General features: G+C 45.2%; 4 protein-coding genes across 4 annotated transcripts; 2 read left to right on the top strand and 2 right to left on the bottom strand.

The window, feature by feature from the left end:
- Nucleotides 1-13,974: 13,974 nt before the first annotated feature.
- Nucleotides 13,975-45,295, bottom strand: brd1a (bromodomain containing 1a; the record flags this gene model as incomplete). Its single annotated transcript, XM_083651365.1, has 13 exons — nucleotides 45,045-45,295; nucleotides 42,741-44,157; nucleotides 38,106-38,262; nucleotides 37,453-37,593; nucleotides 35,672-35,800; nucleotides 30,706-31,018; nucleotides 29,673-29,993; nucleotides 25,132-25,671; nucleotides 18,987-19,134; nucleotides 18,395-18,528; nucleotides 17,550-17,659; nucleotides 16,202-16,356; nucleotides 13,975-14,158 (listed from the first exon to the last, which is right to left on the bottom strand). Exons 2-13 carry the CDS (start codon nucleotides 44,138-44,140, stop codon nucleotides 13,975-13,977), a joined length of 3,732 nt encoding a protein of 1,243 aa, XP_083507491.1. The 5' UTR covers nucleotides 44,141-44,157; nucleotides 45,045-45,295.
- Nucleotides 45,296-46,380: 1,085 nt separating this feature from the next.
- Nucleotides 46,381-55,457, top strand: zbed4 (zinc finger, BED-type containing 4). The gene is made up of 2 exons (XM_083657792.1): nucleotides 46,381-46,493; nucleotides 50,707-55,457. The coding sequence occupies exon 2, from the start codon at nucleotides 50,902-50,904 to the stop codon at nucleotides 54,679-54,681; it is 3,780 nt and encodes a 1,259-aa protein (XP_083513918.1). The 5' UTR covers nucleotides 46,381-46,493; nucleotides 50,707-50,901; the 3' UTR covers nucleotides 54,682-55,457.
- Nucleotides 55,458-55,548: 91 nt separating this feature from the next.
- On the bottom strand, nucleotides 55,549-62,600 carry alg12 (ALG12 alpha-1,6-mannosyltransferase; the record flags this gene model as incomplete). Its single annotated transcript, XM_083632112.1, has 9 exons — nucleotides 55,549-56,586; nucleotides 56,763-56,838; nucleotides 57,765-57,934; nucleotides 58,899-59,120; nucleotides 59,270-59,375; nucleotides 60,348-60,542; nucleotides 61,283-61,456; nucleotides 62,190-62,322; nucleotides 62,442-62,600. 9 exons carry the CDS (start codon nucleotides 62,598-62,600, stop codon nucleotides 56,343-56,345), a joined length of 1,479 nt encoding a protein of 492 aa, XP_083488238.1. The 3' UTR covers nucleotides 55,549-56,342.
- A 362-nt stretch (nucleotides 62,601-62,962) lies between these two features.
- Nucleotides 62,963-74,614, top strand: creld2 (cysteine-rich with EGF-like domains 2). The gene is made up of 10 exons (XM_083656015.1): nucleotides 62,963-63,286; nucleotides 65,018-65,100; nucleotides 66,039-66,149; nucleotides 66,461-66,552; nucleotides 67,366-67,542; nucleotides 67,713-67,811; nucleotides 70,582-70,665; nucleotides 71,120-71,215; nucleotides 73,731-73,871; nucleotides 74,260-74,614. The coding sequence occupies exons 1-10, from the start codon at nucleotides 63,149-63,151 to the stop codon at nucleotides 74,316-74,318; spliced, it is 1,080 nt and encodes a 359-aa protein (XP_083512141.1). The 5' UTR covers nucleotides 62,963-63,148; the 3' UTR covers nucleotides 74,319-74,614.
- Nucleotides 74,615-102,500: the final 27,886 nt, after the last annotated feature.

The raw sequence follows: 102,500 nt of genomic DNA on the forward strand, positions 1-102,500 counted from the left end.
AGGAGTGTAAATGTAACACAGGGCCCTGTGGCAGAGGAGAGGGAGGGATAGATAGGAGTGTAAATGTAACACAGGGCCCTGTGGCAGAGGAGAAGGAGGGATAGATAGGAGTGTAAATGTAACACAGGGCCCTGTGGCAGAGGAGAAGGAGGGATAGATAGGAGTGTAAATGTAACACAGGGCCCTGTGGCAGAGGAGAGGGAGGGATAGATAGGAGTGTAAATGTAACACAGGGCCCTGTGGCAGAGGAGAGGGAGGGATAGATAGGAGTGTAAATGTAACACAGGGTCCTGTGGCAGAGGAGAGGGAGGGATAGATAGGAGTGTAAATGTAACACAGGGCCCTGTGGCAGAGGAGAGGGAGGGATATATAGGAGTGTAAATGTAACACAGGGCCCTGTGGCAGAGGAGAGGGAGGGATAGATAGGAGTGTAAATGTAACACAGGGTCCTGTGGCAGAGGAGAGGGAGGGATATATAGGAGTGTAAATGTAACACAGGGTCCTGTGGCAGAGGAGAGGGAGGGATAGATAGGAGTGTAAATGTAACACAGGGTCCTGTGGCAGAGGAGAGGGAGGGATATATAGGAGTGTAAATGTAACACAGGGCCCTGTGGCAGAGGAGAGGGAGGGATAGATAGGAGTGTAAATGTAACACAGGGCCCTGTGGCAGAGGAGAGGGAGGGATATATAGGAGTGTAAATGTAACACAGGGTCCTGTGGCAGAGGAGAGGGAGGGATAGATAGGAGTGTAAATGTAACACAGGGCCCTGTGGCAGAGGAGAGGGAGGGATAGATAGGAGTGTAAATGTAACACAGGGCCCTGTGGCAGAGGAGAGGGAGGGATAGATAGGAGTGTAAATGTAACACAGGGTCCTGTGGCAGAGGAGAGGGAGGGATAGATAGGACTGTAAATGTAACACAGGGCCCTGTGGCAGAGGAGAGGGAGGGATAGATAGGAGTGTAAATGTAACACAGTGCCCTGTGGCAGAGGAGAGGGAGGGATAGATAGGAGTGTAAATGTAACACAGGGCCCTGTGGCAGAGGAGAGGGAGGGATAGATACGAGTGTAAATGTAACACAGGGCCCTGTGGCAGAGGAGAGGGAGGGATATATAGGAGTGTAAATGTAACACAGGGCCCTGTGGCAGAGGAGAGGGAGGGATAGATAGGAGTGTAAATGTAACACAGGGCCCTGTGGCAGAGGAGAGGGAGGGATAGATAGGAGTGTAAATGTAACACAGGGCCCTGTGGCAGAGGAGAGGGAGGGATAGATAGGAGTGTAAATGTAACACAGGGCCCTGTGGCAGAGGAGAGGGAGGGATATATAGGAGTGTAAATGTAACACAGGGTCCTGTGGCAGAGGAGAGGGAGGGATAGATAGGAGTGTAAATGTAACACAGGGCCCTGTGGCAGAGGAGAGGGAGGGATAGATAGGAGTGTAAATGTAACACAGGGCCCTGTGGCAGAGGAGAGGGAGGGATAGATAGGAGTGTAAATGTAACACAGGGCCCTGTGGCAGAGGAGAGGGAGGGATAGATAGGAGTGTAAATGTAACACAGGGCCCTGTGGCAGAGGAGAGGGAGGGATAGATACGAGTGTAAATGTAACACAGGGCCCTGTGGCAGAGAGGGAGGGATAGATAGGAGTGTAAATGTAACACAGGGCCCTGTGGCAGAGGAGAGGGAGGGATAGATACGAGTGTAAATGTAACACAGGGCCCTGTGGCAGAGGAGACGGAGGGATAGATAGGAGTGTAAATGTAACACAGGGTCCTGTGGCAGAGGAGAGGGAGGGATAGATAGGAGGGTAAATGTAACACAGAGCCCTGTGGCAGAGGAGACGGAGGGATAGATAGGAGTGTAAATGTAACACAGGGTCCTGTGGCAGAGGAGAGGGAGGGATAGATAGGAGGGTAAATGTAACACAGGGCCCTGTGGCAGAGGAGAGGGAGGGATAGATAGGAGTGTAAATGTAACACAGGGCCCTGTGGCAGAGGAGAGGGAGGGATAGATAGGAGTGTAAATGTAACACAGGGCCCTGTGGCAGAGGAGAGGGAGGGATAGATAGGAGTGTAAATGTAACACAGAGCCCTGTGGCAGAGGAGAGGGAGGGATAGATAGGAGTGTAAATGTAACACAGGGCCCTGTGGCAGAGGAGAGGGAGGGATAGATAGGAGTGTTAATGTAACACAGGGCCCTGTGGCAGAGGAGAGGGAGGGATAGATAGGAGTGTAAATGTAACACAGGGCCCTGTGGCAGAGGAGAGGGAGGGATAGATAGGAGTGTAAATGAAACACAGGGCCCTGTGGCAGAGGAGAGGGAGGGATATATAGGAGTGTAAATGTAACACAGGGCCCTGTGGCAGAGGAGAGGGAGGGATATATAGGAGTGTAAATGTAACACAGGGTCCTGTGGCAGAGGAGAGGGAGGGATAGATAGGAGTGTAAATGTAACACAGGGCCCTGTGGCAGAGGAGAGGGAGGGATAGATAGGAGTGTAAATGTAACACAGGGCCCTGTGGCAGAGGAGAGGGAGGGATAGATAGGAGTGTAAATGTAACACAGGGTCCTGTGGCAGAGGAGAGGGAGGGATAGATAGGAGTGTAAATGTAACACAGGGCCCTGTGGCAGAGGAGAGGGAGGGATAGATAGGAGTGTAAATGTAACACAGTGCCCTGTGGCAGAGGAGAGGGAGGGATAGATAGGAGTGTAAATGTAACACAGGGCCCTGTGGCAGAGGAGAGGGAGGGATAGATAGGAGTGTAAATGTAACACAGGGCCCTGTGGCAGAGGAGAGGGAGGGATAGATACGAGTGTAAATGTAACACAGGGCCCTGTGGCAGAGAGGGAGGGATAGATAGGAGTGTAAATGTAACACAGGGCCCTGTGGCAGAGGAGAGGGAGGGATAGATACGAGTGTAAATGTAACACAGGGCCCTGTGGCAGAGGAGACGGAGGGATAGATAGGAGTGTAAATGTAACACAGGGTCCTGTGGCAGAGGAGAGGGAGGGATAGATAGGAGGGTAAATGTAACACAGAGCCCTGTGGCAGAGGAGACGGAGGGATAGATAGGAGTGTAAATGTAACACAGGGTCCTGTGGCAGAGGAGAGGGAGGGATAGATAGGAGGGTAAATGTAACACAGGGCCCTGTGGCAGAGGAGAGGGAGGGATAGATAGGAGTGTAAATGTAACACAGGGCCCTGTGGCAGAGGAGAGGGAGGGATAGATAGGAGTGTAAATGTAACACAGGGCCCTGTGGCAGAGGAGAGGGAGGGATAGATAGGAGTGTAAATGTAACACAGAGCCCTGTGGCAGAGGAGAGGGAGGGATAGATAGGAGTGTAAATGTAACACAGGGCCCTGTGGCAGAGGAGAGGGAGGGATAGATAGGAGTGTTAATGTATCACAGGGCCCTGTGGCAGAGGAGAGGGAGGGATAGATAGGAGTGTAAATGTAACACAGGGCCCTGTGGCAGAGGAGAGGGAGGGATAGATAGGAGTGTAAATGAAACACAGGGCCCTGTGGCAGAGGAGAGGGAGGGATATATAGGAGTGTAAATGTAACACAGGGCCCTGTGGCAGAGGAGAGGGAGGGATAGATAGGAGTGTAAATGTAACACAGGGTCCTGTGGCAGAGGAGAGGGAGGGATAGATAGGAGTGTAAATGTAACACAGGGCCCTGTGGCAGAGGAGAGGGAGGGATAGATAGGAGTGTAAATGTAACACAGTGCCCTGTGGCAGAGGAGAGGGAGGGATAGATAGGAGTGTAAATGTAACACAGGGCCCTGTGGCAGAGGAGAGGGAGGGATAGATACGAGTGTAAATGTAACACAGGGCCCTGTGGCAGAGAGGGAGGGAGGGATAGATATGAGTGTAAATGTAACACAGGGCCCTGTGGCAGAGGAGAGGGAGGGATAGATAGGAGTGTAAATGTAACACAGGGCCCTGTGGCAGAGGAGACGGAGGGATAGATAGGAAGGCAAATGTAACACAGGGTCCTGTGGCAGAGGAGACGGAGGGATAGATAGGAGTGTAAATGTAACACAGGGCCCTGTGGCAGAGGAGAGAGAGGGATAGATAGGAGTGTAAATGTAACACAGGGCCCTGTGGCAGAGGAGAGGGAGGGATAGATAGGAGTGTAAATGTAACACAGGGCCCTGTGGCAGAGGAGAGGGAGGGATAGATAGGAGTGTAAATGTAACACAGGGCCCTGTGGCAGAGGAGAGGGAGGGATAGATAGGAGTGTTAATGTAACACAGGGCCCTGTGGCAGAGCCCCCAGGATCAAATCCCATTCTGCCAAGATACACATTAAGCCCCGTCAATCACAACAGTGTCCTTGGAACACGGCAGAATGGTGATGAGAATCGCGGGGGAGCGGGATGAAGCCACTTACACTTACACACACATCTATGTGTATGTGTACACATCTGTATGTGTATGAGCACAAGTGTGCACACGTACGTACGTACGTATGTACACACACATACACACACATGCATGCGCACGCGCACACACACAGGAAATCCTTAGCACCCCCAAATCTACACTGAATCCACGCTACCACACACACACACACACACTCTCATTCATATACACTACCAGTCAAACATTTGGACACCTAATTGAATGCACCATCTTTTTCATTATGTTAAAGCCAAATTATTATTATTTTTTTATCCGCTAATTTGTGTTATTTAAGGTGTAAAACAGCAAAGAAAATAAAGAAAGAAAAATGTTGCGTGCAAACTTTTGACTGGTAGTACGTGAACCACATAGTAAAATGCATGTACCAAATCTATTTGAACAGCACAACTCGTAGAAAAAATAGAAATGGCTTGCAGTTTGGCAGTTTGGCATTGCAGCTCGCACACTGGACAACAGTGCAGTCAGGCTGCAGTGGAAGCGACAGTTAGCCTATTTACTTTTATGCTGGACTTTTGCTAATTATCTTAACTACACAAGTAATTATCCTTCACATCAAAGGGCCTCCGCTCTGAGGCCTCTCATCCACCCACCCTCCCAACCCTCCTTCCCTCCCTCCCTCCCTCCTTCCCTCCCTGCCTCCCTCCCTCCCGCCAAGTGTTTTTCCGGCGCCAGCTGAATCGTGACATTCACAGACAATTAGCCGATGGCCTCGCTGCATCTGATGGGGCGTCATGTGATGAGCAGCCGTATACAGGTCAACATTACTGTGAGACTAAGCCAGAGAGAGAGACTATCTAACGCTGCTCTACCTATTAGGATTCAGCTGAGAACTGCAGTGTTAAGCTGTGGGCTGTGTGAAAGCCTACGGCAGTGTGTGGCGGACTAGCAGAGTAACTAAATGATGTCCCAATGGAACATTGATTCATTGTATTCATGGAATTATGGCTGCATGTGTGCTGAGCAGTTTATTTCATCTCGTCCATTAGCGGCTCATCACAGCCGCCTCTGATCCATCAATAATGCAGCTAGCTAGCGCTTTGATTGGAAGCAATGAGTTAACGCAGGTAGTGTTGCCAGATACAGCTAATGGTTTCCAGCACTGTTCAAAACCCACCAAAACGCACACAGAACCGGACAAACAAATGCATGTCTGTCGAAACTCTGTAATCCCGCCCAAGCCCATACACACCCCCCCCCACACACACACACACCCAAAACAGACCAATAGACCCTTTTCACGGGGGCCATTTCGTGTCGAAAAGGCAGGGTAAACACAGGTGCAAGCAAAACACTAATGAGGGTTTCCAACCTCTCTTCTATGATTGGAAGTTGGAAACCCTCATTAGTGTTTTGCTTGCACCTGTGTTTACCCTGCCTTCTCGACACAAAATGGCCTCCGCAAAAAGGGTCTATTGGTGGAAAACGGCACAATCTGGCTTCACTGATGGCAGGACTTCATGACTTGTGTGTGTGTGTGTGTGTGTCTGTGTGCGTGTGCATATGTTGTCATATGTATTTGATTCACCCACTTGCCAAAGCCTGTGGGCTCCAGTTCTGCAAACAGACAATAATCAGGTCATCTGGCATCAGCTGTGAATCCTTAATTAATCAGGTCATCTGGCATCAGCCATGAATCCTTAATTAACAATCTAAGCAATGATCCCCTCTCCACAGAAACATATGATTGTAGGGAAATTTACATGAACTGCATTTAAATACCTTTGAAGTTGTTTGTTTTGCTCACCTTGGAAACAGACTATTCCTACTTCTCCTCTGTGGTGGAAGTAAACGCACCCCATAAATATGGATCTACCTAGGGCCCATGCTATTCTGGCCCAGCGTTTTGAACTTGGCCACTGGAGATTGAGCCTATCAGGGACCCGGGGAGAGAGGAAAGGAGTTGGGAGGGAGCGGCGGGGGATAAGACAGTAGTTGTAATTATATAATAATGATAATATATGTGTTCCAAAATGGAAAGTGGGCGGTTTCTGTCATGTTTAATGCAGGAGATAGGGGCAGGGTTCAGAGTTCGTTTTTCTTTTACAACTTCTACTCACAGTCACAAATACTGTAGGATGGACTTCTCACAGCGAGGTTTACGTGCTTCTTCAGAACAAGGACATGTTTTTATCCATCACAGAGCACAACACACACACAGGCACGCACGCACGCACGCACACACACACACAGGCATGCACACACACACACACACACACACACACACACGCACGCACGCACGCACACACACGCACACGCACACGCACACACACACACACACACACACACGCACGCACGCACACGTGCGAAGAAGACGCCAGGCTCATGAGTTGTCATTCCGCCCTGATTTCATCTGGTGAATAAAGTTCAAGAAATGCCAAGAAAATGTAAGAAGAGGGCCAAAGTTTGCTCTCTCATCACCAAAATCCTGGAGACGGAGGAAAAGTTATCATGACTCGGTTGCCAAGTCTGACACCAAATGTGCAAAACAGGCAATTCTGGCTGTCACTTTTTTTGACATGAAGCCAAAGAACTGCTGGTGGCACGAGTTCATAATAATCAGATTCAGGAATATGAAATGTGTGTGTGCACGTACAGATGTGTGTGCGTGTGTGTGTGAAACTCATCATGCAACGTGCCTACCTACGTGTGGATTACGTGCGTGCGTGTGTGTGTGTGTGTGTGTGTGGGTGTGTGTGTGTGTGTGTGTGTGTGTGTGTGTGTGTGTGTGTGTGTGTGTGTGAAAACGTTGGCAATGTTCCTCCATGAACCCAGGTGACACTGTGTGGGGGGTAACATTATGCATCCAGCCTTCTCTCTCTCTATGTCTCTCTCTCTCTTTCTCTCTCTCACACACACACCCTCACATGTTAACTGGCTGAGCTCTGGAGGCTTCCATAGCTTCAGAAGTCCTCCGCCCGGGTGTTATTGGCGCCCGCCGCGCGGCGCCCGGCTTCGCCACTCTCTCTAATGAGCGCCCCTCAACTCAGTCAAAGTCATCTGATGACACTGATGTGGGGAGATTGATATTCACGCTTGACTCGCCGTCCTCTCCACCTGACTGCTGTGTTTACCTCCCCGCACAATTAGTATCTGGTGAAGAGACAGACAGACAGATACACACACACGCACGCACGCACGCACGCACGCACACACACACACACACACACACACACACACACACACACACACACACACACACAGAAAGAGAGAGAGGGAGGGATTGAGTGAGGTAGTCTCCGCTGTGTTTGTGTGACTACATTAGCGCCAATTGTTTATAAAGATGGGAGATGTCTTTGAAGACTTGAAGGTGGCTTTCGGTACGGCAGAGCCATTACCAGCTCATTTAATCCCCATCAAGCTAGTTTACCTCTCGCTAGCTTCAAGTAACAAAGGCTGGATTGCCTTAAGTAAAATGCATATTTCAACAGTTTGCATCCAAATTTGCATGGAAGATGTGGAACGCCTTGGCCTTTTAAGATTCACTGGTGAATGAACTGCTGGGCAAGTAAGTGTGACAGTGCAGGTTCAACTGCTGCCTAGGCAATGCTGTTTACGTTTCCCCCCTGCATCTCTCTTTAAGAACTTTCATCTGAATATTAACATAACAAACAATACAGGAGATTGTCTACTTGACATTGAAGAAGGGGGGGGGGGGGGGGGCAGCGACCAGTGACTGGCAACAGCAGACTTGAGTTTAGCCCCGACACGCCCTATGGTTCACAGCTAACTTGAGCTGAACCAGGGGAGAAGCTATAAACTGCAGCCATGTCTTCAAACTGGTTCAGCATTGACATTCTCTCTAATCGGCGCATTCACCATTTGAACACAGTGATGAAACTGGCTGATATGATAGGTTGAATAATGCTGCCTACCTGAGGCTGAGCACCTTGCCGTGGCAGGTGGACTGCATGCCTGGCTCAGGTACGGTTTCCCCGTGAAGGACCATGCTGCTCACTGCTCACAGTCGGCAGGAGAGAGGGGTCTTTCTGTGGAGCCACAGCGCCCCTCTGTGGACGGGGGAAGAATGTCAGCCTCTTTGTGAAGGTGCTCCAAAACCCTAAACTGTCTTAGCTTGAGGTAGGCTACTATCTGGTATGCAGTCTTTATTTTCCAAGCACTGCATGAAAACAGAAAGCCGGGATCTAAAACTTAAATTGGTGAGGTAGCCTAAGTGTTTCCACCAGGACTGGAAGAGGAAGAGGGGGATTTGTAAATACACTTCTCAGAGCCAGAGGCACTTCCTGCCTGCCTGCAATATTACCCCCCCCCCCCCCCCCCCCCCAGCCCCCTAATTTGTGCCCTGGGGTGTGTCTCAGGTGTGAAACTGAATTTGAATTGGGGAAACCTAATTTGAAATGATGGCTACATGTTTAATGTTTAATTCAGTAATAATCACATTCAATTTCAAATTTTGCCTTGACTTCCCCCACCCTCACCATTCTCACCAATGAAAAAGTGGCAATGACAAATGGATTGTTTCAGGGGGGACTCATTAAATGCCATTTTGACATTTATATTTTTCTGACAGGAATTGAAATGTAGTCATGTATTAGCAGTAGCCTATGTTGAGTGAGTTTTGTTCCACTTGAAACATCAGTCATCTGTCAGTGAGAAAAAATAAAATGGTTTGATATTTAACAGTCATAATATTCGAAGTAATAATACTGCATTGCATAACTTAGATCAGGGATGGCCACATACACAAAATAAGGAATCGCAGGCCAAACAATGTTAAGCATGGCAGTTGATCAACCTGTTTAGACTGGGGTGGGGGAAATTACCAGAAAACCCGTGCCATCAACAGTTCATTCTCTACCTAAATAAATATATGACCAACAGGTTAAGACAGAGATCATTTCACCAAAATTCTGTATTATTAAAAATTTTCAAAAACCAGTACAAAATAGACAGGGCCAGGGTACATTTCCTTTTTAAACAAAATGGGCCTGTTTTCTCCTTTTTGGTTTAAAAGGGGAAAACGGATTATACTTTAGTACCCCGACCCCATTTGTAAGTGACCTGCCATGATTTTAAATAAATAAGTATATATATATATATATATATATATATATATATATATATATATATATATATATATATATATATATATATATATACAGTATATATTGGGAGCCTTGATAATTATAGGCCCACTGCACTAGCCAGTGTGCTTTCCAGAGTACTGGAAATAATTTTACTTGATTGGTTGAGCCTTTTTATTTCTACTACAATCAGTTTGGCTTCAAGGCTAAGCTTAGTACTGATCTGTGTATATACGCCCTGAAAGAAACTGTTGAACTGTATAGAAGGCAGAATTCTTCTGTGTAAATTGGTTTTATTGATGCCTCCAAGGCCTTTGATCGAGTCAATCATCAGAAACTGTTCTTAAAACTGAGTGAAAGGGGTGTGCCTGGCAGTATAATACGTATATTGTCTTACTGGTATGCCAATCAGAGCATGCAGGTGAAGTGGGGGAATAGAGTCTCCACCCCCTTTAGTGTTGGTAATGGGGTCCGGCAGGGGGGGTTACTCTCCCCTGCTCTCTTTAATTTGTACATGGATGACTTATCTGTCCAGCTAAGACTGTGTAGGACTGGGTGTATGATTGGTGACACCCTGGTAAACCATCTTATGTATGCAGACAATCTGGCAATCTTTTTCCCCAGCAGTGCTGGGTTCCAACAGTTATTAAATATATGTTCTGCTTATGGTGTCAAATTTGATGTTAAATGCAATGCTAAAAAGAGTGTTGTCATGATCTGTAGAACAAAGGGAGACAGGGATCTCACTTTTCCTGCCTTTTATTTGTCAGATAATGTTCTGTCGGTTTGTGATAAAACAAAATATCTGGGTCACTTCATCACTGACCAAATGTCTGATGATGAGGACATGTATAGACAGCGGCGTGTGCTATATGGGCAGGCTAACATGCTGGTCAGGAAATTTCATTCATGTTCTGATGATGTAAAGATGAACTTTTTCAGAGCCTACTGTACCCCCATTTATACTGCCCCCCTGTGGGTGAACTTCAAAAAAGCGAGCCAACATAAGCTTCAGGTTGCATATAACGATTGTATGCAGATTTTGATGAAAAAACCTAGGTGGAGTATTGCAAGTGACCTGTTTTGTAAGGCAGGAGTCTACACTTTTTAGGCCCTCCTTAGAAACGTAATATACAAATTTATCGGCAGACTAAATGTCCCAGAATGCCATCATAGTACTGCTAACCAACCCTGTTTTTAGTGCTGTGAGATACAACTCACGAATTTGGTCCTATTGGTATAGGTGCATTCTATAGATCTTAATTCTTTCTTGTGTGTTTTATTTTTCTTAACACATTGAATGCCAGCCATGTTTTCATTCCTGTAGGTAAGTTGTGCCAGGGGTGTTTTTGACGATTCTGGCTCATTTTAGAAGAGCCGAGGATTCTTTTCTGTTAAGAATTCATGAACACCAATCATCTAAAAATAACTAATAGAATGTGTGCTTTCTCTGTCTAAAAGAGTTAGTTTGCAGAGTTAGTAGTTATGTAGATATTAGCCGTTGAGTACAGCATGGTTTCAGCGTCTGGAAATTTATTCAGAGATAAATGGCTTTTTGTGAAACAGTCACTTTAACCATTCATTTTTGGCATCAGTAAGACCGTCAGACATTCTAAACAATAGTTTTGAACAGTAATTTCCTCCATAACAACAGGAAACACCCCTCTCATTCAAACTCCTCCCTCCGTGTGTCTTCTCCTCCTTCCTCCTGGCTCTAACAGCGGGCGTGTCAGAAGCGCGTTGCTGCTGCCTGCCTGCCTGTCTGCCTGTCGGGCAAGACGAGTCTGAAATGGATTACTGTAAAATCGCGTCGCCATTTCCTTGAATGGCTTTCTCCCGCGGTGTGTGTGTGTGTGTGTGTTCGCGCGTTGCTGCGCGGCTCTGGGGGGAAGGGATCTCTGTCCGTTCTGTGTGTGTGTGTCCGGGCTTCTGACTGTAAAATCGCCAAGCCATTTCCGCGGGAGGCGGCTGCTTTTGTGGCTTTTGGGTCCCGTGGCTGTGACTTCTCTCGGTCTCTGTCGCCACTTAGTGGTCGGTAAAATAGATTACACACATGCTCTTGCTCCAAATAGTTATCTCGAAGATGTAAAAGGGGTTGATTGATGTCCCACCGTCAAAAAAACATGTAAGACGAGTTATTTCGGCTCTGGCACTCAAGCGCTGGATTATGTAAGACGAATTATTTCGGCTATGGCACTTAAGGTGTTTTAAGTGTTGTTCATGTATGTGTTTTTCTATGGACCTTGTGTCTGATAATAAAAGTTGATTGATTGATATATATATATATATATATACAAAATTCATGGCGGGCGCACTTAAAAACGGGCAGTGGGCTGCAGTTGGTGCGTGGGCTGTAGTTTGGCCACCCCTGACTTAGGAACTACGAATAAACCAAAATGATGTGTACATAAAAAGGAGAGGCATTGATTCCATATCGTTGTCTTTTTTTATTTTCTGTTTTGCTACAAAAAAGTCCCAGCAAGTTTGTATGACCTGATTAAAAAACAAAAACAAAACAAAAACCTACAGTTAAGTATAAAAGAAATATACCAAAACTACCCAATGCTACCCAGAAAAAAATAGGCAATAGTATAAAATGAATGTCATGAAGTATACAGCTAAAGTGTAAGAAAAAAAAGTTAGAAAATGTTACATAAAAAGAAGGCAACCTAAAGTATCCACCACAAAATGTGCCTTTTACCACAATCAATTTGCACATCTTTCCTTGAATATAAAGTAATGCAAATACTTTACAATAAGTTAACACAGGCACATTTCCCTAATACTACAGCAAAACCAAGTTAACATACATAAAAATAACTTTTGCCATTTTTTTCTGCAATCATTTCACACATCACACAGAAATGAATAGGTAAAAACAACTTCTGGGTAGCAACATTTTTGGTTTCTTGAGAACAACGCACGTTCCGTCTCCACATCAGACTTTGTGTATGAGCATCAGAGACTTACATATATATTCAATCATATAAATATGTATGAACAAAAATATACTAAACCTATTTTTTTTTATTACAAAAAGAAATAATGCCAAATGGAAGCTTATGCTTATAAACTTCAATAACTTAAAAAAAATAGCCCTAATCTTTAATGCTAAGGCTTTGACGCATTCTTTTCTTCTTCTTGATCACACAGCACTGGCAAAAGACCACACCTTAGTGCTAACCATTCATCAAAGTATAAATACTAAGAAAAGTCTTGTACAGTACCCATTTTGTCAAAACTACAAAATAAGTTAGTGTCAGGCAATTGTACAGAATATTTACAGTCTGTTAAATACAAAGGAAGGTGTTCTTAAGTGGAGATGACTTAAGTACTATGAGAGCTGAAATGAAAACAAGGCTTTGGCTATGACTGATTCAACTGACTGCACAATTGCACATCAGGACACTTAACGACTTTGTCCATCCTGCAACTGTAGCTGACTCATCACAGAATTCAGCAGTTACAGGGGATTTCAAAGTGGGAGGCGGGCCTCCAGGCAGTTTCAGGGGAGGCTCATTGAATGGAAGTGAGAGAAAAAAAAGACATTACGGTAGTTATCAAAAGGAGGTCACATAGAATAGCCTAAATCTGTGTGATTTGGTTAAAGAGATACAGTAGTTTTGTGGAATTTTACAGTTTTTTTCACCCACTTTCCCAGACTCTGAAACTAATAAATGCCTTCAGACAGACCGTTTGATGTATTTGGTGTAGTTTGAAGTGTGTCAAACAGCAATATCAGGCTAGCTTGGCTCAATTGTTCAGTGTCTATGGGATCAAATAACAATCATGATCCCATAGGCATGCAGGAATTGAGCGTGGGGGAAGGCACCTTTTTCCAAGATTACTCTGGAGGGAGGCCCACAGTCTCAGACCTTGAAAAGCCCTGCTTAACACATTTACATTTTTAAATATGACATAAGACCTTCAAATCCTGGTTAGCTGCATGCCAAAGTGGCAGCTAGTCGAGTGGAGAAATTTACCAGCATCTGCCTACTAGTGAGTGACATCACCACAAGCCTCACAGATTTAGTCATGCACAAATAACGAAACATTAAATCAACAGATAGCTTTTTGCCTGGAATTAGATGAATGGAAATGACAATCATGGTGGGGAACGGTGGAGTGGTGAGATACAGCAGGAGCTGTGGTGGGGAGCAGGAGGAGGGAGTGGTGAGATACAGCAGGAGCTGTGGTGGGGAACAGGAGGAGGGAGTGGTGAGATACAGCAGGAGCTGTGGTGGGGAGCAGTCTTTGGGCAGCACAGTTAGAAGAATGGAGATGGAGAGGAGAGATGGGCACATTCATTTAAGCAGCAGCCGTATCAGATCGGCAAATGATAGGAGTGTGTATGAGAAGGAACGGAAGAGGAGAGGCACCGCCTGTTACAGCAGGTGACCAGTAAACATTTTGAGTCTTCTGCAGAGACAGAGGGGAGAAGGTAGGTGGTACAGGAGAGTGTGTGTGTGTGTGTGTGTGTGTGTGTGTGAGAGAGTATGCAAGTGTCATCAGTCCACATCACTGAGGTCACTGACTGGCTCGTCCTGCACTATGCTCAGGTGGTTCATGGCACGGTTGAAGGCAATCTGGACAGCCTTGCGGATGCTGGATGTTCGCCCCTCCATCATCTTGATCTTGTCGATGGTCTTGTCCATCCCCAGAGGAACCATCTTGGATCTAGGAAGCCACTGCCTGGTGGTGGGGGTGGGGGGTGGGGGTGGCATTGACAATGCTGTAAGTCATAGCAACAGCAGTATGAGCAGCAGACTCAATAGCAGTAGTAGTAAGACAATTACTACCTACTGCCTAATGTGACTATTGCCTACCCCACACTACAGGATAATTTGCAAGATTATGGCCAAGATTCCCCCCTCCCGATTTTCTCGGGGGTGCTCCCGATTTGAAGCGCGTCGGGCAGATAATCTTCCCAAATGATCCTGTAGTGTGTGGGGTTCAAAGATTCACAATCGGGAAGACTGCCTCTTCCCGATTGTGAATCGGGCATATCTAACATGTTAGATATTTACAACCCGACAGGCGATTGCATCTTGAGCAGAGAGCCAGTAGTAGCTGCGTTTCCATTACAGTTTTTCGCAAAATAATCTGGTCCGCGTCCGCTCGCAGCCCCGCACAGAAACAAAGAACGAGGAAATTGTCATCGAGGTGAAATACCCGTGCGTCTTTGAATGGGACGGAAAACTAAATGCTATACTGCAAAGCATGTAGCCTACAACAAGCGCTTAGGTCTCAGCTTCCCGCATCGGCGAGTGTCCGCACGGAAAAGTGAGTCAAATCAGCAGACGCGCCCCTCCACAAGACACCTGTGCAGACGGTTTTCGCCTGGCCGTGCACAGTAGGCCTACACCCCGAATGGACGCGGCTGTCCGCGGAAATATTAGTTAAACAAATCCTTTCAGTGCAAATGCATTATAAAAACAAAAAATAAAATTTGTTTAGAACACGAAATGACACTACTACACCCGGTGCGCACACTGAATAGGCATTTTAAAAGTTAACGTCGAGCCCTACTTCCAAGGTGAATCTTCGGCATAATCTTCTAGTGTGTGGGGTTGCGTTTGAACAGACGCGATTGTGTGTGTGTCCCAAGATTGAAATGTAAAAAAATCGGCTCTCTCTGTCCTGTAGTGTGTGGGCTCTCAAGATTTTTATAATCTTCAAGGATTTGAAAATCCTGTAGTGTGGGGTAGGCATATGACATACGAGTCATCTGCAGACAGTGGGAAGCAGGTAGTAAGTAATAGTAGTAAGCAGGTAGTAAGAAGCAGGTAGTAAGTAATAGTAGTAGTAGGAGGAGAATTCTACCAATGCTAAACCTGGGAAATTCACCAATTTCAAAACAGAAAAACCTCCTGTAACAAACTAAAATAACTGCTTTGCGGTGGTTGTATGCCTCCGCCAACAAGTCAAGTTGCAGTTTACATCCATGTCTTCCCAGACTTAGAAAATATATGTAAGACTTTGAAGAATTTACTAAAAGGTTATTAACTGTATTTTGTGTGTGTCAAATAGACATTATCACTACATTGACATGTATGATACCAGTGAATAATTTCCAGTGAGAACCATGTCATGTAGTGAAATTCACTCCACGCATTCCTGAGATATCACGTTCATGAGAATGGGGTGTGCATGAGGTCACAGTGACCTTGAGCTTTGACCAGCAAAGTCTAATCACTTCATCCTTGAGTGGACGGATTAGTGACACAGTAGTAGTATTAGTGGACGGACGCTTGAGCCAAATTTGAAGAAATCCCTTCAAGGCGTTCCTCAGATATCACATTAACGGGAATTGGCCGGAGGGACGGAGGCACAACCTGAAAACACAAAGCCCCCCCCTGGCCACGGCTGGTACTACACGCAGGAATAAACCCTTTCAAGTTTCATTCGTCGAATCGGCACTGCAACATGTAGAATATTATTTTGTAATGGTACTCTCTCTGTCTGTCTCTCTCTCTCTCTGTGTAGGTAAACAGTGTGATAGATACACTACCGCTATTCACTGTTCAGTGCTGAGAAACATTTCACCGCTGATGGAGCCGGGGCAACATTTTCAAAAAGCCTACGAAGCGAACGCTATTTGTCGTCTCTCTCTCTCCAATGTACAGTATGTCATGCAGCCACAAGAGAATAATGACTGGTGAGAGGCAGGGTGACGGTTTACCCTTGTAGAAGCCTCCACCGGCTTAAATGCTTCCCACAGACTGCAGCACTCACCAGCTGCGCTTGTTGTCGAAGAAGAGGACGAGGTAGAGTTGCTCTTCGGCCTTGTACTGCATCTGCTCCCCGATGCGGAGCACGTCCATAGGCGGCATGGGGATGGACACCCCGTTGTGCTGGCAGCCCACCCGCGGCATGTGGGGGTCTATGATCTGCACCACAACAGAGGGGGAGGAGTTACACGCGTGCTTGTGAATGCAAACGCATGCCCAAAGGTGCACGTGCATATTATATGAGCAAAGCTGTGGAATTACACACAAGGTTACCGGCACACAAGCACACATGCTTGCACACACACACACACACATACACACACACAAGCACACACTCTAACATGCATCCACAGTCCACACACACACACACACACACACACACACACACACTCTGACATGCATCCACAGTCCACACACACACACACACACACACACACACACACACAAGCACACACTCTGACATGCATCCACAGTCCACCCACACACACACACACACACACAGACACAAGCACACACTCTAACATGCATCCACAGTCCACGCACACGCACGCGCACGCACACACACACACACACACACACAAGCACACACTCTGACATGCATCCACAGTCCACCCACACACACACTAACATGCATCCACAGTCCACACACACACACACACACACAAGCACACTCTAACATGCATCCACAGTCCACACAAGCACACTCTAACATGCATCCACAGTCCACACACACACACAAGCACACTCTAACATGCATCCACAGTCCACACACACACACAAGCACACTCTAACATGCATCCACAGTCCACACACACACACAAGCACACACTAACATGCATCCACAGTCCACACACACACAAGCACACTCTAACATGCATCCACAGTCCACACACACACACACAAGCACACTCTAACATGCATCCACAGTCCACACACACACACACACACACAAGCACACACTAACATGCATCCACAGTCCACACACACACACAAGCACACTCTAACATGCATCCACAGTCCACACACACACACACACACACACACACACACACACACACACACACACACGCTTGTGGTCATAAGAAATACACCCCCCCCTTTCAAGCTAAGGTCACATTAAACTGGTTTATAATGAAATGCTGCCACCTAGAGGAGCCTTTCATTATAAACAGTGGACTAACACAGTGGACTACTGCTTCAAAACCTGTGGGATAACTGTCATATCTAGGTAAATATAGTACACCCCCCCCCCCAGAGAGATTCCAAAGGAAAGGCACTTTGGAGCAAAAAAGACATTTCATTTCATGTTGACACTGATTGTCATGCATTCATTGGCACAAACGCACACTCACCAAGGCAGGGTAGGAAGGGTATCCACTACATTTGGCCCAAACTAGCTTTAGGGGTTCCAGCGCAACTGTTGCAGCACTAGCGGGCATCCAAATATTGCTGTTGCCAACCTCTATGGAAGCAGGAACAACAGCAAACAAGTTATGAGCTTTTCTAAAGCCATGCTTCAAGTGACTGCCCTAGCGGTCAGGGCACGAGCCACAGTGAACGACAACATTTGAAATTGATCAGCCACTTCTACCATTTAACTAGCCAAATATGGATTTGATATTAGGACAGAACCTCCAGATGCTGACTGGTTATGTGCCACAGTGTCTGGTGGAGAAGAAACACTTAGCAGCCACTGCCAATTCATCTGTTCATTTGGCTGGTAGCTGCTGTTTATTTCCAGCCCTGCTTCTAATGGGCATATGAATAGCAGGTGTCTGCAAACACCTTGTTAATGCTACTGTTGCCATGACATATAAGACCACATTTGCATGTCTTGAAATAAACAACCATGAAACAACACAAGCATGCTAACAGGCCACACAATATATTTCACTGCAGAATGCAGATGCTAATTTGGATTATTATCATGACATCTACTGATCAACTCTGACCAAATCAAATCGATGGATTATAGACAATACAGACTTAGTTCATGTGTGTTTGGGCTCATGTACAAAACTGACTAATATGTATAATCAATATTGTATTTTTATTTGAATTCATCAAGTGACATCAAGACAAAATCATGTGAAGTGATTCTGATATTCAGCCTGTATGCAAAATGCGGAGACTCACGCACACATACTGTACATGCAGTTTCTTCAGACAATGCGAAATGATCAGAAGCCAAACCTACCGGCGGCAATGCGAGCGGCTTTTGCAAAGTTGCCGTTTTCGATGCAGGCTATTAGCTCGCTCTTGTCGTCCACAGTGTTCCTCCGGACCAAGGCGGGTTTCCCCTTCCCACATTTTGGAAGACTGAGAGTGGTGCTAGAACCAAAAGAGCCACAACCATACGACGGAGTCATCTTGGTGGTATGCATACATTTGAGTGTTGTGCATCTGCAAGAACTGATGTAGGCAAGGTCATAATGTTTATTTATTTTATTTTTTATTTTACATTAAACAACATATTGCTAGATTTTGTGTATGGTAAAAACTGTGGTGATAAACTGTGGCCTTGTTTGCACCATCATCACTGCCATCATCACCATGTCATCACCAGTCAATGTTGATAATAAATATCAAAAAAGTTGGAAATTGCTGATGAAAAAGCATTAAAATGTCATTTGAATGTTCAGAGTCCTCTGTAATTCAGAATACTCATGATTTTGTTGATGTTTATAACCAGTACAACAGTGCAGCTGCGCTGCATACTGCACAAAGACACATTTTGTTTGTAACATGTTTACTTACTAAGGCCATTAAAACAACCCCCCCCGGATTACCTGGTGCTGCCTGGCAGGCTGCTACAGGAGGAGATGGACGACTCTGAGGCACAGCGTCTCCGTGGCTCCACGGGTCTACTGGCTTCTAGCTCCTTCTCCTCCTCCTCCTCCTCCTCCTCCTCCTCCTCCAGGAAGCCATTGGACAGGCCTGAAAGTAGGAGGCAACACATACAAAACCAATCAGCAATATACTGTACACTGTACAGTAAATGAGCAGATGTCTGGTGTATGGTGTAGTACCTACAGTGAGAGCGAGCAGACGTCTGGTGTGTGGTGTAGTACCTACAGTGAGAGAGAGCAGACGTCTAGTGTGTGGTGTAGTACCTACAGTGAGAGAGAGCAGACGTCTGGTGTGTGGTGTAGTACCTACAGTGAGAGAGAGCAGACGTCTGGTGTGTGGTGTAGTACCTACAGTGAGAGCGAGCAGACGTCTAGTGTGTGGTGTAGTACCTACAGTGAGAGAGAGCAGACGTCTAGTGTGTGGTGTAGTACCTACAGTGAGAGAGAGCAGACGTCTAGTGTGTGGTGTAGTACCTACAGTGAGAGAGAGCAGACGTCTAGTGTATGGTGTAGTACCTACAGTGAGAGAGAGCAGACGTCTAGTGTGTGGTGTAGTACCTACAGTGAGAGAGAGCAGACGTCTGGTGTGTGGTGTAGTACCTACAGTGAGAGAGAGCAGACGTCTGGTGTGTGGTGTAGTACCTACAGTGAGAGAGAGCAGACGTCTAGTGTGTGGTGTAGTACCTACAGTGAGAGAGAGCAGACGTCTGGTGTGTGGTGCAGTACCTACAGTGAGAGCGAGCAGACGTCTGGTGTGTGGTGTAGTACCTACAGTGAGAGAGAGCAGACGTCTGGTGTATGGTGTAGTACCTACAGTGAGAGAGAGCAGACGTCTAGTGTGTGGTGTAGTACCTACAGTGAGAGCGAGCAGACGTCTGGTGTGTGGTGTAGTACCTACAGTGAGAGAGAGCAGACGTCTAGTGTATGGTGTAGTACCTACAGTGAGAGAGAGCAGACATCTGGTGTGTGGTGTAGTACCTACAGTGAGAGAGAGCAGACGTCTGGTGTGTGGTGTAGTACCTACAGTGAGAGCGAGCAGACGTCTGGTGTGTGGTGTAGTACCTACAGTGAGAGCGAGCAGACGTCTGGTGTGTGGTGTAGTACCTACAGTGAGAGAGAGCAGACGTCTAGTGTGTGGTGTAGTACCTACAGTGAGAGAGAGCAGACGTCTGGTGTGTGGTGTAGTACCTACAGTGAGAGAGAGCAGACGTCTAGTGTATGGTGTAGTACCTACAGTGAGAGAGAGCAGACGTCTAGTGTGTGGTGTAGTACCTACAGTGAGAGAGAGCAGACGTCTGGTGTGTGGTGTAGTACCTACAGTGAGAGAGAGCAGACGTCTAGTGTGTGGTGCAGTACCTACAGTGAGAGAGAGCAGACGTCTGGTGTGTGGTGCAGTACCTACAGTGAGAGCGAGCAGACGTCTGGTGTGAGCAGAAAATGGAACAAACAAATTAAAAACAAAAAGTCAAAACTAATAAAAATAAAAACTAATGAAAAAATCCAAAACTATTATAACCTTGGTGCTCACCCCCTTCAGCGGGTTTTCTGCATTGAGCATTGATTAAAAGCAAGTACCGGTCAAAGCAGCAGGCAGAGGATGATCTGCATGTATTCCCCGCATCATGCGTCTATGCACATCAAATACGCAGACTCTTTGTTGCCACTAAAGTAGGGGCGAGCAAATTCAAGAGGCAAAATGTATCAGATTATTGCCGTGAACACACATGTACAGGATTTATGCACAGTGTTGAGACGTGATATGAAAATAAACGCTATGCTGTGCCATGCATTGCTGAGAGGATTGACACACAATGCTGAGACAGTGATAGGCAGCATATGAAAAGCAGTGCACTGGTGCGCAGTGATGATTTAGTTTGGTGGGACTGTTTTCAGTTGAGTTATTGGACTGCAGGGTTACATTATTTTCCCACAATCTAAACATAAATGTGGGAGGAGTTGATCTGAGTGTAATAAAGATGTGTTAAAACATGATTATGGATAAAGATGTTTAAAAGAAAATATTTGAAAAAAGAAGAATAAATATGTTTTTTTTTCTTAAAGAATATAGGTTAAATATGTTTACAGCCTTTTTGGAACTTGTTTTTATGCCTGAGTGGAACATACAACAATAATAGTAATAATAGCAATACTGAGTGGGGTATGGGGGGGGGGGGGGCGCACAGCTGTCTATATGTTCTCTGAGGGCAGGCTCACTCTCCCACACTTTGAAAACATTACATTACATTACATTACGTCATTTGGCAGACGCTTTTATCCAAAGCGACTTACAATAACACATTTTTGTCAGCAATAGAGCAATCAACTATGCAACACAGTCTATGACAATTACAACTTCTGAAGGAACAGTTCAAGTTTAGTTCAGGTTAGTTTTTTTTTTTTTTTAAGAGAGAAAGAAGTTATATGTGTATATACTGTACACTGTACAGTATATACACACTGTATAGTGTACTGTACACTACATACACACTGTACAGTGTATATACTGTACACTGTACACTAGGGCATTCACGACTAGTGAATTTTACTAGTCGACTAGTTGTCCCTAAAGGTAGTCGAGTAGTCGACTAGTCTGAGTTTTTTTCTCCCCCCAATAAAAACGCTCAACTCACGCCAAAAGGTCTCAAATACAACCAGGCAGCAGGGCTATTGAGATGCAGGTATAACTGATGTAGCTTTCTGACCAAGCTTGATTCCCAAAGCATTTGGCAATAAATTAGTATAAAACGGCATGGCTGATGGCTGTTTTCTCTAACGTTATACTTTTATAATCCAGATAGGCCGAGGCTTCACACGCTAAAGTTTCGTTGTTTTTCCACTTTTAATTTGAAGACGAAAAAGGGAAATGGTACGTGTGAAATGATAGAATTGACAGACCAGTGTCAATTCAATGTACTATCACACCATTTCCCTTTTCGGCCTTCAAATTAAAAGTGTGAAACCCAGCTAACAAAAAACGTTGCATTATTCACAAACAAATTGGTAACGTTACTTAAGTAATGACAGCTAGTCATTTAATAAAGCATGGTTAAAACGAACTCCACTTACACTTGAAGGTCTGCCATACTGCTATCCTGCTGGCTGTGTAGTCCTGCTTTGGGGCGCTAAGTAACGTTAACGTTAGTTAGCAACCTAGCCTGGGCTGCTGTCCACATTACAGTCTGGTAGGATGCTTCCTAGTATCCATCAAAAGTGACTTTCCTGACACCGTACAAACAACTGGCCGCACTAAAATGAAGTAATGGTTTATGCTATTGAGTATTCTAAAATAAAAACGAAAATAAAGTGATGTGAGGTTTGTTATTAACTCATTGAGTGCCACTGACGTCTAAAGACGTCAATTCAAATAGTAACGTAGAGTGCAATTGACGTCTAAAGACGTCAATTGCGTTTTTTGACGGTGGGGCGTGATTCATAGCCTGATGCATCTCATGTAAAAGTATGGGGGATTTTAAAGGTGTATAAGCTATTTTACGGACCCATTAGGTGGCGACAGTGCTCTCCGGATTAGAGAAAGATGAGAAAAAAAGAGTAGAAGAAGCCGTGGGGAAACGGAAACAGATGCATGCTGTAACGTTAGCTGTGAACAGCAGCCAATCTGCTCCCACAATTGAGCCTTTCTGTCTCTGTTGCGATAGTTTCTCCATATGATTAGTTGCCAGAAAAGGAGCACCCGACACCAGCGTCTTTCTGAAAAGTTAAATTATTCTCAGCTGGAAGCGCTGGGAGCCGGCGCACAAAAACGGCAGAGCGCTGTGAAAATAGAGGCTGGATGCAGCGCACTTTGAAACGTGCAGCAGAAAGTTCCGCGCAAACGTGGAGCAGAGAGCCACCAGATACACTCCCACGGAGGAGGAGTTTGCAGTTGAGGGGGGTGGGGCACGCAGGGCACCATACAACACCGACCCAGACAGCAGGCTCGATGGACAGATTGGCAAACACAAGCTGGAATACCTGATGCCCACCAGCAGTAAATCAAGACCAGCAAGAAGGTGTAGGGTCTGCGCACGCAGGGGCCAGGCCCAGCGCTGCTGGTTGCAGCTAAAAAATATTATTTTGCCATCAAAATTCCTTTGTTTTTGCTGTTTTATTGAAGGAAATTACTGTTCAGATATTTGAGGTGTCACTACATCACAAAATATTAGCTTCAGAGTCAGTGATGTGCTTGAAATGCTTCATTTCACAAAAGGCTCATTATCTCAGGTTCTAGTTTGAAACATCTGTTTTTGGTGAAACCAACCTATCTTCTACTGCTGATAACTAAAGAACGGAAAATGATATAAATAAACTTTTTTTTGCTGATGATACAAGAGAGTCTCATCGTTTTTGGGTGTGTTCGGTGTTTACATAGTAATATCACACAATATTCTGTGGGTCTTGAGAAATCACTGAAAACGCTCTGAAAGGGCTGGCACTGGGAGCGTCCGTTTTCCAGAAATGGCTGGCAGCCAATGAGTTAATGGTTGTTGCACTCCTTCTTCGTCAATTGGAAGGGTCACAAGGAACCCACAGTGCCCCCTAGTGGCATATCTGCTGTACTGCATTATTAACACTGCACTGTGGAAAGAGGGAAAACCAAGAATGACGACTAGTCGACTACTAAGCACAGTGTCGACTAGTGGTTTTACTAGTCGACTAGTCGGTGAATGCCCTACTGTACACTACATACACACTGTACAGTGCATATACTGTACACTGTACAGTATATACACAATGTACAGTGTACTGTACACTACATAGACACTGTACAGTGTGTATGTAGTGCACACTGTACAGTTTGTAGCCTATATACTGTTTTCTGCATGTTCTCATTCAAAGTTGGAAACTTTACATGGGAATTAACATGAATAAAGTAAAGCTTCCCAGCTTTGTTGCTCTCGCAGTTACGGCTCTTTAGTTTTGTCAAGTAGGATGTATGTTATGGATGCTGCGGTGTGGACATTTTCCCAACGGTTCATAAATACATGACAACACATAAATACTGGCGACACCGGGGACAGTTAACAAGAAAATATATTTGTCGGGTGGTGGAGCAGACACCGCTGCACTGATACCTGAAGATTTTATTTTTTATTTAACCAGGCAAATCAATTAAGAACAAATTCTTATTTACAATGACAGCCTGGCAAGAGTCAAGGGCCCCGTTCCAATACCCATACTATTTAGTAGGCAAAAAAAGATTTAGTATGTCCCAATACATAGTATGTCAGATGCAGTATGCCAAGAGTACCAGGATGTTGTACTACATCAGCTCCTATTTCGGAGTATGCATCGATGCATGCTGCTTCAGCCAAACTTCCCCACAATCCTTTGTGCAGCAGGAAGTTATGTCTTCTTCTTCTTCTTCTAATGTTTTATGGCGGTTGGCAAACAACTTTTTGTGCATTACCGCCACCTACTGGAGTTACGTCGCACTGACTGAGCTGCGTGTTCATGAATGAGATAATTAACTTTAAGAAAGCCTTGAAATATGTTAAAACCAAACAAGCATGGTGTGTACCAAAACATGCATATCTTGATTCCTGTTTAGATCTCTGACTTATTTTGTTTATTTGATTGTCTGTTCCAATTTTGTAAATGTTTAGTCTGAATTTTTTGTATAATGTAGGCCTACTGTTTGTTACTGCCAGACTTTGTTTATTGAAAAAAAAAAAAAAAAAAAAAAAAAAAAAACTCAAATGTGGCGCTGCGGACGTCGTCGGAAGTGAGCAAGAGGTCGGAGTTCAGGAAGCTCACGTGATGACAGATGTAGTGTGTCCCAATAGTATGCATTTTGCATGCATGCTGCACACTACAATCCATACTTTGTGAGGGCAGCGGCAGTACATACTACAAGAAAGAAGTACAAGTATGGGTATTGGAACGGGGCCCAGGCCTCTTGAAGGGAGGGGGGGGGGGGGGGGGGGGCAGTAAACCTAATCAACTAGATGGGGTTTATTTCTATTTAAGAAAAGAAAAGAAAAACAGCGGTGCTGGTGGGCAAGTAATATATTCAGTGTTTGGCCGACCACCGTGTAACACAGACTACTGCGGACGGCCTCATGTTAAGTGACTGCACGCTGCCTACCTGTGTCGAGTCGTTTGACCGGGGACTCGCCCTCTCCTACTCCGTCCTCCTCACTGTCCCTGCCCCCGCTGCGCGTCCTCTTCCTGCTGTGGAGGAGGGTCTCTAGCCTGGGTATGACCACGGAGAGGAAAGACTTGGAGCCCAGCTGTGGGCCGTCTCCATTCTCCTCCCCCTCCTCTGCCTCTTTGCCTTGGCCTCCCTCTACCGCCGCGTCCGCTCCTTCGTCTGCATCCTTGCGGTGCTTGCGGGGGCTGCCGCTCTTCGACTTGCGGAAGAGCACGGCAGTCCGTCGGCCGACCGCGCCCGAGGGCTCCGCGAGAGTCGAGGTGGGCACCCCGCTCACGTCTCCCCCTGACAAAGGCTTCTGGGAGGTGGGGTGGGTGTGGCCGTTGAGGCGCGGAGGGGAGGACAGGAACTTGTCGTTGCAGTGCGGGGCGTCGTCGATGGGTTTGAGGGTGGGAGGCTCTGCGTCTCCGTCCGAGTGGATGAGAGGAGGTATGGAGTCTGACGGTTCCAGTTTAGGAGGAAGAGACTTGTCTCCTGTAGGCGGCGATAAAACAAAGCAGAGAGAGAAAAGGTTAAAAGTTTGAATTCTGACTATACATCAACTGAAATATTTTCATTGTGATTGCCGAGTAATTACAAACAAATAACTGGTCTTTTTCTCTCTTTTTTTCTTCGTCCTGGATCAGCGATACACTAAATGTTTTATTTACAATAAAATGAAGGCGTTTGACATCTTGTTTCGATAGCATGACAATAAATATAGAAAAAAGCTTATTGAGCTGATTGAATGCTGAGGAAGCTACTGCAATGACTCGGTATGATACCACAGTACTACTGTGATGCGACTACAATGTCTATCAGATTTACCAGTGTTTTCAGGAGGAATTCTGGTTCTGAGACCCAGGTTTGCTGCAGGGGCTCATTCAGGGATCAGTTACAGAAGGACAACACTTTTGGATGCATTGCTACACTTTGCACCTCCTAATATCACCGTATTAGTATCTTTCCTGGATCAACATTTTTTCCTAGTACGGGCTGGGAAAACCCTGCCCTGAACTCATTTGATTGGTCACCGCAATTGCTTCTTCCTGAAAACGTGCGGCAAGGGAAAGAAATGGGTTAAGATGAGGGTTAGGGTGTGAAAAAAGTGCCCTAACCCTAATCTTAACCACATCTTTTTTACTTTTACGTTTTCAGCAAGAAGCAATTGCGGCGACCAATCAAATGAGTTCGGGGTGGGATTTTCCCAGCCCGTACTAGGGAAAAATGTTGGTCCAGGAACGACACCAACACGGCGATATCAGGACGTGCGCTACACTTTTTCCCTGATGATAGAGCACTAGACTTGAAATACCACCCGATACTCATCTGATGATTTTTAACGGACAATGACTAATTAGACATTGAGTTTGGAGAAGATGGATTGCATCTCGATCTCTTGTGTCAGATGACCCGTAAGTCCAGGGAGCTTTAGGGGGCGATCACACAGAGAAGCATCGAGCCGCGTCAAAAAGGCCTAGGCAGACTATGTCTGGCCAAAGAGCTTGGTGTGCTTGTGGAGCACTGAGGAGCAGGGCTGTGTGTGTGACTGAGTTAAAGACTGCTAATATCAGCTTTTCATCTGTTTTCCTCTGTCCCACCGGTCCCACCACATCCAACAGCATGAAAACAGGAAGGACAGCCGCCTTCTGCTTCATTTGATTTTTGACTGCCTGACCCAACTGACATTGACGAGCGGCGTGACTCCGCGCCTTGTACTGAAAAACATTTGATGCACGCCTAAGTGCACGTTCACACAATAGGCAGAGCATAGGCAGAACCGAAGCTTGACGCTTAACCGTTTAAGAAGCCTTCTCTTTTCCTCTCAGCGCCTCCTCGGCCCATTGAATTCATGCCATATATATATATACTGTACATACATACATACATCTACAATTTATCTAGTAGCTGTTTGTTGATTGCCTTTCCTGATATTTCACCTAGGGGTGCACCGATCGATCGGCACGCAATCTGTATCGGCCGATTTGGACCTCAAATATGTGATCTGCTGTTTCCGATATTCCTTTAATGTTGCCGATCGCATAGCCGATCATGCTGCATGTGAGAAACATGAGGCAGCCCATTTTCATGTCTTCAATGTCTATCGTTTAACTTTCATATTTGTGCTCTAATGTTTATATCATTGTGTTGCAAAGCACACGCTTTGCTTTCGTCAGTGTACTCACCTCCATGCACACACCGCACCAGACTGTCAACACACCCCTTGCGTCTTTGAATCACACAAATCAGCTGGTGATTAGAGCAGACTCAGCAGAGAGAAGTTACCTCCAGTCCTCCCGCCTACCGAGGCATTTGCATGCTGTTAAGTCCGTGTGTATTAAAGTCCCAGATTGACACGGTGGTACTGTGGTAGTCGGGGTAGTGCACGCGCACACACAGACAATTTCCACGCAAGCATTGATGTTCCCGCGGGCACTTTGAAGGAAGCGAAAGTGTGCGGCTGAGTATGTGGATGTGCGCTCCGTTCAGACGGACTTTCTTACTTTCTTTGGACAGTTGAACATGTTCTAATCCCCTTCTTCCATGTGTGCGTATATGACCAACCAGTAAGTCATTATTATGTTAATATTCCTGTATTGCATTCCCTTTTGGTTTTAGATCGATCTACCTGCAATCATTGCAATAACGTTTGTTTAGGCGTGCACTTGCGGTTTGATTGTCTGTTGCGCTAATTAATGCCACTACTCAGATGGAGTTTAGCTCGTGTGTAGCTTGTGATTCTGTTGTTTCTCCCGTCATGTAACCCTGTCACCATTATGTAGATCGCACTCATAGTGCTGCTAATTATAACACTGTAACTCGGCCTCGATGGGCGGGTCGTTTTGATGTTCGTTCGATGCGGATCCCAATGTATGACGGTTATTGTGCATAACCCCGGTTCTATGAGTGGGAGCTCTTTGGCTTTAGTCATGGTTCAAGACTGGTGTTTAAGAGTAACTGACTTACAGTTTACCTAATTATCATTTATATATTATTAGTTGTTAATTATCACTATAATTGGCCTATATAACAGCAAGCTTGGTTACTGACCTGTTTGTATATTTTATTGCCTCCTTTTTCCAGACCACACACAATCCTACTATTCCTGTCATAATGCTGTAAAGAGCCTATACTGCTGTACTGTACTGAAGAGAACTGACAACTAAACGGTTGAACTCCCATCTGTCTCCTGCCTCGTGTTTTTACGGACACCCCAGGGCGTATATATATATATATCGGTGATCGGTAATCGGTAATCGGTGATCGGTCGATGATCGGTTGGGCAGATATTTCTCATAGGTGATCGGCAATCGGTGATCGGTGGCAAAAAACGTGATCGGTGCACCCCTAATTTCACCTACCAAAATTGATGCTCCTCTTGAATAAAAACAAAACCATTCTTCTATGCGTGAAGCAAAAATTCAAATCTGCTATTTCTATGTTTGACAGTTCAAACAATATCTTGTTAACAGGAACAACTCACTCCTAAAGCTAGAAACCAGTGAAATAAGGCTTTAATCTATGATGCCCTCAGGACAAAACCTGCAGCGGTTCTACTGACAATTATAGACACATTTTAACGGCAATAAACATTATGAACCACAGTGCCTCAGGAAAATCTCCTAAATAATGAATATCACTAATAATCTAATTGACAGTCAAGGGCTTTATCTGTTGATTCACAGCAGGAAACGCCAGCACACAAAAAAGTATTTTTGAAGTTTTAATACCTGTAGTCTGGGTAGGGCAGCAGCACAGCACAAACACTTTCGGCACACAGGCCTTCCTCAGTGTTGAGGGCACTGAGGAAGGTTGAAGACACTGAGGAAGGTTGAAGGTTGAAGGCACTGAGGAAGGCCTGTGTGCCGAAACCCTACCCAGACTACAGGTATTAAAACTTCAAAAATACTTTTGTGTGCTGGCGTTTCCTGCTGTGACTTGATATTGTTTGTGCCCTGCACCGAAGTTATATGTATATATTTTTGGAGTGTGCTCACTGTTCACGTTTTCCTTTATCTGTTGATGACATTATCAAGAAAGCTCTCTTGCTTCTAGTTTTGAGAAAGAGGTGTTAATGTTCACAACTCGAGACTGAACTTTCCAAAATCCCATAAAGCAACACAATCATAAAAAAATAAATACCGGTAAATAAAACATCACAATTTCCCCTAAAGAGCAGATGGATATTCCCCTGAACAGAAAGGGGGTAGGGCTTACATTGTTTATTATAGGTTATAGTTCAAACTATACATATACCCCCAGACACACTGGGAAGGGGCATGTGACTTGCTCCCTCTGTGAGGCTAAGTTTGGGTTAGGGGCTGATCCCTGACCTCTGACCCGAGTTTCGTGATACTGAACAACATGTGATGCCTGTAAAAGTCACAGAGCCTCCCTTTGACGAGCGCAGCGTCAACAGCTTGGAAATGTTCAGTCAGAAAATTAACATTCTCTCTGGCTCCTTGTTAGTAAAGCCAAACCAGAGCCATACATACCCTCGTCATCTGGGAAGTGTCCATTGGCTTTGACACTTTCCTCTGTAGCTTTACTCGATTCTGTGTGGGAGGAGGCTGAAGGACGTGTGGAGGGTGTGGAGGAAGTCAAGGAGGAGGAACAGTGGTGGTGGGAGGGGAGGAGCCTCTTCAGGCTCATCTCACTGCGCACGTCGTTGATGGTCTTTTTGAGCAGCTTGACGCGCTTGCTGCGGGAGGGGCTGGACTTCATGGCACAGGTCAGGTCAAACTTCTCCAGTAGCTGCTGCAGCTGCTTGTCCAGAGGCATATGCTCTCGATTGGCTGGCACCAGTAAGCGGTCCACTGGGGAACAAAGTCAAAACAATCAGAAGGAGCAGAGTTGTTTTTGCTCAACATCTCTTTGCGATTATAGCATGATACTCTTATTGAGCCCCATAGGGATAGTCTCTGTTCACATGACCACACACTCTGTTCACATGACCACACACTCTAAGCAGGTCAGAGTGCAGGGTCAGCGACGGGACAGCAGCCCTGGAGCGTCTGGCTCAAAAACACTTCAGCAGGACTGGTGCTTGCAGAGATAGGGAGGAACATGGTCTCTAGCATTGCCACTGATGCGATTCTTTGAAATTGGCCACCCGATTACCAATTGAGCTGAACAATTAATTAATGCAATTTTCAAATTGCAGAAGTTGCAATTAATTGTTGAGGAGAGAGGTCTGGTATTGTAGAACTCCAGGCAATATTTCATCCAAGAATCAAGTACAATATTGGTGAAAACTTTTCACCATACTCAAACTCAGTAAATTCTGCACATGGGATAGTAACATCTGAATGCACATGGACATCTAATTATTTTAACTAAATCTCTCCTTTTGACAATTTTAAGGTTCTAAAAATGTATGACAAAAAATAACATCATCATATGAGTCCCAGTTTAAGTTTGCAATATTATGTCAAATAATCGTAATTAGATTTTTGGTCAATATCTTTCAGCCCTATTTACAACCGTCTCCATTTCAACACTGGCATTTGTCTTTGCTTCTGCCCTTACCGTCCTCCCAAGTAAAAGGCGTCTGCGTTTTGATTTCAGGCGCGTCGGCCAGGTGCATGCCGCTGTTCACGTCAAAACCCATTCTCTCCGCGTCACGCCGGGCTTTCCTGAGCAAAGCCCCGCCCTGGTCACGTAGGCGCACAGCCGCCCGGTGGAAATAGGTGTCCTTGGAGTTGTACTTCATGCAGTTGGCGACGATGAGGTTGAAGTCGTCTTCGAACTGCTCAAAGTTGCTGTAGCCCTGGGTGTCGAGGTGCTGCCGCATGGTGGAGAAGTCCATGGGGTGCTTGATGTGGTCAAGGTAGTCGGGCACCTAGAGGAGAGATGACAGAGGGCTAGTTATGAATGCTCATGCACATGAATATTATGTCCTCTTTGGTGCTGGCGAAAGCATATGAAGCATTTTCCACAGTGCCAGTGTCGGCAATGTCAGGTGAGTCAGGTGGAACGGCAACGGAAAGCCAAGGATGGAAATGTGATGTGCTTCATCACATGGCCTCTAGAGGGCGGCATTGACTAAGAATCTTCACTCAGACTCCGGCCGTGGCTGTAACATGCGAGTCAGGGGGTCGAACAAATCCTATGGCGCAATGAAAGTGAGGGCCGGCGCGCGCCGCCCCCGGTGGAATCCCGGTGAGCACAGTGGGATGCAGGATCTGTGCTTGTTTAAATAAATGATCCAGTCTGTATGAGTGTCAATTTCACAATCTATTAAAAAAAAAAAGTACTGTGATGAGTTATTGTGCCATCTAGTGTGACACTTCACATAATTTAATTTACAAAGGCCCACCACACACAAGGAGGCAAAGATACTGACTTGTTTCAGATGGATTATTTAGATCTCTTATCTTTTAGTATTCTAGGTAAGGTATGTTCTTCTCGGCTCTCCACAGATCAGCAGAGGGTGGAGCAGCGACCGGGGCAGCCAATAGGGCAGCATGGGGATAAATTGGCCAAGTATAATTGGGGAGAAAATGGGGGGGGGGAATCTGAATAATAATAATACAAAAAGGTAGGTTCTTCTGACTATGATAAACTGAACTTTGTTTATTATTTGTATGGTACTCTCCCTTCCATGCTCCTCTGGAGAGGACAAAATGAGCAAGAAAACGAGCAGGGCGATTTGTCTGGCTGGACTCTTTCAAGCTGAAACATACCATAAGGCAATCCATCGCCCAAGATGGGGCTTGAACCTACGACCATGCGATTTTTGCACTATGTTCCTTAACTCTGCACTTTATATCTATACCTCCTGCACTGTGCTATGTTTGTGTTGTTGTCTTGTTGTTATATGTGGAAAAGATTAAGGAATGCGCACACTGTCAATGTCAAAACAAATTCCTATGTGTTTTACACAATGGCAAATAAAGATATCTGAATCTGAATCTGAATCTGAAGAGTCTCATACTCTACCGAGCGAGCTAGCCTGGAAAACGGGGGAAAAGACAGCATGAATCAAATCAAAGTTGGATAAATGCCCAGCATTATTTTGAAATGATCTACCAGACCAACACTGCAGCAAAAGGTCGGCACTATGGAGACAAGTGTTCAGACAGCTCACTGAAACCATCTTTATCCAGGCTTAGCATGCTGCAACTCAGAAAGTCCACATGTTTTGTTATTGTATAAATCCACTGGGAGCATAATAGGGTCCAGAATGAAAAGTTACTAGCGCCCAACGTGGGGCTCGAACCCACGACCCTGAGATTAACTCATTGAGTGCCAACGACGATAATTGTCGTCAATTCGATTAGTAACGTAGAGTGCCAAAGACGACGATTGTCGTCAATTGCGTTTTTTGACGGTGGGACATGGATCAATGCCCGATACATCTCCTGTACAAATATTGTAGCTATTGGAGGTCTATAACCTATTTTACAGAACCCTTAGGTGGCGACAGTGCTCTCCAGATTACAGAAAGGCAGAGAAAAACAGAGAAGTCGTTGGGGAAACGGAAATCGCATCGCATCCGTATGCATCGATATGCATGAAGCATAACGTTAGCTGTGCCTGCAGCAGCCAATCTGCTCCCACAATTGAGCTCCTCCGTGTCCGCTGCGACAGCCCATCCGCATGATCAGCCGTGGAGTTGTTATTATTCTCAACTGGAAGCATGGGAGCGGGTGACAAACACACGCGGAACGCTGTAAAAAAGCTGGATGTGCACTGGATGTCACTGTGCACAGCAAACGCAGCAGAAAGCCACCAGAGACACTCCCACGGACTGGAGGAGGGGTTTGCAGTTGAGGGGGGGGGGGGCACGCAGAGCAGCACACAACACTGACCCAGACAGACCCAGACAGCAGGAGAGGATTGGCAAACGCAAGCCAGAATATCCGATGCCCACCAGCAGCAAATCAAGACCAGCAAGAAGCTGCAACCAGCAGCGCACGCAGGGGCCAGCGCTGCTGGTTGCAGCTAAAAAATATTATTCTGCCAAACAAAATTCCCTGGTCTTCACTGTTTTATTGAGGGAAATTATTTTTGAGGTGTGACTACATCAGAAAATTAGCTTCAGAGTCAGTGATGTGCTTGAAATGTTTAATTTCACAAAAGGCTCATTATCTCAGCTTCCAGAAAAAAACGGCTGTTTTTGGTTAAATCAAGCTATCTTCTCCGGCTGATAACTAAAGAACGGAAAATGATATCAATAAACCTGTTTTTGCTGATGATAGAAAAGAGTCTCATCGTTCTTTTTGCGTGTTCGGTGTTTACATAGTAATATCACACAATATTCTGTGGGCCTCGAGAAATCACTGAAAAAAGCTCTGAAACTCTGGCACTGGGAGCGTCCGTTCTCCAAAAGTGGCTGGCACTCAATGAGTTAAGAGTCTCATGCTCTACCGACTGAGCTAGCCGGGCTTGCAGCTCGGGACACACACCTCTGTTTACAGATGTCACCCTGTGAACGTTGTGAACCTTGCTCGCTCACTCTCTCAGGTTTCACATTCCACATACCAGGAAGTCATCATATTACTCAACACCGTCTACCAAGGATCAAAACACTGAGTCTACAACTAGGTTACACACATTATGAACAAACAAGTGACCTATGAATTCACATCACTGAAGACATCAAAATGTAAAACATGAAATGTGCACGTTATCCAAATCCAAAGTGAATGGATTCTAAACGGCACACAATTACTGAACTACTGCTGCATATTTTAATCATTTGTGCAATCTGTTTGGGTGCTTGAGGTCTGTAGGGGGGAAAGGAAAAAAGTTCTGCAGAGTCAAGTGAAGTACAACCACACAAAACCAAAGTATTCCTTAGGAAATCCCCAAAACCAAAACTTTAAAATGTCTAAGGGTGCATTCACACCTGTCTCGTTTGGAACAGTTGTTCTGAAACAGGGGATGTTTCCCCCTTTGTGCGGTTCGTTTCTGCATGTGTGAACACGCAATCGCACTCGGATGCGGTACAAAACAAGTGGGCCGAGATCGCCAAGAAAGGGTGGTCTCGGTCCGCTTCCAAACTAACTAGTGGTTTGTTTGTAACATGATCTGACACAACTGCAGGTATTTTTGGATAAACCAGCTGCACTGTGCGTATTGGCCTGAGAACGAGCATTTTTATTGGTTAAAATATCATCTTCATTCTTCAGATCCTGTTTTGAGGACGCATGGCATTTGCATGGATAAACGTTTTTGGATTTTTGCATGATTGCAATCATCAGCAGTTTGGACTCAACCAACTTACCTCTGGTCTCCAATGGTAAATGAAAAGTCGTGGTCATCAGAGCCAGCCTTCTACTGTGATAAGATTGTCTGTCAGACTGACTATTTATTAATATTTTATTACTGAAAGTTAACGTGTTCATATGCATAATCCTTTGTAGTCTCCCTGATAGTAATAGATACAGTCGGTCTGTGTGGGAACGACCACAAAACTATGGCTGTTGCGTGAGTGGGGTAAAACCCCGCATACATCTCAATGGGCTGACTCACCAAAGGACGGTGCTGTGGCTCTACACTACAGGATTGGGGATTCTAGAGCAGGTACATAGACATCTGTTCAGATGTGCGTTAACTGCTGGGTTTAAATCCCCGATTGTGTCTGCCTGGGCTGGGCTGGGCTAGCAGCTAAATGCTAACTATGCTGAACAGGGAGAACAGGAGGATTTACCCCACCCTGACAACTCCCCCAGCCAGCTACCCCAGCATCTATGATGAGACATCAACTCAACCTATAGCAGAAGTTGCGAGGGTCACTGTTTTATCTTTACCAAATTACCAGGGATTTTTTTTTAATTGGGGTTTATTTGTTTATTAAAAGGATCCCCATTTAATAAACAAATAAAGCACAATTAAAAAAAAACCTCTGGTAATTTGGTAAAGATAAAACAATGACCCTCGCAACTTCTAGATCAGTGATACTCAACCCGAGGCTCTAGAGCCACATGCGGCTCCTTTATGGGTAGTTGTGGCTCTTTTAAGTCCTACTTTAAATAAATAAACAAATAAATAAACAAACAAACAAACAAACAAACAAACAAACAAACAAACAAACAAATAAATAAATAAATAAATAAATAAATAAATAAATACAAATCTGAGAATAAATAATGGGATGAAAGGGATTTTTTGGGATTGTGGTTCTTGCAAAGATTTTTTTTGGTCAATGTGGCTCTTGAGTAGGGAAAAGGTTGAGTACCCCTGTTCTAGATAAATAAGTAACCCCCTCCCCTCTGGCACCTGACGTACAGTACAATGTAGGCCTACCCAACGCACACGCATTCTTATAATCTTATAAAATCTCCGTGAATTATTTTTTCCCTCCCGGGAGGTTATTACCAGAGTCTCCTGGTCAATCCAGGAGGTTTGTCAATCCTATTTGGACCGTTTGATTTGTGGCCGTGTGAACACAAACGAACCAAGGCACAAATGCAACAATTGTATCAATAAAGCCCCTGAATTGGAACAAAGCAAACAAGCTACAGGTGTGAATACACCCTAAGTTCACCTCGCTGACGTCAACAGGCTGGGTGAAGATCTTGGCCTGGTCTTTTTCCTGGAGCTGGTCCAGAACGCCCCTGAGCAGAATACTGAAGGGAGTCAACTGCATCTCTAGCAGGCTCTGCTGTAGCTTCATCTACAACACAGGGAAGAGGCAAATCATTAGCAGATGATATCTGTATTCATTCAGCATAGCAGTATTGGTCCTCACCTGTTCGGAAATTACCCCCACTGCTGGTAAAAATTAACCTGACGCTGCCAGATTGATGAGTTTGCTTCACATTCTGTTTCACAAGTGAATTTGTGGAACAATGCCGCCCCCGTCTGGTGGAGTCAGGCTAGGTAAAAATGCTAAGATGATGAAAATTAATCTAACCTCGTCAGTTACAGAAAATGGCCTTTTATCTTTCATTTTTTTTCTTGATGTGATTCTTTTAATGCAATGCATTTTGTATCTGCCTTCTATTGATGTAAAGCACTGGCTGCACGTTGTGTATAAAGGTTATTATTAATCATAATCAAATGTAGGGCAATGTTGTTACAATTAGTCCATAAGGTAGAACAGGATAGTAAACTTTTAAATAACAGGTACTGATAATAAAAAAGGAGGTGCATACCTGGTTTACAGAACCAAAATTACCATCTCCAATTACCACAAGAGCATTTGTCCATTTATCTAATCATCCAGCCCTCCCTCTATTCAGCCTGGGTGGAAGATGAACACCAGCTACTAGTCGAATGTGGTTTGGCTGATTGGCAACTTAATCTTGTGCCAACTACCTACTAGAGTTGGGCCGGTGTAAAAGAAATCTAACTGGTTTGTTCTTTTCCCCAAAACCAAACCAGACCAGTATACAGAATTTTACCACTAGGTGTCGCACTTGACTAAGCAGCTGCTTCTGAATGTAAAATAATGAGACTGAAAGAGCCAATGAATGAAAGTGTTGTGCCTCCAGTCCACTTGGTCGCGATAATGCACCTCTAAGCTGGTTTAGTGTGTTACTTTCCATTATGTATGACCACTGATTATTATTATTATTATTATTAGGAGGGGAGGAATAATTAGGAGCGGAGGGGAGGGCTCCGTCTTAGCTCTTTAGAAACAAACTATTATTTTTGTGCTACAGACAATTCATAAACAGGTCAATTCAACACCTCAAGTATAAACAAGAAATGTTACGGTTACGAGATAATGTCAGTGCAACGATTATATAACAACAAGTACCGGGTAGAAGTCAGGATATACATGTATTCGCAAGGATTATCATTCCCTGAATGAATGCGTTACAGCAAACGCATCTATTTGATAGGAATATGCAAGAAAAAGTTACCATATTGGCAGTTTGTTTTCTTTGAGACTACTGTGATGTCTCCTCTTGTCATCACTCCAAAAAACACACACGTTTCTAGTAAACAGACACAATCAATGTGCGTGGAGCCCTTCCTCCCTCCCTCTACTGAAATGTGATCTCCATGTTGCCAGCCTCGGCTCATCAGACTAATACGAATACTAAACAAGCTGGTTTTAGCCCCATGATGCTGTCGGCACAGGTTGCTAATGTAGGCTACCTTTTCATTCAATCATAATCTGACGGTTCAGCCGGTTGGCATTAAATCAAACCAGTTTAAGCTCCTACACCGGACCAGACCGGCAAAACCGGTAATCGACCCAACTCTACTACCTACCAACCAGCCAGTTCACTTCAGTATGTCAGCGACCACTTGTTGAGAGGTCTAAAAATCATTTTGACAAGTTCATCCATCCCTCCATGGCCCCTCCCTCAATACCTCTTCCCTCTTCAGCTTCTCCCTCTTGCGGATTAACTCCAGCAGCAGCCTGGCTCTCTCCAGGTCGTGTCGGAGACGGTGCCATTCCTTCAACTGCTCCTTTAGAGCCCTGCTCTCCTCCTCATTCTGCCTCTGGAGACCCTGCATAGAATAGAATAGAATAGAACACAACATAACATAACATAACATAACATAATAGAATAGAATAGAACAGAATAGAACAGAACTGTGGTGTAACGGGTGCATTTCTCTCTCTTTGGAGACATTCACTTTTCCAATAAGAATATTACTTTGTTATAACAATCAGAGCAACTGGTAATTAGTAAATTAGTGTGTAAACTGTAAAGTACAACATGCGTGTTTGTCAACTCCCCCCCCCCCCCCAACAGGTTGAGAAGAAAACAGCAGCAACAGTAGCAAAAACAAAAGTGAAGACTTAATGCATACTAAACAAGACGGTGAGAATGTAGACTGACTGAATTCATGAAGTGTGCAAATGACTGGCTATGAAAAGAAAATAACTACTTTTACTACAAAGTGAACACTTTGTAGTAAAACCAGCAAAAGCCAAAGACTAAAAGTATACTATGGTAAACAATGAGAATGCAGAGTGACGGCATGCAAGTGTGTGAATGCCGGACAGACTAACTCACCGGCTGTGCATTTTTCTGACTTTGCACACTTGTCTGAAGGCGTCTGATCAGGGGAAGGCCGTTCCTGGACTGCCTCTTCAGTGTCCAGTACTTCAACACCAGCTCCACAAACGCCTTCTTCTTCTGCACTGAAACCTGATTCAGAATGCTTTGTAACCTGGAGGGGGCAGCAGAGAGCTATTAGATGGATATAGCCAGGGAGGAAAATTAACTATGGTTCATTGGCCACATCAACAAATTCACTCGCCGCTTTCAATATTTGACCTGGCTGCCAAGTAGGTTTTTAGAAGTGTTTAGAATCAGACTTCAAACTGATGTCTGTTGACCTTTCAGTGTGCTTGTCAGATGTGTTACTGGTTACCAGGATTTGACTGGTGTTAATTGCCCACCCTGGATATAGAATAGATACAATCTATTTCTGGCCGTAGGTTAGTTGCAAATTTATTTTGAATACTTCATTGTCAAATGTTAAGTTAAGTTTAAGTTATCCTTTATTTATCCCCATGGGGAAATTAATCTTCTGCATTTGACCCATCCTCTAGAACTAGGAGCAGTGGGCAGCCACACACACACAGGGACCAACTAAAGTTATTTTTGCCATTGCCTTGGTCAGGGTCACTGACAGGAGTCACTCTTAACCCTAACATACATGTCTTTGATGCTGGGAGGAAACCCACACGAACACAGGGAGAACATGCAAACTCCACACAGAAAGGACCTGGGACGGACCGGGGTTCGAACCTGGGACCTTCTTGCTGTGAGACAACAGTGCTAACCACTGAGCCACCGTGCAGTCGTGTTAATGACCATCAACACTGTTCTTTGGTCCCTGTAAGCCGCTTTCCATCAGGATAATGGCCGTTCACACCGGGGCGATTTTCGCAAATTCGTGTGGATGAGATTACAGACAAAGTCAATGCAAAAGCATGAGTAGATTTCTTCCTGGGAGGTGGAAATGAGGCGGGTGACATGAATTTTCGTGGTGCGAATGACATGATTTTCACCTCATCAACTCAAATTAATAATTCAGTGAACCTTTTTGTCACCTTGCTGCAAATGGTAAATGGTAAAAATGGCCTGCATTTATATAGCGCTTTTATCCAAAGCGCTTTACAGTCAGTAGGTACATTCACCCATTCACACACCGATGGTGGCAGGTTACCACGCAGGGTGCTGGCACACCAACGGGAGCAATTTGGGGTTCAGTATCTTGCCCAAGGACACTTCAACATGCAGACTGGAGGAGCTGGGAATCGAACCACCGACCTCTTTTATCCAAAGCGATTAGTGGACGACCCGCTCTACCTCCTGAGCTACAGCCGCCCCACTGCACACCCCACAAATGCACAGTAAGTAGCACCACCACCATCAGTACGGGCTGGGTGCTCCCACATGGATTAAGCCTAGCATATTAATGCCCCAAACGCACACAAAGCGCTAATTGACGCACCTCATTTGATGCACTTCAATTTCTGCTCCTATTCACCTTATTCCTGGACCTACGTTTCCCATGATTCTCAGCAGGTGCCGGTTGTCGACTTCCTGTTTACACATCTTTTTCACTAGCAAGGACATGCGCGCCGCTGTCAAAGAGTGGGGACGTTTGGCTTATTTGATCCGAAATGGCTAAAAATAGTAACATTGTGTGGTTGCATAGCGGCGATATTTTACAAAAACGAGGTGAATGTCAATTCACTCGTACTGTATGGGCTTATTTTAGCCGAAATTGCTAAAAAATAGTATGTGGTTGCATAGCGGCAGCTTTTGTTTTGAAGGCTAAACATCCAAACCGGAACTCTTATTATTTGGTCATTGAACGGAGCTTTAGTGGTGCACGTGTGAAATTATTGTGCTGGGAGGCATCATTACAAGACATAGGTAGGTACAAAGTCACAACAATTATTATGATTATTTTCAGTCTCTTTCGCTATGAACGGTCTTGGGCGGAAACAGGCAACCGGCAGCTGGAAACAGGGAGGGAGGGTGTCATGGAAGCGCCCACGGTCTCACCAGGAAACTCGTGAATATGAGGGATCAGCCGAGCAGCATTTTGGTAAACAAACCGCGTCACTGGGTGGCAACGGCAATGGAACCCTATGGAGCCCAAGTGGCGCGAGGCGTGAGTGTCTGACTCTAGCCGGCTAACTCTGTTTACATTTTAAAAACTGCGACAGTTCACACAACTTTAACATGACATGCATGTATTATACATCAAACTTTTGAACTACTTCTGCTCTCACTCAGAATGTCAAAATATAAGCGATGTGATGTATAATTTTGGAGAGATTAACAATGTTTGGCACAACTCATACTATTAACTGCGACGGGGTTCCACATTTCTGGGTGGCAAGTGACATCACGCTGATTCGTCCTATAGACATCAGATACCAAATACCAATAGCACAGGACCAGTAGTATTTTCGGGAAAAGGTCACTAATTTATATGTAGGCAGGCACAATGACTGATGAATAAAAAGTTGTTGTACCGTAGTTTTGAGACCGTCAGTCGAGGCTGTAATCGTCCTACCTGTCTGTCATGCAGAGTGGAGCGGGAAAAGTGTTATATTTTACATGCCTTCTGCTATATTTAAACTGCCGTGAGATTTGTTTGTGGAGCACAGAGACCGACAGGGAGATTAAAGTGGCCACGCAGAGAGGGAGGGAGGGGGGAGGGGGGAGCTGGGAGCATTCTGGTCGCTGCTGGGTCGTCATTTGATGCTCCAAAATCAAAACTGGTTTGGAGTACGGGCGTCAAGGCAGTTTGACGAGCATTAGAATGCTCTTGGTGCGCGTTCAGCCATTTAAAACTACGGGTGGACTTCAAAACGTGAGCGTCAGACGCTCCCAGTGTGTTTGGGACGTAAGACTAGATTTCATTTTCAGCAGAGATCTCCATTTGTAGGTCTAGGACTAGACTTAATACATGTCCGAGCAACCAACCCTAAATCGTCCTACTGCTTTGGCTGCATGGTTTATCAGACTGCCAACAGAGATGTAGTGTGAAGCTCAAGCACCAGGGCTCCCACACATTTTCATGGATGGAAAAAAGAAAAAAAATCCATTTCAAAGATCCATAATATAATTTCCATGTAATGTGAGGCGGTGACTGTGAATCAATTACCAGAAATGATGACTACACTGGACATGACACACTTCTTAATTAGATTTGAGCTCTTAAGACTCACTGCGTCACATTACATGGATGCTATTGAAATAAAAACACAAATCTTTCCATACAAATATTAATATAAAATACAAGAAGCACTAAAATCGACACATATTAGAGCTACGTTACGTCAACAGCTACAGAAAATAATTTGGCCATTATGTTACATTACGTGGGAGGTTATCAGTACTCAGTTGTCAGTAATCAGTAATTGGACCATGGAATCCACAGTCCGACTTTACCGGGAAAATGAGATTTTGAATATCCATAACTTTTCCGGGTTTTCCATGACCGTGGGAACTCTGAAACACCCACAACATGGACCAAATGCACATGAGCAGATATTTGGTAGCCTAGGTAAACCCAGCCACCACGTGACCTGCTCTCAGTATCCCAGTCACCACATAGTGACTGAGAACAGGTCTGAGAGCAGGTCACGTGGGGGATGGGTTTACCCAGGCTAGATATTTGGTGCTTCTGTTTGTAATGGCAAAGATAGCCTGTGTCACATGATCAAATTCTTCACCAGTCAATGTTTGTCCATCAACAGCCATGTGTGTCCTGTCAGTGTCCTTGAGAAAGACAGTGAAGCCGTCCCTACCTCATCACTCAGTGCAAATTGCTCTGGATAATAACATCAGTTAATGCCTAAAATGTAAATGTAACTGAATGCGTCATCCCAACTATTCATGCTGATGCATATTAAAGTATAAATTGACCCAACAATTTAATTTCAATCATTCTACCCACCCCCATGCTGGTGGAAGTACGGGTGATTATTATTATTTTTGTCCACAAAACATTTGTGGAGTTTCACAGCAAAACACTGTTGCAGAATTATCCTAAACAATTGAAGTGAATGGTGACCAACTTTTAAACAAACAAAAAACACATAAAATGCCTCCATACTGCTCACCTGGGGTAAGCAATCCCAAGTCTGCAGAAGCCCTGAGATGTCAAGTTCATTTGAAAAGATGTCGGTTACAGCCTGTTTTTGCTGAAATCTTCACTGTAGCCACGTGCTCCAAGAAGGTACAGTAAGGTGCAGATACTGTAGCCTGCTACAAGATGTCAGCTAAAACAGGCTGTAAATAACATATATCCAAGTCAATGTGGCATCTCAGGGCTTAAGACTTGGATTACGACAGGTGAGCAGTATGGAGGGTTCACACACACACACACACACACACACACACACACACACACACACACACACACACACACACACACACACACACTTATTTAAAAAAAAAAGTTTGAAAGTTGGTCGCTATCCACTTAATTTGTTTAGAATAATTCTGCAATAGTCTTCTGCTGTGAAACTCCACAAATGTTTTGTGGACTAGAAAACGTCACCCATCCCTCCATTGTCATGGGGGTGAGTAGATAATGGCTGAATTTTTTGGGTGAACTTATCCTTAAGCAAATAGTACACATAGTATCGTTACACATCCGATTCATAAATCTACCTGTCAGGGGGGAAATTAGGCACAGTAGCAGGCGTCACAACTTCTTCTTCAGGTTCAGGCTCAGGCTTCTTACTCTTCTTCTTCAGTTTTCCTTTCGACTTTCCTTTACCAGCTCCTCTGCCCTTGTCCATTTTCTTACATAGTCCGTTTTTGGGTTTGGCATCATCATAGATGGTGAGAGGCCTCCTGACGCAGCCGTTCGGCATGTGAGCTCCACAGTAGGCTGTCTTCTTCACAGAGAAGGTGGGCTCTCCTGTTTCCGTTAGCTCTTTGATTGGCTCCATCTTCATGAAGAGGCCCGCCTTTTGGGCACAGCTGACATGGAAGGCAGTGTAGCAGTTGGCCTTGTGGCACTGGATGCATGCCCCAACACCTTTCTCCTTGCAGAGGTAACAGGTGAGCTTCCAGCGGGCTGGAGGGATGTGGCTGACCCCATCGATGGGTTCAATGAAGGTGGTGTTGGAGAAGCCGACCTCGGGAACCCACAGGGCGCAGACCACGTGACCCCAGCGCTCGTCGTCTGTCTTTTTCACCGCCCCACCTTTATTGGGGCAAAGGATGCAGTCTGCGGGCTGGGAGGGCGACTGGAGGCAGTGCCGGCACAGCCACTGGCCCTCCGGGATGTAGGGCACGCCATAACATTCCTGATGCACAGCCAAGTTGCACATATCACAGAACAGGATGACGTTGCTGTTGTGGCACTCGCCATCCATGCAAATGCAGCAGACGGCATCCTCATCAATGAGGGCCTGCTGCTCGCTGTCTCGACCCAGGCTCTCCAAGTGAGACTCTTTCTCAAAGCGGTCCACCAGAAACTCAAAGACATTGTGAGAGACCTGGCTGACGCCTTCGCTTCGCCGTTTGTCATTGACCAGGTCCAGCCAGGCATAATCTTCCTCGTCCATGTCATACTCTGTTTCCTCATCCAACTCTTCCTCAGTCATCTCCTCAAATGTATAGAACGCAGCTGGCCGTTTGGGAACTGCTGGAAGGTTATATTCCACTGTACGGAACTTGGGCTCTGGAAGCTTGGGCCCGGCATTAACACTGGCATGCTGTCCGCCTACTTCTCCATGAGGAGTAGTGATGCCCAGCGCCGCATTCCTCTTCTCCCGGTTCTTTTTTAGCCTGACTGACCTCAGGAGGACCTGCTGCTGAGGTTTCTCTGTGTTCTCCTTATTGCTCGTACACTCCATCATCTCTTGCACCATGGGGTCATCGTCCGAGATCACGTCCAGCCTGTCGTAGATGCTGAGCCGATGGACGCGGCCATCGATCTGCATCTCCACCATGCTCTGTGCCTGGGCATAAGTCAAGATCTGCTTGTTGGGGGAAGGCTTGATGGGAGACGGCGGCCTCTGGGGCACCGGGGCCCGGTGGTGCCGAGCTTTCTTCCTCATGTTGAAGATCCGTGTTGCTGTGGAGACAGGAGGGAGAGAAACCGCCTGAGATTAGCATGCCTTTCATGGGGTAAAGTAAATAGAGCAAGAAGCATATGAGCTGGATCCATCTGATCATGGTGGTTGCCTTGCAGGGGGTTAGAAAAATGAAGACAGGATGCCACAGCAGTACTGTTCAAGTACTACATTCAAATATGATAGCATAAAATGTGTCAAAACACGCAAAGAGGACAATTAAGGGTAAGTATTCAAAAGATACTGGCAAGTTTCCCAGAGGAACATGAGATAAGGCTGTCACGATAACTTAAGCTAAGTGAATGACTATTCCATTCTGAATTACTGGACCCTGGTCAGCTGACAATGAAAAACTCCCTTACTTGCATTATTTAGTACATCTACTTCCCCTGGGGCAAAACACCAGGGAAGTAGCTAAAACAAACGATACGTGAATTGCATGTAATACTGTACTGCTAAGTTAGCTAATAAAATAAATTAATTTTTAAGGTTATACTTCCTCAAACTAGCTGTTGTAATGTTGGCTGTGATCATGCTGCACTTCATGACTTTTTCCTCAATGAGCTGAGACGTTTAAATGCACTGGGAGGCGGCCATACATGGCACTTTGAGTTTGACTCGGTCGGAGTTACTACTTGCCCATTTGGTGCAGTTGTCTTTTGTATAACTAATGTGTATAAGTGGCCAAGTTGCTGAACAATAACATTAGCCACCTAGCTAGCAAGAGGAGTTAGCAGTAGCCACCCCCAACCCTAGCAAATGGCGTCAAACAAAACAAGAAGGGGTCTTAAAATAATACAAACCGCTACGTGCACATTTTGCAGATACAATACAACCCTCGTCGTCCATGCATAATGCACTGCATTGCAAATAACACCAAAGCACATACCTCGGATCTACGAACAGTTTTGCCAGTTGAAGACAGTAGCTAGCCAGCAGCCGTGCAAAGCAATGGCGATACGGCCTGCTAAGTGGCTGCAATAGCGTACACAATGTTCTCATCCAACGGGCGATACTTTGGTCTTTTTCAATGAGTAATAAAAGAAAACGAAGCCTATCCGATGCCCGGGGATTTTCGGAATTCAGTTCTAACGTGAGCATACAATTATTTTGCTTTGTGGACCATTCATGGACTGGAGTCTCGCTTGCCACAGCCGACCAAAAGCTAAGCAAGTGAGTGGAGCAAGAGCAGCAGCAGCACGGCTCATCCCCCAACATAACAATGCGGTTCACCAGACAAGTCCCACCCGTACGCACACAACGCTACGTGTGTGTGACGCTGGAGGTCATGTTGGTTGTAGCCTGGTAGCTGGGGGAACATTTCACACAAAAGCCCATCTGTCACACTATCAATGCATTGCCTTTACCCTAACTATACATCCATGGCTCATGAAGGTCCAAACAAAGCGCGCCGTTTGCGTTGCGTTAAAGCTTCTGTTTTGGTTCAGGGGGGCGGAGGTCGCACGCTAATATAAATGCATGGCCATAATAAACAACACGACTGAGTTTCAAAGACTATTTTCTGGTGCAAACTAAGTAAACACAAAATGACAACAAACTATGCTAGCTATGCCCCACCCCAAGTGATGACCAGTGTGTCCCTCAAAGGGTCAAGAAACCCCGTTGGTTTAGCGGCTATCAGGAAACCATAAATTGAAACCCCGGTTATTGTATTGCCAAATCACACCATTCATTGTTAACGAATGACCTCGAATGCATCAGCTTTATTTTATTATGTGTACAATTACAGACACCAATGAAACAACCACCCTAATTGGCGCAGTCACTCACGTCCGAAGCAGACGTGAAATGCCAACGCAAACTCAAAATGGAATTGTTAATTATAATTAACGCATATGCGCAAACAATGACAACGCTTCACTGGTCGCTTAGCAACCACGGCTCAATAACTACATAATTTGGCGGAAGAATAAAATATTGCTATAGCTTAATATAGCTAATAACTGTTGTCATAAAAAATGACAATTGAACGCGTACTTTCTTTCTCTTGTAATACACCGGGGATCTTATGATATAAAAGCAATCAGTCACGAGAGGGCGCGAATTAGTCAAATCACTGTAAAGCACGGATTCGTATAGCTTATTTCTTAAATATTGACGCTCCTTTCGCCATATTGAAGACCCTACACCCGGTGACATCATTTAAAAAACATGTTCCTTCCGTCCGACGCTGTGTGGAGCTGCTTCAGCCGAACGTGAACTGCTGGCGAACCAGGAGGACAAAGCAACAAAGTGAACCCCCCTCTGGATCAATCAAATGTGTCATATTTAACTGTTTAGGAGCCGAAACACAGGGATCACACCGTAATACTTCATGGTACGTATTCCGAGTTGATCTACATGTGTGATGGGAGTTAGATGGGCTTGGGACGTCGTGGTGACCACTGGTCTGATTCGGATCCCGTGTGGTTCGTGTGTTGTAACGGCTGGGTTCTGCCTCGCCAGGTTGGCTAACGTTAGTATGTCCTGTGTGTGTGGCCTAGCTGGCAGCTAACCAGCTAGCAGTCGTGGTGTGGGCCGAAACAGACTAGAATATCCCCCGGACCTATTAACGTTGACAGGATAGTTGGAGAAGTTGCATTGCCCCGAATTTCTGCTATACAAATCCATGTGACAGAAGGGTTATACCTGTGTCTTGTTTTTTGTGTGTGTGTATATTAGCCCAGTGGCTAAGCTAGTTAGCACCAGGATAGCCACCCTCATGTTTACTGATGATGTAGCGTAACTGCAAGCAATATTTCATCTAGTTAAATATTTGCTATTGGTCTTATAGGGTCGCAGAAGTCTTAGTACTTGGCTGTTGTTCAACACACCTAGCGTTAAGCCGCAAGCCTGTGTGTATTTAACATTTACGAGTTGGCGTGTTAGTTGAAGATGAAAGCCAGTACTTGGGCTATTTTCTGCTGTCCTCTCGCATCTTAGCGCTTCAGCCAAACCCGGAAAAGCTGGCTGTCATTAGGAAATGGCTTGCTTGTTGTTGGTTTGCTGCTTTGTCGCAGTTAACCATTATTATCATTGATCAAACATGATAATCGACAGTCAACTTTAACATTATTCATGAAGTTACATTAAAATCAATGCGATTGTTTGATTTATGGTAATTAAATGGTAAGTACTGTAAATGAAACAGGCAGCCTCTGCGTTTTGAGCGATACAACCTGCTGAACTGACCAGCCGTATGTAGGCTATTTTGTGGAATTCCAGTCTTCTTGGACTGGTCTAGTTTTTGTTTGACTAAGTAGTTGTATTATTTATGCATATCTTGTAAACATGAAGCATAATTCTTTTTTATTTATTTATTTTTATTTTAGAAAAGTTAAGTGACAGTGTTGTTGTGTCAGTATTATAACGTTAAATCAATTAACATACTACCGGTAATCATGCTGCCATTGATTGAGACATCAATAACTTGCATAGTAACACAATACTTGGTAAAGTACAGTGTTGAAGGATAACAGGACCTGTCATACAGTGCAAAGTGAAGTACAATAGACCAGTGTTTCCGACGGGGACCTGGGACGCTACCAGTCCATAGAATATTGCTACTAGCCCACAGAGAGGTTTTGTGACAAAATATACAGCTACATTGAGCTACTCATGACACAATCATTTTGACAGGCTGTGTTGTTGGTAATACTAATCATCATAACTAAAGGGAGCAAGTGGGCTCTGCGATTTTTGTCCCAGTGGGGTCTGCGATTTTTGTCCCGGAAGTGATGTCACTCAACTGGAAGTGACGTCATCAGTGATGTCACTTGAGCAATTGTGCATTGTGACATCACTGATGACATAATCAGTGATGTCATTCAACTGGAAGTGATGTCATCACTGATGTCACTTGAGCAATTGTGCATCACTGATGATGTCATAAATCTGATGATGCCATCAGCGATGTCATAAGAGCATAATCATCTTATGAGCACTGATGTAAACTTAAGGGGCACACACACACGCGCGCGCATGTGGGCAATAACATTTGTGAGCAACACACACATACCTGCGCAATAGGGCGAGCTGCAGGGTGGGCGAGGGCGAGCTAGGAATCGATGCCTAGTGTGTTATACTGTAGGTGCACTCAGATTCTGATTCTATGGTATGCAATAAAGCAGTCGCCAACAGTGTGCTATTTGAGAGCCATTGGTATGCTGGTTTTCATTACAACCAAACACTACACCAGCTAGTCATTTCACTGATAAGTTGCCTCAAAGCACTAATCAGCTAAATCAGTGTCCGGTACTCCGTACACACAGGGTTGCCACTGGTCTGGAAAATGATTGAATTAAAAAAAATAAAAATCAAGTACTTGAAAGTGCTTGGATTTATAAAGAGGTCCTTAACAGTGCTTGAATTTAGCCTACAGCGGGGAGGAATCTCTGAGTTTGAGCCTTGTCATCTCATCTTGTCATCGTCGTCTCAAAATTGCTGGGCCAAGCTTGATGCACTGTCTTCCTATCTACAGTATCACTCTCCACGCTGCACTGTCATTGCTGATCAAGATTGCTTTGAGTTTAAGTGTTAATAATCCATTCTGACGTATAAGCATGACGGGAAACAATTTTGCATTAGAGGACTTATGAGACTCGTATATGTAAACACCTCTATCTCTATGAATTATTGGACATAATTTGTCATTGAAAAGTGCTTGAAATCTATCATTACAAAAGATTGGCAACCCTGTACACCCTGGAGACCACAGCAAAAAACTATAGTCTACATAGCTTGAATATTTACATCATATTTACAAGCAGAATATTTGTATTCAAGCAGCAGCCATCCGACATGGTTGCAACTGTAGCACATTTTAAGCTGTGTAGGTCCAGTGTGCCATGAGGTACTTTTACTGACACTTAGTGAATGATTTCTGAGTGGTTTTATGTCTGCCCTGGCCTTATGTCACCTTTTTCACTGTCCATGAGTTTGCATCCCTGTACATCAAATGAGATATAAGAAATAAAGTGTTAATATGGATGAGCATACAAAGACATTTCTGAAGCTGAAATGACATGGTATACACATTATTCATTAACATTGGGTTATGCAGGCATTGTGATTACTGCTAGACTGTACAAATGGTAATAATGTGTGTTATAAAGTGGTAACAGGATCAGGTTTACAGATAGCTCTGTAGGGTGGTGAGAAAGAGTATTTACATTATGAGGTGGCTTCATACCCTGCTGGCTATGAGATGATTCAGGGCGCTGGTCGGGTGACATCTCTGAGGGGGGTGGTTGATGAGCACCGTTTCTAGGACTGCACGATTATGGTCAAAATAATCACAATTATTTTTGATCAATATTGAGATCACTATTATTTAATATGACTTTGACTTTGGGAACACCATGCATTTATTGAACTTGATACAATTATATATTGTGTATATATATATATATATATTAGGGGTGGGAGAAAAAATCGATTCACCTAAGTATCGCGATTTTTAATGTCACGATTTTTTGAATCGATCTTTTATTCCAGAATCGATAATCGCAAAAGAAAAAAAAAAAAAAAATTTTTTTTTTTTTTTTTTTTTGTGCCCGCAGTCAGGCCACTCACTGAACAGCAGGCCAGGTGCCGCCTACTGGTTTACTAGTGGTTTTATTACTTTATTAGTTAGTCTGAAGTAATAATTACACTTCAGGGTTAAAGTGGGTGCATCTTTGGGCTTGGTATCTAATGCCCGGCCTGAATTATGATCCCAGTCCGCCCCTGTTTTTAACTATATCGCCCAGCCCTACTCATGATATATAATATACAGTCTCTAGTGTATGATTCAACTTTTCCCATGTTCTAATCTAGTGTAAAAAGCAAACAAACTGAAAAAAGAAAAGAAAAAAATAAACAAAAATCGCAATAAATCGTAATATCGAATCGCAATAATCGTAGAATCGCAATACTTAAGAATCGCAATATATATCGAATCGGCACCCAAGTATCGTGATAGTATCGAATCGGGAGATAAGTGAATCGGCACAGCCCTAATATATATATATATATCTATATAATGTGTGACTCATTAGCCAATGAACAGCCAGGAAGGGGTCTCGCGCTACTTTTGAATGCTAAAATAAAGCTGATAATGTACAATTTAATTAAAAAAAAAAAAAAAATAATCAAAGTACAACACAAACTGTCCATTTTGCTGCAACTCAACTGCTGCTTAATCCAGGACCTTACTTCCTGGAACTCTTGAGAGTAAAAAACTGGTCCATTGGAGTGAATGGAGATGTCGCGACTCTTCTATATACACGGCTCTGGACTCGACTATGCAGGGTTGATGGTAGTCACTGTGTGCAGGTTTTCACTGTTTGTGTCAATGTTTCAAAACTGCCAAAGCTTGCATTATGAAGAGGGTCCATCAGTTTTAGAAAATGTTTTTGATTTCACGCTCTGGATTTCTCCGCTAAAGCAGCACACCCATATTACTTGTTGAGCTAGAATCAGCTAGTGTGTTTTGTTTGTTTATTTAGATTACACATTTGATATTCTCTCTCTCTCTCTCTCTCTCTCCCCCACCCCCCCCCCCCCCCCAGATCCTGTGAGGAGAGGTGGAACTATTTCCATCATAAATGGAGGAGAGGGACAAGCAGGCACCCTATGTTCTGGACACACACACATGACCATAACTGCTTGAGGCCTACAATATCGATGACTACGCCTGAAAAAACCCTAGATTCCATTTGACAACGCAGACCTGATTATTCTGCAGCAAACCCCGGGCTGCTGCGATGGACGGGGAGGAAGAGGTCTCTCACATGAATGAGGATCTGGTCAGTGACCCTAATGGCTCCATAGAAAGTAAGAAAAGAGAGGCAAAAGGGACGTGTCTGAAAATCGAGGGCCAGGATGGCTATGTGTTCAAATCCTACAGCATTAAGCCTCATGAGACCGCAGACGCAAAGTCACCTGCTTCTTCCTCAACAACACTGGATAAAGACTCTTCCCCTTTGCTCCAGGGGGCAGCAGACCATTCATCGTCTCAGGTTGACAAACACTCGGAGTCGGATACAGCAATGGAGACACATCCGGCTTCTCCCGCTCTTTCAAACAAAAGCCTAAACACTGATATTGAGGGAAAGATAGAGAATGAGATGAGTGAAAATGCTACTGAAGCAACTAAACATATCAAAGAGGAGGATGGCAACGCAAATGGTATGGAGGAGGAAAGCCAAGATGACGAGAGGTTATCATTTGATAGCTCCATGGGCCCGTTTGATTATAGTAATTTACTAAGTGGATACACAAGCACCCTTTACGATGTTGCCATGGACGCTGTCACTCAAAGCCTTCTGTCATCCATGAGGAGCCATGCAAACCCCAGGAAAAAATCTCCCGCCTGGAATCACTTCTGTATCTCGCCACGAGACAGTACCAAAGCAATCTGTTTATACTGCATGAAAGAGTTCAGCCGCGGTAAGAATGAGAAAGACCTCAGCACAAGTTGTTTGATGAGGCACGTACGAAGGGCTCACCCCACTGTGCTTTTACAAGACGGAGACGCCTCCTCAAACAATTTGACTAGCTCCCTTGCCTCATCTTTGATACCTCCCTCCCCAAACTCACCAAAAAACGGAGACTTGACAAATAGCATTATTACTCCTGCCTCAAAGAACACTTCACCGTCCACCTCCTCAGCTGAAAATTCAGACCCGTCATCCAAAGAAGTGTTACCCAAAGTTGAACCAAAACTAGAACCATGTGCCAACACTGACATTGCTGGTGGCACACTTTCATCCTCACATTCCAGTGAAAACAACAGTGAAGACATGTCAGACGGCGGGCCCGAGCGCCTACCAGGGACCCCAAAAAGCTCCAGTTCCCGCCGCAGATCAGCTGTATGGAAACACTTCTACCTGTCCCCCGCCGACAGCTCCAAAGCAGTATGTATCCATTGCATGAATGAATTTAGCCGGGGTAAGAATGGGAAAGACCTGGGGACAAGCTGTCTGATTCGTCATATGTGGAGGGCCCACAAAGAGGTTGTCATTGAGGAAAATGGACAGGGCAATCACATTCCACCGCCCTATACAAACCCGCCCTCACTCTTGTCTCGCACACAGCTGCAGAACTCACTGGAAATAAAAAAAGAATCGCCTCCTCTTCCATCCTCTCCAGAAACCATATCGGACGAAATACCCCAAAGCATGGAGGAAAGCATGGAATTGAAAGAGGAATCTGATGAGGTGCTGAATCTCTCAGGACGAGAGGAAGAGTCCTCTCTGAATCTCTCCTTCAGAGTTCAGGGGGAGGACACACCTTTAACTTCCTCCCCATGTGATCTGTCAGAGGGCCTCAGCCTCATTCAGGATCATTCCGTTTTCCAACAAAACAAGAAAATCATGAAACGGGTCAAATCTGAAGTGTGGCATCATTTCATCGTCTCGCCGGTTGACCAGCTGAAAGCTCTGTGCCGCTACTGCCCCTGTGTCATCAGCCGGGGCAAACGCGGCGACTTTGGTACAAGCTGTCTGATGAGGCATCTTATGAGACGCCACCCAGATGTCCTCAAAAACCAAAAAAGCATAGATGACAAGGAACCCTCCCCCCCTCCCTACTCTAATCTCACTGCAACGGACGCAGTTTCAACCAAAGAAACTGAGAGCCCTGCCAGTGAGAAAAAGCCACAAACCCTGCCCGTTTTCAGTAAAAAGACGTCAAAACTGTGGAACCATTTCTCCATTTCGCCTACTGACCCCACAAAGGTGGTTTGTTTGCACTGTAGTCGCACAATAAGCAGAGGCAAAAAGACTACAAACCTCGGCACAAGTTGCCTTTTCAGGCACATGCAGAGGTTTCATGGACATATTCTTGAAAGTAACAATACTATCTCAGGTGATGTGCCGTCTGCTGAAATTCATGTTAAACAAGAGATCATGGATACTTCTGTGTATGAAGAGAATGGTGAGAGGTTTGATGAACACCACCTGGTTGCCAAAAAAATCACCAAACTCATCGCAGAAATGCTTGCACTGGATCTTCAGCCATCAGCTATGGTGGAGAATGCTGGTCTGAACAGACTACTAGAGTACCTCCAGCCTCAGTATTCTCTACCTTCCTCATCTTACTTCACCAGCACTGCCATACCAGATATGTACGAAAGGGTGAAGGAGGTCGTGCTCACGCACCTGAAAGAGGCAGAAAGTGGTGTTGTCCACTTCACAACTAGTATTTGGGTCAGTAGCCAGACAAGAGAATACCTGACCCTCACTGCCCACTGGGCGTCGTACGAGTCGAGAGTCAGACCTCAGGGCCAGGACTTCCACTGCTCCGCTCTCCTCAGCGTCTCTCAAATTGACTGTGATCACGATATGCTTAACATCCAGAAGCAGCTTGAGTATCTGTGGGACTCTTGGATCACCCCCTTATCAGGGCTTAAAAAGGGTTTCATTGTAACTGATAACAATGCCATCAAGCATGCCTTGGAAGACCATGACCACGTCACCGTGCAGTGTTTCGGACACACCATAGACCTCATTGTTAGCGAAGCCATAAAGAGCCAGAGAATGGTTCAGAACCTGCTGAGCATTGCACGAAAGATCTGTGAACGCGTGCACCGCTCTGCAAAGGCCAAGGAGAAGCTGGCCGACCTCCAGAGGGTCCACCAGCTGCCTGACAACCAACTGGTTCAGGATGTCCCTTCCAAATGGATGACCTCTTTCTTCATGCTGGAGCGGCTGGTGGAACAGAAGAAAGCCATTGACGAGATGTCGATTGAGTGCAATTTCAGGGAAATGATCAGCTGTGATCAATGGGAGGTGATGCTGTCAGTCTGCAATGCACTGAAACCTTTCGAAGTCGCCTGCAGGGAGATGAGCAACCGCACTGCCACTCTGGGACAAGTCATACCACTCATTCACATCCTTAATAGAAAGATAGACCTGCTGTTTGACGAGACTGTGGGCATAGACAACATGCTCAAGTCTCTGAAAGAGGCCATGGTGAGCCGATTGTCCTCAACTCTGCACGACCCACGATGCACCTGGGCCACAATGCTGGACCCACGCTACAAGACGTCACTGTTCACCGAGGAAGAGGCAGAGCGATGTAAACAAGACCTCATCCGAGAACTGGATTTGTCTTTTTCTACCTCCGTTGCAGCGAAGCCTCCGCTGCCCAATGGCTGCGGTGAGGCCCCCGTTTCAGCCAACAGCTCCCGCTCAAACACGGACAACCTCTGGTCGCTCATGGCTGACATCCGACACAAGATAAAACAGGAGGAGAAACCCAAATCCTCCGAGCTGGCAGTGTTGGAGTACCTAGAGGAAGACATACTCGATCAAAGCTGTGACCCCCTCGACTATTGGAACCAGAAAAAGTTCCTGTGGCCCGAACTTGCCAAAGTAGCTGCCCATTACGTGGGCTGCCCTCCCAGCATCGTCCCAGCAGAGACACTGTTCAGCACAGCTAGTGTGAACTGTGCCCTCAATCAGCCCCGGCCTTTACTAGACAACATGGAGGGTCTGCTGTTTCTGAAGGTCAACCTCCCCTTGATTTATTTTCAGTACTGATGATTATGGAGCATTAACTTGCAAACCCTTTATCAAGGACCAAGTTACATAGCTGTGAAATGGGTCTTTTGTATCGGGTAAACTGTAAAAGATATGAACTTAAACACTGATTTAATTCTTTCTCAATGCAAAGGCCAGACTTTTGAGGTTTTATTGTATTCCGTGTGTACTACTGTTAAAACACTTTGGAGCTGATGTCATCACAAAGTCTCAGTCAAAAGTGTATCAGGGAGGGAGGGTTTTTCTAGCTGTAGTAGGGCTTATGTGTTTGCTTGTAAATGGTTGTTCTTGTTTTTGTGTCTGCTCTCTCCTTGTGCCTTATCCAAAACTACTTCAGGTCAAAATGCTGTAAATACATTAAATTGCGCAAATCATTGTCAGGACTTTTGATTATTATGGTTTAAAAATAGATGCTGAATTGTTTTCTGAATGAAAACATGGCCCAAAAATAAATGCTGTGACTGAAAGATGTTTTAAGTTTGTTATTTAATTCTTTCATTGTGAATTTGTGGCTCATGGTACTGTCATTTAGAATAGAACTTTTTTTACTTGCAGAAATGTTTCTAATAAGATTTGTGTATAATATTGCTGTATTTTCAGAATAAGCAGTTTGTTTGGAAGATACAATTTGTCTCTTAAGCACAATTTAAGTTTATGTCCAAGGGATTAAATTATGGGTTTATTGTTGAGTAAATGTACTGTACATTTTTATATAAATTACTTATGAACTTAATTTGATAAATGTTTTAGCATCGAGACTGGAATCCTGCAAATTTTGTGGTCATTTGTAAATAAAGGTTTTCCTTATGCAAAGCTGCATTTTTTGTTGTATTCATCAATTTTAGAAATGAGATTTTATGATAGAACTTTCTTTATTGAACAGAATTTGTATAGCTGTCAGTAATCTGCAACATCGAAGGATGAAAGATCACTCCAAGAATCCAAACACTCCCAACTGTTTGAAATGTTTTCCCCAGTGCTCACAGTGCACTTTTATTATTAATCTATAAAGTCTATTTACAAAGTCATACAAAAATATGTTGTTCTGAGGTTATGTTTTCAGATACAAGCATTCACTTTCATGGTCTGAAAGAAAATGCAGTTTCTTTCCTTGTATACAGTACATGAGAAATACCACTGGCTAGTTTGCATTTCAACAACTTTCATTCCTTAGCATGAGCATAGTGCTCAATTTCAACTGGTTAAACAAGTTAGAGGATCACTTTGCTGATAACTTCCCTTTAAATAGTCGGCAGAAACACACTGGAGTTTCTGCCTGATAATTAAAGGGGAGTTCTCGGTCCAAGCAACATCGAGGGAAGGTCAAAAATAATTCATTTCCATATACTGATAATGATACAAAGCTGGTTGGAAATCAGCAAGGTGATCATTTAAACATTAACAGTAAAGATGCATGATAGTGTTTCAATTCAGTGTATGTCCATCTATCTTGGGTAGCACACTGCAGCTACTTTCATAGCAGATGTCATGTAATGTGACAGAAATATCCTGTGTTGTTGCAGTCATATCCAGAAGAATACATGTCCATAAGATCCACATCTTTCCCACTCCAACCTCTGAAAACACTGGTTTTATATAGGAATATCAGCTTTGGTCACTAAAAAGGTTGTTTCCTAACACACAAAATATTTGAGGTAAATTCACTCTTTCTGTTGTGGATGTGCATTCTTTCTCTCCAGCAGCACAGTTTTGATGTCTAGTTGCACAGTGAGTGGTGGAAAGTGAAACATGTTCAAGGCTATGCTGTTGTAAGCTTCTATGAAGGCCAGAGGCTGATGAGTGTCTCGGAGTAGTAGTATCTTAGTGGCGTTTGCCTCCATCAGCAGGTGGGAGTACATTTTCATCTCTGGATTCTCAGGGCTCAAATCTTCTCGCTTGTCATATCTGTTGAGAGAAAAAAACGTTTATGTAAAACTTGTCATTCACTGTTTCTGAGATGTTTTCTATTTACTAAAATAACAAAATATATACATAAAAATTACACAAGTGAAATACTTAGAAATGCCTTTGCAATAGATTGTAACTTTACATGATTCAGTCCAAAACACAAATGGACAAACCTCCAGTTTCTGTTCTGCTCCAAGAAGCGAGACACTCCGGTTTCAGCTGCATAGCTATCAATATGAACAAAGACATCTAGGGACAGAGCAAGTGTATAACAATATGAGTATGTTGTGCAGGTGTGCTCCTAATTCACTTACATGAGTTCAGTGTACATATAAATTATGCAACAGAAGGAAGAAAGAAAGAAAAATTACAAGAAGGGACTCAAAGTGCAACCCATCTAAAAAGTGGCAATTAAGGCCAGATCACCACCGAAATACAGTAAAGTGATCCTTGGACCAAAAGCTATCCGTCCACCATATTTCAGCCAAATCAAGAGCTATATCTCTCCACCACATTTCAGCCAAATATGTTGGCAGAGGTCAATATTAGTTAATTTACAATACATTTAGTTACCTATTTTACCTGGGGGGGGGGGAGGTTGATCAACTCCAGCCCTCACTTGACACTATTGAACCCAGGCATAATGTTTTGACAAGTGAAAATGTTTATCAAAATGCACCTTTTTTTATTCAAAATAAGTAACTGTTGCCAACTAATACTCTGAATGTGAAGATCAATAATGAAAAACAAACAAAAACTAAACGACAGAGAGTAGGCCTCCGCTAAGGCCAATATTACAGTCTGCTACAATATGCACAGTTCTTCCTATCCCTAGGTACGAATCGGATCAGATCTGTGCCAACATTTAATGGGTTCTTCGTTGGCCCATGATACCACCCACCTGTCCACCAAGTTTCATGGAAATCAGCCCGGTAGTTTTCCGTAATCTTGCTAAAAGACAAACTGGACCGAAAACATACCCTCCTGGGCAGAGGCGCACACACACACACACACACACACACACACACACACACACACACACACACACACACACAGTGTGACTGTTTTCCATATTGGGTCACATCATATTGTGTTTCACAAGACAGGGAGACTGTTGGACAAACACAAATATGGGGAACTGCATGCATATAAAGTGACACGGAAGTTATAGCAACCTGCTGTGGCTGGCAGAAGCCTGTGTAGTTCCTGTATCCCTCTGCCTCCTGGGTAGTTGTGGTGGGAAACATAGAGAGATATACTAGAGTACGCTGTGTTGGTCAGCAGCTGGGCCACTACAACCAGAGAGCCCACTTTGTACATCCAGGACTTCTGGTAGTTGCTCAAGCTAAAAGATCACAGGAAAGAAAAGTAAGGAATTTATCAAAATAAATAACCTTTATGTAGAATATTTACTTGGATCCCCATTAGCTGTTTTTATGCTGCTTTTATCCAACAGCTACTCTACCTGGGATCCACACAAAACATAAAATAGTATAATACAACAATACTTTTACATGAACCTTTGAAAAGGTTCATAAAAGGGTAACTGTTACCCTGCCACACTATTAAAGGAACAGCTCACCCTAAAATCCAAAATACATATTTTTCCTCTCACCTGTAGTGCTATTTATCCATCTAGATCGTTTTGTGTTAGTATTCTGGGTTTTGGAGATATCGGGCGTAGAGATTTCTGCCTTCTCTCCAATACAATGTAACTGGATGACACTCGGCTTGAAAATACAATTGAAAAACTCAACAGCAATGTCTCTTTCCAGAAATCATGACCCAGTTACTCAAGATAATCCACAGACCTTGTTGTGAGCAGTTTTATGTAGGAACTATTTTCTTTCGACCGAACTACACCCACTAGCTGCTAGCTACTGTAGTTCCTACATTAAACTAGCAGCATAGCTAGCGGGTGTAGTTTGGGCGAAAATTGTGAGAGGAAAAATATGTATTTTGGATTTTAGGGTGAGCTGTCCCTTTAAGGCATGACATGTCTTTCTGATCATTGCATTGATGATACAGTATCTATCACCTGCCAAAATATCTCCTTCATATCTATTTTAGTGTGAGAAATTAACAACATTCAGCAATTTGCCTCCTGGTAAGTTTTCATACTTTGCCATTTTTACAGGTAATTATCCCATCTTAATCTAGAGCTTATTTTATATTCTCAAAGTCATACTTGGCTGGTAGCGAGAGTGGCTGGTGTGTTTTGGAATCCATCAAGTGCTGTTGAGTCCAATTTCCTGCCCTGCCTATTTTGCAGTGTAAAATATGGGGGTTTAAAAAAAAGAGAAGCTTACATGAAAGAGCAGCCACGGGCAGCCACCAGGTTAAGCACGGGGAGCGTGTAGATGATGAAGCGCAGCTCCTTGTGGGGCATCAGAGAGTAGAGGAGAATGAAGCCTACTGTGGGTACCAGCAGCACTCTCATCCGCCTGTCCAGGAGGCCGAGGGGGACGAAGAGCAGTGTGCAGCCCAGCGCACGGGGCACCGCCGAGTAGAAGTACCACAGAAAGGGGGCGGTTTACTGGGCAGAGGAGAGTCAAGGAGTGCAGAGACATAGTGTGGAAAGGGCTTTAAAAATTTAGATTAAAGCTATAAAGATTGTTCATCAACTGGATTCAAACTAAACATAACTGGGCTTGGGGTGTATTTGTGTAAATAGAAGGATATTCCCCAGTTGGAGCTTTTGTTGAGGATAGTGTTGTACCACAAAACGTGACCTTCAGGCCACAGCATCTTCCTCCAAAAGAATGAGTCAACGGCCACAGTCAAAGCTGAAGAGACAAAAGGAAATCACAGTATTTAAAAATGCTGGCTTCACAGTCCCCATCTTTATGCAATACTGAATGCTGGGGTATTCCATCCTAAAATATGAATCAGAAAAGAGTGAAAAAAGCTTTTTGGGCATGTACGTCAGGGGTCTCAAACATACGGAGACCAGAACCGGCCTGCCAAAGGGTCCGATCCGGCCCACAGGATGACTTTGCAAAGTGTAAAAATTGCACTTTAAAAGTCCTTCAATCCAATGTGATGCACTTGTGAAGGCTTCGGGCAGTGATACTCAACTTGGTGCCAAGTGGCCCCCTGGCCATTTTCTAATTCACAATGAAAACTATAAAGTTCGACTGAGCTCCAGCTAAATTCTCAAATATCGCCACCTGCTGTACATGTACTAACTATTACTAACTTAACTTAACCTATCTTGTGTGCACAAAAATTGTCAGACTAAACTCCGGCTGACACCCCAAATACCTACAATCCGCTACAGAAAAATGTATATTATTAATGTTTGTTTATTAACTGGCCCCTGGCCTCCTGTCATTTTGCAAAAGTGTCCTCCGGGCAAAGCAAGTTGAGTATCCCTGGCTTAGGGGTACCAGGTTTAAGGAGCAAGTTAAATATTAAGTAGCCTATTCATGTTTTCTGTATTCATCGCTAAATGGTAAACTATTTTCAATACCCTTGACTATTATAGAGAACTGCACAGCTGTCATCAATTGTAATGCACAGTTACAGAGAGTAGACTTGATGATTTCTTTAATGGTAGCTGAGATAACCCTATGTGAATATGTGTTCTTAAAATGTATCTCTAATTATTTACACTAAAAGAAATCTTGAGGCTTTTTCATTTATAGGTTATTATTGATTTTCGTTGTCTGGCCCACTGGAGACTAAATTGGGGTGCATGTGGCCTGTGAACTCAAATGAGCTTGACACCCCTGATGGTGAACATGATCAGCACTCACCCAGAGACAAGACCCCAGCCGGCACAGCATAGCAGAAGAGCTCCAGCAGCCTCAGCTTCCGGCTCAGCAGTGACATCATCAGCATGAGACCCAGGAACATGCAGAGTTCTGACCGGAACACGATGATGACCAAGGCAGAGAGGCTGATGAAGAGGCCATGTTTCTGAGCCATCCAAGATGTGAATGCCAAGAGAACTGGGGAGAGAAAACCTTGGTTGTTGTTGATTTGTTCACAAATTGTGCATTTGTAAGGTTGTTGTCCAGGAAATCAAAACCTTCCAAAAATGATTTGTTGGGGGTTTGGTTGTATCAAATTTTGGCCAAACAAATTAATTAATATTCATATCTAAATTCCACAACATCGAAAAAGTAGGTTTACAATAACACAGCCAGGGCGGAAAACATTGTTTCCCCATCTACCAACTAAAAAGGCATTTATCACAAAGATGAAAGACACAATAATGCATTTGTACAATGGGAATATATATACTTATATATTTTCCAGCACCCATAAATACAAACTGTTTTCAGACCCCAGTTTGAGAACCACTGTTCTAAACACCCAAAATACAAGTCATGTGTTATGATAATAATCAGCTCTTTACCCTCTTGGAGAGAGTTACAAGCCTCAAGCAGATTTTGTATTTATTTATTTTTTACCTACAAAAGAGATATAAACTATGATGAAAAGCTTTTCACAGAGAATATTCACTTATCAGCCCCCATCAATTCCACATAAATCATCACAAGTATTTCCGTGCATAAACTAAAAACTGCAGCTTTAGATAATAATTGTTGACATGGTTAATTTACTGTATGTCATCTGCCCTTACAGCTGGGTGCTTGACAGATTTGTTTAGTTTCAAGTTTCAACATAACATGAGTTATCACATAAAGCGCACCTGGCCTATGATCTTGTTATTGGCGAGCCTTACCTATCGGCAGTGCAAACACATTAGGGAGCGTCCTGGTGCTGTAGAACATGAGATGAAACTGTGAAGCGCACATCATACAGAAGAGCCCTGCGACCGTGGAGCCAAACTGCCTCCTCACCTCTCTCTGCATGAGCCACAGCGTGCCGACCACACACACTCCAAGACAACCTCGGACTGCATAGAACAGAGTGAAAAGTCTGGGTGAATTTAGTCTACTACCATACTACTAAGCAATAGTGCTGAAACAAGGTCCTTTCTATATTTGTCCAACTACTACTCAGCGGCACTGCTTCCTAATTGTGAACATTGGAAAAAACACATGCTAACTATAATTACCGGTAGTGCTGAATTGATTAGTCAATCCACAGAAAATGAATCAATTATAGTTTTGATAAATTAGCTAGGATTAGCCATTTTAGTCAGCTGGTTACAGCTTCACAAATGCTAATATTTGCTACTTTTCTCCATTTCATATCATTATAAATTGAGTATATATATACAGCTATATATATATATATATATATATATATATATATATATATATATATATATATATATGTGTGTGTGTGTGTGTGTGTGTGTGTGTGTGTGTGTGTGTGTGTGTGTGTGTAAGCAATTTTAAGAATCACTTTGGCCCCTGGTAAATTTTGATGGCCGTTTGACATTTTATAGACTAATTGATCAATCATATGTAGATCGGGTGGGTCAATCGAGAAAATAATCTGATTATATCTACATCAAGGAAGATTGCTTTCATCAGTAGCATTGTTCGCATGATAATGCATGCATAGGCCTCATAAAATCCAAGAGGCAAATCCTAAAAAAGGGACAATTGGATTTATTAAGATATGAAAGGCTTGGATAATACTCGGAGTGACGTTAGTGAGGAGTTAGTAAGCTCAGTTACCTATCAGCTGTGTGTAGAATTTGGGAGCATCGAGCAGAGAAGACAGAAACACAGCCGGGGAGCAGAGCGTGGAGAGCAACAGCGGGCCCAAGAAGGTCCGCGGCACCACGCCTGGAAACTCATGATGGTCATACTGAAACACAGGACAGAGAGAGAGAGAGAGTCGGCTGTCTGTCTGTCTCATCAACACTCACTCAACTAGCTAGCTAGCTAGCATCACAGCTAGCTCTGTTAGCTATGTGACCAGCTTACCTTGTCAAAGTCGAGTCTGTGATAAAGAATGTCGTGTGCCGCTTGTAAATTAAAGCTCTCCTCTACTTTGGTGAATGGGCAAATAAATAAATGTAATAGAACAACAGTAATCAGCAAAAACAGTAGTGGTAGCCCCCAAACAGTCTTCCTTTCAGCCATGACAGCATGACAGCTGTCAGATTTTTTTCTTCTTCCGGTTTACACAGGAAGTGTTTATCTGATGTGCGTTACTATGAAAATGCTCATTTTTTTGTACTTCATATTTTTCAATATACTGTTTTAAAATATAATTTCATAATTCATACATAACGAGAAAATATTAAGATTTTATTTTCATGCCATCCTTTCGGACTTTTCCACGTGGGTGAAGATCTAGCCTTTGTCCCGCGCGTGGCGGCTTGTGATTGGTTGGATATTTGATGGATCGGTCTAAAGAGCGAATCACCACGAGCCACAATTCGATTAAGAGCCTGACGCGGAAATATAAATTAGCATCGTTTTTTTCCCCCTACAACCGGCATGTAAATATCACTCTGTTGCGCTTTGCATAGAAAACGCTATTAGATTTAATGTAGAACGGCTCGTCTAGTTGTGGCTGACTGAGCCGTGCGGCACGTGTGTATTTTGTAGCAAGCTTGCTGGCAAGTGGCTACAGTGTGGCTAGTGTGTCTTGATGTGCAACTTTGTGTCTAAATTGATCCGCTGAGATGCTGTCCACCGGTCCAGTGCTGCGGCTACTTCGGCTATTGTTGTCTTGTGTGGCTCTTATTTTACTCTGTGATGCTAAGAGAGATTTTAAAAGCGCCTGTTCTACCTGCAAGCAGATCACTGATAACTTCAACAAGGTGAGAGAGTGCCTCTTCTCTGCAGTGTTTTATTTAACCCATTGCTTTCCCTAATAATGAATGATTAATAATGCTAAATGTGTGATTTGCCATTTTGTGATGATTTCTCGCTCGTGCCCTTGTTCTGTCTATCTCCCTCTCTGTAGTGACTTGGACATTATGTGTTCTGTCTATCTCCCTCTCTCTGTAGTGACCTGGACATTATGTGTTCTGTCTAGCTCCCTCTCTCTGTAGTGACCTGGACATTATGACTGTGTTCTGTCTATCTCCCTCTCTCTGTAGTGACCTGGACATTATGACTGTGTTCTGTCTATCTCCCTCTCTCTGTAGTGACCTGGACATTATGACTGTGTTCTGTCTATCTCCCTCTCTCTGTAGTGACCTGGACATTATGACTGTGTTCTGTCTATCTCCCTCTCTCTGTAGTGACTTGGACATTGTGTTCTGTCTATCTCCCTCTCTCTGTAGTGACTTGGACATTATGTGTTCTGTCTATCTCCCTCTCTCTGTAGTGACTTGGACATTATTACTGTGTTCTGTCTATCTCCCTCTCTCTGTAGTGACTTGGACATTATTAGTGTGTTCTGTCTATCTCCCTCTCTCTGTAGTGACTTGGACATTATTACTGTGTTCTGTCTATCTCCCTCTCTCTGTAGTGACTTGGACATTATGTGTTCTGTCTATCTCCCTCTCTCTGTAGTGACCTGGACATTATTACTGTGTTCTGTCTATCTCCCTCTCTCTGTAGTGACCTGGACATTATGTGTTCTGTCTAGCTCCCTCTCTCTGTAGTGACCTGGACATTATGACTGTGTTCTGTCTATCTCCCTCTCTCTGTAGTGACTTGGACATTATGTGTTCTGTCTATCTCCCTCTCTCTGTAGTGACTTGGACATTATGTGTTCTGTCTATCTCCCTCTCTCTGTAGTGACCTGGACATTATGTGTTCTGTCTATCTCCCTCTCTCTGTAGTGACTTGGACATTATGTGTTCTCTCTATCTCCCTCTCTCTGTAGTGACTTGGACATTATGTGTTCTGTCTATCTCCCTCTCTCTGTAGTGACCTGGACATTATGTGTTCTGTCTATCTCCCTCTCTCTGTAGTGACTTGGACATTATGTGTTCTGTCTATCTCCCTCTCTCTGTAGTGACTTGGACATTATGTGTTCTGTCTATCTCCCTCTCTCTGTAGTGACTTGGACATTATGTGTTCTGTCTATCTCCCTCTCTCTGTAGTGACCTGGACATTATGTGTTCTGTCTAGCTCCCTCTCTCTGTAGTGACCTGGACATTATGACTGTGTTCTGTCTATCTCCCTCTCTCTGTAGTGACTTGGACATTGTGTTCTGTCTATCTCCCTCTCTCTGTAGTGACTTGGACATTATGTGTTCTGTCTATCTCCCTCTCTCTGTAGTGACTTGGACATTATTACTGTGTTCTGTCTATCTCCCTCTCTCTGTAGTGACTTGGACATTATTACTGTGTTCTGTCTATCTCCCTCTCTCTGTAGTGACTTGGACATTATGTGTTCTGTCTATCTCCCTCTCTCTGTAGTGACTTGGACATTATTACTGTGTTCTGTCTATCTCCCTCTCTCTGTAGTGACTTGGACATTATTACTGTGTTCTGTCTATCTCCCTCTCTCTGTAGTGACTTGGACATTATGTGTTCTGTCTATCTCCCTCTCTCTGTAGTGACTTGGACATTATGACTTGTGGTTTTGTATTTCAGGGATTTGACAGGACAGCAAAGCAGAACTTTGGTGGAGGCAACACAGCTTGGGAGGAGAGGGCCCTGTCTAAATATGAGACGAGGTGAGACACTGCAACCTGTCCACGGGTCGGGTCGCCCTGCCACAACAAACATTTCGTCTAAGGTCATCACAGTCCTGTTTGCTTTACCCCAGAAGCTGTTGAACATTGGAGCAGGAACTCTTTCATCCTCTAGTCTAGCACACACCCAATAGACCCTTTTCACAGCGACCGTTTTGAGGTGGTAAAGCAGGTCTAACCAAAACCATTAATGATGGTTCGATTTCATGTTGGTGGTCCAGTGCCAGGGTCTATACAACGCCTGCTTTACCGCCCCAAAACGGTTGCTGTGAAATGCATACAACAAGCAGACTGCCTGACAAAGTGGCTGGTTGATTAGACAAACTGCCAGAACCCGTTTTCTCTACACATGCATGCACATACATAAATCTAAGAGTCTCTGCTCCCAGACAATTGGAGATCTCCGCCTACCAAACATCTGGGAACTTGTTGTCAAAAATAGTAGTTTCAACGGCGGTGAACAGCCGCTAACAAACCTACGCACCTTTTGTCAAGTGACCGGAAATGAGGCTCAAACTGGAGATACAGAGAATCACTTTGTAACACAGAGAGAAAACATTGAAAATGGATGTCCCGAGCAACGTTGCATTATTTGATTCTGTTTGATCCATATACAAGCACACGACTTAAGCATGTCACTGCCCCTTCTGCATGAAGGGCCACCCGGGTTCTGCAATGCAGAGTTTTAAAACTCTCAAATTGTTTCCACCCAGTTTTAACTACGAAAGCTGGGAGAAAGTTCTCGCTGATAGAGACTGAGAACTGAGTCTAATAATCTAAGACTTAACTTTTTGTGCAATTCTTCCTGTATTTATCACACTTCTACAGTTTCTGGATAATTCTCCATCTCTTCTCTTCCCTTTCAACTTCCTATTTGTTCATCCTGCTCTGTCTCTCCCCTTCCTCACTCCTCTTCGCAGCGAGATCCGTCTGGTGGAGATCATGGAGGATCTGTGTGACAGCAGCAGCTTCGAATGCAACCACATGCTAGAGGAGCACGAGGAGCACTTTGAGACCTGGTGGTTCAAGAGGTGTGTGTGGTGGGTGGGCATGCACGACAGTATCAGGGTATGAAGCTAATTTTAGGGTAGGCAGCCATAGGGGCAAGTGGGTTCACAAAACGCACCAGTCAACTTAATCTCTGAACAGCAAAGCACTTTGTATAATAGAAAAGACATTCAGACTGATTCCCTGCCAGCGTGGCAAGGACAATTGACAGACTGCCCGGCCACAGCCCAAAGTATTTGGCTGGCGGTTTGCATTATGTTCATTTAATGAGATGTAATCACTTGGCCATGAGGTAAATGTTGTCTCATTCTCTTTCCTTCCTGTTGAGATGCAGGAAAACAAAACACCCCGATCTGCATAAATGGCTCTGCATTGAGACCATCAAAGTATGCTGTCCGAAAGGAACATTTGGACCCGACTGCAATGGTGAGGAGAAACCTTTAGTAAACACAGAACAAGATAGATTCATTTTGTGGCCAATGGATTCCACTACCGGATATAGTTGTGTACCAGTATTCATTTTTTGCATTTGCACCGGCGTTTCCACTGCCAACGTGCCACAAATAACCTCAAGAAGTGTGTGGGGGGGCTGATTATAAAATGAGTGGAATGTTTTTCTCTGTGGAAGCCTGTGTGGGGGGCTCAGCCTGTGTGTGGGGGGTGCTCCGCCTGTGTGTGGGGGGGCTCAACCTGTGTGTGGGGGGATCAGCCTGTGGGGGGGCTCAGCCTGTGTGTGGGGGGCTCAGCCTGCGTGGGGGGGTCAGCCTGTGTGTGGGGGGCTCAGCCTGTGTGGGGGTCTCAGAGAAATGTTGTTGTGGGGGGCTCAGAGAAATGTTTTTCTGTGTGTGGAAGCCTGTGTGGGGGGCTCAGAGAAATGTTTTTGTGGGGGGCTCAGCCAGTGTGGGGGGCTCAGAGAAATGTTTTTGTGGGGGGCACAGCCTGTGTGGGGGGCTCAGAGAAATGTTTTTGTGGGGGGCTCAGCCTGTGTGGGGGGCTCAGAGAAATGTTTTTGTGGGGGGCTCAGCCTGTGTGGGGGGCTCAGAGAAATGTTTTTGTGGGGGGCACAGCCTGTGTGGGGGGCTCAGAGAAATGTTTTTGTGGGGGGCACAGCCTGTGTGGGGGGCTCAGAGAAATGTTTTTGTGGGGGGCTCAGCCTGTGTGGGGGGCTCAGAGAAATGTTTTTGTGGGGGGCACAGCCTGTGTGGGGGGCTCAGAGAAATGTTTTTGTGGGGGGCACAGCCTGTGTGGGGGGCTCAGAGAAACCCTGCCATGGAAATGGAGTCTGTGAGGGCGATGGGACGCGCGGCGGGAACGGGAAGTGCAGCTGTGACCACGGTTACCAGGGGGAGTTCTGCCTCGACTGCATCGACGGCTACTTCAACGAAGTCCGCAATGACAGCTTCTCTCTCTGCACAGGTGCAATTTAACAGTTTTTCCACCTACTATTCAATAGGTAGTTGTTCTACCAGCTTTACGCTCATTCCCATGATTTATGAGGCAGTCATCAACCTTTGTAAACTACCAAGGTGAAGAATGATGAGTAAATGTACAGTGAGTGTGAATTAGAGCGTTCCTGTCTCCTACAGAATGCCACACTTCCTGCAAGACCTGCTCCGGAGCAACCAATCAGGACTGTGACGAGTGCAAGGAAGGCTGGGAAGAGGACGAACAAGAAGCTTGTGTTGGTAAGAGGATCGAGTACTGTGGTCTTCATGTAGCAGTTTCCTGTATAGCTCATTGGGCGGGGCAGAGTGATATATATATATATATATCTCTCATATATATATCTCATATATCTCTCATATATATATATATATGGTTGGGGCGGCTGTGGCTCAGGAGGTAGAGCAGGTCGTCCACTAATCGGAAGGTTGGTGGTTCGATCCCCGGCTCCTCGAAGTGTCCTTGGGCAAGACACTGAACCCCAAATTGTGCCCGATGGCTGTGCCAGCACCCTGCGTGGCAGCTAGCCGCCCTCGGTGTGTGAATGGGTGAATGTAGGCACATTGTAAAGCGCTTTGGATAAAAGCGCTATATAAATGCAGTCCATTTACCATTTACCATATATATATATATATATATATGGTCAATAAAATGCCTATCACAAGTTACCAGAGCCCAAAGTGAATCTTAAATTTGCTTATTTAGTCTGACAAGTCGGGCAAAAAAACAAGCTCAAAGTAAGCAAGCAAACCAGCATTTATTTGATAAATGACTAAAATGATTAATTCATTATCTAAATGTAACATTGTTCCCATGGCGCAGCCAAGGGCATCACAAGCCAAATTCAGGTCATGCAGTCAGTCAGGTAACACTTGTGTGGAAAAAATGCTACAGTGTCAAAGCCCTCACCGAATGCGCAGAGACCTGCGCCGCGCCTGGCGACCTACATGTGGCTTGACTCAGCTAATGTGAACAACGCTATTACCAACTATATGCACTACATTCTCTTCTTGGGCTAACTTTTAGTCATTGAAATCCTAGTGAAATCACACAATTTACTCATTTTGCTGGGGACTCCCCTGCGACCTAAGCTTTGAATAGGTCTAGCTGCAGTCAGGAACACTCAAAGTCGAGGCTGATGTGAGGTGATGCGCTTCATCAGATAACCTCTAGAGGGCGAAACATGCGTGTGGGCCTGTACAATAGACCCTTCTCACGGGGGCCATTTTGGGTCGAAAAGGCAGGGTAAACACAGGTGCAAGCAAACCACTAATGAGGCTTTCCAAATTCCAATCATGGAAGTTGGAAACCCTCATTAGTGTTTTGCTTGCACCTGTGTTTACCCTGCCTTTTCGACCCAAAATGGCCCCTGTGAGAAGGGTCTATAGAGCAGGGGTTCCAAAACCTCCGCGTTCAAGTACCACTACGTACCAAACCAAATTTCCCAGGGACCACTTCCACTGCGTATACCAACCCCCGCCCCATAAAATAAAATTGCATGAGTTAACCATGCAATAGCAGCAGAAAGGCTAAATGACAATATAAGGCTACTACCTAGTTCAAAACGGACACACATACACCTGCCAAAATTAGGCTGTGAAAAAGAGGACCCCTTTGAAAAAAAAAGATTCCCTCCCCAAAATGACCAGCTCAGTGGCCTTGTGGTCTAAGTGTCCGCCCTGAGACTGGGAGGTTGTGAGATCGATCCCCGGCCGAGTCATACCAAAGACTATAAAAATGGGACCCATTGCCTCCCTGCTTGGCACTCAGCATCAAAGGGTTGGAATTGGGGGGTTAGATCACCATATGATTCCCGAGCGCGGCGCACACTGCCGCTCACCACTCCCCCAGGGGATGGGTCAAATGCGGAGAACAAATTTCACACATTGTGTGACAATCAGTGGGACTTTACCTTTACTTTACCTTTACTTTATTTAGCCTAACTTTGGAGTGTTATTTAGCTACCTTCCTGACAAATTAGCATGACATGGTTGGTAGACATCGATTCCTTAGGTCTTCTACGGTAGTTTCATATGATACCAGAAACGTCACTCTGGCTTTAAAACGGACCCTGCTGCAGCCTCTGAAATTAAATGTAAAAAATTGTGATATATCCCAAATATCGTGATATTTCCGAAAAATCGGCCTGCGCGGACGAGCCTAGGAATCGAGCACGCATAGTGCGCGAGATGCCTAGTTATAAAAGGGAGCATTTGGGCGATCTCTCTTCTCTCGCTGTTTACATTTTTGTCCCACTCATGTCATCAGTGATGTCATAAATCACTGATGATGTCATAAGTGATGTCACTTGAGCAATTGGGGGAACTGACATGTCATCAGTGTCCGTGACACACACGAGAGAGACTGAGTATTTTGCCGAATGAAACTGCTGTTTGGCGGAAAAGTAAAGCGCTGAAAATTGTCAAAATAGAGCGTGCATGTACACAGATATCGATTTGTTTAGGTGGGCGTTGCTTTAGGTGGCTAAATTACGTTTTAGTTCTGGACCCCACGTACTTACAGAGAAAAAGCTGGTTAGGCTGCTGCTTCAGAGTGCCGGGTCTCGTTACACGCTGCGCCCAGCGTCCAGACCACTGTACCTACTTCAGTTAGTGTATGGAACTAGCTGATAGGACCCCACTTCAAACAAACCGAACTATCCCTTTAAGACTAGCTGGACAAATATAGTAAAGTTATTTTAAGGACCGGTGTTTACATACTGAGTTTTTCAGACAATGACATTTGATGGAGAAACTCTGTCTGCCGGTCTCCATGCTCAGCACTGACACACACACATATGCATGCACACACACACACACACACACACACACACACACACACACACACACACACACACACACAATAGATCGATATTTAATGCTGTAATCTCCATTTCTTGACTAACATGAAGATTGTTTTTTTTCTCTCTGTGCAATATAGGGAAAGTAAAGGCTTAGATGAAGTTATGTGGATGCCAGTCTACCTCACTGCAATCTGTTTGATCTATCACAGATGTAAACGAATGCTCCAAAGAGCCTTCTCCATGTCCAGAAGATCAGTATTGCCTCAACACAGACGGCTCCTACTCCTGCAAGGGTAAGACGAGCCAATACTGTCTCTGTGTCATTCTGTTGAGCAGAACATTTTGTCCTGTCAGCTTTGAACACAGAATAAGCATATTGAAATGATTGCTCATATGTTGTGTATAGCTGTAGTCCTTCAGAAAATGACTTAGATCCAATATTACTTTGACATTTCTGACTTGAAATGGAAAAATGACGTGCTTGTTGTCTCATGACCACCGTGAAACCTCTTAAAAATGCGTTTAACAAAATCCCTAGTTGTAAAATGGGGAAATCACTTAGTCTTGCTTAATTTAAAGAGTTGACTTTTTGGTGTTGTTACGTTTTCATCTGATAACAGAATTATGTATGGTAAAATCAAAAAATCCCAATGGAAAGGCTTTGAAAACATAGCAATTCACTGAAACACTGGCCTTTGCTGAGGTAACCTTGTGTTTCCTTTGCTCTCCTGGGTTTGACATTGCCAGCTTGTGACAAGGTGTGCTCCGGCTGCACTGGAGCCGGGCCTGATAAGTGCCAGGCGTGTGCCAGCGGGTATCAAGACACAGAGGGCACCTGCACAGGTAATGTAGCAACTAGCAGCATATATTTCACCCTTCCACTCGCATGGGGGGGGGGGTTAAAGTCGAGCTGAACCCAAAAATGACTTTTCTTTTCTTTTAGTTCAAATACATAGGTATTCAGTGCACCTATTTAATAATGTATGCAAAAAAAATCACAAAAATCTAATTTCTTTATTTTTTCCACACTTTTTCGCATCAAAAGTTCATTTTTCAAGATTTCATTCATAACAGTAATCTACAGTTTGCTGACGTCGCCTAGTACTATCAAATTTCTACCCCATTTCAACCAATCATATCACGACATGGCAGCTGTCAATCAAATCTTCATTTCAGGATAATTTTCTCTTCCAAATGAAGGAGAAAATGGCGCCTAGTGCCTGTCATCTGACAGAACTTCTAGCCCATAAACTAACTACTAACTTGGCCAATTGTATAGAACATACTAAATAAATTAAACTGTAATGTCTGAGAATGCAAAGAAATGTAACTGGTTCGTTAAAACTCGCATTCCAGGAATATTGTATTTACCGCAATAGCGATAATGGCGCGCGTCTGAGAGCCTGGTTGTCAGGGGTCGCCCCTCGGAGATTCCAGGCGGGCGGGCAGCACCCATGCATCGGATTGTCCGCTCGTTCCACACAGAAGTAGCTGGCTGCTTGGTACTCGGCGGATCCCACTCGCGTAGCACGACAACACACTGAATCCCACTCGATTTGGGGGTGGAACACGCCAGGATTGGCCAATGCCAAAGCCAGTCCCCAGAATTGTCAAATCGAATCATCGATTCGACATACTACCCGACCCGACCCGCCTCTCAACCTGTCATCTCAGACAAGTTATGTTTTCAGTCTGAAACGGACTCCGACCCGTTTGGGCTCCGAACGGGTTCAGTTCGACTTTAAAGTCGAACTGAACCCGTTCGTCACGTGCGTCGCAGTCCATTTCAGACTGAAAACATAACTTGTCTGAGATCACAGGTTGAGAGGTGGGTCATAGTAATATGTCGATTTTTTTATTTGACAATTCTGGGGACTGGATTGGGCTTTGGCCAATCCTGGCGTGTTCCGCCTCCAAAATCGAGTGGGATTCAGCGTGTTGTGGCGCTCTCCTCGGGAAGAGCCTGCTGACGCGAGGTTAGTGGCTGAGTGGAGCTCAGCGAGCCGCAGGCAGCCAGCTTCCTTCGTGTTGCCGAGCGGAGAGTGCAGCCCGCCGGCCTGGAATCTCCGAGGTGCGACCCCTGACAACCAGCAGGCTCTCAAGCGCGCACCTTTATCGCTGCTGTAATTACGATATTCCTGGAATGCGCGTTTTAACGAGCCAGTTACATTTCTTTGCATTCTTAGACATTACCGTTTTGGTTTTTTGTTCATGTTTCATACAATTGGCCAAGTTAGTAGTTAGTTTATGGATAGGAATTCTGCCAGATGACAGGCACTAGGCGCCATTTTCTCTTTCTTTTGGAAGAGAAAATTATCCTGAAATGAATATTTGATTGACAGCTGCCATGTCGTGATATGATTGGTTGAAATGGGGTAGAAATTTGATAGTGCTAGGTGACGTCAGCAAACTGTAGATTACTGTTATCAATGAAATCTTGAAAAATGAACTTTTGATGTGAAAAACTAAAGAAATTTGATTTGTCTGATTTTTTTTGCATACATTTATTAAATAGGTGCACTGCATACCCAGGTATTCGAACTAAAAGAAAATAAGTAATTTCTGGGTTCAGCTCGACTTTAAGGAAAAAATATACCTTGAAATTCAAAAAATATTGATGATTCTGTGCTCGAAAGTGATTGGTCAGCAAAATCCTTAACTGCTTAATGCATAATGTGCTTCACTTTATTACCATCAATCATCTTGGCAGAGTAAGTGTCATTATTTTGACTGGTGGATATCTCAATTTGGAATGATTTAACCATTTTTCTTCCATCCATTTATGATTTATTTAATTCCTTAATTTTTTAGCCTCTTTGAGGTTCCATCTCTGTCTCATTAAGTTTCCTTAACATACGAAACATCAGGATCACCTCCCTAATATTGACTTGCACTCCCTCTCACTCGCTCTCATTAAAGTAATAAGCAATATTTACAGTGTATTCCTCTTTTGAGCATGTCGCTTAACATAATTCATAATCTTTTGGGCATTCCTGATGCCTATAGAGGGTATGCACGTGATGTCACAGAGGCAGAAAGTCATTGCGGGGTCACGCCGTGTGTGTGTGTGTGTGTGTGTGTGTGTGTGTGTGTGTGTGTGTGACTTCTCCCTATTGAATTGGTATCAGTTGTTTATAGTATTCTTCATCTTCTGTGAGCAGTAGAACAGGAGGGTATCTGTCTTTCCAATTATTTTGAGTCCTTTTAAGCTTTTATTAAATCAATATTTTTCATAATTACGTGTTGCCAGAATTGGCGAGTGCTCTCCGCCTGGGATGGCTTCCGCAGAAGAATAAGCTATGTTGTTTGAGTCGGATGGATTCTGTTGGTGTAACAGTGTCTTGTGGTTTGTTGCCAGATATTGACGAGTGTTCCCACCCGGAGCCAGTGTGCAGCGAGGAGCACCAGCAGTGTGTCAACACTAGAGGCAGTCACCTGTGTACCTGCGCTAGTGGCTATGAGGAGCAAGACGGAGTGTGTGTGGAAACGGCACAGCCAGGTCAGGAGAGCTGCTGGTGGAACTGCTTTCATACAATGCGTGTCTTCTTCTGTGTGAGAGAGCAGAGCTAGTTAATTGCATCAGCGTTAGTTTAGTGAGCCTTTTAGCACATTAGTTGATAGAATAGTTGAATATGCATGGGCGACACTATGAATGTTCAAAATGATAGTGCCATAATGCGTCCAAAACCCACTTTTAAAGCATTGTAAAACAACAACAAAAATGCATGGGCATTCATCTGAAAAAGCCCCCCCCCACCCCTTAATTGGATAATTTGTTACATATATTCTGCTAATAGCTTTACAGTTAAGTTATCAATATATAAGTTGAACATACAGTATTAGTCTAGGTCCTAACATTTTCTGTTTCTTTATGCTTCCATTATCAGAAAAAGAGGTGGTGCCAGAGGCGTCAGAGTCGGCCACAATCCCCCATGATGACCTCTGACCTCAAAGCATGGGCCAATAGGAGCAAACCAGGAAGAACTGTTGGAATTTCCGTTGGCTTAGTCTTGGGATGACATCTTCACCACATTATGGTGTCCCAGGCCACTCTTTTAAAACATTGCGACTACATGGCACTTACTGTACAGAACCCACAAAGCTGTCAAGATAGACTGTCCTTCCACTGGATCACGGATAAAAGGACAAAAAAAGAGACACTTTCAGCTCTCAGTATCCTGGTCATCGTTGCTTCTCTGCTGTGCACAAACTATCACGTCTTTATTTGTTGTCTGTTTTTAAAAGCAATTCTGGGTTATGAAGATGTTTAAATAAAAATAAATCGGATATAAAATTTAAAAAATGATGCATGTCAAACAAAATCCATATGGTCTTGGTCAACCATGTTTTTTTTCTTCTTCTTGAAATGCACTAAGTTAGCAGGTGAAAGTCAAACAATCAAGATTTGTTTAAGTGTTGCAGTGCTCATAGATGGCCACACGGTGGCAGTCTTGCCATATGGATTTAAGGACTCTTGCATTCTTAGTCTGTACTCGCATACAGATAAGAGCATAATTACTGTAGCCTCTGAGTGTAACCTTTATGGAGTATGGAGAGAAAGTAATATTTTAAGACTAGATAGCATACCTCACTGCTTTTACTTAACTCTTACCCTCCAGACATATCCATCTTAGATTGATTCGAGTGTGGTTCATCATGAGAAATCTTGGAGCAGGTCTTAGTGATACATTGTTGCACTATCCTGTTTACAATGTTAAAGCATTAGCATGCCACTATATCCATTCCCAGTATTACCGCTGTGCGGGCTGGACTTGCTGACACCATGGTGCTGTGCGGGCTGGACTTCCTGACACCATGGTCGTTTGGTCTTCTGGCACACAGCGGCACCCCCACTACCATCACCCTGCTGCTGGGAAGGCCATGCTCGGCACGGTGTGGATCAAAGCATATTTCTCCAACCTGTGTCTCACCTTGTAATCAGCCTTCCTCTGGGATGATGTCAGCTGTTTTGACTGGACGGGCCTGCCAGAGTGCAGGAGCATCCAGTTGAGACCTGCCTGAGCTGCAATCACACTACACCCCCCTGCACCTTTTACCCCTGCCTGTTAACTTAACTAGCCTTCCTTTTACCACTGCTTTTTACATATTGCTTGCGAAGGTATAATAGATGAGAAGCGTTTTCCACATTTTGAATTGCACAATTGATTGCTCGTATAAAAGTAAAACTCATACTGCAGTTAGTACCTTGTATAATTATATATTTTTTGCAGTCCTCCCACCTCCACCATTTGTTTTGTCAGGTCAGAGTCAAGAATGTCACTAGTTAACATAATAGTGGATATTTCTTTTTGTATTATCCTGAGCCACTTGCATGCAACAGCAGAATAAGTTGAACTTCATACTGTATATCAGCAGCACTGCAAGCATACAAATAATGAGTGTGGGGGGGAATGAGGACGCTAAGAGAGCAGAATAGCTAAAAACGTTCCTGGGTCACCTGTACAGATGTGGACACCTTGAATACAAAGATAAGACAGAAACTTAACCACTTAGACTTAACATACAGTAACATCACTTAAAAACCAATCCAACCTCTTAATAAACCATATCATTTAGATGTCCTTTTTTCTCTAAAGAAATGTCCCTAACGGTGTAACTAAAGTGTAGTTTTTTGGTATGGCAGCTGGCTGTGAGAGGCAATACAAGGTGGCTTCCACTGTAATGTTCATGTATCAACAGTAATTAGCTTAATAATAAAGAAGCACTCGAGATAAAGATAGTTTGTTTTTATAAGGGGGTTGAGCTAGGTGATGGCCAAAATAGAGGAGGAGAGAGAGGGGGGGGGTTAACATCCTTCAGTCAGAATACCTTCAATTGATGCCACACCCATCTGTGTAAATATAGCCTGTCTAGCTTTTCATAGAAAGGTGACAGATGTATGAGAAATGGCTGTTATGATGCCTCGTTGCTCAGAAACGCTGGACGCTCCACTTTCAGCACCTCAGTGATACAATGGAGCATTGCAATCATGTCACAGCAAGCCCATGCTGTGACTATACTGCAACATGCCATGAGTGCCTTAGAGACACACCAACAACAGTACTGCAATGACAGAGATGTTGTTTACAGTGAGGCAAGATGTGAGTGTCTTCTCAGCCTAAATCATTAAGTGGGACCTCTGATAGAGAGGAGCGTCCCATCCACTCTAATTGAGACCCCATAGATTTGCTCTTTCTGTCCAAATCAAATGAAGATCTGGTTTTTGGGTGTTCACTTTTGTAACCACAGGAAGTGACAAATCAAAACCAAAAAGAATGAAATACTGTCTCCTAAACAGCAGTGACCAAGTGCACTGTCCAGATTACAAACCCATAATCCCACCAGTCACAATAGTGACTGTAAAAAACTGTTTCACTTCTAAGGCTCTAAAAATGTTCCTGGATGATGTATCAATGCATTTCCAGCAAATATTGAAATAATAAAGGGTCTTAATGAAATATGTGCAGTGTCACATGTTTAGTGTAAATTGTCACATGACCAGCTGCTGTTTACTTCCTGCTTGCACCAGACGAAGAGCTTGGCTGCATCAAAGCTCCCAAACAAAAGGTTATTAAAGTATGTTAACATAAAGATTTACAATTTTTGGCACACATAATCTTGAAGGTGTCTAGTGTTGATATATGCATTTGCAATTACTCAACTTTGTTCAGTGTGGTCATAGAATAAGTAAACATGTTGACGGCAACAATAGTGACCGGTGGGATAACACAGTGCCAGTATACACATATAGGCTACACATACATTAGGGATGGGTCATGATGATTTTCAAATGTACGTCAGCCACGCCGACAATGGTTTGTCACAGGAGAACAAGGTTCAGACCAGGGGTGGGCAACTGGTGGCCCACGGGCCGCATGCGGCCCCCGACCTCTCTCAGTGTGGCCCCTGGGTGAATTTACTTTTTTTTTTACAAGGCAGACGCTTTTGATTAGGTTAGGTTAGACCACCCAAATCTGTTTTTATTTTACTGTACATCCCAGAACATGGCGCTAATGGTGTTACCATCCACATACTGTTTAATGTTAACATTTGAGCTAACGCTATTGTAACAAACTATATCCAGGATGCACATTGCACATGCAACATTACTAATCTAATTATTATGACATATTTGGGTGATGTACCCCATCAAATTGCTGTAGCGGGCTGTTTTAAAGCTAGAGCAAATTTCTGGTGTCATCTGAATGGAAGAATGACTAAATTTGAATCTCAAAAATATAAATGTTGGTATAATAAACTTTGATTACATTACATTACATTACGTCATTTGGCAGACGCTTTTATCCAAAGCGACTTACAATAACACATTTTTGTCAGCAATAGAGCAATCAACTATGCAACATCTGTACATCTAACTGTGCCTCCCTCCTCCCCTTTCCCCTTTACCAACAAGGACCATAATGGAAATAAGCGGAAGCTTTTTTATGTAATCCTTGACTTTTTTTTATTACACCTTACTTTTGTAAAGTTTTTTATGAAAATGTGTCAAATAAATCAAATCAAATCACATCAAACACGTGCCAAAGGCCACGATGGTGCACTTCTACACCTCCATCGTTGAGTCCATCCTCACCTCCTCCATCACCGTCTGGTACATGTATGCTGCTGCCACTCAAAAATACATCAACAGACTTCAGCGCATCATCCGCTGCGCTGAGAGGATAATCGGATGCAACCTGCCATCCCTCCAGGACCTGCATGCAGCCAGGACACTGAAGCGGCCAACATCATGGCTGACCCCTCCCACCCTGGCCACAAACTCTTTAAGACACTCCCCCACGGCAAGAGACTGAGGTCTGCCAAGACCAGAACCACCCGCCACAAGACCAGCTTCTTCCCAACCGCCATCAGCCTCACCAACAAGGCCCGGAAACCCCTTCCGCCAAGGGCCTCACCAACAACCCCCCCCCCCACACACACACAAACTCACTACCTCCTCCTAAACTCAACTGAACTCCCCCACCCATAAAACTGGAAACTCATACTGTATCTAATTTAATGCCTGTCTAACTGGGACTGGTAAATTGATGTAAATTCCCTGCACATTAATGCATATCTAACTTAGCCTGTAAATTTCATGTACATTCAATGTAAACTCTTATCTAATTCTGACTGTAAATTCATGTAAATCCACTGCCTATTTAACGTATATTTAACTCAGTCTGTAAATCTCATGTAAATCCAACGTAAATTCACATTTATCATCCACAGAACACTTCACCACTCATGTACATATTGTATATATTGACTCGATTTGATTCGATTTGATTGCACTTGCAACCTTGCGATTGCCGTTAGTTATCTTCCTACTTCTTATCCCTGTATATTTATGTGACCGCTATGCTGCATACAGACACTAAGATAAATTCCGTGTATGCAACTTGCATACTGTGGCAATAAAAGTGATTCTGATTCTGATTCTGAACACAGTCTATGACAGCAACAACTTCTGAAGGAATAGTGGTCAAGTTTAGTCAGTAAGTAGTTAGTAAGTTTTTTTGTTTTTTTGTTTTTTTTTAGAGAGAGAGAAAGAAGTTAGTTCAAGAAGGGCCCAGATGGAGCCTGAAAAGGTGTGTCTTTAGTCTTTTCTGAAAGATCGGCAGTGATTCGGCCATCCTGACCGAAGGTGGAAGCTTGTTCCACCATTGAGGTGCCAGAGACAAGAAGAGTCGCGAACGGGATGAGCGACTTTTGAGCCCCCGTAGCAGAGGAGGGGCGAGGCATCCTGCACTGGTGGAGGAGCGGAGGGAACGGTGAGAGATGTGGAGCCTGACCATAGATTGTAAGTACAGGGGGGCTGTCTGGTGTGCTGCCCTGTAGGCCAGAACCAGTGTTTTGAATTTAATGCGTGCCGAGATAGGAAGCCAGTGAAGGTCCCGGAAGAGGGGAGTGACATGAGAGAATGATTACCAGGCCTTTTCATCAAATTAGTAGCTATAATTGGGAGTGATGGTGTTACACTAGGCTACTGGTGGAAGTGCAAGGTCACAATCTGGCCTTTTTTTTTTACCTTTATTTAACCAGGTGAATTGTTTGAGAACCAGTTCTCATCACCCTCTGGTAGCGAGGATCTTTTTGTGTGGCCCTCTCTATCATCAAAGTTGCCCATACCTAGTTTAGACCTTCACCAATGCAGTGCAACTCTACTGCCAGGCTCATGGGCACTACAGCACCTGGGACATGACATGTGGCATACCGTCGCAGATAATCTAACCTGGTGATGGAGGGCCTCCTGCCCAAATTGAGGGAGCTCATCTCCCTTGACTCAAAGGCAAGATGCACAAGAGGCAGAGGAACTATGCTGATCAGTGATACGGTGTACAACCTGTTGCAGCACCAGGGCCAAAACCAGTACAAGGCTGTGGTGCAGCGGTGTGATCCGGGACATCCCATGCTGCAGGCCTCCATATGAACAGACATGGACCAGATCATCACCACCAAGGAGCATGTCACCAACAAGATGTGAGTGGTCCACCCCAAGGCAGAGAAGCTGCTGAAGGTGAGCATCCAGCCCTACATCAGCTCCACGATGGATGCCATGATGTAGCCGACCAGCCAGGGCTTCTCCAAGATCTACCATGCTTTCTTCAGGGAGCTGGTGGACATGAGCAAGAAGATCCTCAACAAAGGCACCAAGGAGAATGTGGTGAGCCACATGGAGAGATCAGTATGTTGGCCCTCCACCTGGTGAAGATGCAGAGCTGCTACGAGAAGGTGGAGCAGCTGAGCCTGGAGGGTCTGCAGCAGAGTTTCGAAGTCTCCAGCGCCTCCGTGTTCATCCAGAGGGCAAAGCTCCTCATGAGAGGGCAAATGGATGATGCACTGTACACCTTTGAGTAGATAATTCACCAATGACTGGAGTCTCAGGGTAGGAAGGCTCTGTAAGACCACCCAGCTCTGCCAGAACCGATTCATCAAGAAATGTGACAGTAGGCTCTTTCACACACAGATCGGGGCAAAAAAGCAGTTTAGGAGTCCCGCAAAGCCTGCAGCCTCGCCACAGAAATTGCTTTCACACAGAGCCAAGCAGCACGGCCACATTCCCGTGCTGCAGTGTACTTTCAGGTGAAACCCCCTGCTCCCGGATTGAAAGGCGAGCACCACTCGCATGGTGGGCGGACTCGCCTAATATCAAAACGCATGCATCTGCTCCTCAGACCAACTCGCCACAGACAGCTATAGCCCTCTGAAGCTTATTATTATATCCGTTAATTTTACCTACTAATGTCAACATCGTTTGAGCATAAAGCCTAACCGCACGGAGCATTCCTCCTGGCGTCCCTGCAGTCATGATTGTATAGGCTACTTTTTTTACTTTCACTCGTGCACTTTCTTGCTACATGAGGTGATTTCCCCTGTAATTTTTTTATGAATGAGCTGACCATTCACACCTTTTCCGGCTTGCTGCGACAACGCTTTCAAATGGAGGCGGGTTGCCAGGTAACCCGGCGCTGTTACTACCTACCGTGGCGGGACAAAAGGCGTAAAACAATGATCCACCAACACGCGTTCACGACTTTCACATCGGAGGCGCGAATCCTATTTTCCGTGCATTTTTCGGCTTTCAAGGCCGGTGTGAAAGAGCCTTATGACAGCAATTCGGTGAGGAAGTGTTTCTTCCACGAGGCTCTCCTCTCCTGCAAATCTTCATCCCATACATGCTGAGCAGCTCAGCCTGCCACCTCACAGCTGCTGTGTGCAGGAGCTGATCTTTGGAGAACATTTTCAAGGAGGTGGTGCTTTTCCATCATGGTCATCATGATGATGACTGTGAAGGAGGCAGCGGTCCAGTGGAGGCGCAACCTGTACACTGTACAGGGACAGCATCATCCTCATCAGCAACGACTCCAACCTCCACCTTCTGGGTGAAAACCCGTCAATCGACTGGGTCAGGAAGTACAGAGCCCAGGAGTCGGGGAGGTGACGAGGGCGAGAAGTCCCAGAGGAGGAGGAGGATGAAGCAGGTGGTGTCCATGATCTAGTGGGCGTGGCCGGCACGGCAGACCTGGCGGTTCTGCTGGGCACCCGGCCAGTCGTGTAAAAACGACTGGTTGACACGTCATACCCAGCTGTCAGTAGACTGCTTCTGAGGAAGGCGAGAGCTATCGCTGAAACTGTCAAGGTAAAAACATCTAATAAACCTATATGTCTGAACACAAGAAAACAAAAACTGTCAGGTGTAGGACTCTCGAGTTCTTCCTGGTGAGGTGTGGAGGGTGGCGAGGAGGAAGGGGAGGTTGAGGACCAGCAGTCCAAAAACATTAGTCCCATTAGTGGGTGAATGTGCTACAAGAAGCACACTAGAAAAAGTAGATGATGCCCTGCAGGGAGAGGAAAGCCAGCGGCAGAGGAGGAACTCCCACCCACCAACCAGGAGGCACCGGCAGGAGAGGTGTTGCCACCGCCGCCACAGAAATGGAGCAGGGGCACATGTCCCCACCAGTCCCCCAGACATCATGCTGGACTTCCCCCGGTACCCTCCAGTATCGAGGCTCCGCCCACTAGCACATAGGCTCCACCCTCTAGCTCAGAGGCCCCACCCTCCAAGACAGCCCCCCCATGTGTTAATAGCTGGGGTGGGATAAGAATCTTGATGACTGCATGGGAGGCATATGTTAATTCAGTATACACATTAGATGCACTGTGTTATCCCACCGGTCACAATTGTTGCCAACCATAAAACTCACCTTTTCACCTACTTTTCCATGAAAATTTCAAAAAATTATGATTGGTTATCTCAAAGGGTTACTAATGACACATGATTCGGATATTTTCATGTCTGGGAAAAATTTGGGATTAAATGGGTTAAGCTGGACTCAGCATTGGATCTTTTGCCCCTCTCATAAAGTGATCACAGACCAGCTGGGTTGATCGTTTCTGGCTGGCATTGAAGTTCAGATTCAAAAACAGTGACCTCGTTGCTTTTTGGAGCTGCCAATGTGCAAAGTTGCCAGCTTTAATTGAGTGCAAACAGTTTTCACATTAAAACACTCCCTGAGAATCCCAATTGTTTCCCCATACTTACAATGTACATTTTAGGAATTTAGCTTAATATGCTTTTATCCAGAGCAACTTATAGTGAATGGACAGATAGGGGGTCAGTGTTTTGCTCAACAGTTACAGGACACATGTGGCAGGGATTGAACCTGTGACCTTTCTGGGACAGCCACTCTAACCACTGGGCCAGCCTTCTGCTGCTGCTGCAATTAGAGCGTTTTTTAGCATGCATGCCGGCATCCCCTTTTTGTGAAGTTGAGTGAAAACACTGGTAGGATTCCACCGCAGAACGCAGTGCTTGTGTGCCTGCACACGCACGCCGTTGCCCGTGCGACGCATGCGTTTGCGCACGCTCGAGCATGTGTGTGCGCTGTGGTCAGAGGGGTAACCGTGCTCTTTTCTCTCGACTTTGCGGCGGCTTTCTTCTGCCAGGGCGCTCAGCTGTGCAGCACATGGTCCGGCTGCAGCGGGGGTGACTGTGAGGACACCACAGGCCCGGGTTAGCCAGTGCACGAGGAAAGCCAGCAGCATGCAGGGAGCAAAACGGGCCCTGAAACAACTGACAAGTCGTCGTTCGGATCAGAACCCCTTCCATTCAGAAATGCTTTTCATCTTGAGAGCGGCCCTGTCATTATGGGATTTTTGTTTGTTTGGGTGTTTTCGTTGAATAAATATCTCTATAAGTATCCTATAATTCTCACTCATTTTTACATTTCTGTCTAAACAGAGTAAATCAGCTCTGTCTGAGCTGGCACATTCAACTCTTGCTAATGCCTGCATATGCTGAATCCCTGCAAATATTTTCTTCCATACCTACTGTACACTTACATAGACAATGCTGATATTGCTGTGCTTATATTCATATGGCATGTGCTGATATTGTTACACTTTTATAAATGAACGTACAGTATGCCATGTGTGTGTGTGAGTCCCCCTTGTCCATAGTGATCTCAAACACCTCTTCACACATGCAGCCTTTCCCTGGAATGTCCTGGGACAGTTCCTGCATTGGGTCATGTATGAGCAGAGATCGATATCCGGGAAATTCTGTATCACCGCTTTCCTACCACACGTCATATAGTAACATTCCAGGGAATATCCCTGCATGGCTATTGTGTGAATGTAAGCAGCGACTATGCAGGGAAGGCCACGTAAAGGGTTATGCTGCCCACTCTGCAACTTGGATGAGTGGATTTGAAAGTGGACAGACCTGGACAGTCCTGGACAGTCCTGACCTGGACAGTCCTGGACAGTCCTGACCTGGACAGTCCTGGACAGTCCTGACCTGGACAGTCCTGGCACTTCTCCACAGCTGCCCTCAGAGTCTCTGTCCCCCCACCCCCTGCCCCATCTCTCCTGGCATTGTCATGGCATGTGTGAAAAGACATGCAAGACAGAAATGTCCCGAAATATAGCTGCATGTGTGAATAATGAAAATCACTAGCAGTCCCTGAAAGGTTATCCCTGTAATTTACTGGGAACTATATGTAAAAGTGGCTTAAGCTGTACATCATAAAAAGACAGATAGTTCCCAGGCAGTTTCAACAGTTGGCCGGCTTTTCCAAGGCATCAAACCCTTCCCCCCTCCTACCCTTCTTCGTCCCATCCTCCTCCTTCAGCGGTTATACGCTCAGGGCTGCCGTTTCCCGAAACTACCCCTACACAACAATCATCTTTGTCCCATTGTAAGTCAGTGGGACAGAGATAATCATAGTGCTGAGGTGCTTCCAAGGAAACTGCGTTCAGAACTAGAAGCCAGATGTGCCACCATGTGCTTTTGTTCAGCCGTCAGCGAGCCCCGCCGCCTGTGATCTCGGGCCCGCCTTAAACCCGCTGCCCTCTGTGATGCGGTCGGGCCCGTGTTCCTTTTACCCAGCTGGACGCTCAACCGCTGCCGATTAAGCCAGACAAATTGGAAGCCCTGCTGAGCAGACCCTGCACTGGAATTCATATGAAGAACTCCTCAAGGTGCTGTTCATATGAAGAACTTCTCGAGGTTCTGTTCATATGAAGAACCCCTTGAGGTTCTGTTCATATGAAGAAAATCCTCGAGGTTCTGTTCATATGAAGAACTCCTCGAGGTGCTGTTCATATGAAGAACTCCTCGAGGTTCTGTTCATATGAAGAACTCCTCGAGGGGCTGTTCATATGAAGAACTCCTCAAGGTTCTGTTCATATGAAGAACTCCTCGAGGGGCTGTTCATATGAAGAACTCCTCAAGGCGCTGTTCATATGAACAACTCCTCGAGGGGCTGTTCATATGAAGAACTCCTCAAGGGGCTGTTCATATGAAGAACTCCTCGAGGCGCTGTTCATATGAAGAACTCCTCGAGGGGCTGTTCATATGAAGAACTCCTCGAGGCGCTGTTCATATGAAGAACTCCTCAAGGTTCTGTTCATATGAAGAACTCCTCGAGGGGCTGTTCATATGAAGAACTCCTCGAGGGGCTGTTCATATGAAGAACTCCTCAAGGTTCTGTTCATATGAAGAACTCCTCAAGGTTCTGTTCATATGAAGAACTCCTCGAGGGGCTGTTCATATGAAGAACTCCTCAAGGGGCTGTTCATATGAAGAACTCCTCGAGGCGCTGTTCATATGAAGAACTCCTCAAGGTTCTGTTCATATGAAGAACTCCTCGAGGCGCTGTTCATATGAAGAACTCCTCAAGGTTCTGTTCATATGAAGAACTCCTCGAGGGGCTGTTCATATGAAGAACTCCTCGAGGGGCTGTTCATATGAAGAACTCCTCGAGGGGCTGTTCATATGAAGAACTCCTCGAGGGGCTGCACCACAGAGGCGTTTTTGATGGTTTGTTTTCATATCTTGTATGGGGCTACAACACGAACACAGATATGCACTTTAATTATTGACAGTAGGCTGCAGATGAGAATGGAAGTACCTGGTCTGTGCTCGATCATGACTCTTATCTCCAATAGATCCAGATTCTTGTTATTGCAAACAGATAGGCAACAGCAGGGTGATCTAGTGGTTTGACATACCACAATCTGTCAACAGTCACAGGTTCAGGGCGTCCTTGTAGCAATAGATTCCCTGCCGCAGGTTCGCACCCCATGTTACCTCCGGCATGGTCGGGCGTCCATACAGGCATGATTGGCTGTGTCTGCAGGTGGGAAGCCGGATTAAGGCCACGTGTCCTGGCTGCTGCACTAGCGCCTCCTCTGGTCGGTCGGGACGCCTGTTCGGGGAATTGGTGGGAATAGCGTGATCCTCCCATGTGCTACGTCCTGCCGGTGAAGCTCCCCGCTGTCAGGTGAAAAGAAGCAGCTGTCACCTGCACATGTGTCGGAGGGAGCATGGTGCTGCTAGTCTGGCTCTCCCCAGATTGGTAGAGGGGGGGGCAGCGACCAGGGCAGCAGGGGGAAATTGGCTAAGTACAATTGAGGAGAAAATGGGGGGGGGGGGGGGGGGGTCAGAAAAAATAATAATATAAATTAAAAAACATTTGAACAGCCAATGTGTCCATCCACAACTGTAATCGCTACTCACACTAACTCATTGTAGGTCTGTGTGTAAAAAAGAAAGCAATACATTTATGATAGTGAAATTAACTACATCGCACACCGCTTGGACTGTAAATTCCTATTTAATGCCTATTTAACTTGGACTGTAAATTCATATTTAATGCTTACTCCTATTCATGTATATGGACTGCACTTGCAATGTTGTGATTTTGTCTTTTAGATATTTTCCTATTTTCCTTTTATCTCTGAATATTGATATGACCGCTATGCTGCATACTTACACTGAGACAAATTCCTCATTGTGTAATCTTGCATATTGTCATAATAAAAGTGAATCTGATTCTGATTCTGTGGCTATTTTAGCTCATCTGCAGTCCAACATGATCACGATCTTGATAAAAGTAGGTCGGATCAGTTTAAATTCCTCTAAAGAAGGGATGTGGTTGGGTGACTAGAATATTTTTCAAATAATTTTCCTCGTAGGAGCCATATTTTGCGTAATTCCCAGGACATTTCTCATTGTAAAGCTGTATTGTTATGATTTGGTGTACGGTTCCTTTAGTCAAAAGGTCATCTGGTGTTAATATCATAGGTTGGCAGCAGCCAGGAAAGAATGAGGAAACACTGACAAAAACTCTACAATAACATTCCAGGAAACATGCCAAATTAAACTTTTAATTATAGCTGTTATTTCCAAACCTAGTTGTTGCTGTGTGCTGTGACTGCAGCTCTTGTTGCTGCCAGTATTCACAGTTATTGTCTAAAAAGAACATGAAGGCTATTTCTCTACACTGAACTCAATTATAGACTATGTTTTGGATTGATGAGTGTGTCCGTCTATGGGCTGTTCAATTGGATTTTGATGAGAGTTGGAAACTAAATGGAATTGTATGAGCAGGCAAACATAATGTGAAATTGAATTATTTAGGTCATGAGTTGTGCTACTATTCTCACAAAACAACAACCAAGGTGGTGGGCCTGAAGCAGCGGAGAAATAATAGATTAGCAAAACACTCAATAACACTGGTATTTTCCTTTAATGTGTAAAAATCATATTCTACTATGGCCTATTTTGTTCAATGAGAATGTTGAACCAATCAAACCCTTTCAATTATTCACTGTGCAATGTGGCCCTTTGGTTCATTGCGTTAGAAATAAAAAGTTGAAAAGAAAATAGTCCTCTCACCTCTTTTTTACATCTTGCACCTCATGAGTCAATCATGCATATTACTGAGGCCATGGCCAGGTTTGATTAGCCTTTTCCAGAAACATAATTTTCTTTTTGTTTTGAAAATTTGTTTCTCCTTAAAAAGTTTCCGTAAAACTCAAAGAGATGACTTGATGGAACTGGTCGTCACAGTTAGTAGGTGCTTTCTCACTGGGAACGACTGCTTTCGTTCCGTTCCGTTCCGTTCCGTTCCGTTCCGTTCCGTTCCGTTCCGTTCCGTTCCGTTCCGTTCCGCGCCGTGCCCGAGAACAATTGACCCCCTCTCCCCCGCTGGTCAGCTTTCACATTACAACATTTCTTCTGCGCTCGGGAAGCAGAACGGAACACTTGCAGAGAACAATTGCGTCATCAACTACGCCTGAAATGTATCCTCGCCCGTGTGTTGTCTATGTGGTTCGGTACGGTTAGCGTTCCGTTCACATTTGCTAGTGTACCGTCCCCGGGCACGCCAAAGTGTTCCCCAGACCATCTTTTCTTTTTTCTTTTTTATATATTTTATTTTACAATTTTCAGAACAAAACAGAACAGAACAACAGGCTCATAACAAAGACAAAAACAAAAACATACATATATCAACTTTTCAGCATGCATAGTGATAGCAGCCACATAAAGTGTCAATGTGCTTGCAAGAAATGTGCATGGGATCCCACGCAAGGGGTCCATAAAGAGTCAGCCAGGCGAGTCATCAGTCACCTCTAACCTCGTCCAAATAGGCCAGAAACGAATCCCAGACTTCAGACAATTTCTTAAGTGAATTGATCCTCAAAAACCGGAGTCTCTCCATATGTATAACTGAAATCATGTCCGTCAGCCACAGCTGGAAGGAAGGTGAAGAGGGGGACTTCCACTCCTTAAGAATAAGTCTCTTGGCGACAGTCGTCCCCTGTGTCAGGGACTGCTGCACAGCCATAGGGAAGAACAGCGAGGATTCTGAGCAGCCGAAGATGGCGAGTTCTGCCTCTGGCTGAAGGGCTACTTTGTAGGCCTTAGAGTACCAGTCAAATATCTTGGCCCAGAATCCGGAAAGTAAAGGACAAAACCAAAAAGCATGGGATAGTGTGCCCTCTAACACTGACACCTGTCACATAGCGGCGAGACGGAAGGATAGATCTTGTGCAGTCTAGCCTTGGAATAATGAAGACGATGACTATGAGTGACTTTAAATTGGATCAGCTGGTGTCTACTGTTAACCGAGCAGAGTTGGACAGACTCCTGTCCCATATCATTTCAGACAAATCAACACCAAGCTCCTCCTGCCACGCCTCTCTGATCCTCTCAGTGGGGACCCTGGTGTGATCATCAAACAGACACACAAATCTGAAAATAAGATGCCTAGAGTGAGGTAGTCTCGGTTTCCAGACGTTTGGTGAGCGGCACCAACAGCGCCACCTAACCACCAAACGTCTGGGAATTTCATTGTCAAAATCTGTCTCTTTGAGCCCGGCGAGAACGGGCGGCAGCAGACACGCCTACATTTATTATTAGAATTTTATTTGGTAGCAGCAATGCAATGTTTCATAGTTCCAATACAGAGCAAGACACTGATGTGCTGCAAAGAGAGTTTCTACCTGTTGTTTATTTTACAATCATTTTTCCTACCCGGAAGTGGTCCGCTTGCTACTGTGAAGTCATCAGCAGGCTCTGTAACGTTAGCCTCGGGAGTCGGGCTTATCGCTGGGGGAAAGACCTCTAGCCGCCGGGGCCGGATGAAACACGTCCTATTAACAGGTTATGTTTGTTTCTAAGTGATTAATATGTTTCTCCGCAAACGCGGCGATGTTTTGCGAGACACCGGTTCTGCATGACGTCACTGCCGTGGCGTCACTGCCCCCAGAAAACAGGCCCGCCCACAACACTCATGATTGGTTCTCCGATGCAAGGCTTCCAACAGCACCACCTAACGTTATGAAAAGATTTAAATAATAATATTCTCAGTCTTAAGGTAGTGAAATGGATTAAGACTGAGAGCTGAGTCTAAGAGTGAGGGGGCTTAACAAAACATAAAAAAAAACATGTTCACCACCTTTTCAAGTGGACCCTGTCACAGTTCGCTGTTCCGCACCCGGTCACGGAACGCAGCATTCACACTCATGAAACGAACCGCACCTGGGGTCAATTTGGGGAGAAGTGTGCTCGGTTCCGCTCCCGGGTCCCCAGTGTGAAAGCACCCTTAAAGATAATGCCCCCTGAGTTTAAATGGATTTTCTTCATTTAAAAAAAACTGTAAAAAGGAAGACGTTTTAAGCCACTGCATGCTATGCTTAGGCTATGGGCTATAATAGGTTTTACTTCGTTTCGAACTCGAGCTCTCACTCTAGTGCCTTATCCGCTGCGTACGCAGCCCACTGGAAGACTGTTATTTTTGCTCCAAAAATGACCTTTAATCTAAAACCGACCACCCACCAGTAGGTGGCATGGTGCCCCCCTGGGGCTGATGCGGCCACCCACCTCACCCACGTGACTACGTCACGCCTGCTCAGCCCCGGGATAGCCACTCACCGTTCTTCCAGCCGTGCTGAGGACGTGTTATTCAGAAGCTCCGTGTTAGCTCAACTTTGCGCTCTTAGAAGCTAAAGAAAAAAGGCTCGTTCCATCTTATTTGCCCACCTCGAGAGGTTTGCGTGGACGAGATTCTTCAGGCTTCGGGGACCCAATCCTGTTATCTTCACCAGCGGCGTTGGAACAAGTCATCTAAAGCTAAGAGTGTCTTGCTTACAGTTAACACCTGTATTAAAAAGCTACCGCCGTGTAGCGTGCTTCGTCTTCCCTGGCTGGGGTAGCGATAGTGATAGGCTTGAGAGCTAACCAAGGTCCGCTCTCAATGTGTGAAAGCTAGCTTGCATACGTGCGAATAGCATTAGTACTGTTTAGCACAGAACAATAGGCTAATTAGCAGGCTGCGTCCCCGGACGGGGCAACGCACCCAGTGTTGTTGTAGATAGCTAGCTTGCACCCGTGCAGTTAGTATCTTGTGTGCTAGCACATTAGGCGCAGGCTACCTCCGTGTAGAGCGCGCACGTTCACTCCGGCCGGAGTAACGTTAAGTGAGAGTAGTAGCTAAAGAGCTGTGCTCTCCAGATTAGCTAGATAGCTAGCTTGCACCTGTGCAGCCAGCATCTAACGTTGCGTAGCACTTCGGCTACCTTTACCGTTGCAGGCTTACTGCTAGTTAGCCAATACACGGTATAACCCCCGCTAATTCCTGGTACAGTCTGCGGGTGTTTGCTGCGAGTTAGCTTCGCTGAACTCGCGCGATGAACCAGGCGGCTGCCAAGAGAAAGGGGGGGACAGCCAGGTGTTTGAATGTGTTATGTGTTATTAATGCAAGCTTTAGGTCTATGGTCATAGACTTGTCAGCATTCTGTCCCCCGCCGTTCAGTTCGGGCGAGGAGAGGCGCTTGCACATGCTGTGCCCCGTAAGGGCGCTCTCGGCCTATGTGGCCAGGACGCGTTCGTTACGTACTACAAACCAGTTGTTGGTCTGCTTTGGGCAGAAGGCCCAGGGTGGGCCCCTTTCCAAGGATCGCTTGTCACACTGGATAGTGGAGGCGATTGCTTTGGCATACTCTGCCATGTGTAAGATACCCCCGGAGGGTATCAAGGCGCATTCTACGCGAGGCGTTGCGACATCCTCCGCGTTGTTGCGTGGTGTTTCGGTGGAGGACATGTGCGCTGCGGCCTCATGGTCCTCTCATCACACGTTTGTTAGGTACTACAGCCTCGACATGTCCGGTTCGCGTTTCGCGCATGCGGTATTGTCAGTGGCAAGAAAGTAGTATCGTTGCCGCTCTAAAATGTCATACGGTCGGGCATGAACGTTTGCCATGCGGCCGTAGTTCACCGATGCCTCTCGGGTCGCTCTGTGGGGTGCTCCCGGCAGCAAGGGCGGTTGAATGTGGCACAGGCCCGGCTCCAGACCCAAATTACAGAGGGGGCCTGTCCCTAGCTTGGGGGGGCCAAGCTACCCAAGGGGGGTCCAGGGGGATTCTTCCCCGGAAGAAGATTCTGTACATTTTAAAGTAAAATTCGTCAACCTGGTGCATTTGAGAGCAAAATGAAGAAGCTAAATCTATGAAGAACTACACAAATCTCTAATGTGTTGTGACAAATAATAATACAATAATAATAATAATTAACAATAATAACAATAATACAAATAATTAGGCCTAAACAGTTAATATTCAATGTATTTACACATTGTGTACAAATTGCATTCATTGTGACAAATTTACAATAGTTAATATCCAGCCAGAATCATTGCAAATGGATGTTCAAAGTAACAGTTAGCAATAGCATTCAGTTAATCAATGCCTAATGACAGCCAGATTCCGTTTTAAACTTTAAAACAGAAAAACGGAAAAACGTTTTTAGCAAAAAAAATGGGGGGGCCAGTTGGGGAATGGGGGAGCCCGGCCCGGTCAGGCCCCCCTCCAACACCGGGCCTGATGTGGCACTAGAGTGAGAGCTCGAGTTCGAAATGAAGTAAAACGTTAGGGTTGTACTACAACCCGGGTTTTACGAGTGAGAAGGAGAGCTCTCACTACCCAGCCTTGCTGCGTCGATGCGTCGTTGGTTGCGTCGATTCTCAGCGGGCTGGAAGAATGAGTGGCTATCCCGGGGCTGACGTAGTCACGTGGGTGAGGTGGGTGGCCGCATCAGCCCCAGGGGGGCACCACGCCACCTACTGGTGGGTGGTCGGTTTTAGATTAAAGGTCATTTTTGGAGCAAAAATAACAGTCTTCCAGTGGGCTGCGTACGCAGCGGATAAGGCACTAGAGTGAGAGCTCTCCTTCTCACTCGTAAAACCCGGGTTGTAGTACAACCCTAACTTTTTGCAGTTTCAGCTCAGTCTTGGACATCTACAGTCTGTGTATACACCACGCGTATACTCCACCCATGCAACAGTGTGCTGACTCAATAGTATTTCAGGTATAAATTAGATCATGTGCCGCAGACTTGAGTCAGAGGCATATTTCTCATGGGGGCAGAGGAGGAGGCGTGGCATGGGGTTGGTTGGCACACTCTCTATTGTACATCTACTGAGAGATTCTGCAGACAGGCACCACGGATTGATGTTACCCCACCTCTCTTTGATCTTACAGCCAGCGTGTGTGTGTGTGTGTGTGTGTGTGTGTGTGTGTGTGTGTGTGTGTGTGTGTGTGTGTGTGCGTGTGCGTGTGCGTGTGCGTGTGCGTATGCGTGTGCGTGTCTGTGTGTGTGTGTGTGTGTGTGTGTGTGTCTGTCTGTCTGCAGCTCCACAGTGCGACTGGATCGTCTGGCCTCTGATCTCTCACGCCCATCAGGAATGAGAGGAGACAGAGAGGGTGACTTTGATCTCCCAGAGGATCTTCTTCTGCAGTCCTTCCGAAAACCTTCTATTTGCTTTTCAGATACTATACTGAAGAGAGCTGGGGAAGTCAGCGGAGGAAGATGGCTGTTAAATGCTTCTCTTGCACCATTGTTACACCTGTTTGAAAAAAAGACATTTACAATTAGATGTTTAGCTGACACTCTCATTCAGAACGACTAACAGGATTAATTGTCTTACTACTGGAGACATGGCTGCTAAAGGACACATGAGTGATTATCAAACCTGTGGCCTTTCGGTTGTAAGACCATCTTCCTAAAGTAACCGAGAGGCCACCCTGCTACCTGGCAGACAGATTGCCACATGTTCATGTTACATTAGTGTGTACTCCATCATGATAGCATCAGGGAATCTGAATCTATATGATGCCAACTCCCACAAGGAGAACTCATACAGCTCATAGGTCCAGATCATAGACTGTATAGAAATATGGACGTAGCCACGTGGCGTCACCCATTGCTTTGTGGACTTTGTGGAAGCCTTGGCATTTTGGCCGCTGCCATCTTGGTTCTTCTCGCGCAGCTCGCGTGAGACCAGGGCTCTCAGAGCCGCAGCAGCCCCGCCTGCTATTGGTCTGTGATCAGGGAGCTGCGCGAGCACTGGACAGGCAACCCGTCAATCACATTTATTTGACTGTAAAGGGGTGATTTATTGTCACTGTTTACCTTTATTTATACAGGGAAAGGCCCTTGAGAGCGAACTCTCATTTACAAGAGCACCTTGTTAACAAGAGCGCCCTGTTATGTACTGTTATGTACTGTTATGTACTGTACGTGAGCGGATCTGCCTAGCGGACATTGAGCTGCTGTCTGTCATAGTCAGACCCTTTTATCTGCCAGACTGAACACGTTTCTGAAACCCTGAACTTCATTAGAAGTCGAAACCTAAAAAGCATCAAAACCCTGTTTCCAGTCTCATCCCACATGACCACATTTACGATACGTTTTCACAAAACTCAATGCGGCAGAACTTCCTTGGTTTAGACGGCGGGTTGAAAAAAGTGTTAGCAGGCCTGGCCTAGGTGATAGCCTGGCCGACTTCATACCGGGGTTGTAAAACTGGAGGCAGGGATTTTCATTGCCAACCTATTGTAACACCTGCAGTAACATAATACACAAGCCGTCCTCTCCACATCAAAGGCAGCTTCAAAGAACAAGGTACTTTGCTCACGGTGTCCCTGAAACCAGTTGTAAACCCCTGGTGGAAACGGGAGCTCGCCTGCCTCTCCTTGTAGCGCTGCGTTGCCATGGCACCCAGGCAGTGTTGACACTGCAGGGTGTAAACAAACATGGCGGAGAGGGAACAAGGTGGCTGTACGTGCAGGGGATAGCGGGAATATGTACAAGGCTCAGACAGCACAGGGACTAACAGTGGGATTAGTGGTGAGAGACACCGTGCTGTAACTGGAAAGTCACAGGTTTGATCCCATGATCAAACGGCAAGTAGCCTATTGGTGGTGAACCTTGTATTTCTGGGTCCATTTCATTTGTTGTATGTTTCTCTTATTCCAAAGAAGCCCTTGCACTTTGATTTTGAGGGACTGGCTTCAAAACCGGATGTTCACCCTTGATGTTGTAAATGTCTGCTAGTGCTACGAAACCCCAGTGATGCTAGAAACATCCCAAATATATCATGTCTGTTTGACCAGTTATCTACAGAAATAAGAAAAACACACCACCAAACAACAACAAAACGGGTCCAGAAATGCAAAGTACATCGTCGATAGCAGTTTAGTGTTAAAAGTGTTTTAAGGTGGATTTTTCCTTACCTTGCTTGCCCTCACTCCCCCCCCCCCCCCCCCCCCCCCACACACACACACACACACCCCTCTGTGAGCTTAAAGATACGTGGTGGATGTGTTCTGGGGGTTACTTTACATCACACCACACCACAGTGGAATTGGACTGGCTGTTGGCCGATGAGTGGGTTGTGACTTGCAGAAAACTATATATAACTTCCCCCTTTGAGTATAGTTTCAGTGTTTATTGCTGCGCCGCATAGTACAGTTATTTGGTTATGGTATTTTCTCAATTTCATTTTTCTCAACGTACATTTGCTTCAGGAAATCTATATAAGAATATAGCCCAGTACTGCATGGCGGCACTGATCGTCGGATCATCAAAACATTCTTATAATACATCTTAGGTCGAATTCCTAAATGTGATTTTGTCTGATCCGTGTTTTATTGGGCAGTTTAGTTGATGCATTTCATTACAGCGCAATATGAGAGGACATGAGTCTCTTATGAAAGTTCAAAGACACACGGCCACATGAAAGCAAAGAGTGCCCTAACACAACAAGAACAACACGCATCAATTCCATATTCGTCTTATCATAATCGACTGGATATGAAACAGGCCCTTCCTTCTTGTGTCGCTCTGGATTTCATTTCCTGGCCCTTATCAGCTCATATTATGTTATCCCTGGACAGGAGAGTGGAGGGGCTCACAGGAGGGCTCGGCAGAGGAGACCCTGGACAGGAGAGTGGAGGGGCTCACAGGAGGGCTCGGCAGAGGAGACCCTGGACAGGAGAGTGGAGGGGATCACAGGAGGGCTCAGCAGAGGAGACCCTGGACAGGAGAGTGGAGGGGATCACAGGAGGGCTCAGCAGAGGAGACCCTGGACAGGAGAGTGGAGGGGATCACAGGAGGGCTCAGCAGAGGAGACCCTGGACAGGAGAGTGGAGGGGATCACAGGAGGGCTCAGCAGAGGAGACCCTGGACAGGAGAGTGGAGGGGATCACAGGAGGGCTCAGCAGGGGAGACCCTGGACAGGAGAGTGGAGGGTATAAGAGGAGGGCTCAGCAGAGGAGACCCTGGACAGGAGAGTGGAGGGGATCACAGGAGGGCTCAGCAGAGGAGACCCTGGACAGGAGAGTGGAGGGGATCACAGGAGGGCTCAGCAGAGGAGACCCTGGACAGGAGAGTGGAGGGGATCACAGGAGGGCTCAGCAGAGGAGACCCTGGACAGGAGAGTGGAGGGGATCACAGGAGGGCTCAGCAGAGGAGACCCTGGACAGGAGAGTGGAGGGGATCACAGGAGGGCTCAGCAGAGGAGACCCTGGACAGGAGAGTGGAGGGTATAAGAGGAGGGCTCAACAGAGGAGACCCTGGACAGGAGAGTGGAGGGGATCACAGGAGGGCTCAACAGAGGAGACCCTGGACAGGAGAGTGGAGGGTATAAGAGGACGGCTCAGCAGAGGAGACCCTGGACAGGAGAGTGGAGGGGATCACAGGAGGGCTCAACAGAGGAGACCCTGGACAGGAGAGTGGAGGGTATAAGAGGAGGGCTCAGCAGAGGAGACCCTGGACAGGAGAGTGGAGGGTATAAGAGGAGGGCTTAGCAGAGGAGACCCTGGACAGGAGAGTGGAGGGTATAAGAGGAGGGGTCAGCAGAGGAGACCCTGGACAGGAGAGTGGAGGGTATAAGAGGAGGGCTTAGCAGAGGAGATCCTGGACAGGAGAGTGGAGGGTATAAGAGGAGGGCTCAGCAGAGGAGACCCTGGACAGGAGAGTGGAGGGTATAAGAGGAGGGCTCAGCAGAGGAGACCCTGGACAGGAGAGTGGAGGGTATACGAGGAGGGCTTAGCAGAGGAGATCCTGGACAGGAGAGTGGAGGGTATAAGAGGAGGGCTCTGCAGAGGAGACCCTGGACAGGAGAGTGGAGGGTATAAGAGGAGGGCTCAGCAGAGGAGACCCTGGACAGGAGAGTGGAGGGTATAAGAGGAGGGCTTAGCAGAGGAGACCCTGGACAGGAGAGTGGAGGGTATAAGAGGAGGGCTCAGCAGAGGAGACCCTGGACAGGAGAGTGGAGGGTATAAGAGGAGGGCTCAGCAGAGGAGACCCTGGACAGGAGAGTGGAGGGGATCACAGGAGGGCTCAGCAGAGGAGATCGCTCAGCTTAGCCATGCTGACCACCTCCCCGACGCTGCTGTTATGTAACAGACAGGGCTTCTTTCAGTCAGGGTGAGGGTTGAATCACGTTCAGTTCAACAACATGTAAAAAACTAAACTGCAAAGTGGGGCTGGGCAATATATTGATACGATATGAGACTAGATATCATCTTATATTTTGGATATTGTGATAAGTGTTGTCCTTTCCTGGTTTTACAGTAAAGTAATTTTCTGAACTTAGCAGACTGTTCTAGTTCTATTATTTGCCTTTACCCGTTTAGTCATTATATTCATATTACTGATGATTATTTATCAAAGATCTCATAGTGTAAATATTTTGTGAAAGCACCAGCAGGGAACGAAACACCTTTGCATGTTATTGCATTTTACAACTGAACATTTAGCCCACTTCAAAGAAAACAGAGATATATATTGTGTATCGCCATTCAGCCTATATGATTTCTTGTCCATATCGTGCAGCCGTACTGCAAAGTCTTCGCTCATATAGATGTTTTAGAATTAAAAAAGAAAAAAACTTGGAATCTAAAGTCAATCAAACCCTGCATTTTCCTCTTTTTAATCCATTCATGAATTCTTCAGATAGATGGAAGAGAAAAAGTGAGATTTTTGCCAAGTGTGGATGGGAGAGTCAGGTTTCCAGGAGGAGAGAGCATAATGTATTGAAGGCTATCCTGATGAGTCTGCAGTCAGACGGAGAGAGAGCGAGCGAGCGAGCGAGCAGCAGTGCTGGGTCAGCTAAGCTTTGCCTGTCAGCCCTCTGTCAGCTCAGCAGTTTTGGACATATATCAGCCATGTAGGGCTGCTGGGCCAGTGACATGCCATTCACTCACCTCTCCAGTCCGCTCTGTGAAAGCCTCTCACTTCCTACATCTCCTCTCCAACTTTGCCCCGTCACACAATGCCTCATAGCAGACTTATGGGATAACTGTTCAGGTTTGTCCAATTCATGTGGTGGGCAGGTGTGCTGTTTTTCTCTCTCTCCCTTACCCCTCCACACAAGCCTCTCCAATTTTGCACACATGGGACATTTAATATTTGATGTTGAGATTGGGATGCAGCTAAACGTTTCATGTCCTGACGATAATGCTTAAGAATGCAGTTTTCAAAGGAGCGGGCAAACTATGAGCATCATCGCATTCATACTATTGAGTTGCGCTATGTGTGTATCAGTTGTCTCAAGCTTAAAATTACCTTTTTTAAATCTGCACCCTGTTTCCTTCCAGTCATTCCACATGTTTGTGTGTTTTTTATTATGAATTTTAATAAGTTTAAATTTGAATAATACATTCACAACTTTCCACTTCTTTTTCCCACCCTCCCTTAAGTTCCCTCCTTGTCAAACCCACATATTATGCGCCCTAATAAATACAAAAGTTGAATGTGAGTAGACTGATAAGAAAAAGAAAAAAAAATCCTAATACTGTCAAATAAAATAACTTCCTGCCTTGACACCTGTCGACCACTAGGTGGCGACCTTAGTGCGAGCGGCGACCTGCCAGCCGGCCCACTGTGGCCCGCACGTGCACTGAGTTAATAGCCAGAAACATCTGGACACATGAGCAATTCAAAGGCTGGAGACAGCTGCAGACAGGATCATCCCACAGAGCCTGTCGTTGTTTTACTGTTGGGAGCCGGTGCCTGGGCTCATTCGCCCCAGGACCCGAATCTTTTCCTTTACGACGGGCCAATAAAGGACATTGATCCACACTGCAGTCACCTAAACTACACCATGGCTTCACATCAGCTTCTTTCCCAGTTCAAATAAGTCTTGTCCGTGTTTGCGTCAACAAATACAACATGTATAGCCTATAAGAAGACTGATCCAGAATGGGCTTTTAAAGGTCCCATATTGAAAAACATGTATTTCCTTGCCCATACATACAGTATGCTTTAGTCATCCTTCAGCCTGGCAAATCTGAGAATGTGGATAGCGTGTTTCTCGGAGGACCCTGCCCCTTAGCTATTCATGGACTTCTACAACCCGTCTTGATTTGGCTTCTGTTGTTACGTAACACAAGGAGCTATTTGCATAATGCCCACCTCCAAGGTGGACAACCTCTCCCACTCCCCAGAGCTTCTCAGTCCGCCATTGTTTTTCCATCGCTAGAATCTGTACTGTACACTGGAAGATGTCAAAAGTTACAGCGAGACAGACAAAAACCCACACAAATGTCTGTTTGCCCTACCAGCATCGGACCAACCGTTATTCATTTTTATTCACAATAACATTCTGGCCGGAGTTTCTGCTAATTTGTACACCTTTGCTAACCACTTCACCTCTGACTGTTTTAACGACTGGGGACAGTACGCTGGTTTACCTACGAAAGCGGCATGTCATTGGTGCAATACAGCATTCAGTCATTTCCACAGGGTTCAACTGAACTAGGCTCAGCACACACATAGGCCAGGTAAACATGCATGCAGGGGGGTTATTCAGTTGCTTTAGTTATACTGCCAGATGCAGCAATGTATCACCTTGTTAACCCCGAGCTCTTGCCTCTACATTCTTTCTTTGTCTCTGGCCAGTCAGAGGAGAGGCGAGTGTAGGCAGAACATAGAGAAAGGGGGCTCAGGTGATGTAACGCCCCCCTCTGGCCACTAAGCCACATGGCTTAGCTCTTTTTGACTAGGAGCTGATCTTGTCACTAATACATCTGCCCAATTTTATGTGTTTACATAATTGTTAGCTAGCAAATCATATCTGGTCACCATCACTGTCTTCTTATGGTATGATTTGCACACAAGCTAACCGATCTAGTCGATGCTAATGTTACTATATATTAGTTGCATGTTAAAATTTGCATCATAACATTGCTTTGATAAATTATGTTGGCTACCTAGCTAACTAATAAAGCCAAAAATCTCAAAAAGTTTTGTGGTTAACTGAACCTTTCTCAAGCTGTCATACCAACCTACATGGAAACAAATCTACCTATTCAGATGCACCTTACTTATATTATATTGATTGTTTGTTGTTGGTCATGATTAACGGTCCGCATCAACAGGGCTGAATCATTGACGGTGGTGGTGTAGTTAGGGATTGTTTGTTGTTGGTCATGATTGACGGTCCGCATCAACAGGGCTGAATCATTGACAGTGGTGGTGTAGTTAGGAATGTCATACCGAACCGACCTGGATAGCTAGGCTTAGATATTGAGGTAACATGCAGTTGTGCGGTGGTAGCATGGAGGGGGGTGTTTCCAGGACGCTGGATTACACCGTTAAGCCTTCTTGAGGTGTCGTGGGCCTAACTTAACGAAACATCGGTGAAGGAAGGTGCCCACTTGAAAACCCCAATGACATGCTTCATACTGCTGTTGGCTAGGGTAGGTAATTGGTGATTTGTGTCTTGTTTATTAGTTTGTTAGCTGTTTTATTCTGGATTGGGCTTCTAAATGTGTTTTTCCTCGGATTTTGGCACAAGGGATAGTAACATCTTGTCCTGTGTATTAATAAATAATAATGTTACTGAATGGATCCACAACCACAACAATCTTTTTCAGGTATACCTCTCTTTTTTCTAGCCTGGTTATTATGAATTTAGCCATTGTTTGTGTACAGCCAATTCTCCAGTGGACCTCCATGGTCGCATCAGCTGTGGTTGCTAGATTTGTGACACAGCTAAAGCATCTAGCCTATATAATAGAATAGAATAGAATAGAATAGAATAGAATAGAATGCAGAGCTAAGTAGGACCTCCTGGGCTGCACAGCTTGATCTGACAGGTTTATATCATGCTGTAACGGAGTGGGTTTCGCGAGGCCATCCTGTCTCTGGGTCTCTTTAGCGTTGGCTGTGAGTGACTGGGTCTCCATCCTGTCTCTGGGTCTCTTTAGCGTTGGCTATGAATGGCTGCGTTTCCATCCTGTCTCTGGGTCTCTTTAGCGTTGGCTGTGAATAGCTGCGTTGTGATCGCAAATGCCGTGGAAGTGTCTCAGATTCCTGGGAGATTGGACGGCACCGAGCAGCCCACTCACCAGCCTGCTCGCACCCGCCGTGCACAGACACACAGGAACACACACACCCACCTACATGCACTCTCACTCACATGAATGGGCCACTTACACATGGTGCATTTTACTGTACTTCTATTCAAATCAGCAGGTGGAAATGGTAATAAGAAATTAGAAAATCACAATAAATTGAATAGGGTACAGCAAGGTTCTTGTAGTTTTGGTTATTGAGAATGGATGCTGTACTGTATCAGTATTCTTTTTCATTGCTTTTTATTCATAACCCTGTTGTACTTGTTTATGTTTGTGTTTTACTTGTTTTGTGTTGTATTGTTATTTTTGTATAGTAATAAAAAATAGATATTGATTGATTGATCAATCAATCAATCAATCAATCAATCAATCAATCAATCAATCAATCAATCAATCAATCAGTCAATCAATCAATCAGTATCTATAGTAACAATGATTATGATAATAATGATACTTTATGATATTACTACACTACGACTCCTACTGCTGACTTTATTAACAGCCACCTATAGCAACTTTCAGCAACTATTCTGGTCTCTAGTTTGAGTGAAATGAAGCAGATTTGAAATGGCTTTGAACCTTCACCAGGTTGCACCACTGGGGACGTTTTGCAAGAGAACAAGATTTGACTGTTGATCTGGTGAGTGACCCTCTCGCCTCATCTCCCACCAAGTAGTGTGACCCCGGCCCTTCACAGCCCCACATGGCTGGCAGAATGCTCCCATTTACAAGGCGGGGGGGGGGCTTCACAGCCCCACATGGCTGGCAGAATGCTCCCATTTACAAGGCAGGGGGGGGGGGGCTTCACAGCCCCACATGGCTGGCAGAATGCTCCCATTTACAAGGCGGGGGGGGGGGCCTTCACAGCCCCACATGGCTGGCAGAATGCTCCCATTTACAAGGCGGGGGGGGGGGGGCTTCACAGCCCCACATAGCTGGCAGAATGCTCCCATTTACAAGGCGGGGGGGGGGCTTCACAGCCCCACATGGCTGGCAGAATGCTCCCATTTACAAGATGGGGGGCCTTCACAGCCCCACATGGCTGGCAGAATGCTCCCATTTACAAGATGGGGGGCCTTCACAGCCCCACATGGCTGGCAGAATGCTTCCATTTACAAGGCAGGGGGGGGGGGGCTTTACAGCCCCACATGGCTGGTAGAATGCTACCATTTACAAGATGGGGGGGCCTTCACAGCCCCACATGGCTGGCAGAATGCTCCCATTTACAAGGCAGGGGGGGGGCTTTACACCCCCACATGGCTGGTAGAATGCTACCATTTACAAGATGGGGGGCCTTCACAGCCCCACATGGCTGGCAGAATGCTCCCATTTACAAAGTGTGTGTGTGTGGGGGGGGGGGGCTTCACAGCCCCACATGGCTGGCAGAATGCTCCCATTTACAAGATGGGGGGGCCTTCACAGCCCCACATGGCTGGCAGAATGCTCCCATTTACAAGATGGGGGGCCTTCACAGCCCCACATGGCTGGCAGAATGCTTCCATTTACAAGGCAGGGGGGGGGGGGGGCTTTACAGCCCCACATGGCTGGTAGAATGCTACCATTTACAAGATGGGGGGGCCTTCACAGCCCCACATGGCTGGCAGAATGCTCCCATTTACAAAGTGTGTGTGTGGGGGGGGGGGGCTTCACAGCCCCACATGGCTGGCAGAATGCTCCCATTTACAAGATGGGGGGGCCTTCACAGCCCCACATGGCTGGCAGAATGCTTCCATTTACAGCGGGGGGGGGGGGGGCTTTACAGCCCCACATGGCTGGCAGAATGCTCCCATTTACAAGATGGGGGGGGGGGCTTCACAGCCCCACATGGCTGGCAGAATGCTTCCATTTACAAGGCGAGGGGGCCTTCACAGCCCCACATGGCTGGCAGAATGCTCCCATTTACAAGGCGAGGGGGGGCCTTCACAGCCCCACATGGCTGGCAGAATGCTCCCATTTACAAAGTGTGTGTGTGGGGGGGGGGGGGCTTCACAGCCCCACATGGCTGGCAGAATGCTCCCATTTACAAGGCGGGGGGGGGGGGGGCTTCACAGCCCCACATGGCTGGCAGAATGCTCCCATTTACAAGATGGGGGGGCCTTCACAGCCCCACATGGCTGGCAGAATGCTTCCA

This window comes from Poromitra crassiceps, assembly GCF_964638095.1.
Source record: "Poromitra crassiceps genome assembly, chromosome: 2".
Lineage (NCBI taxonomy): Eukaryota > Metazoa > Chordata > Actinopteri > Beryciformes > Melamphaidae > Poromitra > Poromitra crassiceps.

Excerpts from the sequence above, each read along its gene's own strand:
- zbed4 (XM_083657792.1), top strand. The coding sequence starts at position 50,902 with ATGGACGGGGAGGAAGAGGTCTCTCACATGAATGAGGATCTGGTCAGT.
- creld2 (XM_083656015.1), top strand. The coding sequence starts at position 63,149 with ATGCTGTCCACCGGTCCAGTGCTGCGGCTACTTCGGCTATTGTTGTCT. Across the intron at positions 66,150-66,460 it reads GAGACCTGGTGGTTCAAGAG|GAAAACAAAACACCCCGATC; the intron begins GTGTGTGTGGTG and ends GTTGAGATGCAG. Across the intron at positions 73,872-74,259 it reads TGTGGAAACGGCACAGCCAG|AAAAAGAGGTGGTGCCAGAG; the intron begins GTCAGGAGAGCT and ends TTCCATTATCAG.